The following is a 144,179-nucleotide window of genomic DNA, read 5'->3' as shown; positions in this document are numbered from 1 at the left end:
GGTTGAAAGCTTACTGTTTCTAAGGGCTTCATGATCATTTCTTTTGAAGTAAATTATGTAAAATGCTTCCTTATCATTACTCTGTATTATATCTATACCAACTAAAGAGGGATTTTGGAGTCTTAGTGGACAGCCATTTAAATATGAGCCAGCAATGTGCAACAGCTACCAAAAAACCAACACAGTTCTAGGCTGCAGAAACAGAGGGTTAGAATCAAGATCACGTGAAGTGTTAATACCACTTTATAATGCCTTGGTAAGGCCACGTTGGAATACTGCATTCAGTTTTGGTTGCCACAATGTAAAAAAATGTGGAGACTCTAGAAAGTGCAGAGAAGAGCAACAAAGATGATTAGGTACAGTGGTGGGATTCAAATAATTTAACAACCGGTTCTCTGCTCTAATGATTTCTTCCAACAACTGGTTCACCAAACCGAAGTTGTGCGAACTGGCTGAATCCCATCACTGATTCGGGGACTGGAGGCTAAAATATATGAAGAGCAGTTGCAGGAGCTGGGTATGTCTAGTTTAATGAAAATAAGGACTAGGGGAGACATGATAGCAGCGTTCCGATATCTCATGGGCTGCCACAAAGAAGAGGGAGTCAAACTATTCTCCAAAGCACCTGAGGTAGGACAAAAAGCAGTGGGTGGAAACTAATCAAGGAGAGAACAACTTAGAACTAAGGAGAAACTTCCTGACAGTTAGAACAATTAATCAGTGGAACAACTTGCCTCCAGAAGTTATGAATGCTCCAATACTGGAAGTTTTTAAGATGTTGGATAACCATTTGTCTGTAGTGGTGTAGGGTTTCCTGCCTAAGCAGGGGGTCAGACTAGAAGACCTTCCAAGTACCTTTCAACTCTGTTATTCTATTCTATTCTATTCTATTCTATTCTATTCTATTCTATTCTATTCTATTCTATTCTATTCTATTCTATTCTATTCTATTCTATTCTATTCTATTCTATTCTATTCTATTAAGACATTTTTGTTCTTATTATTATATATTCAAGATCTATACATACTATTAGCTAGTTTCTACTAGAAATAAATGTACTTATTAAATTGACCTCAGCTCTATGTTCTCTTATCTTTTCCTCTTTCAGCAAACTTATTTTAGCCAAAATGAAGAAAAGAGGGAATATCCACATATTTACTAGGACCCAGTCTATTTTTCAAGATGTTATCTTCATTAGAATATCAGTGCCAAGGCTCTGTGAGATATTTTGAATGTTAAAGTATATTGAAGAGAGGCAAGGTCTTCTGGCAGGAATCTTTGAAACACTTCATGAAAATGAAAACTTTATATTAATTCATCTATGGAGATTCTCAGTTATCCAGGTCATGGTTGTCCCAAAGATGCTTTTTCCAAAAGACAACTAGACTTTCTTTGTTTTTCCTTGAAAATACAGTTCTTTGTTTCTTATCCAATAAACTTTTTCAGTTCCAGAGAAGGAACCTGGAATTAAGGAGAAACTTCCTAACATTGAGGAAAATTAGCCAATGGAACATTTGGCTTCAGGAGTTATAGGTGCTTCATCACTGGAGGTTTTTAAAAAAAGATTGGACAGCCACCTATCTGAAATGGTTTGGGGTCTCCTGCTTGAGCAGGGGGTTGGACTAGAAGACCTCCAAGGCCCCTTCCAGCTCTATTATGAATGAATGAATGAATGAATGAACCCCAGCGTCACCTGAATAGTGCAAATAGGTGTGAAACACTGTATTGTAAACAGGCGATAGGTGATGTCATATCCATTCCTCTCTGTTGAGAGAAGTCTGACCATTTTTAATATAGATGGCCTCTTTGTTCTCTCCTTCAAATCAGTGATCCTCTCTGTCCAGAATGTGGATTTTTCTGTCTTCAAAAGAATGGCTTTTGCTTTTCAATTGCAGATGGACTACTGAATCTTGTCCTGATGTTCTCCTATGTTCTCCTAACAACCACTTCACAAATGCATGGCACAACATACAGTATATACATGCACTCATACATACACACAGTGAAACATATATACATATGTATATATGTGTGTGTTTATGTGCCCCCTTCTCTCTCTCTCTCTCTCTCCCTCTCTCTCTGCATATATATATATACAGCCGTATTGGGTACACACACACGTACACACACACACACAAACACACACACACACACACACACACACACACACACACACACACAATATGGCTGGGTTTTGGGCTTAAAGTGTGGTCGGAGCTGCCGTCTTTCTATAAATCTTGGTGGGGGTGTGTGGAGTGCTGGCTTTGTTTCAGGAAGTGGAATGATTGGTTGTGTGGTTGTATCATGATTGGTAGATTGGTGCTGGCTGTGTGTCCGTTGTTGTTTCATGTTGTAACAGCTTGGGTGGTGGGTGGGGCTCATTTGTTGACTGGGGCTGGTTTCCAGATGTCTGGTAGGTGGGAGGTATCATCACGTTTATTCATGTTGTGGGAGTGTTTCTCTATTTCGATAGCTTCCATAATTATTTCTTGTTGAAGTGTTCAGTTTTGGAGATTAACCTGGTTCCTTCAGAATTAATTTCATGTCCTGTAGCTTTAAGGTGCTGGAAAAGGGAGGAAGTTTTTTTTTTTTTTTTTTTACTGCATTCTTGTGTTCTACGATACGTGCATTTATTCTCCTGTCCGTTTGTCCTATGTATATTGCAGGACAGATTTTGCATGGTATTTCATAGACTCCTTGGTTTTCTAGCTGGATTTTGTCTTTGGGGTTTCTTAAGATGTTGGCTATTTTTTGGTCAGTGTTGAAGGCTGTCTTGATATTGTGACAACCACACTTTAAGCCCAAAACCCAGCCTGAAGATGGCAAGTGAGACCGCGCTGAAACTTGGCCAAGATAATCTCAATCTTACATGGGAAAAGACCTGAATACAACAAGACCAGCATACCTACACCCGTGAAAATCTATATATATACAGACACATACATACACACACACACACACACACACACACACACACATTACATACAGAATATATACAGTATATGTGTGTGTATACACACACATTCGTTTACAAGAAAAAAGCTAGCAGAAAAAGGACACAGAAGAGTCCATCTGGGCTCATATATATAGTGACAAGTGATAAAATCATATTCTGCAATTGTATTATCAATCATTTTAATATTGAAAGTGAACATAGATTGGTATGAGGTAAAGTGAAGATAGATTGTTGAAGAAAGCATATGAAAATGATAAAGATATCATGAAAAAGAAATATAAAGAATGATAAGCTATTAGAGGAGAACAGCAATTTTGAGATAAATGTATCAAATTGCTTTGCTCTATTGTAAGATTTGGAAGAGATGAACATTACAGACCAAAATAAACAAATAGTCAAAAACATCCTTGACTTTGCTACAAGTATAGCACCACTGGAAAAATACTTGGTACAATTAAAGATCTCTGATGAAACTATTGATTTAATGAAAAAAATGACAGACAAGGAAGAATACCAGATGTTTTACTAATAAACTAGAGTAAATTGGACTTTGCAAGAATAAGAAAATCCATAAGAAAATGTATCAAAGAAGAAATATATCAGTTTAACTTGAAGCTTGTGAAAAAAGGCAATTGAAAAATAACCCAAGAGATTAATAGAGTAAAATGCAAGCTTATAAATACAAGAAAGAAGATTTTTGCATTAAAACGTGAAAATGGCTCTGTGAGTAGAACAAGACAGGAAATTTTAGAAATAATTCTATTCAGAGCTTTGCAAGGATCAAGATCACTTAAAAGTAACAACACCCACAAAAGAGGAAATGGAAATAGTGGAAAAAATAAAAAGTGCCATAAAATCAATGAAAAATGGCAAAGCTTCAGGAAACAACTGTGTTACAGTTGAAATGCTGAAAGCTTGTGGTCACCGTTTATCCAAGATACTATAGAAATTATACTTGAGATGTCTCAAAAAAGAAAAAATACCAAATGCATGGAAAAATACTGAAGTGATTCTTATACACAAAAAAGGGCCCCAAGATGATTTAAACAATGAACACTATATAGGCCTTCTTTCAGTCATCTACAAGGTTTTCACCAAGATTACAGCAAAAAGAATATTGAGAACATTAAATTATGCACAGTGAAATGGGTAGGCATGGTTTATAAATGACTACAACACAATGGATCACATCCAGGTTTTTCAGCAAGTCATTGAAAGGCACAATGAGTACACGATGCTTCTGTGCATGACTTTCATTGACTATGAAAAGGTGTTTGACTCAGTATTCCAGCAAGCCGTAATTAAGGCATTGCTCAACCAAGGCATAGACACTGCTTACATAAACTTTCTACAGTCAATATATGAAAAAAAAATACAACAATTTGCCTTAATCATGTTAAAGTGGAAATCAACATAGAACAAGGTGTACTACAGGGTGATACAATATCATTATCCTTTTCTCAGCCTGCCTGTATTTCAAAAACTAGACTGGGCAAAAGATGGAATAAAAACCAATGGCTCCTATGTAAATCACTTAAGATGATGTTGCAGATGATGATGTAAGCAGATGATGTTGTTCTATTCTCACAAAATGTAGAAAAGCTACAAAGACACATGCAAGAGAGGCACAAGCAGGAGAACAATTTGTCTTAAAAATAAACCTGAAAAAGAAGCAGGTTGTGTTTAATAAATTCACCAAAGAAAGAGCACTTTTTAATATCTGGAGAAGAACTAGACATGGTAGACTACTACATAAGCCTTGGACAATGGATTTCAATGGAAGTGATACAATAAAGGAAATTGAATGACATGTTAAATGTGGTTGGCAGGCATTCAACAAGCTAAGCATAATTTTCAAGAACAACCTCCTTCTATTTCTGAAGAGAAAAGTTTTCAATCATATATTGCTACCTGCTCTAACATATGCCAGTGAAACATGGACACTAACCTCACCATCAGTACAAAAGCTAAGAGTGGTGTAAAAAGCCAAGGAAAGATATATTTTCAGCATTACAAGACAAGATAGAAAGATCTGCACATGGATTAAAAAACCAAAAAACCAAAGTATACAATATCATCAAGAGAGTAAAAGAATTGTAATGGAAGTAGATTGATCACAGAGCAAAAAGAACTGATGACAGATGGACCAAGGCAGTCATGAAAGAGACCTAAAACAAGATGGATTGATGACATTAGCAAATACTGTGGGCCCAATTGGCAAAAGAAAGCTCAGGACTGTGTTGGTTGGAAACATGCGGAAGAAGCTTTCATCAAATTCTACCCCCCCACTGTGTGTGTGTCCCTCCCTCCCTCCCTCCTTCCCTCTCCCTCTCCTTCCCCCTCCCCATCCATCCATCCATCCATCCATCCATCCATCCATCCATCCATCCATCCATCCATCCATCCATCCATCCATCCATCCATCCATCCATCTATCTATCTATCTATCTATCTATCTATCTATCTATCTATCTATCTCAACCAGTTAAGGAAACCCCTTAACTGATATAGTTACAAAGAAGACTCAGTCACACTTCGGGCAAAGCAGTAGCATCGGCTGTGAGAGCTCCCCTCCCCATGTAATACTTGAGCATGCCCATACACAGAAGGCAGTGCACATGCACAAATGAGGCGTATGTGCTCACATTTGTGAACCGGTAGGGATGGTAAGTGAATCCCATGTTTTATGGTGTTTTTTTTATTAAACATTACACCTCTTAACTTTCTAACGTTGCAATTGTTTCCAGAGGTACCAGAATGTTAGTATATTTAATTCCTAATTCCTGTCCATCCAACCAAAGTTTCATATGTATATTCCAAAGTTGCCTACATTCAAAAATTAACACCAATTGTTGGTTTTCAGTATTTAATACTTGAAAGTAGATAAGTATGATGATATAGCTCCAGATTCAGAAAACCAAATCTTGCCTCAATAATTGGTAATTGCATTTTGTGTAAAACTATTTTCAGAATCTAAGAAACTTTATAAACAAAAGATTTATTTTCTGAAAACATTTTCCAGACATATAAACTTGAATTCCTCTCAGAATATACAGAATATGAATTAATCTGGGAATAATATTCATTTTGAAAGCATTCAACCTTTTCCCAAGGTTAAAGTTTAATGACTCCCATCAACTGATATCAGAAGAATCCTCTCTCTATATTTTATTTATATCACATGTAACTCACTGAGTTATATCATTGGGTATAAACATACCTAAATATTTGATGGATTCAGTACAACTACAGAATTGACATTCCTTACATGGATGGGTAACCCAATTTTCACCTATTGGCATCAATTTCAATTTGAATCAGTTAATAGACTATCCTGCTATTTTGCTAAAGGAGCTATCTTTTGCATCAACACTCGAATAGTAGTGTGAGGCTTACAAATAAAAGAATGCTGTCTGTAAATAATGCCCATTTGTGTTCAACTGAGTTATTTACTAGTCCGCAGATCTATGAATTGTCTAATAGCACAAGCCAAGGGTTCCATATGGATATTCAAAAACAAGGGTAAAATGGATATCCTTATCTAGTTCCTCTGAAGAATGGAGAAAAAAGGACAAAAATGCCATTAGTTTTTACTTTAGCTGTCGATGACTCATAATATTTTAATCCATTTTATGAATTCCAAAGGAAAACCCAAATCTATTTAGTACAGCAAACACGTACTGTTTATGCACTTTGTCAAAGGCTTTTTCAGCATCTAATAATAAGATGACAAATTGATCTTTAATTTTTATTCAAGTCTATTAGATCTACAACTAATCCGATGTTATCTGCTGCTTGCCTAGTTTTTATAAATCCTGCTTGGACTTTCATAAAAACAAATGGAATCACTTGCTTTAATCTATTTGCTAAACTTGCTACACTAATACTTTTCAGAAACTTGAGAACATGTTACAGGCTCTCCCACAAAACTAGTTCAGTGAAAACAGGACCAATATCAAGAGGCCAATTGTTGAGCTGTCTTCCTTATTACCTTTCCTACCCCCAAGATACTCTATCACCATCAATGCACTTCCAAACAAAGGGCTTGTGGCAGGCCTTACCATTTTTATTTTCTAACTTTGTTTTAAAGTCTTTATGGTGGCTAAAGGTGTTCTTGAGAAGAAAGATGATGCTTAGACTGGTATGTTGCTTTGCTATAGGCTAGCTTCTGATTTTTGAAAAAATAAATTTAAAGAAAAATAAACTCAGATTAAGCAGGACACTTGGTGAATAGTGCTACTAGGCACATATTGGGTCACTAAGAACCGATTTCTAGGGTTTACCTCTATTGGGATATATTGGGAGTGTGGAATAAAACAGGGAGACCCAGACAGTCAAAACAGGTATCAGCTCTAGCGCACCTTGTGGCACAGAGCTGCCATTCTGGTGGGGGAGGCTACAGTGGGACCCTTCTGGCGGGGACGACATGGCCATCGCACACTTTTTCCATCACCGCCCTGGGTCCAGAAAGAAGAGCTGAGCTGTGGCAGTAGAAACAGCTGAGAGTAGGCCTTATTAGTCTTCTGTTACTCCGACCTGGTTCTGGCTGGAACAACTGAGCTGCGGTGGCAGGTGGCATGTGCACTGGGCTGCTCCGTAAATGTTGGGTGGCTACATCAAACAGAGAGCAGCATGAACAGCTGAAAGGTGGCTGCATGTGTACAAGACATGCTTCAGCCGGTTCTGGTATTTTGTGGGGTTTGGCGTGCACACATGGCTAGGGTGGGGCAGCAGGAACATTTAAAGGTGATGGGGAGCACTGGGTGGATAGCCCTGACTATATTTCATTGCTTTTTAATCATTGATGGTCAGTCGGTGCTGAAGCGGAGAAGATAAACTCTCTACAAACCAGGACTCTGTTTGGTGGCATTTTCTTCTGACATTCCAGAACCTGACAACAGGATCTGGTTAGCTGGATCAGAATTACTGATATGTTTTTTTTCCCCCTTGAAGAAGTAAATTATTCACATTTATGAAATAACTCCCTAAAGTTTATGAAAGAACTCCCTAAAGAGCCGAGGTGGTGCAGTGATTAAATGCAGCACTGCAGGCTACTTCAGCTGACTGCAGCTCTGCAGTTCGGCTGTTCAAATCTCACTGGCTCAGGGTTGACTCAGCCTTCCATCCTTCCGAGGTGGGTAAAATGAGGACCCGGATTGTTGTTGGGGGCAATATGCTGACTCTGTAAACCGCTTAGAGAGGGCTGAAAGCCCTACGAAGCGGTATATAAGTCTAACTGCTATTGGTATTGCTATTGCTAAAGTTCTTTGAACATGATTCAGAGTCACGTTGCAGTGGCCAGCTCAGCCTTTTCAAAACAGGTTCACTAGAATATGCTAGCCAAAATTTTTAATAACTGTTGATAGTTGAACTGTCTCATCTTTATCTTGCATTTTAGCTTACATGAAGGTTTAGTATAATGAGCAAACATAACCCGTCTTTGATATTTTCTTCTCTAATATAAGAAGGTGTATTAGAGAAGAAAAGAAGGTATACCTTCTAATAAAAAGATTTACAGCCATTACCTATCATGTGTTAGATAGAAAATTAACTCACAACTGATCTGGTTTCTCACACTTTTCCAAACCTCTTTGCCACTTCTTCTCTATGAGATTTTTGCCAATGCACTTCTGTTTTTGCTCTAAAGATGGCTGCCCTTTACTTTCTGAAAGGATTATTAAACTGTGAGACATTCATGTTTTTCAGTTTGGTCCTATCTATTTCGTGCCACTTTCTTTGCCCTACAGATTTCTTTGACACGCTCTACATTTGAAATTATTTTCTCTCAGTAACCACTCTTCATCTGCCTGCTGCTAGAAATTTGAATTCAGCAGAAACATTTGTTTGAGAATATGCTCATGAATGAAAACATAGTACTAAAAGATTACTAAATATTAAGCAGCAGACTATTCCATTTTTCTTAAATGCAAAGTGTAGGCGTAGTCCAGCTATCATTCATGTATTTAAAGTAAAACATAGGTTTATTAAGAAATACACGGGGATAGGAAAACTCCCCTTCAATCTAAGCTGCATAGTGAAGAAAAGGAAGAACAGGAGAGAGGAAGAGTCAAAAAATCAGTTTGTGTCCTAATGTCTCTGCTTTCAATGTCTCTTTGGATATTACATAGCATTGTGGCTATGGACTTTATAAAATGGATCCACACAACTTGTGTTGATCAAACCATCTCTGGTTAACAACATGACCTATAATATCAGATCTCCAAAGTTTCTTGCCTTTAAGTCTCTATTTTTGGTTTTCAGATCTGTTTCCTTTTAGACAACAAAGGAACATTATGATTTATCCTGCAATGATAATGGTGTGCTCACACTGTCCCTTTAGGATTATTTTAAACTTGACCTTTTGCAAAGTTTGAAGGATTCCAAAATACAGTGACTGAAAATGAAATCTTATTTTACGTTACTTATTTTTCGTGATTTGTTTCTGCCATAGATGGTTTCATTTCATTTTCTTCTATAGTCAGGATGATCAAGATCTTTGAAGAGAATAATAAAATATAATAATATGAAGTCGCTGTGATTGTTGGCAGGGGGATTTGCTGAAAACAAAGCTGGAATGTGTATATTTTTCTTATTTGGGAAGGATATGGATAGGATCATGGTATGGTTTTGTTGCTAGTTTGCACTAGGATTATGGAGTTTCCACTGATAGTGTAGGCTTTATTTGAAAAGAACAGTTATTGCTATTCATATGAACACATGAAAAGCTGCAAATGACAGTTGAGCAGGGAATTCATGCTGGTTCCTCCTCAGGGATTCTCTCCAAAGGCTCCATGCATACAGCCAGGAGGTCTGTATTAGTATTTCTCTGGAAGCAAGTTCAGCTCTCCGGATAATGTAGGGCCCTGCTTGATCAGCCATTTTTGCCAACCAGGCTGAAATTTGGTAACAGTCAGTACACCTACCCATGGTAGCTTGGCTTCAAAACAAATCTATTTGATTATCTGATCCTGTTACATTTCATGGTAAGGTACGCACAAACTACACTGCATATTCATGTGTACGAAATGCAGGTATGTAGTTGGTGCCAGTAAATTATATTTTTCCAGCCTGGTGCTCTCTTGATATGTTGGAACAAGAAGCATGATGCAGTCTGGCTTTGGCAATTATAGACCAAATATATCTGAAAGTGGGTCAAATTGGGGAAGAACTCATTTGTATATGAAGGAAGTGAACAGATCTATGTATATATAGAAAACTTGCAAATTGAGACTATTGTAACCCTATATTTGCATTTAATCTTTACTAAGTTGTGAATGGATAGATGTCACCCGGTAATCAGATACAGTTCTGATCCTTTTTTAATGCTCTGTTGACCCCCCCCCCCCAAAAAAAGTTTCAGTATAGCATCTGCTGTACCTGAAAGCATCCTTGGTGCTTACAAGGATCAATGACGTTCTGGTGTTTTGTTTTGTTTTTTAGCATGCTGCACAGTAAAACCCCAGCCTGTAGCATCATTTTTATTTGCAGCAGTGCCTTTTGCTCTGATAAAGTCTGACTGGGATTGTAAAGGACATGCTAGGGGATTAATTTTTCTTGTGATGAATGGGACTTCTGCACCTTGGCAGTGCCCCCTGCTGGAGTCATTTCATGAAGCGACGGGCAGGCAACCAAATTTAATAAATAAATAAAAAATAAATTTTGTGAATAGGCAAGCCCATAAATGAATGGCTGTGGCATTCATTTGGTGAGGGTCCCCACTGCACACTGTCAAAATTCCAAAGGAACCTCTAGCTGCTTCCCATAGTTATCCATCCTTTTTTCTTTAAATGATGTTGTCTAGTTCTATCAGTGTTTATAGGAATCATTTTGTTTGGCCTCTAGTATCCTTTTTCAACAAACGAAGCAAAGCTGTTAAAAGTTTCAGTGTGCATGGTATTTAAAACACTGCCATCAGTGACTGAATTATTGGAGCTAATGTATAATTAATTTTTAAATTAATAAATAATAAAATGAACAACTTGCTGGCTTTAGGGAAAATGCGACAGAACAATTAAGGAGTGACAAAAAGGCAATGAATTATTCATCCATGAACATAAAAAAAGAGACTTTGGCCTTCATATTCAGAAAACAATACAGTTCCTCAGTTTAGAATGAAAGGCCCGTAATAATCAAGATTAGACTGAAAAATATTATCATAGCATACAGAGCAAGAAAGCCAATAATCCTAAATAGTTTGTAGAACTTGATGTGTATGAAGAAATGAGGCTCTTACATGTTTTTGGTTTTTTAAAATCAAGCTAGATCCCCAACAGCAGTTTTTGTTCCTTGATACTAGCAGAGCTACAGAAAGAAAAGAATAAAATAGGTTGAAACAATATGGTTTTTTTTTTTGCTATTTTGCTTGAGTTCTTTGAACAGGAAAGTTGCATTGATTCAGTACCTTAGCCTCCACTGTGAAAATCTTGGGGGCATGCAAGTCGGTAAGAAGTTGCCTTATAAATAGTTCAAAAGTGAAATAATAAACATTTTCGATAGCTTCAGCTTTTTACCTCAGAAATTGCGAAGTCACAAGTTCACTGAATGCAAGGAGAATTATCCTTCCAAACAGGAGATAAATATGAAAAAGCAAGAGTATAGGCCAAACAGAAGTACCTCTCTTTCTCTCCCTCTCTATCCCAGAATATGTAGCTTTTTCTGCACACCCAGAAGCATATTTCACTTTGTTGTTGTTTACCGAAAGGCTCATCCCCCAAAGTTGATGGAGTTATTAAAAAAAAAAAACTAATTTGGATTCCATTCCAATGTAATTGAATTTAAATCAAATTAATTAAATATCATTCATACGATTACTCCCCACGTACTTAATATTCTTCCCCTTTCATTACATCAAAATGCAATTTGGTGGAACTCCTAGGGGGCTAAAGACATAACCAAGGCCTTAAATGGTTGGCCTGCTCATACCACTTCAAATCTGCCTGACCTCCCCAGAACAAGATGAATTGGACTAATGAATAGTTGGAACATCACTATTAGCAGAAAACAACCTTGTTAATAGAACCGTGTTCTTACCTTCTCATCTCTTATAGAAAATCATAATTTCCCCACAGATTTTTTTAAAAAGAAAATTGTCTGTTTAAATAAATACTTTTTATGTAACTCCGATTGCTATTCTTGGTAATAGTAATGGTGAAAATCAAACCATGCCCTTCTTATACCCTATGCTGACTTTTCTGATAATGTAGAAATATGCTCAGAGCTTCTTGAAAATAGAACCCATAATTTTCCCCCTAGTGACAAATGCATTTCAGTTGCCATCATTCACTCTGTTACCTGGAAGATATTTATAGTCTCCGAGAATGCCCACTGTTTTGCTGTAAAATCTTTGTTTATCAAACATATATAAAATTAATGCTGTAGTTTTTGAATCATCAGTCTAAATTGTTATCTTCTAGTCCTTAAGTTAATGGACAGGGAAATAACACAATGATCACAGACTTTCCCCCCCAAAATGTGTAAAAAGAAAAATTACCAACTTTTATATTGTTTATATTTACATTATGAAGAAGTTATTTCTTTACGTATATTTTTCCCTTTTCTGCATTTTCCATTTTTAATTAGTTCTTGTCTTTTTAATTGTCATCCCAAATAAAATTACTATAAAAATAATGTTTAGAAAAGTATTAAAAGGGCTATAATGTAATATTTTAGTATTTGTAAGTTGTAGTATTACTATTGTTAATTATTTAGGAAGAAATACTTTTGCATGTTCGTGATGGGCAATCATCATCTATTCCTTGATCTTAATAAGCTCCTCAAATAAAGTCCTGACAGTTTGTTTCTTCTCATTTTTTTCTTTGCCTCTTATCACAAAATTCTTCACAATTGAAATGATCTTTTTTTGTAAATCCAGTATCACAAAATTATCCAGATTACTTTTGGGGGGGTTTCATCAAGTACCAGCCGGTTTCATTTGTACATCCAGTGTAGCATCTCCTTCTACATCATTCACATAGTGTTATTTTTAGATCCACTTTCAAATCAAATCAGTTCTATCCAGTAAAGCATATCCCTTTTCCATATCATCTTCCAAACGTAATCTGTCTATTATGTCTAACATTTTAAAATTAATATCTTGGACCATTGTTCACAAATATCCTCCAGTTTTTTCTCCATTTTGTATTTTTAAGTTTAAATTATCTAGCAGTAGCCTGCAGTGCTGCATTTAACCACTGCGCCAAGGTGGCGCAGTGGTTAAATGCAGCACTGCAGGCTACTGCTAGATCAGCAGGTCAGCGGTTCAAATCTCACCGGCTCAGGGTTGACTCAGCCTTCCATCCTTCCGAGGTGGGTAAAATGAGGACCCAGATTGTTGGGGGCAATATGCTGACTCTCTGTAAACCGCTTAGAGAGGCCTGAAAGGCCTATGAAGCGGTATATAAGTCTACTGCTATTGCTATTGCTATTGCTATTCTCGTTTAATTGTCATTTTTATTTATTTATTTTGTTCTTTCTGATTTCTAACTTTCAAACTCCTATATTAGCAATCTTGTTTTAAATCTATCTGGACCCTTAGTCTACGGCCCTTCAGATATTATAGACAGCTATCCTGTCTCTTGAAGAATAAACACAGTACCTCCAATTGTTTCCCCATGCAATTTTTTTTTCTTTGAAGCTTGGTTGTCTCCTCTGGACACATTTCAAGTGTTTCAAGTGTTCTTTTAAAAATGCTGTGCTGAGGTATTTCCCTAATTTCAAACCATCTGGAAACTTCAACAGATCAGAACATTGAGCTCCATCTAACAAAATGAAATTCAACGGTGAAAAAAGTTAAGATTGTATTTAGTCAAGAAAAACCAAATGCACACATACAGAATAGGTACTGATGGGACACTCTGGTGATGACAAGAAGGCCATCCAAAAAGTTGGCAGCTGATGGAGATAGTTCTCTGCTGTTGGTGTATCAATCTTTGTTTGGCAGTTGGCAATGTGACAGAGCAGGAACCAAGAGGGGGATATTTTTTAAAAAAAATGATTCCCTGAAAGAGTCAAATATGCTGGGTATCAGGGTTCCAAGTACTGGATCTATAGCAAGCAAAACTCCGAGGCAAATGGATTCCTCAAAGGATAACTTTATTGGAAGTGTCATATTGGCACATGTCAGGGGAAAACCGACTCTAAAGGTTCCCACAGTTTTCACCTAGTTAGAATGTTTTCCCACAACCCCAAACAATCAGTCACATGGTCTAATCAAGACGCTGTCTGAACATCTGGTGACTGATCTCCTTTTTCCATGGTCCTGGTGTGAGAATATCCTTGGTTCTCAAGAGAAAGTATTTTATTTTGGCTACACAAACCCCTCTACCTCTAACTCCCCCTCCCTTTTGCTCTGCTTCAGAGTGTCAACACTGAAGCTCCAATATGGCTCCAGTCAGCTTCAGGGTTGACACTTGGTGCATCACTAATCAAATGAAACACATAGCATCTTAGAGAGGGAGACCTTCTTTAGGACTACGCAAATGAAACAGCTTGGCTGCTGTATCTTACAGTTGATAGATAATAAGAACTATGCAATAAAAATAAAATAAAATAAATTTTAAAATAAAAGTACAGAGATTTTGGCTAGCAGCAGCAGCAGCAGCATCGGACTTGACCAAATTGCTAGAAAGTTAAAGATAGGGTCATACTGTTCTCCAGTTAAATTCTCCAAATGAAGATTGGTTTTCTAAATTCAATTTAGGGATATTCCCATAGGAAGAGAGAGAAGAAAAATCCTACTATTGTTAACATCTTTTCCTGGAGATATGAAATTGGAAGCACAACTCTGCAGTTTCAGATCAAACATCAATCTGCAGTATTTAATTAAGGGAGGCAAATTCCATCAAGGCATCTGCCTTTCCTATGAATGATGGGAGAATACTGATGAAAAGCGAAATCTAGAAATACTCGTGCCCTCGTTGTATTTGCATCCTTAATTAAACTAAATAAAATCAAATTTTTCAACCCTGAGAAATGAATTACCGTATTTTCACGACCAAAAGCCGCACCGGATTAAAAGCCGCAGTATCAATTAACGTTAATTTTTTTAACTTTTTCCACATATAAAGCGCACCGGGTTATAAGCCGCACACTTCCCGACGCTTCTGGACATCGCGAGGAGCGGCACGAGGGTTCTTGGCGCTCCGGGGGGCGCCGAGGGCGGCTGGGAGGGGCGCGCGGCTTGGTTTCTCCTCCCTGGACGTCGCAGCGGCGGCCCCGGGCTCACCGATCTCTGTGTTTTTCGCATCGGGGCATGCTCTTGCAGCGCGCCCCGATGCGAAAGGCACTGGGATCGGTGAGTTTGGGGCTGCTGCTGCAGCGTCCAGGGAGGAGAAACCAAGCCGCGCGCCTCTCCCAGCTGCTTTCGGTGCTTCCTGGAGCGCCGGGAGCCACAGATGTCCAGAAGCGGCTTTTGGGGCTGGTGGGGATTGGATTTCCGGCTCGGTGGCCCCTGTCGCTTCTGGACGTTGTGGGGAGCCGAGGAGAGTGTGGGGGGGAGCGCGCGGCGGTTCTTGGCGCTCTGGGAGGCGGGAGAGGCGCGCGGTTTGATTTCTCCTCCCTGGACGTCGCCCGATCTCTGTGTTTTTCGCATCGGGGCGTGCTGCAAGAGCATGCCCCGATGCGAAAAACACGGGGATCGGCGCGCCCGGGGCCGCCGCCGCGACGCCCAGGGAGGAGAAACCAAACCGCGCGCCTCTCCCGCCTCCCAGAGCGCCAAGAACCGCCGCGCGCTCCCCCCCACACTCTCCTCGGCTCCCCACAACGTCCAGAAGCGACAGGGGCCACCGAGCCGGAAATCCAATCCCCACCAGCCCCAAAAGCCGCCTCTGGACATCTATTGCAGTCGCGAGGAGCAAAGCAGCTGGGAGATCTTTTTCCACATATAAAGCGCACCGGGTTATAAGCCGCACTGCCGATTTTGGATCAAAATTTAGGATTTTTAGTGCGGCTTATGGTCGTGAAAATACGGTAATCTGCCAATTTTGCTTTCTCCAACATTTGCTTTTTCTTTTTCAACCTCAAGTTCTTATCACATTCATAAAGAAGAATGTGGATCTTGGTAAACTAGTGTGAAAACTCTAGCCAAAATCAACAGGTACAGCTGCTCCCACATGATAACTACTTCCATATTGAGTTAATAAAAATAGAAAATGAATTTCACTCAACACTACAAATTTAAAGCGAATGCACAAGGGCTTCAAAGTCAGCCTTTTAAGTGCAGAAAGACCTTTTTCTGAATAGTTGACTCTGCCAAAAGGATGACAAAACAGGCACTGCTTCGAAGTTCCTTTAATGAGATGTCTTCTTAAAGCAGAAGCTTCTTTTTCTCAAATGCACATGGAAGTCAGAGAATAAAAAGCAGGGGAATGACATAGTGAATAGCAGGAAGGTGTTTGTTGTGTGTTTGTCTGTTTGTGTGTTCTTCTCGTGTGAGATCTCAAGCACTTTATTTGAATCTGGTTGAAGTGTACATTGCCTTACTGGATAAAGCTATTGAACATGATTTGGAGGTAGGGAAGGGGTGGGAGGAAGAGGGAGAGAGAGAAAGAGACAGAGAAAGAGAAAAAGAGAATAAGGTAACATGCATTATCAACAGGTACTACAAGATATTGATACGGAAATGCAAAGTACAGATAATAATTTCTTCTATTTCAGTGTTATTACATATTTGCATCATCCACAAGTTCTTTTGTCACTGATTTTTTTAATATTTACTAGGATGGACAAGTTTTAAAGCACCCTAGACATCAAAGGATCATCCGATCAAATTTCTACAATCATACCTAAAACTTTGGGATTTTGGGATGTCAGAATCCTATAAAACACCACCAACTTTTTTAAACTTGAAGCTTAATTTTTAATGGCCTTTGAACATCAGGTTGCCAGCCCTGATTTAACTTATGAAAATTCCTGTTTTTGTCTCAATCTTTCAGCCTAACAAATGCAATTTTATATAAGAAAGTGAGAGTAGTTTGTAGTTTATGTTTTTCCAGATTAGTTTGTAAAATTTGATAATTTTTACCACATGCTGACTGAAATGTTTTTGGTGAGATGTCTTTCCCAATCTCATTACTGCTTTTCTGCAGTGCCTGCAACATAATTTATTTTTTAAAATGCCTCAAAAACATGTCCATTAAGTACTGTGTAATTTAGTACTAGATAATGGTTATAGAATTGAAAGGTTTTTCTCCTTTGCTTTTGAGGAACTAGGCAAGTGATGCTACCATCAGAAGGAATGAATTGACAAATGAAGTGAGAATGAGTGGGACAGAACAAATGAAATGTATAGTAATGTGTAATTCCCCTATAATTTTAATCAATCCTTTAAAAAGGGGGGCTTTTAGTGAGTCATTAAAATGCCTGTTTTGTGGCCATTTATATTGTTATTGTTTACATCAGTGCACAATAATTGCTTTTGGAGTGCTCCCTGATATGGTATGAGTGCACATATTTGTATACACGCACAAATAGAAACAACAATTAATATGTATGTCAAGCCTGTGGACTACTTAAAAAAAGAAAGGAAATAAATATGTTACATTTTGTTATACTTAGGCGTCCTATAAGCTTTTTTTTCAATGCATGTCTGTTTCAGTGTCTGTAGAGAGCTGCTGAAATAGAGAGCTGCAGTACCCATAACCTAATAAACAGATTAAGTCGGCACTACAGATAAATTAAGGTCTTCAATACTTTGACCTCTGACTTACATTTGGTGATGTGTTTCAGGCAATCTGATTCCTGCCAGGTTAAGTTCATCTTTGTATCTGTATGTGGAACTAAATGGAGACTTTGAATTGAAGAAAGCAGAGGCATTCAGTACAGGCGGTCCTTGACTTACAACCATTCCTTTAGTGGTCTTTGAAGTTACAACAGTGTTGAAAATGATGACATGTGACCAGTCCTTGCACTTATGATCATCATAGTATCCCCATGGTCATGCGACCAAAATTTGGGTATTTGACAACAGCTTGTGTTTACCACTCTTGCAGCATTCAAAGATCACATGATCACAATTTGTGACCTTCCCAGCCAGCTTCAGAGAAGCAGATATGGAGGAGGGAGGGGAATATGGGTGTGCTTAATGACCATGTGATTCGCTTAACAATTGTAGTGCTTCACTTAACACCTGAGGCAAAAAGATCATAAAATTGAGCATGACTCGTTTAACAACTGCCTTGTTAGAAATTCTGGTCCCAATGGTGATTGCAAGTCAGATGCGCCATGTAATGCTGAGGGAAGTAGCACTATGGGGAACAGAGTTTCCAGGAAATAATCCAAAGGTGGATTCCTACCAGTTCGCATCAGTTCGGTTGAACCGGTAGTAACTTGCTGGCCTGGGTCACTGGAACTGGCAGCGACCCAGGCCTGCTACGACCCCAAACCATTCTCTCGGTGGTGACGCCTTGTTTTTGCCTTCTGCACATGCACAGAGAAATTTTTATTGCATTGTGCATGCACTCACAGCTTGCATCAAGCATGCATCAAGCATGCACGCACTGCATGTCTCTGAGCAAACCAGCAGTAGCGGCAGGCGGAAACCACTCCTGGAATAATCTACTACCCAGAAAAGGGGTTAAATAGACACTATCCACAGTACCACAACAAAGCATCTTGCCTATTCTCTGCAAAGGAAAAGAGGCAGAAGTCTTTCCCAATCACCTTTTATTTGACAGAAGTAAATGCTGGGCTTTGAAGAAAGACAATATCAAGAGTATTTATGCTTCTGAACTTGGGTGCTGGAGAAGACTTCTGCATTCTAGCCTCTCACCCCACCTATACTATGTGGCAACTGAGAAACAAAAAGATGGCTTCTGCCAGGTTCATTTTGAAGTTGAGATATATGTTGCTTACAGCATTGACTGCACACCAAAGGTTATACACATCTATATCTGCATGCAGAAAAATACTTTGGACAGACACTTCTTACAGAACATTTCCTCTCAACGTCAAAAGCCTTTGCTATATTGAAAGTGAAAAGGAGTATCCTGTGCATGCTCTTACTGACAACATGATGCACACACAAGTGCAATGTAAAAACCTTTCCTTAATTCCCTTAGATCTCTGTCTTAAACCAACATCCTTTATATACAGTGTACCTTAGAAAAAGAAATATTTCTACCTCAGTAGCAACAAGCTAACACTGCTAAAATCTATTACTTTAACAAAACATTGTGAAAGAAAACAAATATTTCCTTGCTTTATTTAATTATTGAGTTGTTTCTGAATTTAAGAAGCCTGTTTTGAGCATAATCCATTTTCAGGTGAAAAGAATATATGTTTGCCAGAGACAGCACAATTCCTATTTCCCCCTACCATTAAATATAACTTAACAATATAGTTCATCATTAATTCTAATGGGGAGTTTAAATAGTTATATGTTATTATAATGATTGACATGGCAATATTAAGCTATAAAGAAACATATTCTTAACTGGGAAACATTTGAAAAATCAACATCAGCTTTCATCTCATAATTAATCTTTAACTGCAGAAATATGGTGCACTAGATAATTTTAGAATATAGTTATATCTGATTTTTTTCCCTTATAGTAATGTAAGATTTCACCCTTTCTTTTGCCGATTCCAATCAAATTCTCTCTAACCGCATTATTATTTTTAGATAAGCTAAATGATTCTTTGCTTTAATCTTGAAAGTATCAAATCATTTTAATTGAGTCTGGAATTAAAATTAATATTAGGAAACCAAAGTAAAGGTTGATTGTAGTGCATATGTAATATCAACTGAAATTTTGTGATTTTGTATCATTCCTGTTGGGTAAAACACTATTGAAGAGAACTATAGCTGAGTGGATATGTTGGATTGGAAGGTGAACTCTTTCTCATAAAATATTAGGAACAATAATTTGGAACAATTTGGCATTTGCCCTATTGATACTTAACTATGATTAAGTTAATTTACATCAGAACTGAAACAGTTTCCTATGTCACTCCAGCTGCCCTTGTTTCTTAAGATTACAAATGCAGGATGGCTGTTAGATGTTACCAAGGCGATATCGTCATTATCTAGATTCTTGGAAACCAGATGTGATATGTCCAGTATCTGTAAGCTTGGTGCTCAAATGAATCTTATTCTGCTTTTAGCAATAGCACTTAGACTTATGTGCCACTTCACAGTGCTTTACAGATGTCTCTAACCCATTTACAGAGTCAGCATATTGCCCTCAACAATCTGGCTCCTCATTTTACTGACTTCGGAGGGTGGAAGGCTGAGTCAACCTTGAGCTGGTGAGACCCGAACTGTCAAACTGCTGGCAGCCAGTGATCAACAGAAGTAGCCTGCAGTACTGCATTCTAACCACTGCGTCACCGTGGCTCTTTAGTACTAACTATGGATAGTGCTGATTATGCTACCTCATAAATGTGTAGCTTCCATTGATTGATAAAGGCCAATAGGTTGGGAAATTTTCATTCTTAACCAAGTCAATTCCTATATGAATAATAAATCATACTTGGATGATTCAGCCATTTCATATAATTACACAACTGGAAATAGGGCCCAAATTCAAGGGATATATTATATAAATGGTATAGGAATAATTTCAAATGCTGCAAACACCTGCAATTGATTATGTCTATATCTGAAGATGTGTTTCTGATTTCTAGGTAGAATGATAGAGTTGGAAATGACCTTGGAGTCTTTTAGTCCAAACCCCTTTCAAGTGTGGGAATCTTTAGACCATTTCAGACAAATAGGTGTCCATTCTTTTCTTGAAAACATGGAGTGATGGAGAACCCATAGCTTCAAATAGTAGGCTGTTACACTGTTTAATAATTATATTAATCAACAACGTCCTGCTTATTTAAAGTTTGGATTTCTCTCTTCAAGGCTTCCATCCTTGGCTTTTGTGTTTCCTGGTTAGTATGCAGTATTGCAGGCTAATTCCACCAACTGCCAGCAGTTAGATTCTTACCACCTCAAGGTTGAGTCAGCTTCTGAGGTAAGTAAAACAAGGACCCAGATTGTTGGGGGCAATATGTAGACTCTGTAAACCACTTAGAGCACTGTGAAGTGGTATATAAATCTAAGTGCTATTGCTTTTGCTACTCTCAAAAATAAATCTATATTTTTTTCCATGTGATATTTCTTTATGTACTGGAAAAATGCTGCCATATTTGTCCTTAGCTTTCTCTTTGTCAGACTAATCATGTTCTTCATAGGATTTAGGTGAGTTATTTAAAATCATCATTTAAAATATATACGTGGAAATATTAGATGCATTATTGAGGATCAATAGGTAATACACAGTATTATAAGATTGCCACAAAACATATTATTCTATCTATTCTTTGTTAACATCAGCCACTGCCTTCCTACAACGTGTTAAAGAAGGATCTTTTGTACAAGTGATGTCTGATATTTACCTCCCATTTCTGTTTTAATGGATAGCCCCTGGATTTAATCAACATGCATAATAGTTTCTTCCCATGGTTGCTTTCCTAGAACAAGTAGGTCTCAGTGAGAAGACATTGCCTGTAATTTGTGCCTCAGTGCTTAATTTAGAAATTGCAGGATGGATATCAAAGAATGAGAACACCAAGGGAGACATCAGGATGGCCACAAACTTTGAAAGTTTATTAAGAAATTGTTTCCAGTAGCACTGGTTTTTTTTGTTTAATCTTCAGAATAAGCCCAAATGGCAAGGACAATCTCTGGTCTTGAATCACAAAGGAGTTACTTTCATTGGATATGTTTTATATCTCTGGAACCTTTCTTTCCCCCTTAAACCCAAGAATTGCTTAGGGTAGGCATCAGAAAATAAGGGTTATGTATTAATGAGGATTGTCTAGAAGGCCCTGGGCAGCTGCTACAACAAAAGAGGGAAATAATTATCAGGTTGGGATTGGAGCAACCTTGCAAGAGTAAATAGGGAGAACTAACTTGCCTAGCAGCTTCTCCTCCAGGTGTTAATTGAAAATGCAAGTCAATCACAAGGCATAGGGTAAGATTTCAGACACTGTTTCTGCCTCTTTCTCCATCTTTTTTAATAAGGTTTTTTTTTTTGCTTGTGCTCTAGTTCACTACTTCTTTTTCTGCTGTTATAGGCACTTTAGCTACTGGTTAGCAAATCAGGACCACTTAATATTTTGTGAGTCAGCTTTTTTTAAAGAAACCTAATGTTTTTTTTTGTTTATTTCTGATGTTTAATTTCAGACTTCAATAAATGAAACTTTTTTGTTTATGAAAGTACACCAGTGGTTGCCACCCAGGCTCAATCTACATGTATTTCTAACTAGGTGTTTGACTCACTAAAAATTCTTCCACTTTCAGAATCCAAGAGCCCTTTTTGCTTACTAGTCATTGATTTTCATTCCCAATTTGTTCTGGGAGCTAATTAGAAAGTTAAGGTAGTGAATGTATTCTTGAGATACGCTTTAGCGCAATGCCCTGTTTTGTCACAAAGATATCAAACATTTTAATCCTGTTTTGCCTTTCAACTCTCCTTTGCTCTCTTTCCATCTTCTCCCATTTGCCCTTCTGATTCTACCTTCTTACAGAGATGAAATACGGATCAGAAGAATAATCCACTATAGCAAGCTTTATATCCTTGTTAAACTTTATTCATCACTGTAAATCATCATGTGGAACTGTTACCTTTAAATGCCTTTGACTTTTGGTTTTAAAAATTAGAATTAGAGGTTCTTGAGAAAATGGTGTACTCTTATTAGTTCTTTGCTAAAAGTTCTTGTTTAGTAGGTAACTGACACCAGTAGGAATTAATTTGGTCTTACATATCTGGATTTGTGCAGGAAAATGAAATAGAATTTTGATATCCTTTCCTTGGGCAGGAAACCTACAAACATAGGATTCACACACTTCCTGAGTGACCAGCAAGATGAATTGTGTTCTGTATAATAACTAGAACATTCAGTTTGACCCTTTGAACTGTAAATAAATGCACATCTCTGCCTCAATGGTGAGAAAGAACAGAAGAGAATGGTAGAATGAATAAAACAGCTTTATATAAACACAGCTGATGAAGATAGGATTGTTACAAATGATACTTTTGTTCCTGCTGAGCCAATACCAACACCTGCAGTTAAAATAATTATTTAAACCATTTCCCTTTTGAAAAGAACAAGTAGTTAGTGACATTCTTGTCTTGTTATGGCAAATTAACATCTGCCTTTAATATGATTCCTCTTGGTTGTAAACATTCTGAATTAGAGCTTGTTATCTCTTCTAGGAGGTACGTTTTGATTATTTCACCAGTTTTCTACAAGATAATTGCACATTTTCTTAAAGGACAAGGTGGACAATGATCATATTTTACTGCTGCATCCATTATGAACTGTTTCAGAGCAAACTCTCATTAATTAACTAGGATAGGTTTTGAATTAAAGGCAGCACAGTCAGGAAGTAGTGGATAGAAATGAAAGTGTCCTTATAAGAAAATGGAACAAGAAAATATAACAATGAAGAATGCAAATTTTTAGTCTCAGAAATATTAACAGAGTTTATGACCTTGATTTATATATTTGACCTTATTATTACAAGATTCCTTTTACTAAACAACTGATCTGCACATTAATACTGACCTGGCTGATTCCTATATATTTGCTGGTGGGGATAGATGTGTACAGTTTGGATTCCATTGCCCTTTAGAAGAGTAACTTGGGCTTTCAAAACTAACACTCTGTATGTCAGAAATTATCATTTGGTTTATGCAATTCCTGAATTCAAAAAGGATCTTCCTGTGGAGCTTTTCATTATCCTGCAACTGTTTAGCACTGGGAATATTTGCATGCTGAGCTGAGCTTGCATTGTTTTAAATAATCCTGTCCAATTTGATCTTCCGTTTCCAGAATTTTCTACTTTTGCAAAGATTTCCTTTCTTGTTTCTACCTCATTCTCATGGTGCTTAAAATATCCTTAAAATTTCTTTGATGGTGCATTTTAATGTATTGCTGCAGGTCAGGTTTGGGAGGATTCTTTTCAGTTCTGTGGCAGCCCTGTGTCATATGTATTTTCTAATATAAAATCACTAATATTGTCTCCTGAAATTTAACTGACATGAAGAAAACCAAGAAAACTGAAGGTTGGTGGAAAAGCTTAGTTGAGTACATTTTCTAGCAAAACAAGTGCCAATATGGCAAAGTCTATGTGTAATAATTTCATTTTAATTCATGTGAGTTGGGTCCTAAATTGGTGATCCAGTGAAAACACATCAGCCAAATGTGGGACATGGAAACATTTAGCATTGTTTTATCCTACTAAACATAGCTTATCCCCCCCTCCAAAAAAAGAGTGAACAAAATGCTGTGCCACCAGTGGAACACTTTGCCTTCAGACGTTTGCTCCATCACTGGAGGTTTTAAAGAAGAGATTGGACAACTGTTTGTCTGAAGTGGTATAAGCCTCCTGTTGAGTAGGGGGTTGGAGTAGAAGACCTCCGAGGTTATTGTTACTCTGTTATTCTTTTCAATTTCCTGAGATTATGCTCCAAAAAGGTTCTCAGATGAACCCTGATGGTCATTGATAGTGTATCAGAATTTGAAGTTTAGGATCTGATTTGGACATTTAGGATTGACTGAAATCCTACTTTCTCCCTCACTATTTTTAGCCTATTGTATAAAGAAGCACTATTTCCATGTATTAGTACAGTAAATAGACACAATTTTTAGATACATATGATTACATATTTCCCTAAAAAAACTATGTCCCAGGCCCACCAAACTCGCGGCCCACTGGCTGGATGCATCATGCGCTGGCCACACCCAGGATGAGTTTAGTGAAGGGGAAAAGAGTCCCGATGCCATCACATGAAGCTGCCATGATGCCACGACTTTGACTCCCTTGCTATATCCCATGCCCTTAAGCTTTAAAAAGAGGACAGCAGTTGAATTTTGTGCAGATTATTTTAAAATGTGTCACATAGTGTTGTATGTGATGCTTCAGAGGAAGGAGAAGGTTGCTATAACCCTTTGCAAATGGAGGAGTGTGGTAAACAGCTTTTTTTTCTGAAGTATCGTTCTGATCTTAACACACAGACACACACAGCCCTTACATTCTTTAAAAGAGTTTGTTCACACTCCGAGGGCTCTGAAGAAAAACTCAAAAGCTTTCAAACAGCCGTTTCACCTCTGAGCTGACATCCTTCCTGATTAAATTCTGCTTTATTGTGCCCCCAAACTTTCCAGGCTCTGATTGTTCAATCCATTCTTGCCACTGAACTAGCAGTCAGATGCTTTTGAGATTCCTCCTTTGTGCTTGTTCCAAAAAGGGTGCTTGTGAAGGGATGCAGTCAAAAGCCTTTACCACTGGAGATTGAGGGCATCACCTCTATTATCCTCCTTGCTCCTGCCAGAATGCAGGGTTAGCGGCAGATTCCTCTTTACCTGCACCAAGCTCTCCCACAAAATACCAAGGCAGGTCACGGCTGAGGTCTAAGGGAGGAATTCTTTCCACTTTTCATGTTTTATTTCCCTCTTTCTTAGTGCATTTTAATGTTTTTCCCCCCAATGCAGGTGCAACCGAGCAATCCATAACAATAAAAAAGACCTAGCTCTTTTCAGTGTCAGCCAGAAAAGAGGTCAATACAGCATTTAAAGAAAATGAGTGCTGCTCACTGACTGGCATGCTTTAATTAGGCCAGTCCAGTGTTTGGACGGGGAATGAATTACAGCTCTTAAACCTGTAGGTGTGTGTGTGTGTGTGTGTGTGTGTGTGTGTGTGTGCACAAGGGCGCATGGGTGTTTTCCTAACTGAAGTGCTGAGGTTGGCATTTGATTCTTGCTCATTGAAAGCGGATTCAAGGAGACTAAAAAGAAGTTGCTCAGGGGAAGATTGTTAGAAGTTTGCACAGTAAGGATATACAGTATGTCTTTGCCAAGTTAAAATAAAAGGATCCCTTGGCCAATTGTCAGCATAACATATGCCAAATTCTGAAAGAGCTCTCCATAATGCTTTTACAAAGGGAACTAAATTCCATCTTCATTTCTCCTTTCCAAAGGACCGCTGAGCTCCTTAATTCACCCATGATTCAGATTAAGTATTAAGAGGTCTTTGGCTCTTAAATTCTGGCTTTGAAAGTGTTTCTGCATACGGTAGAGCCTCCTTTAATAGAAATGATCCCAAACTGTCTGGAATGGATAAAGGGCTGAGTGCTTTTTAAAAGCCTGTTGTAAAATTAGTGGGCTCAAGTACAATATTCTGAATATTAATTTGGGAGTTTAATGGGAATAGATTCCAGTGACCTCCATAAGGGTGACTTCTAAATAGACATGGACAGAGTTGTGCTTGCGCTATTAACTTGGAATTTGTGAGCTAAATATCTGTAGAAATGTTGATGGTGGAGAAACAGGTAGGAGAACATTTAAACCCGTTAAAGAAATTGGAAAGAGTCACATTAGAAACAATGTGCAAAATGTAGGAATGAATTTCCTAATCTTTTTTCTTTTTGTTATAGATGCAGGTTACTTAAATGTTATTTCACATGCTGCAGTATTGCCTTCTCGAATATGCTTTTACCTTTCAAGGGAAGTCATACATGCATGTATACACACAGACACATCTCACACACCCATACCTATAGCATAATATTTCTTTATGTTATATCAGGTCATGGAACTCATAGGTTCCCAAATATAATGTCTCCATTGTTGCAACAAATCTGTCTTTCTCTAACTAACAAGCAGCATGATAAAGATAATTAGGCAGATATTTCAGCAATATCTGGAAGGAATCCATGGCCCAGAATAGAGTTTGTAATTCTGCAGGAAACATTTTGGGTAAAGAGAAGGAACATGCCTGTGGATCAGGTTGTCCACTACATTCTCTGAATTCCCTGGAAGCCTTTCCTTAGTACTTATCACTAGTTAAATACAGTGACATTATTTTCTACCTGAGAACGAAAAAGCTGGTGCTATTATTCTATGGAAATCTGAAGTTAAATGCAAACATCAGTATGTCAACAAGTAATTTTGCAAGAAAATTCAGCTGAGCTGAAAAGAAGTAGATTCTAGATTCTGTGTACTGATTAGGTGGCCAAATCACTCTGTGAGATTACAATTTCTATCTCCTGGGAGGGTGGGCTGGGCTGGGGAAGCATGCCAGGCTTCTACCTGGAATGGAACTGATAAAGAGGCACACAAGAATTTCTAATATATGGTAGAAAAGTTAATTTCAGCTTTTGTGTGCCTCAACTCTATATTTATATTGCAATGCATGTTCACATTTTTCTTTCACCTACTGATTTTAAAATACTTTTTTCATGAAAGAATAAAAATGGCCCCTCCCACTCAAAAGTGGCTTCTTTTTCATTATTTCTTTGTTACTGAAATGAACAGATTTGGTATTAGGATATTAGCTTCTGACTATATCAGAAATAGCTCCTGTTATTTCTCGGGCTAGAGAGGTTGGTCTCATCCATGAAACAGAGAAGGAGAAATCAAAAGAAGCTCAATTTCTATGTTTATATTTTAAGGAAAAAAAAATCCTGACTCTAACAGTCACTAAACCTGAATAAACAGATTGAAGGGTGTCCATCCCATCCCATCCTGTTTCATTGGCTAAGACCACAAACAACACAGGCAGATGTTCCCCTTTGCCCCATAGAAAGAATATTATGGCAAGGGGAAGACCATTCATCATCTCACTGTAACAGCATTGGTAGTGGATCTGGATACTTGAGAGACCGCCTACTGCCAATCACCTCCACTCGACCTATTAGATCCCATAGATTAGGCCTCCTCCGAGTCCCATCTGCTGGTCAATGTCAACTGGCAACCACGCGGAGGAGAGCCTTCTCGGTGGCAGTTCCGACCCTATGGAACGATCTCCCTGTGGAGATTCGTACCCTCACCACCCTCCAGACCTTCCGCACAGCCCTCAAAATCTGGCTATCCCATCAGGCCTGGGGCTAAAGACTGTAACCCACCCGAATGGTATGAATGTTGTGTTTTTTAATGACGTATTGTCCTACGTGTTAAATGTTTGTTCCCCCCCCCTTTTCGAGTTGTAAGCCGCCCTGAGTCCCCCCAGGGAAAAGGGCGGCATATAAATAAACTTCTCAAATCTCAAATCTCATTGCCAAAAAGACATTAAGAGTTGTTAACCTAATTTTGCGAAGCTTCTTCTCCAGTAATACTGCACTGCTAACTAGGGCATACAAAACCTTTGCCAGACCAATCCTCAAATACAGCTTGTCTGCCTGGAATCCACATTGCATAATACATTAAAATAATACAATAGCAGAGTTGGAAGGGACTTTGGAGGTCTTCTAGTCCAACCCCGTGCCTAGGCAGGAAACCCTATACCATTTCAGACAAATGGCTATCCAACATCTTCTTAAAGACTTCCAGTGTTGAGGCATTCACAACTTCTGGAGGCAAGTTGTTCCACTGATTAATTGTTCTAACTCTCAGGAAATTTCTCCTCAGTTCTAAGTTGCTTCTCTCCTTGATTAGTTTCCACCCATTGCTTCTGCCCTCAAGTGCCTTGGAGAATAGTTTGACTCCCTCTTCTTTGTGGCAACCCCTGAGATATCGGAACACTGCTATCATTTCTCCCCTAGTCCTTCTTTCTATTAAACTAGACATACCCAGTTCCTGAAACAGTTCTTCATATGTTTTAGTCTCCAGTCCCCTAATCATCTTTGTTGTTCTTCTCTGCACTCTTTCTAGAGTCTCCACATCTTTTCTACATCGTGGCGACCAAAACTGAATGCAGTATTCCAAGTGTGGCCTTACCAAGGTATTATAAAGTGGTATTAACACTTCATGTGATCTTGATTCTATCCCTCTGTTTATGTAGCCTAGAACTGTGTTGGCTTTTTTGGCAGCTGCTGCACACTCCTGGCTCATATTTAAATGGTTGTCCACTAGGATTCCAAGATCCCTTTCACAGTTACTACTGTTGAGCAAGGTACCACCTATACTATACCTCTGCATTTGGTTTTTGTTGTCTAAATGTAGAACCTTACTCTTTTCACTATTGAATTTCATGTTATTAGATTGTGCCCAATGTTCAAGTTTGTCAAGATCCTTCTGTATCTTTAGCCTATCTTCTAGAGTGTTGGCTATTCCTGCCAGCTTGCTGTCATCTGCAAATTTGATGAGTTTCCCATTTATTCCCTCATCCAAATCATTGATGAAGATGTTGAAGAGTACTGGGCCCAAAACAGAGCGTTGAGGTACTCCACTGCATACTTTCCTCCATGAAGAGGCAGTTCCATTAATTTTGCACTTAATAGCTGCAGCTAGATTGTTGGTGGCGCAATACTGGAAGAAGGAAGATTTGCCTACAATTCAAGAATGGACATTGAAAGTCACAAATTTAGCCGAGATGGCTAAAACATCTGCATATCTTAAGGACCACTCAAACAAGAGATATAAACCAGACTGGAAAAAATGGATCGATTATATACAAAATAAATATGGGACTAAGAAATTCCAGATAGCTTATGATTAAGATCAGGAATGATATAAATTGTTTAAAGTTAGCCTAGCAAGGAGGAGCTAAGTTCAATGTAAAGATGCTATCAATTTTCTATTCTTTTCCCCAATATATTTTAGACTTTTTTTGTTAAAGATTTATACCGTATATGGGTTCTGGGAAGTCGGGGGAGGGAAGGCTGGGGGGTGGGGTGGGGGGAAGGGTGGGAGGGTGGATGAATATTAGGCTTGACGAAGGGTGTTAGATTTTAATGAAATATGATTGCACTTGTATACTGTCTTCGCTTATTTTTTCTTTAAAACTAAGATATGTTAAGTATATTGATATCGAAGCATAAATACCATCAACATAGAATGGAGTTTGCTCAGAAGCTGAAATACACCAATAAGAGGAAGAGTGGGAAACAGAGGAGAGAAAGATAGGAAGAGAGGGATAGGAGAGAGGGTAAGGGAGGAAGATGAGGAGGATAAGGAGGAGTGGAATGGAGAGAGAGGAGAAGGAAAAAGGAAGGGGAAGTAGAGTAGAAAAGGATGATGGAGGGAAGAAAGGAGATAGGAGAGAGGTAGAAGAAAGAGGTGTATGGAGAGCAGAAGAGCTAATAATAGGTTTTTATCTTTCTGGGCGCTGATGGCAAGAGGAACTGATGTAATTAGTACTTAATACAATAGGATATTGGCTATGTAATAGTATACATGTGATTATATGTTATGAAAATGGAAAATAAAAAAGTATATTAAAATAAAAGATGCAGTTCCATTGAGGACTACATGTTGAGTGCGGTTGGTCAGCCAGATACAAATCCATCTGGTGGTGATGCTGTCTAACTCACATTCTTCTACTTTATCTAGTAGTAGGTTATTGTCTACCTTATCAAATGCCTTACTGAAGTCCAAGTAAACTATATCGACGGAATTCCTCTGGTCCACTAATTTTGTCACATTATCAAAGAATGCAATAAGATTAGTTTGGCATTATCTGTTTTTGACAAACCTATGTTGGCTTTTGGCTATTACTTTGTTTGCTTCTAGGTGTTTGCTAATTCGTTGCTTGATTATCTTTTCCAGAATCTTTCCTGGTATTGAGGCCAGGCTGATAGGTCTGTAGTTTCCTGGATCTGTTTTTTTCCATTTTTTGAAGATGGGAACCACATCATCTCTTTTCCAGTCCTCTGGTAGTTCCCCGGTATTCCAGGATTTCTGAAAGATATAGTTCAGTGGTGCTGAGACCTTGTCTGCCAGTTCCTTCAGAATCCTGGGGTGTAATCCATCCGGTCCTGGTGATTTGAACTCGTCTAGGGTAGACAGGTGCTCACTTACTGTTTTCTTCCCTATTTCAAGTTGTGTTCCTACTCTGATTTTTGTGGTGCTGTTTTTGATATGTTGGACTGTTTTATCCCTTTGTGTAAAGACAGATGCAAAACATGAGTTAAATAGTTCTGCTTTCTTCCTGTTGCTTGTCACCTTCTTGCCACTTTCTCCCAGCAATGGACCAATTGTTTCCTTAACTTTTTTCTTGTTTTTAACATGTTGGAAGAAGCTTTTTTTTTGTTATTTTTTACTTTTGTGGCAAGCCTTTCTTCATTGTGAGCCTTAGCTTTCCTCACTTAATCTTTACATGCTCGGGCTATTTGCTGATATTCTGCCTAAGGTTATGTCACCTCCTTTCCACTTTTTATACTTATCTTTTTTGTCTTTCAATTTGTCCGAGAGTTCTTTATGGAGCCATGCTGGTTTCTTTTGGGAACTGTTATTTTTCTTCTTCATTGGTATTGTGCTAGACTGAGCTTTTGTAATCTCATTTTTCAAAATTTCCCAAGCTTCTTGACTTGTTTTCCCCTTGAGGATTCTCATCCATGGAATTTTTCCCAAACTCTCTCTAAGTTTATTGAAATTAGCTTTCTTAAAGTCTAAGACTCTAGTTTGACTTTGTTCTACTATTTGTGTTTGAATAATGTTGAATTCCAATATTGCATGGTCACTTGCCCCCAGGGTTCCTGTGACTTCAACACCTTCTATCATTTCCTCTCTGTTAGTGAGAATTAAGTCCAATATGGCTGATCCCCTTGTTCCCTTCTCTACATTTTGGGAAACAAATTTGTCTGCTAGGTTTGTTAGGAACCTGTTGGATCTTCCACTTGGTGCAGAGTTTGTTTCCCAGTTGATGTCAGGGTAGTTAAAATCTCCCACTACTATTGTGGTGTGCTTTCTACATACCTTAGTTAGCTGACTAGCAAAAAGTTCATCTACTTCCTCTGCTTGGTTGGGTGGCCTGTAGTATAGACTTATGGCAATGTCATTTCCCTCCCAACCTTTAATATTTACCCAAATGCATTCAAGATAGTTCTCATCATTGTTGTGCTCTGTTTCTGTAGAGAGGTAATTATTTCTTATATATAGTGCAACTCTCCCTCCTCTTTTATTTGGTCTATTTCTTTTAAATAATTTAAATCCTTCTAGCTGTACATTCAATTTGTTGGTTTCATCCCACCAAGTTTCTGTAATGGCAACAATATCATATCTGCCCTCTTTTACTTGAATTTCTAATTCACCCTGTTTATTCCTCAACTCTGTGCATTGTATATAGACATTTGAGTCCATTTTGATTAACCCTGTGTTTACTACATAACCTGTGTTATGCTTGACTGCCCCTATTTTCTTGCCTCTTGTATGATTCATGCACATGGTATGGCACTCACTATTAAATGCTTGGTTTTGCTTGAGAGCAGGAGTGATAATCTTACCCGCACAAACATCTGTGTTACATGCACTGATAACCCTATGAATTTTAGATTGCTGGGGACAGAAATGTTCTGTATCAATTAATTCTCTGTCCCCGCTGTTCAGTTTAAATGTTTATCCAGAAAATCTGTGAATTTAATGCCAAGTTACTCAGTCCCTTTCTTGGAAGGGTGCAAACCATCTCTTTTGTACAGTTTATCATTGGACCAGCTCCAGACATCATGACTAATAAAACCAAAGCCTTCCCTTTTACTCCCCTCTTTTAGCCACACATTAAACTCCCTTTTTGTTCCTTATATACTGGTAAAATCTTTGAAAAGATAAGCCCACAACCTATACTACTACGTTCATACCCCAAGCTCTGGAAATCATTCTTCACAGAAAGTACATCTTTTTGGGACAGATCATTTGTGCCAAGATGTATAATAGCATCAACATCACAGTCCTTACTTGCATTCTTGACTATCTTAAGAATACGCCTCTTGTCTCTGCTGGCAGTAGCACTTGGCAAGTGCTACTGCCATAGTACACAAAATTGTCTACTGTAACATCCTACCTGTCAACGATTACTTCAGCTACAACCACAATAATACACGGGCAAACAATAGACACAAACTCAAGGTAAACTGCTCCAAACTTGATTGCAGAAAATATGACTTCTGCAAGAGTGGTCAATGCTTGGAATGCACTACCTGACTCTGTCATTACATCCTCAAACCCCCATAACTTTAACCTTAAACTGTCTCCTGGGGACCTCACACTATTCCTAAGACATCTGTAAGGGGCATGCATAAGCACATCAGCCTGCCTACAGTCCCTGTCCTACCGTCCCCATTTATTTGTAGTCATTTCATGTGCTCATGTGCATGTTAATACTTATATCTGTTATCTCGTACATGTTTTGACAAACTAAATGAATAAAATAAATAATATAAATAAATAAATTAACAGTTTTCAGAATTTTGCTTCTTTTTCCCTCACTAAAAAGAAATCCCTCCTTGCCTTCTTAATATGTTCAACTACAGCTCTGTTTATTGCAGAGCAACATATTCCCCAAGGGACCACTTGCCCTAGTATAACCTTCCACTTCTTTCCAGGAGTATCAAACTTGGTATTTGTAGGACACAACAATATTAATAGTCCTTTATGATTACATTAGTCCATTATTTGAATGCTTCTTTCTACCTGCCTTTTGTTCTCCTCCATGAAAGAAGTTAGAAAGCTTCTTGAAAGCTGAACCAAATTGAGCACTTTTATGATTTATCTCTAATTATAAAATCATTGTACTTAGTTTGCATATTCTCATAAGATGAATATGATATTCTGTACTTTGTTGTTTGTTTTACAGTCTGTGACATCTGTGTAGCAGCTAGTACAAAAAAAGTGCTTTCCCCCTCCCTAATTGGCAAGTACAACATGGTTATTATGAAAGCTTTGGCAAAAACAAAGCAGTGGGGTAATGTATAATCCAAGATATCACATTCCCAATAGATTCATTTTCTTAATAGCATCTTTTTAATATGATTATACATACAACTTCAGAATTGTTTAATTAGACTGATGACATGATCCTTAGATCAAGGGAAGGTTTAAAACATTAAGGTCATGTTTATTTACAAACTTCTCTCTGTTCATCATGATTTGGGACTAAACATTACGAAGGCCTTCATACATTTATAAATGTGCATTGTCTGAACAGAATAACAGAAGGAGCCTTCTTTCTCTTTCTTCTTAGGAGAGATGAAAGAAAAGATGAGAAGTATCACTATATTGTTCCTCTTTTTCTGTTAGTGGAGCTCTTAATTAAAAAGGCAATAAAACAACTAATAATTGCATGCCGATGATTTGTCTCCTTACTTATTGTCCCTTGAGAAGTTTTACAGATCATTTCAGCTCAGCTCAACTTACTAGCAATTGTTCAAATGCATTATGGAAGAGATTAGAACCAGACCTTGAATACACTTAATTAAAGCAATGATTATATTTTTCTGAGATCTCAGAGAAACAATTTTTGGTTCAACCACAATGTCTCACAAATAGCCATGTCCAAAGGTTGTTTTGGTTTGGGTTTTTTTGGTAGCAAAAGTTATAATGGGTTTGTAGTGCCTTAAAGTTTAACAAATGCATGCAGGGGTGTCAAACTGGGAACCCATGGGCTGGGTGCATCATGCACAGACCACAGCCACCCCAGCTCCGCGAAGGGGAGAAACATCACATGACAGCAACATAATGAGACAAGTTTGACCCCGTATATTAAGGCATAAACTTTGGTAGTTTTGATTTACTTTATCTGATGCATGGAATGTTACTCCAAATTTGCTCTGTAGGTGTGTGTGTATGTGTGTGTGTACAGTCATATGTACAAACATCATACTCAGATTCACTTCATACACCCATTTTATCCATTAAGCATAAGGCATAGATAACTTTATGCACATATAACTGTATGCAAGCTGCAATTTATTACTGATTTCAAATTTCAAATTATATTTATACTTCATAGGTATAATTATCTACATAATAATCATATTTTTTGGACTATAAGGCACATCTTTCCCCCCCCCAAAAAAGAGGGTGAAAATCTGGGTGCGTCTTATGCACCGAATACAGCATTTTTGGCCTTCTGAAATCTCACCCCCTTCACAAAAATGGACATGCAGAGGGTTTGGGAGGCCTGCAAAGTGCTCCTGGTGGCTGGGAAGGGCATAAATGAGTGAAAAATGGGTTGTTTTTTCTTGTTTTTGCCTCCCAGCCCCCAAAAACACTCTACAAGCCTCCTAAAAGCTATGCATGTACTTTTGGGGGGCAAAAAATGGGCCCATTTTCACAAAAAACAGGTTGTTTTTTGCTCGTTTTTTTAAAAAAAATACTTCTTGAAAATCTTGGGGCATCTTATGCGCCAAAAATATGGTACCATTTTTATTCCCATATTTACAAAGATTTCCTTATTTACTCATACAACATTGCACCAAAGAAAAACTTAAAACAGTGTTGTCTCCATCAAAGTAACAATAATTTTTTGAACAAAATCAGGATGTAGACAGGCATTTTCTATTAAAGCTATATAAAGCCTTTATGATATGCATGTTTATACAATATATACATGTATATAAAATCCAAATTCTTCAGAAGGTAGGAATGATCACCACATAATCTTAATGGGAAAAAAAAAACTAATTGGGAAGTTTTTAGTGTCCTGCAATTCATTTCTTCCATTTTTATGATCACAACATACAACCTTTTGATTCTGTTTCCCCCAACTTTTTTTATTGATCTTTAGGTATTAATCCTTTATTAGTCTCTTTCCAACTCCCTGGCATCTTTCCAGTCTGTAAGATAAAATGGATCATGTTTCGTTAAGATTGTAATAATTCATCTTCAAAATGTTTATCAGTTGAGGCTAGCAAACCATCTGACTCAGTCATTTTTACCTTTTTTTATAGCTTGACAAACTTCCCATATTTTAATGGGTCCATTCATTAGTTGAACTTGTTTCTATATTTCTGTGATCTTTAGTAATTTCTTTTCTTTAAATATTCCTCAACCTTGCCAGTGAAATTTCTTCTTTATTATATACTTTAGTGTAGTATTATGAATTATTGTTTGCATCTTTAGATTATTGTTTGTTAAGGTATCTGCAGCTTGTAATTTTAACATCATTTTAAAAAAAAGAATGTTACCTTATATACCGACCATTTTCCTGGCTTATCTGCAAATTTAAGATTCATTTCTTTTATATAATTCATTTTTACTTCCATTTCTCTTACTGTTAACAAAGACAACTGCTGTTATAAAAAATAATTTGCTTTGGAATAATTTTGCTTTTGGGGAATTTCTTTTATTCTTCTTTCATTTGTAAAATTCCCTGTTTTTCCTCTTGTGGTTTTGTTTTTTAGTTTACTATTATGCAGAATAAACCATTCCTTCATAAAAGTTTTATATATGTTCCAAATCGTTTTTATATCTGTACCTTTACCAAGATTATTATAAATATATATATTTTTACAATCTTTCATTACTGCTTATTTCTGCAACAAAGTTCATTTAACTTCCATTTGAAGAAGTGGTTTTGCTTTTTAAATAGTAAAATTACTGGGCTGTAGTCTGAAAAAGACTTTGGCAATATTTTCACTTTATAAAAGCTAGTAACCAAACTCTTAGCTATTCAAAATATATCTTGAAAAAGATCTAGATCTTTCAGAAAAGTAAGAATATCTTTTTATATCACCAGTTTTGGGTTCCCATGTATCTAAAGGTAAAGTTAAAGGTTCCCCTCGCACATGTATGTGCTAGTCGTTCCTGACTCTAGGGGACGGTGCTCATCTCTGTTTCAAAGCTGAAGAGCCAGCACTGTCTGAAGACATCTCTGTGGTCATGTGGCCAGCATGAATAAATGCTGAAGGTGGACGGAATGCTGTTACCTTCCCATCAAAGGTGGTTCCTATTTTTCTACTTGCATTTTTACATGCTTTCGAACTGCTAGGTTGGTAGAAGCTAGGACAAGTAAAGGGAGCTCATTGGACAAAATTTGTCAATGTCCATCAGTCAATTCCAAAAGGCCACACTGTTTGGATTGGTACATATGCTATAGTGATACATTATAACATCTAGGTTTCTTCGGAAGCATTTGATGTATATGAAAGCCAATACTACACAAAGAATTAACTGCTATGATTTTAGATTGTTGTGTATATAATAATAATAATAATAATAATAATAATAATAATAATAATAATAATATATTAAATGTATATGCCAACAATTTCCCATCATTTACAAAGATGAAAATAAAAAGGTGTTCTCTTTTCTCTCCTCCTACACTTTCGCTACATCCTTGAGACTTTAATCTGTCTTTCTGTAGTCTAGAAGGCAAATTCCATTATATCTTATATTTTTTTGTTGAGTAACTTATCTCAATTTTCTTTGTTGTCAAACAATCATAATTCTCATAAAAGCCTAGTCTGCTTATTTAATTTCAAGCAAGGGCAAAAGCATTTTTACCAAAATATTTATCTTTCAGATTTATACTTTCTTACTTCTTAGTCAACATCTCAATTAAACTTTTTGCTGTTATTTTAAAGTCTTTTAAAAGTATTGTTTTCTTCTTTGCTTTTTTTTTGTAGTCTGGAAGAATGATTGGCTCACTGGGAAGTTTTCTTTGTGCCACTGTTTTCAAAGACCACTTTTCAATTGTAAATCGATTGTACCCTGAAGTGATCAAGAAAGTGAGGGTTGGTCAAAATGAGTGAGCTGTTTCTTCCTTGTTCCTCAGCCGCTCTACTCACAAGAAGATTGTGAGGCTTCCATCCTGCAATTTCCAATTTCACAAGAAAGAGCTGGCTGGGCCACAGGTGGATGATCTCCTGGTGTCTTCTTTATCCAGAAAGATTTTTGTTGGCCAAAAATCACTACTGGTCATCATTCACTATTGCTGCACTGTCTCAACTACTGCATACAGTTTGAAGAACCTCACCAAAGTTGATTTTTTTTAAAAAAAGACAAATGCTAAGGGCTTTGCTTATGATTAGTGCCAGTCCCTTTGAGATAGAAATTCTCAAATTATCTCTCAGAGGACATCCACTTACTTCCCTATAACTTCATCAATTATTAGAAATAGATGATTTCTGTCCTAAATTGATTTTACTATTTTGATTGCCATGGAAGCAGAATAACTTTAGAGCTTCTGCAATTTCTGCTAGTTTCATTCATGCCTTCCATGTTACTATAAAAATAATGAAAGATTGCTTTTTTCATTCAAGATTCATAATTCAAATGAATAATAAGAGCATATTTTGGCATTAAAAAAACCAAGAGAAGAGTTTACAGACAAGTTGGAAGTCCTACAAGAATAGAGTTAAGTTTTACACTGAAAGTGCTGACACAACAATAAAGAGAAGTGAATGCTCAGGTTGTTTTGTTCTCATATTGATTGTTCAACTTACACTAATTGCTTCACTTGCTGTAGTCTAAGAGTCAGAGTTTCCCTGGAGGGGTAAATCAACATAACTCAATCATGTTGCTGAAACTCTTCTGATTTACTCTAGTTTAGGACATGTCCTTAAATTAAAAATGGAGAAATAAGTGGTAAGGTCCTGTATTCTGGCCAACAAAAATCATTATTTATTTGGCACTACAATAAAAAGGCAACAGGTAAGCCATTGCATTGCATCAGACAAATCAATTATCCCTCTATGGTTTTCTACCTTATATATCCAGTATAATGTATGTCATTCTGGCAGATAGCCCCATTCTCCATCTCTCCTCCTGACTCTCTTGTATACACGTATAATCATTTCATCATTTACCCTCAATGAACCCATTGGATATATAGATTACTGCTTCAAGGTTCAATCCAATAATATATATGGCTGTCAGACCTAAGTTACTATCTGCTTAAATCTATTGATCAACATTGCTTGGGCAGCCATCTCACACTTCCATGGATCTTAGAGGCAAGTTGATGAGAAAAGTTTTCTACCAAACAGTTTTACATAAACTTTCTTTTCTTTGGTTCTATTTTCTTCATATTTTGGGAGGAAAAACATCCAGAAAGAAAAGATTGAAGGTATAGATTAAGGATACTTATTTAAATTGTATAGCAGGGAGCAGGGAGAAATTAAAACTGCTTAAATTTTTTTTTTGTATCTGTGTTTGGGCAAAATGAAAAACAAAAAGGTCCAAATTGTCAAAAGCAGCACAAAGGAAGATAGAATCTGAATGCAGGTCAAAATAGGCAAGGAATTGGTAAGAGCACACTTAGCTGCTTTGAATGAGTACAGGTCTCCTGGACTGAATGGTTTATTTACAAAGATACTGAAGAAGTTGTGAGATATGATTTTACAACTACTGAATGAAATGTTTCAGACCTCCTGGAACATGGGGAAACTGTCAAAAGATAGGAAATGAACTGATGTAGTTCGAATCTTTAAAAAGCAGGAAAGAGTGGATTCAGGAAACTGCAAACCAATCACATTGTCTTCAATACATGGAACATTCTGGAAAAGATAACCAAGCAATGGATTTGAGAGCACCTGGAAATGAATAAGGTGAACAACAGAAAACAGCATAGGTTTGTTAAGAATATGTCATGCCAAACAAATATTATTTGATAATGTGAGCATATTAGCAGATCAAAGAAAGTTGTGGACATAGTATATTTAAATTTCAGTAAGGCATTTGATAAAGTAGACCACAACCTACTTCTTGGTAAAATAGAATAATGTGGGACAGACAGTACTACTACAGTGGATCTGCATTTGGCTGAACAACTACATCCTTAATGAAACTAATCTACATGGAGGAAAGTATGCAGTGGGGTTCATTAAGATTTTATCTTGTGTTCCATGCTCTTCAACATCTTCAAAAGTAATCTGGATGAGGACATTGAAATTTCATCAAACTCATCAAATTTGTGGATGACAAAACCTGAGGGAAATGTCTAACTCTTTGGAAGACCCATTTAAAATTCAGAACAATCTTAACAGATTTGAACATTAGACCTTATTCAACAAGTTGCAGTTCAGTAGGGGGGAAAGTAAGGTACACATAGGCAGGAAAATCCAGATGGACATGTATAGGATAGGGAGTACCTGGCTCAACAATATAGGGGGATCTATGTTCCTAGCCACTATTGAAGTATGAATCATCAGTGTGCTCAATTGTAAAAAAAGCCAACAAAGTCGTAGGCTGCATCCACAGAGGGAAAGCATCAAGATCATGGGAAGTGATAGTACCACTCTGTTCCACAGTAGTGAGGCCACATTTGGAAAACTGTGTCCAGTTCTGGTCACCACAATTAAAAAAGATGCTGAGATTTTAACATTAAAGAATAATAGCAATAGCAATAGCAATAGCAGTAGACTTATATACCGCTTCATAGGCCTTTCAGGCCTCTCTAAGCGGTTTACAGAGAGTCAGCATATTGCCCCCAACAATCTGGGTCCTCATTTTACCCACCTCGGAAGGATGGAAGGCTGAGTCAACCCTGAGCCGGTGAGATTTGAACCGCTGACCTGCTGATCTAGAATGCAGAGAAGATCAAGCAAACATGATAAGAGATTTGGAGGCTAAATTCTATGAAGAATAGATAAAGGAATTAAGCATGTTTAGTGTAATGAACAAAAGACTGAGGGGGAGGCATGATAGCAATTTTCTAATACTTGAGGGACTACCATAGGGAAGAGGGTGTTTATTTATTGTCTATATTGACTGTGAATAAGAAATGATGGAAGCTTGTCAGAGGGAGATCCAATACGGAGGATTTTCCTGAGAGTGAGGACTATTAATAAGTGGAACACCTTGCCTCCAGGAATTATGGATACAGTATTTCTTTTGCTCCATTGTTTTAAAGAAAATATTAGATTGAAAGAATTCTTGCCTTGGGCAGGAGATTGGATTAGAAGTACCTTCCTGCCCTATGATTCTATGAAATTCTTACTAGTGATATCAGTAAATCTGTAAAATAAGATGTTGTAAACTATAGAAAACTAATTATTGTTTTTGTTTTGTTAAGATTATTGGCTACATGCTGTTGCCCAGCAGGAGCTGTTGGAGCTGCCGATGGACTCCAATAGCGAGGACTCCTATGAGTCTGCTATGAAAGATGTGGAGGACCCTGGGCAAGGTTCAGACTCAGATCAGGGACCAGAGAGGCTGGTTGGCCACCAGGAGGCGCCTGAGGCATGGAGCAGTGGGGTAAGATCAAAGGGAGTTTGTCTCTGACACCAGGTAACGAAGGGCGGAGAAATGGAGACAGCAGTTATGGAGACAGACTCATAAGAGATAATTGATCCCAGGTGGTTGTGGCTTGGCCCCTCCCAAGAGAGTATATAAGAAGAGACTTTGGGAGGAGTCCTTTTGCAGGACACAACTGTTCATAGTAATCTGGAGAACTCGTTGTCTGATCTGCCTTGTGTTCCCATGTCTGTTGGAGTCTGGGTTGCTGCCAACGTCTTGCCAGTGAGTCGTGTCTGGGCTTTCAGCCAACATGATTATAATTGCTGTGAATAAAGAGTGGCAAACAGCTACACCTGTGTCTGCATTTATTACCGGACCGAGTGGGGCCAGAACAGCTACAGATAAGGATTTTATACTTTTTTTCAGTGTATTATCACAGTTAACAGATTATGATTACTGATCTAGTTCATATATTAGATTTGACAGTATTTTCCAAGATACTTCTGGATAATTGTTACTAAATGAAGAAGTATCTATAAACAATATCCCTAGTCTATAATCTGAAGGGATGAACTGAATGGCACCACCTTAGGTTTTTACTAGGACTCTGCAAAAAAGGGAAAAATAATAATTCTGGAACCCATTTTATTGGCTTAGAAAAGTGGTCACTTCAGTTCCAAATCTTGAAATCACATGTTTTAGTTCAATTCTCAGGTAGAACATTACCTTGCTTAATATATAGAAGGGTTGGCAAATCCATAAGCATAATTTAAAGATCAACAAATGATGATCATTTTTATTTTCTGGCAGAATTATGGTAGGTATTGCCTCTTTGAAGGATTTACAACTTTCAAATAAATAGAGTTTTGTGCTACACTACTTTAAAAATGGAAGATAGTGTTTGTTATCAAAAGGATCCCTATCTATTTAATGATTTGTAATTAATTTGTATCAATACAATGTGCAATATTGTAATATATACTCTTCCTTTTCATTAGAAAATCAAGAGCAAAGGTTTTGGCTGCTTTTTAATTTGTTTGCTGAAATTGGTTTCATGTTTCAGGGTTGGCCTAGGCTCCTTTCTCTCCCTGAAAACTTTGTTCTTTCAAGTAATGGACACAGGACCTTCCCATTTGAATAAAAAAAGCTTAATGGGAATGGTAAAGTTAGTAAAGTGACCTCTTGACTGAGAGCACCGGGTACCGTTCTAGTACAGTGCTCCGGAGGGCCCACCCGCCCCCCTGCCATCCTTATCTGTATTTGAGCTCTTTGGGGCTTCCGCACACACAGCGTACGGTGCCTGCGAATTGCTCTGTCGAGCAGCTGGAGCATCACAGAGGCATTCGGGGAGCATCAAGGAGGATATGAACATGTGCATGCACTGCTCCCATGTGTGCACGCACTGCACACGTTCATGTGGTGGACGCCGGGCTCTGTTGCACCATACCAGTTGCACTGGGATCCGGAACCCACCACTGTATTACTGCATTGACTATATATGTTTATTCACCTTGGATTGGTAATTGTATTCATTACAACTGAGATCTTCAGTGTAATCCTGAGTTTGACCAAACTCTAGTCAGCCCCATGCACTTTCACTTTGGTTACTATGGATACAAAACTCAATCTGAATGGAAACAATATTCAGAAGACACATCCATTAACTCTTCTTTATGTCCCTGTTCATCCATGGCTTCATCAGCTCTGGCCTATCAATCATTTCTCTCAAAATAAGGAATTGCTTCCTCATAGAGTTTTAACCAATCTTCTCTTTGTGATATTAGGTTGAAAACTGTTACTATTTTTTTTTAAAAAACCTCTAAAACTTATGTATACTGTGTAATTTTTAATTCAATTTCTTAGATGCATCTTCTGATTCTTGATTATTCCATTTATCTTGCATCACTTGGCTTTCCCTACAACTTGTTAGCATTTCAACACACTAGTTAAAAGCAAAACTCATAGAGCATTTCATTATTAATGGGAAGGGAGACAATGGAGATTAACTTTGGATAGGATGAGATTGACTGCTAGGCAATAGAAGAGCCAAGGCATTTGTGTGGACTGAACTTTATGATGAGTAAAAATAATTAATGTATGTTTGAAATCTGTGGTATAAATAGATGGAATACAATTAATGGGCTTCAGTTGGTAGTCTTTATTAAAACACACTCCAGCAGAGAATGATATAAAGAAGTATATAAATTTACCAAGAACATTAGCTGTGGCAGGATAACCAGAATGGAGAAATTCATAGAACTCTATCTAGTTGAGACTAATATGATTTGTCAGACTCTATCATCAACTACTTGAAACAAGTATGTCTCCTATTGATTATAGCTGCTTGAGGAATTAGTATTTTATCTGAATAATAAATTCAAACTGCTTTCATTTCATGCAGCCTAAATAGGTTTATTTTAAAAATGAATAACGAGGATTCACTCTTCCATATCTGCTTGATCTTTTATTCCAATTAATCAGTATTTTTCAGTTCTATGTTTTAGAAGTTAGGCAGATATTATTTATTCATCAGGAATAAAAAAAATCAGGAATGAATGCTTAAATGTGGATTAATCTGGAAACAATTTGGATTGTAATTAATGGAGGATCATTAGAAAGCTCAGTTAAAAGATATTATAATACTTTTATGGTATAATACATTGATTATAGCAAGACGTAATGATTGTGTTAGGTCTGCAGGCTATGTGAGTTTACATAGATCAATGGCATTCACTTACAAGTAATCTGTATAGGCAGCCAGGCAGGGAAATATTATAGCTAACCTAAGATGATTGCCAATATGTTCTCCAGTATCAATCAGGAGAAAAATAAAAGCACCAACAGGAATTTCACTGATATTAGAGGCATCATAAATAGCCAAGGAGAGCAAATGTTGAAAGCAGTGTTGGGCTCTTGCAATGCAAGCTCCGTTCCTTTTGTATTTTTGTCATAAACACTCACCACATTGGCCTTGTACTGGAGATGGGAAATGGAAAGAAGGATACATAAGCAAGGCAGAATACCAGCATATAGCCCAAATCTGCAAAGATGAAGTCAGGAATGAATTAAGACTTGCAACAAATGTCAATAATAATAAAGTTTCTTTCAACATGTAAAAAGAACAAGAAAAAGGCCAAGGAAACAATCAATCCACTGATGGGAGAAAATGGCAAGAAAGTCAACCTCCAGCAGGGAGAAAGCAGAGCTACTCAATTCATCTTTTCATCTACCTTCAAGCAACAAGGGAAAAAAAATAGGCCAATTGACCAAAAACAGAACCATAAAAAACAGACTGGTAATACAAATTAAAATAGGCAAGAAAATGGTAAGAAAACACCTGCCCACATAGTCCTTAATGGAAAACTGCATCCAATTTTAGTCACCACAATATAAAAAAGATGTTGAGACTCTGAAAAAGTGCAGAGAAGAGAAACAAAAATGATTAGGGGACTGGAGGTTGAAATATATGAAGAATGGTTGCAAGGATTAGGTATGCCTAACCTAGTGAAAAGGAGGACTAGGGATGACATGGTAGCAGTATTCCTATATTTGAAGGGCTGCCACAAAGAAGAGGGGGGGGGGGTGTCAACTTATTTTCTAAAGTGCCAGAAGGCAAGACAAGAACCAATGCAGGGAAACTAATAAAGGAGAGAACCAACCTGGAACTAAGGAGAAATTTCCTGACAGTGAAAACAATTGACCAGTCTTGCCTTTAGAAGTTGTGGGTGCTCCATCACTGGAGGTTTTTAAGAAGAGATTGTCCCACCATTGGTCTGAAATGGTACAAGGTCTTCTGTTTGAGCAGGGGGTTGGATTGAAATACCTCTAGCATCCTTCCAACTCTGTCATTCTGATATTTCATATATTATGTCATGAAGACTGATCAGTATGAAAGCAGTCTTGTGCTACAATGTTGCAATGCTATGGCATATTGATGAAATCATTGGATCCTGTGAATGTGGTTATCAGCCATAATTATTTTGTAAGTAGTCAATCATATAGATGGGATTTTGAACCAACTATTCCTAAAAGATACCTCTTAGCAGCATCTAGACTTAACTGGGCATCTGCTTTTATGCTGAAAAATCTGGATTCTTTTAAGTTTGTCCTTTGTTCACCTTCACTTTCTGGTTGACTCACCTTTTGCCTACTTTGTGCTATGTGCTCTGCCACTATCTTCTTCCTTGACAACTCATGATGTTTTTGCAGTCCTCCAAGGAATCTACATGATAGTGAATAGAACATTTGGGGTAACAAGGAGGTGACTGATGCAAAGAAAAAGCAGATATTTATTCAGCCGTTATTGTTTCTCTTGATGGCTGCCAGAGCAAGTTTATATGTCTACGTCTGTCTGTCTGTCTGTCTGTCTGTCTCGTGTGTGTGTGTGTGTGTGTGTGTGTGTTGTGGATTGCTGCCAGCGTTATTGCCGGTTTGCAACCCGCAAGCAATGTGTGTGTGTGTGTGTGTGTGTGTGTGTGTATGTATGTATGTATGTATGTATGTATGTATGTATGTATGTATGTATGTGTGTATGTGTATGTGTATGCTTATGTATTGTTTATTAATATTATCAAGACAGTTACTGCCATAATCAGCTAATAAAAGGCCCCAAATATAATATGTTGGGAGAGGGCATGGAGGAAACAGAAAACAGGGAGAAAACAGAGCAAGTTGTATATGTTTTTTTTAAAAATCTGATGGTTGCTCAGAGTGATTTAAAGAAAGAAGTGCATCACTGCATTCTGCTTGGAGACACAAGAACAATTATTGCTAGCAACAGCTTATTCAAAATGCTAACCTCAAAGAAGTCATTTAATAAAACGGTCTTGAGAACACATTTATAAAAAAAAGAAAAAAAGAAGTGATGACCTTATACATTCTGCATTCTGTACTACTGTGGAAATTAGTAGGAAGAGAAAGAATACTATTTAAAGATACATTTTGTCTGAGAAAAACAAGCTGATGCTTGTTTTTATGCTAGTACATAATCTTGGACATTCTCTCCCAAATCCTCTGTGATGCCCAAAAGGTAAAATAAGTTCTATTGAACTTTGCAAAAAATGTGAAGCATTACATCCCAATAATATGTGAATTGGAATGTAAACATTGATTAAAAAATATTCAATAGTTTAGACATTGCTTAAAAATATTGTAAGAAGTTGTAAAATGAAAGCAAAAATTGTATGTGAAACCTTTTTAGTACAAGTATTCCTCGGAATTACAATGGTTTCATTAGTGACAATTCAAAGTTACAACGACATTGGAAAAATGACTTAATGACCATTTTTCACACTTACGACCATTGCAGCATTCCCATGGTCACATGATCAAAATCCAGAAGCTTGGCAACTGACTCATAACTATGGTGGTTGCAGTGTCCTGGGGTCATGTGATCTCCTTTTGCGACCTTCTGACAAGCAAAGTCAATGGGGAAGATAGATTCACTTAACAACTATGCTACTAACTTAACAACTGTAGTGATTCACTTAACAATTGTGGCAAGAAAAGTTGTAAAATGGGGCAAAATTCACTTAACAAATGTCCCACTTAGCAACATATATTTTGGGCTTGATTGCAGTTGTAAGTCAAGGACTACTTGTACCATATTCTGTAGAAAAATGAATTACATTAAAAATATTTTCCTTTTCCCCCTTGGGCAACCAATAATAAATTACCAGGCATGTGAAGAGGAGTATCCCCAAGTTTTTTATCAAATCATCCAGACATATTTAAATAAAGTTAAATGTTTGTACATTTTTTCTCCATCATGCAGTAGGCTTTACACAGATTCCCCCACCTCCCATTACTTAGAGATATTAAAGAAATATACTACAAGTGGACAGTTGAAAGAAAACTCCAAAGCTGTAGCAACATTTCAAAAGACTGAAAAACAATAGACAACAGAAAGTTGCAAACAGAGACAAGATAGGACATAAACATCATGGTGGTACAGTGGTTAGAGTGCAGTACTGCAGGCTACTTCTGATGACTGCCGGATGCCTGCAATTTGGCAGTTCAAATCTCACCAGGCTCAAGATTGATTCAGCCTTCCATCCTTCTGAGGTCAGTAAAATGAGGACCCAAATTGTTGGGGGCAATATGCTAACTCTGTAAAGCCATCTAGAGAGGGATGTAAAGCACTGTAAAGCAATATGTAAGTAAGTGTTATTGCTATTGCTATCAAACTAACAGATTTAACAGATTAACAGAGATGGAAGGGATCTTGTAGGTCATCTAGTCTAATCCCTGCCCAAGCAAGAGTCCCTAGACCATTTCTGACAGATGGCAGTCCAGTCTTTTCTTGAAAGCTTCTAGTGATGAAGCTGCCACAACTTCTGAAGGCAAGCTTTCCATTGGTTGATTGTTCTCACTGTCAGAAAGTTCCTCCTTATTTCTAGGTTGAATCTCTCTTGATCAGTTTCCATCCATTATTCCTTATCTGGCCTTCAAGCGTTTTGGAAAATAGCTTGACCCTTTTCTCTCTGTGGCAACCCCTCAAATATTGAAACACTGCTATCATGTCTCTCCTGATCCTTCTCTTCACTAGACTAGCCATGCCCAGTTCCCGCAACCGTTCATTGTATGTTTTAGCCTTCAGTCCCCTAATCATCTTGGTTGCTGTTCCTTGCACTCTTTCTAGAGTCTCAACATCTTTTTTATAGTGTGGTGATCAAAACTGGATGCAGTATGATAAGTATGCTCTTACTAAGGCTTTATAGAGTGGTATTCGTATGTCAATTTATCTTGATTGTTTCCTTCTGTTAATGCAAATTAGGATTGCATTGGCTTTTTTGGCTGCTACCACTAGTTTTCATAGGTCTAGCAAGAAGACCTCTAACATTACTGTCCCCACCATTCTCAGTACAGAACAATTACTCTTTATTGTTACATAATTCTTTTTTAGGTGGTGGTGCACTCCATATCATTTTCTTCTCTTTTTTTTAATGTTCTCTTTTCTTAAGGTTACTGTTGTCCTTCTTAGGACTTTTCAATGGGCAAAGTAGAAGCAAATGTCATCTTAATAAAAGACCTCTAGCTTAATTTAGGACATGTGCTTTGCACATAGACCTCCTGGCCTTTCCATCTACAGCTGGAAGATGTGGCCTTTCAGTGTACTGCTTTTAGGTAGTTAAGGAATACTCATATGGATACATTAGCACTTCTGATTTGAAATAAGACAACTTCTTTCCAAAGCAAAACAAAAACGTTATAGAGAAACAGCAAAGGGAGCAAAGCTTTGCACAGATTACAGGGTTCACTATCAACATCTCCATCCCTATTACGAGGATTTCAGATCAAAAACAGAAAAATCATAAAGCAATAAATGTTGGAAATGCCATGAAAAAGAAGAATATTACTGTGTGTGGTGAACATGTTAAAAATATGTCTTGTATACTATTCAGAGAATTTTAAGGATCCAACACAAAATTAATCCACAATTTTTAACAACGTATAATTTTAGAACACACCAATAAAGCATATCACAATTAATTAAGATGCATGCTTAGAAATGCAAGGATAATCAATATAATGTACTGCTAAAATGTTTGCTCCTGTAACCTTTAACTGAGCAAAACAGTGCAACATAAGGAAGTAATCTTTGAACCAAGGTATCTTAAGTGGGCTACTTTATAAAATGTGTCCAAAGTCCAGTATCCATGACTTCCGAGGAATGAAATTGGGGAAAGTTGTGGCTGCTTCAGTGCTATTAGGCTGCTACTGTGATCATTGAATGCTCATTCTGAATGTACCATTTACAGTTCCTGAGCAGCCACTTACCCACCTGTTGGAAAGGGAAGGAGAGAGGGGAGGGAGGAAGCAAGATACCCTTGCACCCTTCTCAACCCATACCACATCTCCAAAGGAAAACATTTGGGTACCCTCATGTGGGAATTGGACAGTTTGCTACGGCCAACTCACTGAGGCTAACTCACCACAGTCAACTCACTGCAGGACAATTCCTCACAGTCAAGTCGCTGAGGGAAAACTTGCCAAGGGCCAATTTCACAATTCTATTTAATTATTTAAAATGAATAAAAATATTTAAATTTTTACCATTCACATTTCATTCTTTTCATTCTTTTGCATCCTTTCTTTAATGATTCTATTCCACCATTTCTTTGATATTAGTGTAACTCTTGTCCCACAATGAGCTGTGGTGGCACAGTGGTTAGAGTGCAGTACTGGAGGCTACTTCGGCTGATTGCTGGCTGCCTGCAATTTGGCAATTCAAATCTTACCAGGCTCAAGGTTGACTCATCCTTCTATCCTTCCAAGGTCGGTAAAATGAGGACCCAGATTGTTGGGGGCAAGATGCTGACTCTGTAAACTTTTTAGAGAGGGCTGTAAAGCACTGTGAAGTGGTATATATGTCTAAGTGCTATTGCTATTGCTTTGGTGAGTTGGCAATGGCTGGTACGAGTTAACCATGGTGAGTTGGTCATGGTGAATTGGCCCTGGTGAGTTGCCTGTGGCGAACTGTCATAGAACCCCTCATGCACCTTTCCTAAACCATGCTGTTCAGTGGTGGGTTTCAAAAATTGTCTGAACCTCCTCTGTGGGTGTGGCCTCCTTTGTGGGAGTGGCTTGCCGCCCATGTGACTGGATGGGAGTGGCTTGCCGCCCATGTGACCGGATATGAAGATGCTGATGACACTTGTCAGAACCACCTTAAATTACCTCACACCCAGCACTGGCATGCATAAGAATATGATGTAAACTTGTTTTTACAAAAGGTTAAGGCATTCTGGATAAAAATATGGTGGATTATGCAAAATATCTTTAAAAGAAGGATAAAGTTTACTCCTCAGTTATTTTTACTAGGTATATGTACTGACTTTACAGTGGTAGAGACTAACTTGATTCTGCACCTAATAACGGCAGCAAGACTGTTGGTGGCGCAATACTGGAAGAAGGAAGACTTGCCTACAACTCAAGAATGGACATTGAAAGTTACAAATTTAGCCGAGATGGCTAAAATATCGGCATATCTTAAAGATCATTCAAATGAGAGATATAAATGAGACTGGAAAAAATGGATTGACTATATACAAAATAAATACGGGACCAAGAAATTCCAGTTAGCCTATGCTTAAGATCAGAAATGATTTAAATTGTTTAAAGTTAGTTCAGCAAGAAGAAGCTAAGGTCAATGTAGAATGTCATTAATTTCTTTGTTTCTTTTTTCTCAATAGATTTTAGACTGTGTTTGTTAAAAATCTACACCATGTACGGGTTCTGGGAAGTCAGGGGGGGGGGGAAGGAGGAGGGGGGTTGGGGTGGAGGGAGGGAGGGGCATACAAAAAATTGTACTTCGATGTTTTACTGATTGAGGAATGATGAAATGTTTTAAAAGAAATAAAACTTTTGAACCGAAAAAAAAAAGAATATGATGTAAACTTGTTTTTTAAAAGTCATCTTTGATTTGCGTTAAAACAACTTCAACACAGGCAATGTTCTGATTGCACCACAAATGCAGGAGTCATCCTTACCTTTCACAGAGGCACTGAGTTTTATAAATATGAGCATGATAGTGTAGAATAATCATATCCAAGGACCAGTGGTGGGTTTCAAAATTTTTTGGAACCTCTTCTGTAGGTGTGGCCTGCTTTCCGGGTCCACTGGTGGAACCTCTTCTAACTGGTTCGGTAGATTTGACAAACCGGTTCAACCGAATAGGTGCAAACTGGTAGGAACCCACCTCTGATGCTGTTCCTCTGCATACCATCCAAGGTGGCGCAGTGAGCCAAGGTGGCGCAGTGGTTAAATGCAGCACTGCAGGCTACTGCTAGATCAGCAGTTCAGCGGTTCAAATCTCACCGGCTCAGGGTTGACTCAGCCTTCCATCCTTCCGAGGTGGATAAAATGAGGACCCAGATTGTTGGGGGCAATATGCTGACTCTCTGTAAACCGCTTAGAGAGGGCTGAAAGCCCTATGAAGCGGTATATAAGTCTACTGCTATTGCTATTGCTATCCTTGATATGCAAGGCATAATTCATGTATTCCAACCCCCCTGGCACCCGACACAAACTGCATCACCTCTGTATGTCCTCCCCAACTCATGTGATAACTCTTGTACTGATGAACTCTTCCAGATCTCCTAACCACTTTATTCTTTTATTTTTCATATTATTAAAAAAAAACAAAAACAAAAAAACCATTAATGCCTATGTTAAGAACAAGGCTTGCTTTGTAAATGTTACTTTTTTCCTGTTTGTAATTCTATATATTTTCCAATAGGGAAGCAAAGAAATACAGCTTAGGCCATGCTTCTTGTGTTCCTTATTTCAAGAAAATGATAAGAAATTCAACTGTCCTTTATCTTCTGAATACAGGCTTCATTAATTAATCCTTTTTTATCTTCAACATTAACATGTAAATTCTGCCTAGAATTCTAGTATCCACTTGTAATGAATTCTAATAATGCTCCCGTTTTGCATATTTAACACACCTTTTGTTGGCTACTTACTTGATAAATTCTCCATGTTTGTTTCAGTGAAATTATGTGTTTATTTAGTTAGTTGTTTAAAAGAAAATAATACTTACTTTAAGGGAAAAAATGAGATATTTCTTAAATATAGAGAATAGGCCTTAAAAAGAGCATTAAGGACACAAACACAGTATTACAAGGAAGACCAACTCAATTACAGAAAATCAAAAATATGACATTTACCAAAAAATCCAAAAACCACTCCTAGAGCACAAAACTAAGCAGGTCTCCTGCTTTAAGTATCTGGGAGTAGTTCTACATACTTCCAATAGTAGGAAACCCTATGGAAACCGAAAAGGTACAGAGAAGCTCATCTGCCATCCTTAAATTCCTCCAGACAAGAAGTGGCTACTACATTACTAGACCACTCAAATTATTTGAAGCCAAGCCAATAGCACAACTTCTTTATGGTGCTCAGTTGGGACTCTTTCACACTATTAGAACTTGTTCAGTCCAAATTTCTAAGATTGGCTCTTCAAGTCCCAAAAATGTGTGTCTAATGCCACCCTGAAACTAAAACAGACTTCATGAAAACAGAGGCTATAGTGCAGGTGATCCTACTCAATTACTGGCTCAGACAATCCCCCACACCCCTCGGCTTTGCCTCAGTATGAGGGATGAATTTCAGTCCACATGGAAAAAGACAGTGACAACTAAAATCTTATCCTTGCGCTTGTGTCAAAGTCTTCTACTCAGAATGGGAATTGAGCAGGCCAAAGCACTCATTAAACAGCATGTAGCAGACACAGAGCACCAATTGGACCTATCTAGGTCCCCAACTTTTTTTGCCAGTGAATCTCACAGGTACTCTGACACTCCATGGCATACTTAACTAACCTTGAAGTAAGTAACCACTAGAAGCCTTTTACTCTGGCACAATGTCATGCCCTTCCTTTAGCTGTCTTTGAAGGCAGATACAGAAAGTTCCCGTACCCAGAGACAATGCCCCTGTGACTTTGGGCATGCAGAAACAACAGAATATGTATATGATGTTCATACCGGCCTCATATAATTATTATTGCATAAATATCCATGGCGCACAGAAACATTTTATATCTCCCTGCAGCTTTCAGACACCAATCCTGTTATAATATATAATGTTGCTCGGATCTGAGCAGCAGCACTTAAAATTCAACACAATATGACCTGTGTCATAAACTGGTTTTAATGAGTACCTTGCTCATTATTTCAGAATGATTTGTATTGTGATACCGTAGATTTAGTTTCCCATGCTCCCTTATGCCCATCTACTATTTATACCCCTCCCTTTACAATCTTTTTAGATTCCCTTTAGATTTTTGCTTTTCATTTTTTTTTTAGCTTTTTATGTCTATGGAGAATTTATGGAGATTTAGCTTTTTATCTGTACTTTTTAAAAAATTTGATGTATCTTTTATGTTTTTTAATTTTTATATCACACCTTCCTTATCTGATCTTTGTCCATAATAAAGGTTTGATTGATAATGTATTTAGTCCACACAACTGGAACAGACTGCATTCAACTGTCTGCTGATGAAAGAAATGTATTACAGCATCCAGGAATCCCAGATATTTACCAATCAAACTGTTGCATGTAAGCTCTAACAAATGTCAATAAACTATTATCAGGATAATAAAACTGATTAATATTCCACTTCATGGATTATAATGTTTCAAATAGTATTCAAACAGATTACGGTATATGAAATACAGTACTACAATGTTTTATAGTACTTTTTAGTATTTTGCATTTCATAAATAAAATATTAGCTTATATTATGCCTTTTATCTTTATTAGTAACATTATTACAAAACAAAGGATGGAAGTTGTCCATTTTAGACTGGTTAAGATGGTACTTTAGGTACCACTGGTTTTCTAATTTTAATGTGCTTTAAAATAAAGATCTGTACTATAAACAAATGGTAAATGCATGGTGAAATTTCTTTGGAATCAAGATTAGCAGATGTGATTTATATGGATAATCTGTGACTATGCAGATTAACAGAATAACATAACAACAGCATTGGAAGGGATCTTGGAGGTCTTTTAGTCCAACCCCCTGCTCAGGCAAGAAATCCTATAGTATTTCAGACAAATATCTTCTTAAAAACTTCCAGTGTTGGAGAATTCATAACTTCTGGAGGCAAGTTGTTCCACTGATAAATTGTTCTAACTGTCAGGAAATTTCTCCTTAGCTCTAGGTTGCTTCTTTCCTTGATTAGTTTCCATTTATTGCTTCTTGTCCTGCCCCCAGGTGGTTTGGAAAATAGTTTGACTCCCTCTTCTTTGTGGCAACCCCTGAGGTATTGGAACACTGCTATAATGTCACCCCTAGTTCTTTTAATCAAACTAGACATACCCAATTCCAGCAACTGTTCTTTATATGTTTTAGCCTCCAGTCTCTCCAGTTCCCTAGATTACCTGGTATAATACAAAAATAGTTTGATGTTGCTTTCTTCCAAATATACAGTATACACAAAATCACTTCCTTAGTTTACAACCCTGAATTTCTCAGATTGTCTTTCATCCAAGAACTAACTACGTCTGATCCTGCTTAGGCTAGATGCTGGACCTAGCTGAGTTATCATGGACAATACACCAGTCATTTTATCAAATCTAAACAAGACAATAAGGTTATTATGATGCATCACTTTTCACAAAAAGCAAAGAAATGGCTTAATTTTATTCTTTTTTCTGACTTCTGTTGATTTATATGCTGTAACTCATTTTGAATGCTATATTATGTCACCAGAATAGTATTGTTAATTATTATGATGGAATTCTGGATTGCAAGTAGAAGTTGTTTTAGGATTATTTAATATATAAAAATCCTCTAGTAATATAGTCTACTTCAGCCTGCTTCTGCATTCTGATTTATATCTAAATTAGTCTACAGGCAGGGCTGATCATATGAATGATTGCTCATCCTAACCAGTGGTTGGTTCCTACCAGTTTGGCCCAATCGGAACCGGCAGCGACCCAGGACTGCCACATTCTCGAACTGGTTCTCTGAGTGGCGCTGTAGGTGCCACCATCTTGTTTTTTGCTTTTGCACATGTGCAGAACAATTTTTATTACACTGTGCTAGTGGTGGGTTGCAGGCGGTATGCCCCGGTATGGGCGTACCGGAGCCTGCCCAGAGCACCAGATACTGTTCCGGTACAGTGCTCCGGAAGGCCTGCCTGCCCACCCGAGCTGCTTACTTGTCTTTTAAGTCTTTGGCGCTTCCGCCCATTGCCCATACAGTGCCTGTGCGATGCTCCGCTGAGCAGCTGGAGTGTTGTGGAGGCTCGCGGAAGTGGTAAGGTGCATGCATGGGCACGCGCACTGCATGTGTCCATGTGGATGACGACGTGCTCGTTCCAACTGTACCCATTGGAAAGGGATCCAAACCCACCACTGCACTGCACATGTGCAGTGTACCCACGAGCGAACCGGTAATAGTGCCTGCCGGAACCCACCCCTGATACTAACCCAGTTCCTAATTGCAGATCTGACATTTATTTGCTTTTTACTGTATTTGAAAAGGTTTTCCTAACTATTCATACATGTCTCATGGTTGGGGAGAGTGATAGATATTGCTGATACACTAATGGCTAAGGGAAAACAGATTAAATCATAGGGTTGATTGATTTAAATTAAAGCAATTAAAATGATGATTCATTACCATGCAAAAGACTAGTTTTAATCACTGACTTAACTCCAGTTTCCTGCTCTGTAAATTATGCATTTCTTGAACAAGAGTACATACTAATAATTTGCAAGAGAATAATTAAAAGAATATTATTTATGCTCTCTAGGACCACAGCCCTAACTGTTTCTTAATTCAAACCACTTATATTTTGCACTGCAAATTATAATTGTGTGGTGTCCAGTGGTGCCATTAGGCCAAACCATTGTCAACAAGTCAAATAAGGACCCACTAGACATTTCATGAGAAGAAATAATTATACTGGGGAAGTATTGCTTTCACTAGCTGAGCCAAATTTTCAGTGTACTTTTTTTTCTCAAGCAAAGGAGCAAACAAAAGCAATAGAAATGATAGGGAGGGGGGTTAAAATACATTTGATATAGGAAAAAGTATTAACAATTTGGCTTGGAGGCTTTTTTGAAATAGTTGTCACAGCAACAACAGTAGTGGCTTTTCAAGGGAATTTCTTTCTTTAACAAATTGCTCTGCTACCATGCTCTGCCAACTTTCCCCACCAACCATGTGTCTGGAAAGATATAACATCCTAACACAGCAACACTCAAACAGAGACAGCAGAGGAATATGGCAGCTTCAGACCAATTAGAGAAAGGCTTTGTTCTCTACAGCCTCAGAAAAGTTGTGGCTATTGCTTATCATGGAGAATGCTACCATCGAGGATCATTATTGCGGAGATTTTTTTGTGATCCTGAGAACTAAGTCAGAAATATTACACAGTTTCATGGCCCGATTAGGGTCCTATAAAAGCTAGACATGTTTTCAGCTTGACCTTATACTGTTGGGGAGGGGATCTGTGAAAAAACCTTCACAATAACTTCATTCCTACAAAAGGGTGCATTTTTTTTGCATGTTGCTGATAGGAGGGTCCCTCCCTCCCTTCCCTCCCCCCTCTTGGTATTTATTTATAGATAAATATTGTGAATAAAGAAGGGTGTCAGTGATGAGTACTAAACATTCAGACTTGCATGATATTTCTCTATTCCAACTCACTTCTAATAAAAAACGACAAGAATGTCACATTTCATCAGGCCATACTACACGATACCAGAAGACATGACCAAATATCAGGTAATTACGTTGAAAGGAATATTTGTTTGGAAAAAAAAGTGCAATGATCCTATACCAGAATAAACCTTTAGTTAAACTAAAATAAGCACTTGACTGTATTATTGCCATCTCCTCATACATCATCCTCGCATCCCATTATAAGTAGGAATCCTGCATTAATGGGATAAAGAGTCCAGACATTTGCTATTCCTAAATTGTTGTCCTCCCTCCCTCCCTTCCTTTCTTCTTTCCTCCCTTCCTCTTCCCTCCCCCCCCCCGTTCTATACCAGCCATTCCATTTGAACCCATGGAAGGCTTACTTATAAAACTTTCAAGATGTAATCATAAAATATCCAGTCAATATAAATTATGAAACTTCCACAGAAATGTTACAAAATTCCACATCCATCAAATAATAATAACAACAAAAAATAAAAACAATCTCATCTGATTGTTTCATTAATCATCCTAACAAATACCCATAATTTCACATAGGATGACATTCCACCTAAGAACCTCTGGGACAGATCAATTTTTACCACCTCTCTGAAGGACATGACTCCCCTTTTACAACCCTACTAAACCAACATGCAAGGAAAAGCTGTTCTTCAACATCATTGCCATTAAAGGAGTTATCAAGAGCTTCTCCCATGATGATAAAATGAGCTGTATTGATTTTGGTTAAAAAAAAAGGGGGGGGGTTCCTTAAGATACCATTGGTGTCAGATTATATAGGGTTTTACAAGGCAGACCCAACATTTAGAAATATACTAGGAGCCTACAAGATGGGATGCTTTACTTTTTTTTCCTTTTTCTTTTTTAAACATCTGGATGCTTTGCAAAAAGCATAAAATATCTACAATGTAATTAAAATATAACATATCCTCATACAGGTTAATGCTAGTTCATGTTGATTGCCTATTAAGATAATCCTGGTGGCTATGTGGAGTACTTATTATCAAATATCTTTTATTACCTTATTTTCCAGCTTTTACATAATTTGTCTGTATAACGATGCCTGACGTATACCTTCCTATTTCATTTTTATAGTGCTAACCTTTCAATTCAATCTTAGTTGGAATTTATAGGGTCAAATATAATTCTCCTTTACCAAAGTTAATATGGCTTTATTCCAGTTCAGGAAATTAAAAGACAAAAAGGAAAAGGAAAAAAAAAAACAGAATTTCTGACGCATTTTTTGCTCCTTCATTGCAAGGTCTTGTGGTAGCTCTTTCTCCATTACCCTTTAGCTATTCGTTACCTGATGTGTGAAGCCTGTCACAATTCTTCCTATGGGACAACTGTGTCTTAATATTTTAGCAACAGCACAGCAGTGTAATTATCTTTAAATAATTCAGCATGTATTTCATCTGTGTGGAAGTGATCCAATCAGTCAAAAGAGAAAAACACATTTCCTGTCAAACTTTAAGCCCCACACAATATGTTTCTGTCATCTTTGAACTCCTCAGGACCTATTCATTAAAATATTTTCTTTTCCAAATCTCCTGTATAAGTGTATCTGTAGATCTCTCTATCTCTGTGTTTGTTACAAAATTATGCAGTGTTTTAGCCATTATCACAAAAATGGATTCAGTACCAGAAAAGTCTGTGACATTTTTGCTTACTTAAACCCAGCATCTTCAGTCTCAGTGCTCCGGGTTCTTAATCTAGAGCAAGACAATTTGAGTTAGTTACAGATGATAAGATTGTAACACTTGCTTAGGGCTGTGGCTTTTCGTTTTGTACTTTAATCGTGGTGGGTTTTCCCCCCTTCCTCTTTGTTTTTATTACATTGTAGTGATTTCCATATTAAAAATTTCACAAGCTGTATTCATGCCAACAGAAAGTTAAAGTGGGATAGATCATAGTCTGTTTGTGTCTATAGAAACAAGCCTATATTGGGAAAGAAAAAGGAGTACAATTATAGACAATTATAAAATCTGGAATTGGGTTAACAATTTCTGATCCCCAAGGGCCAAATGAAAACCAGTGTACCATACTGACAGAAATAGTTTGTACTTCCAATATCCTACTTTAAATATGATTATTTTAACCTTTACCACTATTCTTAGATTAACCAAATCTAAGCACCTAGAACTATAATTAATGCATTTCCCCCTTCTCTTAACCCTGTTTTTTTTAGCCATCTATGTGTGTAGGCTTGTCAAATTTCCAAATGTATACTTCTTTTGTAGGAACCTCTATTTTTATAGATTGGAATGCCATTTACATTTATTTTATTATAAATAAACCAGTTTTGTGAATATTATATTATTTAATATTTTATGTACTTATCTCACCTTTCTAATATTTATAGATAACTTAAAGCAACATGCACACCTAATACTTCTTCTGTCTCCCATTTCCCCCACAATAACAGCCCTGTAGTTGAGCTGGGAGAGAGATCCAAAGTCACCCACCAACTTCATTGCCTAAACTGGGACTAGAATTTACAGTCTCCCAGTTTCTAGCCTGGTGCCTTAACCACTCAATCAAACTGGCTATATAATAACATTACATTTCAAATTATGTAGTAGTATCCAATTATGTAATACAATATGTTTGATAATCTCCCAATATTCTGCAAATCTAGCAGGACCATTTCTATAACCAATCAACATGAACCAATATTAATCAGAATAAAGACATGCTGGATTTTATTTACGTTATGTTGTACTAGAGGAGAGTTTGAAGAAGAAATCTTGAAACTATTTGACATAGTTATTTTATTTATTTATGTATTAAATTTATATGCCACCCATCTCACTGTCAAACATCTCACTTTGCAATGCAGTAAATCAACAGGCAATTACCATTGCTCCAAACTTGTAAACTTTAAGACTTGTAGACTTCAACTCCCTGGAATTCCTCAACCAGTCATTCTGGCTGGGGAATTCTGGGAGTTGAAGTCCATAAGTCTTAATGTTGCCTAGTTTGGAGAACCCTGTTCTAACTCATACTTAGCCATCACTATATTTGAGGTTGTTGTTTTTTTTGTTTTGTTTTTTTTAAAAAAAAACACCTTATGGACATTTTACTAGTCCCCCCGTGGCTTTGTCCTTTCAGTTTAGCACAGAAGTATAGGCTCTGCAACTGTAAACCACACAGTAATAAGCACAGAGAAAATTCCTGCTACTAAAATCTCAAATTGGGTAACTATGCAATTATTAAACACCATACTGTTAAATTCGTAATAAAACATTTCTGTACTTTATAGCAGCAGTGCCAACAATTCCTGTGAATTAGGGCCAGGAAGGATCTTATTTCACTATAGGTGCTGAATGCAAGTGTGGTGTAGTAATCCTCTAATTATGGGTTATATCTAACCCTCTTTCTTACAATCGTATCACAAAGTAGAAATTTCCAATTTCTCAAAGGCCTGTGTAATGCATGTTTCCTGCTGATCAGGTATTTTAAAGTAATCTAAGTTTAAAATTATAATATTTTAGGCAACCTAAAACATTTGATAATGACTCACCCAGATTTTTCTTGAATCACCTTGGTTTCACCTTTCTAGACTCTCTGTGGTAATCGAATGCTTCCCATTTTAAATTACTATTTTACAGTTGCTTACCTTGCTCCCTTGCATATTTTTTAGAGATTAAGCCAGCAAGGTAATAGAGATGCCATATTTATAATTCTAAAGCTTCTCGCACTCTTGCCACACAATCGATTCTGAATCAAGTTAATCTTGTAATTTGTACTGAGGAATCTCAATGCAAGGAAACAATTTACAGAAATAATTATAGGCCTTTGGCTTCCACCATTGGTTTCTAGGGTTTTCTATTTCTGTGCTAGGCAATTTTCCAATAATAAAAAAACCCCAAAGTTGTGTGATGGGGACAGGTCATGTAAGGCTGAAAAAATGCTAGATTTAAAGGGGAAAAATAAAGCAATAGTGGTTGCTTTGGTTACTTGCTACATTTCTGAATATCAATAAAATTTTGTCTCCATTATTTATAATAATTTCCCACCTTTTTTAGTTCCTTAATCACTATTCATTTGGCAACATCCTTGTTATCTTCTTCTTGCTGATTTCTCCCCACTTTCCCCTGCCTTTCTTCTGATAGCTCCATTCTTTCTTCCTTGTACTGATCTTTGTCTGTTATTCTTTGTATTAAATTTCCCAATTTCTGGTCTATATGATCAAATATATTCACAATGCTTTGTAAAAGTTCCATTCTGATTACGTTCTCTTCACTTCTGTCTTATGTTGTGTCTGTGTTTAGTCAATTTCTTTTTAGTCCACTTTCCAGAGTTTATTAATTCAAAAAGCTAAACTTCCAAGTCACAATTTTAAATGTCTCATCAATAGTCAGTCCAAACAATTTCAATTTACCAGAAGGTTATCCACGCCTCTTCAAATTACCTTATATGTTCAGTAATATTCAATGATGTTCAGGGGCTCTTAACTCAAGTCCTTAGTTAATAATCAAATCTCTAGTAGGTCTATATTTAATAGATATTTCCAGTCTTTTTGAACAAGTTTGCATATTTCCCTTTTCATCTGCAGATGGTGCTCTCGCTTCTGTCTGCTTCAACCTCTCCGCGATTTTGTTAAAAGTTCCGCTTTCAATTATTTTTTCCTATTTTTCAAATTATTTTTAAATTATAAATCCAATAATTGAGTAATGTTTGGAAAGAGAAATTTGGGACTTTAATTCCAGCATTTTAAAATGCTCTCAATACCACATCTTTTAGCTTTGAATAACCAAGTTTCTATTTATTATTTAAAAAGCAATTTTTTTCCTCCTTCAATGCCCCAGTATTTTTCCTGTGTGCCCATTCACAGCTTCAACAAATAGCTTTAAATATGCTTCCCCCTTGGATTTCTGGGGTCAACTTCCAATAAACGAAACCAATTTCCTTGTATTTAAGTACAATGACAATAAAGATTATACTTATACTTAAAAAGTATTTTCTCAGCCAGCTCACAGTCCATTCACTTTCTCCTCTTCAGCAGAGTCTTGGGTATTCAGGCTGTCCCCAGCTTCATGGCAGCCATTTTGGCTGCTGCTGCTCCTCGTCTTCAGCTGAAGGGGCTTTCCCAGCCAGGGAGGAGAGATGTAGCTCTCCTTGACCACCAGGTGGTCCCACCTTACTTCACCACTCCTTCAGGATGGCTATGGTCAGAAATGGGACCCTCCGACAGGGAGAGGTCAGAGCTGACTGCAGAGCTTGCAGATCGAGGTTTCAAGGGTGCCGGAAGTACAACCAGAAGTCTCCTAGTTCTGAACTGTAACAGTTAATGAACTAGCATTTCTGTAGCCATGTTCTAGTACTGTGCTTAAATTATCCATTCTCGTTTCCATTTCTTTTGCCCTCAGTAAGAATGGTAGCCTCCAGTATTCCCGAGATACACATCAATAGACCCTGGTAGCCTTCCCCCCAGCAAAAACCCCTTCAGCAATTTGCTATAACCTAGGGAAGCGATATTCATGCAATAAGCATTTTATACAAAGGGCAAGTACTTTGCTGGCAGGCTATCTTTTAAACTGAATGGTGGCACAGGAAAGTAGAATTCCATAAATTCCATCTTGTAAGTACCCGCTTTATCTTTAGATCTCATGAAGCACCTTTAAATGTATCTTTAGTTTTACAAATTATTCCAGCCCTATTGACTGATCATGCCTCAGTTGATTCTATGTACAAAAGAAATACATTGCTTTTGTTCTTATTTTTCATACAGCATTGTATATATAAAATAGCAACTGTGTTCATCCTGCAAATAAAGCATCAGTAAGCCATTCCACTTCCTCTGCCCAATGTATTATTTCAGTTTTTATTGAGTGATTTTCTGTCCTCAGTGTGTCTTATTTTCAAAGCTACAGTAATTTGGTAATGCAGTAAATCTGTAATGCTATCCCTTGCTAGTTAATTGAGATTATTTTTGAAGGCATTCTTGAGTGGCATGTTGCAATTGAAAGACTGCAAAATATAGGTAGGTGTGGTTACCGGCAGTGTCTATCAACACAAGCATCTCATAATAGCCTCAAACTGTGAAATGGACTACATCCTGTGATGTTACCTCTAACACCATCAAACAGCAACATCTGCATATCTCAGTTCCTTTGAAAGGACTAGTATAAAAGGTAAAGGTAAAGAAGTCCCTGTGGATTTTATTACACTTGACATTGCCAACTATAGGGGGTAGTGTTCATCTCTGTTTCAAGGACATTGAGCCAGCAATGTTCAAAGACATTTCTGCAATCACGTGGGCAGAATGTTACCTTCCCACCAAAGTGGTACCTATTTATCTACTCGCATTTACATGCTTTCAAGCTGCTAGGTTGGCAGAAGCTGGGGTGAGGATGGGAGCTCACTCTGCATGGCATTCGGGTCTTGAACCTGGACTGTCAGCTTTCCAGCTTTCTTGGACCAGTCACTAACTCTAATAGCAATAGCAGTTAGACTTACATACTGCTTTACAGTGCTTTACATCCCTCTCTAAGTGGCTTTACAGAGTCAGCATATCGCCCCCACAGTCTGGGTCCTCATTTCACCCACCTCGGAAGGATGGAAGGCTGAGTCAACCTTGAGCCGGTGAGATTTGAACCACTGAACTGCAGATAACAGTCAACTGAAGTGGCCTGCAGTACTGCACCCTAACCACTGCACCACCTCGGCTCTAAGCCCTAGGAACAAGGCAATAGCAAGACTCTTCTGAAAATCTTGCCAAGAAAACTGTATGGACTAATCCAGACAGTCATCAGGAGTCAACACTGACTCGAAGGCACATAGTGTGTGCCCGCCCGCCCACGCGGGCACACACACACACATAACTTGATACTTCTTAATTCTAATCAACTCTGTGTAATTCCTGGCGTAAAAAACAAAACAAAATTTAAAAATGCAAGCAAAAAGACCAACAACACATAACAATAAATAATATAGTGTAGCTTGCAGTCCACTTCTAAATATCTGAAAATAGAAGGAGAAGCTCTTAGATGGTATTTCCAAGTGAATTAATGCTTACCTGGAAGAGAAAATAAGAAAATTAACCAGTAAATGGATAGAAAAGCAATGTTTGTCTTTGTGTTTGAAATTAGTGCTCTTTAAAACAGCATGCCATTCAAATAAACTGGAGTTTACTTAGGAGATTTTATTAGGCTGCTTAACTGATGAGCAAATGAAGTCTGTCAATGATTATGACAAAAATTGCTGGAAGTCTGTCAAATCAAGAGGCCAGAAGTGCAGCAATTTTATCTCTATTACCCTACACTGTATTGATTTTAAATTGTATACAGATACAGAAAGGAAAGCTTAAGGCACCTCAACCTCAGTGGAAATCAGTCTTCTGTTTATTACCGACTCTTGGAGTTTAAGTTGATTAGACCACACTGGAAGTGTATTTGTGTGTGTGTCTTGCATATCTGTATGTGTATTACACCTAGGATAGAGTTTGCAAAAAGATTGACTGTAAATCAGATAAAACCAGTATATTGAACACTTTTATTTTGTTTTATTTTGTTAGTACCATTGCCTGTCCTTCCTTCCTTCCTTCCTTCCTTCCTTCCTTCCTTCCTTCCTTCCTTCCTTCCTTCCTTCCTTCCTCCCTCCCTCCCTCCCTCCCTCCCTCCCTCCCTCCCTCCCTCAGCATATTAAATTCTCTGGGGGTCACCCTGTCAGTGTCAATTCTTTGGCCTGGATTTAGTTGCATCAATCCTAATTGAAATTCTGCAGAAGTCCAGTATTCTGTGGAGATTGCAGATGAATGACAGTGCAGTGGCAGAAAAGATAAATATGCTGGCAAATGAGATCCAGGATCTCCACAGAGGATGGAATAAATTACTTTACCAATAGAGTGGAGGTAATATGTTGGAAGAAAGAAAGTGAAATCGAAGCTAGCTTAATACCTGTTGTTTGTTCAAGGTAGGGGCGGAGGGGAGCGAGCACACACAGTTAAGATTGAGTTAAAATAGAGATTGCTACACATCAGCATTTAGTCTCCCCTCTCTTCTTCTTACTTTTGCATCATGAGGAAGGATTCTCTCTCTCTCTCTCTCTCTCTCTCTCTCTCTCTCTCTCTCTCTCTCTCTCTCTCACACACACACACACACACACACACACACACACACACACACGCACACACACAGAGACACTTTAATTCCATTTTATGCAGGAGACTGCTTGCATGGATTGGAATTCATGTGGCATTCTACATGTAGCTCAAGGCCGTCTAGAAACTGTGGTATAGCATATTGATTAGTCATTTGATAAATATGCCAAATGGCATACTGAGCTTAAGGTGCTTCATGCAAAATGTATTTAAATGACCTTGGCTAATTAGTTGGATAGCTAGCAGGCACTCCTGTGGGATGAAGAGTCACATGTTGTGATGGTGAAGATTTAAGAGCTGGACTAAGTTAAATTCAAACAATAAATGGAAATTAGCCAAATAGCTTGCACTGAAATTCACTATTTCCTACCTCCACTTGGAACACCACAGAAAGGCAATTTTATCAGTTCCCTCCAGAGATAATGCTGTAAATCAAAAAAACTGAATCTCCATATATTTGCTTTGATTAGTGTTTTTCAAAATGTCAACCTGTCACTCCCCAAGCAATCTTGTCCTATCATCCTCTACTAAATGTTTCTTCACCCTTGTATCTTATTTAGACAGTATTTTCTTTCCATCATTACCAGAAGATAAATCACCCTACACCATCATTTAGCAAATTGGCTTGTATGTATCCAAAAACATTCCTTTAACCATTCATAAAAATGGGAGAGCTATTACCCCAGGTTACATTAACAGAAGGATACATTATGTCCATGCTAAATTACCTTGGGAGAGCTTATGGTAGTTTGAATGTCTAAGATAGTGGAAATCTTGAATATGTGCCTTATGTTTGCACCAATATTTTATAAATTCAGATGAGTCTAATACCTGCTGTGGAGCACCAGTGATAGAGACTCCAGAGATTTGTCTCTTATCCAGTCACCATAAAAAATATTCTCTTAGCAGCAGTTTGTAGTTTCTGACATGAAGATCTTTCCACTAGCATCAGCAGACATGTCACTTTATACTAGGGATAAGATTAATCCTTTTGTCTTGTAAATTATGCCAGGAAAAATATGTTTTATCACACCGAGGTCTGGGGCTGGAGTAGCCTACTGCACCCTATAGTCTATGATTTGCAGAGCAAAGAAAGATGTGCTGAAGGGATTTGGGGAGATTAACGTGATGTACATAAGGAAGAGAGAGGTGAATTCTTTTTTCCCCTATTAAAAGTCTGGTTTATGGAACCTCTGCCACAATTAGCATAAAATCTAACCAACCAACCAACCAACCAACCAACCAACCAACCAACCAACCAACCAACCAACCAACCAACTAACTGTGTGCGTGTGTGCATGTGTGTGTGTTTTTCTTCGGCTAGCATATGACCTTCAGATTTCTTGAAGAACCAGTTCATTGAAGTGACACTTAAATCAGGCAAATCTTTTAATTTTTTTTCCAGGCTCCAGATTTAATGAATAGAAGAAAGGAACTCTGCTGGCTTCTGAATAATTCTTTAAGTGTGCATAGCCCTATTTTGTATATACTGAATCTCATATACATCGTTCTCTAATATTGCATTTTTATGTGGCTTCCTATTTTAGAACAAAAGTGCAAAAGAAGAAGGGGACGACAGAGAATGAGGTGGCTGGATGGAGTCATCAAAGTAGTAGGTGTGAGCTTAAATGGTCTCCAGAGGATGGTAGAGGACAGGAAGGCCAGAAGGAATGTTGTTCATGGGGTCACGATGGGTCTGACACGACTTCGCAACTAACAACAACAACATTTTAAAGCTAAGACCTATTTTAAGAGAAGTACCAGAGTACCTTATAAATATATGCCTATCCATGCCACAACAAATCATCTGTTTGTCTGTCCATCCATTTATCCAGCTGTGTGTATCTATCCAATAATTGATGGAGTCTAAGTAACTTATCTTCCTATCATGTATAAAACAAGGTTAAAATAGCAACATTGAACAATAATAAACAATATAGATAAGGTAAAGGTAAAGGTTCCCCTAGCACTTATGTGCTAGTCATTCCCGGGGAAGTGCTCATCTCTGTTTCAAAACTGAAAAGCCAGTGCTGTCCGAAGATGTATTTGTGGTCATGTTGCTGGCATGACTAAACACTGAAGGCGCATGGAACACTGTTACCTTCCCACCAAAGGTGGTTCCTATTTTTCTACTTTCATTTTTACATCCTTTCAAACTGCTAGGTTGGCAGAAGCTGGGACAAGTAACGGGAGCTCACTCCATTACGCAGCACTAGGTATTCAAACCGCTGAACTGCCGACCTTTCTGATTGGCAAGTTCAGTGTCTTAGCCACTGACCCTCAAACAATGTAGATCAGGGGTGTCAAACTCGTGTCATCATGTTGTCATCACATGATGTATTGTGACTTTCCCCCCCTTCACTAAAATGAGGGTGGGCATGGCCAGTGCGTGATGCATCTGGCCCACAGGCCATGAGTTTGACACCCATAATAGAGATAATAAACTATATGCTGAGGAAAATAATCACCCTAAACACACATTAGGAATCTCTCTCATTTCCATCGCAAAGTCCTATTGCAATAGTCCAGTTTTAGTATCTTTCCTGAATCTCAATCATGTCAGGATAAGTTGAACCTACAAGGAGATGCTATTCCAGGGCTACAATCTGGTCTGACAAAAGAAACATACTATTTTATGTATAAATGAGGTTACAAGATCTGGCAGGCAAAAAACAAACAAACACCCAGATGACCATTAAACAATGGCAAAAAGCTAGATTGTTTTGTATGGCTCTGCTGCCCCTTAAAAGGGATTTGTGGAGGATTCCTCTGAATAAACAGCTTCTGAATTTTCTACTGGGAGGATTCTTTCACCTCTAAATTTCTTGCTTTTTTCTTCATCTCACAGCCAATCAGTTATTATTTCTTCATCAACACCTGTACATTTAGCACCTTATCTTTCAAAATGATTGTGTGCCCCTCCATCATTTTTCTTAAAGACTCCAGCCAGCAGGCATAGCCATTCTATTCTTTCCACCAATCCAACTTTGACCAATTCTAAGCATATGCTTTCTTGGGATGTTGGGGACTTAAAGTCCACACATCTTAAAGTTGCTACAGTTGAGAAACACTGTCCTAGTCAGTTTTGGCCTAGGTTAGACAGAATGAAGCAATTATCTCGGAGGAGATGGCAAGGAGAGACAACTAATTTCTAGTACCCCTGAGTCAATGCTGTCAGTTGAACTAACCCAATTGTCATTTCATTCAGCTTGAAATGGGGAATGACTTCTGTCTTTCTATCTCTTGTGCAGTCCTACTCCTTCACCTCTCTTTTTAAAGAGATGGATTGAAGTCGCTTTACCATGGCAACTGTAACCAAGGCAATACCATTGTCTTATGCCTATATGTACTGGGCTTGGAGACTACTCAATAATACTAGAAGTCTCATACATCATTATCCGAATTTTATAAATGTGGTAGTATATGAAAAACAAGCCCACATTGTTGCTTAACAGGAGCTGATGCTGGTTTTACATACTTCTGCTGTAAGTTCAAGAATAAAAAATATATTAATCCTATAAGCCATCATAAGTGTGATTATTAAGAGCTGGGCAAAAAAACCCTTTCACAACAGAGAAATAATTCTGATGAGCAGAGAAACCTTAAAAGCATCATCAAAAAACTTTCCATGCAGACTATTGTTTTCAGGCCATTGGCTTGATAGGGTTTGAGGCATAATAATTAAAGTCATAAACTAGAGCATTGAAACTTTCCCAATGCTTGGGTTGCTGTAATGCTAGTGTTGCAGATCAAGAAATTTTGTTGGATGGTGCTAGCTAAGCCATTATCTCTCAGTTCAACCTCCATCTGCCTTAAGGGCACAATAGTAATTATTTATTTTCATTGCTGTTCAGAGGATTAGTGAGATTTTTCCAAAGTATTTTGAACACTCTAATGCAATACATACATGCAAAACATTTCATTATTAAACCATTAGTACCAGTGTGACCCAATGCTGAACCTTTGACCATAATGCAGGAAAGTATTTTATGATAGTTATACTTCATTTTGTCTTGGGTATTTGTTTTTCTAATCTGAATATTTTCTATTTTTAAAATACAATTGTGTAAAGCTTAGACACTCTTTTTACATCAGGTCAAAATTATTTCTGAGCTTGACACATCAGTTCATTGTGTATCATAGGATTACAGACGAATTGGAGAAATATCATATTTTTAAAGAAAGAAAATCTATTTTAAAGGTATATTGCTGGTTGCACAGTATTCTTTCAACCCAAGAATAGAGTCAAGATGTACAGCTGTTTCAGCTTTCACAGGTTGGGAATGATGCTGTCAATAAATACACACATCTGTTGCCCATGTAGACAAAATATATTTGGCTTGACAAAACATATTTGGCATCTCCATCTGTTGGAATGGCACCTTGCCTATTCACAAGTTGTCAGGACCTTGCCATATGGCAGAAATATCAAATGATAAAATGTTTATTTGGCCACCTTGTATTCCTGTCAAAATGAACACTGCTTTTGCTGAAAGCCAAGTTGCTCAACAACATTGTTCAACAAGATTTCATAAGCATTTCTAAATGTTGCAGATGCATATTATCTAAATTGCTTCATGTGATTCTTATTTTCAAATAAGATTTATGGTGTGTTTGTGTGTGTGTGTGTGTGTGTGTGTGTGTGTGTGTGCACGCGCATGCTTATAGAGGGTTTGCTTATATTAACATGCCCCCAAATTATTTTAGTGCTACGAACCTGTTCAGTGCTACCTCTTCTATATATTTATATCTGTCTCTCTCTTTGTGTGTGTCTGTCTCTCTTTATGTAGAGAAAAAAGACAGTGGGATAAAATAAAGGGAGTTATGTGGCAGGCCTCTAAACATAATTTGTTTTGTGGTGTTTTTGCACATAGCAGATGTGATAACAATATTGTTTATTTTACCAACAATCAGATTAAGCAACAGTAAAGAAAGAAGGGATACAATATAAGAAGAAAACAACATAGCACTAAACGAAAGCAGAAGAACAAACAAAAGCATTTTGACTTCACATGAATTTATGTTGAGTCAGAATAGGACTGGCCAGGAGATGCAAGACATAAAGCACATCATAAAAATTATCTTCTGATCCAATTATATAAGGCAGATAAGATATCAATTTCATTTGACATGCCATCCGTTTATACGGTACTATTGAATAGGATGGCAAAAAATCCATCATTTTAAGAAGTATAGGGAATGAAAAACTTCATTAAATAAATGTCGGTGGTGTTGACAAATAATGCAAAATTGTCATCTGTATGATTTTGAAACTTAAAATAATGCCTACTACCTAGTGTCCTTCCCTCACCCCAATGAATTGTTCAGTGTCAAACCAAATAATGAAACCCTAGAGAAATGTTTATGGAAACATTAGAACTGAAGAAGCTTCATTGGTTAGAAGCGAAACATTTTCAAAGACAAGAAACCAAGGAAGTCCTGTTGCCTTTTGGAAAAAGTACTTTTGGGTATACCTGGAGATTTAATGAAAAGTTGGCTGGATATCACCCGGAATAATGAACAAAGTATATTGTTAAGAAAAAAAGAGAATGTAGCCAAAGGTAATTTAATATCAGAAGTGAAGAAAACTATCAGAGGCATTCATACTGATCTTGTCATATCAGATAACATCATAAGATACAAATATAGGCTGCAAGATACAATATATAATAAATGATTTTTAAAAAAACTTTTTGAAGTTTCAGTACTCAGAATGGATCTTGGCAGAGATTTTTCTCTAACCTTACTGAAAAAAATATGTAATTTTGTTTTGTCACTGGATTAAGATAGCATGGGATCTGATAAATCCAGGAGTTATAGTGAAAGGATTTTAAAAAAGACTGTATTTCCAATGAAATAATGGACCCAAGAATTAGTCACCTGAGTCTGAAGAAATTGAGAATACTGAAGTTGGTTAAAAGCAGGGGCGGTGGCAGTGGTGAGATAACAAAGAGAATAAAAAATGTTGAACAGAGTGATAACAAGATTAGTGATGAAAAACTGATGGATGAACAAATTATTGCAGCAAATTTTATATATTATATTCTATTGTACATTATTGTACACAGGTTCTTCATTCTAAAATTGTGTGTCCTCTTTTTTACTGCATACTTTCCCTTTCAAATATTGTGGGCTGTTTATTAATTAAGGGCCCTAATTTTGTATAGCGTTCTCATAAAGCATGAGCTATAGTGTCACACTGGTTAGAATGCAGTACTGCAGGCTATATTTGCTGGCTTCCGGCTGCCTGAAATTTGGCAGTTCGATTCTTATCGACTCAAGGTTAACTCAGCCTTCCATCCTTCCGAGGTCAGTAAAATGAGGTCAGTAAAATAAGGACCCAGATTGTTGGGGGCAATATGCTGACTCTGTAAATTGCTTATAGAGGGCTGTAAAGCACTGTGAAGTGGTATATAAGTCTAAGTGCTATTGCTTTTGCTATTCATGATAACATATCTCAGTCAAACATCCAAATACAGTATATGCTAGCATGAATCTGTTGTATGAGACCTCCCCTCTCATTTCCCCTTCTTGGCAATTTCTTCAGGCTACATGGATCTGGATAATTGTTCTTTAATAATATAAAGTGGATGCTTTAATATTTCCCCATTAACCCCTTCTATATCAAAGACAGCATTGATGCATATTCATTTGATATTGCATTTAAGAAGGAGGTATTTTATCTACTCTCCTTCCCATTGTAATCAGTATTTAATTTCAGTTGTAGACATCCATTGCTTCCTTCCGCACTGTTCTGCTGATGGTATTCTTAAGCCACGTATAGCCATATAGTATTGAAATGAGGACATATATATACAACTGATATTGCATGATTTGTTCTTAACACAGGCCCAGAAACATGGTTGTTTGGTTGATAGTTTGCAGTTTTGTTTTTATTAATATCATATTAGGTCCATCTTGCAGTGGTCACAAATCACCTGAACATGTATTCTTAAAATGAGATTAAATAAACAAACTGATACTATAAATCTGCTATGTTCAATTTCTAAGGAAAAAATAGTGTGACCCACATTGCAATCTCCATTCTCAGCTCAAAGTTGAAAAATTGTCAGATAGGTGGCTAATACATTTTACAAATAAATAAAAAATGAATAAATATGTTGCATACGAACATGGGTATTGGAGATCGTTGCTTTTAAGCCAGTATTTGTTAGAGCACATTTTAGATAAAATTATATTTATGATGGAAGTTAGTTTTAGAATCAAACCAAGACAGGTACTGTATATTGAATATGAAAAATATGGACATTTAATTTCTGTTTTGAAATGATAATGTGCAGAAAATCAGATGGAACAGACTAGTAAGTGATGACAGACAACACTAGTACAGAAGGGACTTAGATTGATTTGCTTAATCCCTACTGGCTAGAAAAGTATATTGGCTCCTTTATCATTGTCATCATCATTATGTTTTTTCTAAAAAGTTAAGAAAAGTTTTATATCATATTATTTGTTATCAATTTTTAATCAGTTGTTTCCTCCTCCTCCTCCTCCTCCTCCTCCTCCTCCTCCTCCTCCTCCTCCTCCTCCTCCTCCTCCTCCTCCTCCTCTAATTTTCTCACTATCCTCCTTCCAACACTTCTCAAAAACATCACTACTAGGGGCCAATATCATCTCTTGGTGAGGACTCTTAAGCTTCAAGATCGAAGATACTTCAATATTCAACACTCATAGCTTTTAGAAACAACTCAGAAGTTTCTGACTGCCATGACTTCCATGGGCTGGACCAGTGGCGGGTTTCAATTTTTTTAGAACCTCTTCTTTAGGTGTGGCCTGCTTTGTGGGAATGGCTTGCCAACTATGTGACTGGGTGGGAGTGGCTTGCCAGCCATGTGACTGGGTAGGAGTGGCTTGCCAGCCATGTGACCAAGTGGGAGCCGTTTGGCAGTCATGTGACTGGGTGGGCATGGCCAACTTGTAAAATGTGGTGAAACTCACTTAAGAACGCTCTTGCTTAGCAACCAAAATGTTGGCTCAGAAACTCTGGCATTTGAAGTACGCAAGTCTTAAAGCTGTCAAGTTACAAGACCCTTGCATACCTAACCCTTTAGAAAAAAAACCAGGGGTGTTCAAACTTGACAGCTTTAAGACTTGTGGACTTCAACTCCCAGAATTCCTCCTCTAGTCATGTTGGCTCAGGAACTTTGGCATTGAAGCATGAAAGTCTTAAAGCTGTCAAGTTACAAGACCCTTGCACTCCTAACCCTTTAGAAAAAAAACCAGGGATGTTCAAACTTGACAGCTGTAAGACTTGTGGACTTCAACTCCCAGAATTCCTCCTCTCGCTCTTCATCTTGATGATATGCAGACAGGTGGGGGGAGGGAGCTGGAACCGGTTCTAAATGGCACTGTAGATTTGTGGAACCTATAGAAGAGGTTAGAACTGGCAGGAACCCACCCCTGGGCCAGGCTATGTTAATATCTGCCCCCATTTATCAAACAAGGCACACTTTGGACCAGTTTTCCTGTTTTGGGAACAGCGATCGATAGCGGTAAAAGTCAGAAGTTAATCAAGTTGCAGCAACTGACACATCACTCGAGCAGATCGATTGGGTGACAAAATTATGGAACAACTGATAAAATTCTTTTACTCTTGAATATTTCACTGCTCATGTCTTCATGATTCTGTGATTTGGATAATTAATCATATCAGCTGGAATTGATCAGATTAGAAAGAAAACCAACCAGTCTTTGAATCTAGTTACTTTCTTTTGTACAAAGTTAGCGCCCATCCTTCTCCTAGAAGATTGAAATATTTTGGGAAATATTAAAAAGGCAGACTATTATATTTCCCCTAAAAGAGAAATAGAAATCTTAAAGGCGACAGAAACTCAGCCTTCCCCTCAGCAGATATTTGGCTCCCATTAAGAAAGACTAAAGGACACAGTGGCTCAGTGGCTAAGACGCTGAGCTTGTCGATCAGAAAGGTCAGCAGTTTGGCAGTTCAAATCTCTAGCACCGCGTAACAGAGTGAACTCCCATTAACTGTCCCTGTTTCTGCCAACCTAGCAGTTTGAAAGCATATAAAAATGCAAGTAGAAAAAATAGGAACCACTTTGGTAGGAAGGTAACAGCATTCTGTGCGCCTTTGGTGTTTAGTCATGCCGGCTACATGACCACAGAGACTTTTTTGGACAGCACTGGCTCTTCAGCTTTGAAATGGAGATGAGCACTGGCTTCTAGAGTCAGGAATGACTAGCACATACATGTGAAGGGAATCTTTACCTTACCTTTAAGAAAGACTGGACCAGCCTGTATACAAGACAAAAGACCTCCAGCTACAGGGTGATGGGATTAAGACATGACCCTCCAGGACATAATAGGATTAACCCATCTAGCAGAAGAGCTCACCACATGGTACAATTACCTGGGGACATTGCATCACCCAGCAAACTTCAATAAAACCTGGAAAGTTACCTGTGACCCCTTACAAAAGCCAATAGAATACATGTTCTTGCATAGTAACAGGAAGTTCAAGTGCAAAGCCCAAGAGAAGGTATAGATACTACCCTCTCTCAAACATGCTTCATCAATAAATGGACCTCTTTTAAGTCAGCCTCCATTTTGTCTCCAGTGCCTTTCTCCCAGCTTGGAACTGAACCAGATGGATATTTCTTCCAACACCTTACTCTCTTCCTCACCATGGCAGCTTCACTATTAGTGAAAAAGGGTGGCTTTTTTCAGATCTAGAGAGAAAATGTATATTCCAAACTATCATAGTATACTCCTCCTGAACCAGACTAAATGCATGTTCTTTTCTATGCACTATGGCAGAATAGAAATGTGGCAACTTGCCTTTTGTTGTCTTTGCTTTATAAAATTTTAAAGTTATAGTGATTTTATATTGCATATTTCCCCAAGGACTGTTATGACTATGCACAGTGTAAAAATGCCTCTTATCTATGACATAAATGATTGGTATGGTCGGATACAATAAAGAATTGTTGCAATTCACATTTAATCTAGACTGGAAATATTCCAAATCAAATACAAGGTGTAAGAGTTACTGATAAAGGAAGGGGGGAGCACTGCTGAGTATATTAAAGGTCTCTCATTATGTTAAGCTTACTTTGATGTAGATAAAGAGCATGCTGACTCTATGCAGTTGTAATAAAATACAAAATTCGATTGCTAGAATGCAACCATTGATTGACATAGATTTCTCTTTTGTATGATTACACATAAATTGTATGTCTTAAGGAACATAGAATAATAATTGGAGATCTTCTAGTCCTGCTTAGGCAGGATACCCTATATCCATGATGGTGGTACGCAGAACCATTTCCAAGGGCATGAGAGGCATTGTCCTGTCAGCTCCAGCACACATGTACATGCTGGCCAGCTGATATTCGGCCTTGATTTTCGGCTGTTTTCTGCCGAACAGATTTTTGGATGTTTTCAGGAACAGACTTACGATTTGCTCGTTGGGCTGTTTTTTGCTCTCTGGAGGATTCAGAGAAGCCTCCTGAAGCCTCCTGAGGGTGAATAACGGGCCAAAGGGCAACCCAGAAGTAAAAAAAATGAGCCGTTTCTGGCCTCCGGAGGACCTCGGGGGAGCCAATTTCACCCTTACCAGGCTCCTATAAAGCCCTGGAGCCTGGGGAGGGCAAAAAACGGAGCTACTGGGCTGACCGGAGGTTACGTCTATGTATGTTTTAGCCTCCAGTCCCCTAATAATCTTTATTGTTCTTCTCTGCACTCATGCTAGAGTCTCAACATCTTTTTTACATCATGCCGATCAAAACTACATGCAGTATTCAAGTGTGGTCTTACCTGAAGTGGACCGAGGAAGAACAAGGCAGGAGGCTCCTGAGGTAAGTTAACAGCTCTTTATTTAACAGATCTGAACAGTAGACAGGCTAGTGGTAGATCGGGACTCTGCCCTGCTTGACAGAGGTGTCAAGCAGGGAGACCAATAGGCGTGCGTCTGACAGCCCGCGCTCAGCCATGCTGCGCCTTAGCCAATCAGGCACGGCCTGGCTGTTGCTGGCTGTCAGTCATAGCCGCGAGGACTAAACATTACCAAGGCATAATAAAGCAGTATTAACCTACTTTGACAGTAGTGGATAACACCCACATTCTCTAAAGATTCAAATATAAACCATTGGTAATCTTTACAGAAGAACGTTGTGGCTTGTACATAATGTGAAATATGTGTTTTACCTTTAAGTTAAGCACTTTTCCCCTAAAGAAATGCAAATATGTAAACATCTTCTGCAATTCCGAGTAGTTAACCATTGTGCTGGACAAATTGGATCTTTGTTGGATCCTGCAGGATTTTTCTTATGAGTTCACATTCTTTTTGCAAACCAGAAAGCTATAGAAGACACGTGGAGTGCTAAGGCTGCCGCTATGTGAAATTGGCCATAACTCTATTATGCAACTGTAAAATTGCTCATGTCCTCCGCATTGTCAAGATTTTAAATTATGCTAAATAAAAGATTCTTGCTTCTAGTAGGAAGATGCCCAAGCCAATATTTAACTCATTTGATGCAAGAACACACTACTGAAAATCCATATGAGTTATTTGGTTCCATGCCCAATATATATTTTTCATCTTTAAAGCAGGAGTGTCAAACTGGATTTCTTTGAGGGTCAGATCAGCATGGTAGTTCTCTCCGTAGGCCGACTAGAAGCCACAATCTTTTATTTAGCATAATTTAAAATCTTGACAATGCGGAGGACATGAGCAATTTTACAGTTGCATAATAGAGTTATGGCCAATTTCACATAGTGGCCAAAGGGAGATGGAACAGACGCCTTCTGCAGCACTTTGCCAGCCAAAACAGGGTATGAAGCGGCAATGCAGAGTCTGTTTTGGCTGGCAGAGTGCCACAGAGTGTCCAGACTCTAAATGGGTCTTAGGGGGCCACATGTGGTGCCATTTTGGCTGCCAGACGCACTGCAGGCTGGTCCTTTGCTATTTTCAGACCACTCACCTGGCCCGTGGCCCTTGAGTTTGACACCCCTGATTTAAAATATATTTTGGTGCAACTGTACACATGTTAAAGGGAAGGTCAAGGCATTTTTTAAAAATCATTTTACTTACAATTACTGTAATGGTCTTCCCCTTAGATAAATGTTTTGTTTATCTCATTTTTCCCATGATTTATCTCCAGAAAATCCCTTTGAAGAAGATGGTGCTCATTTAATTCTACCCTCCCCCAACAGCTGCTCAGTAATTTCATATCATACAATGGAAAAGGATTTTCTAGACATGAGGTAAAACAAGTCTGATTCAGCCAGATTTGGCTGCACTCATAGAGATGTTCACCATTCTGTTGAACATATTCCACAGTCATTATATTTCATAGAAGGTAGAGTGCAAAAGAAGAAGAAAAAGAGGAAGGGAACATTTTGTCTGTCTCTATATCTCTTTTTGTCTCCCCCTCACAATAGGGCTATTCATTTTAATGGAAGACATGTGGTGAAATCTCCTGTGCAGCTTTGAAAACTTCTGGTTAGGATTTTTTAAAGTGTCCATTTTCTCCCAATATAGTGGAACACGCCTCCCTCACTATTAACATAAGAAGTTGTCAGATGGATCAGCTGAATATACACAGACAGTTATCAGATAAAGTGAATTTATTTTGTTTTTAAATTTGCAAGGCACCTTTCAAAATCAGAGGGCTTTTCATGATGAATGCCATTTAAAAAAAAAAAATGAAGAGAAGGGGAGAAAAGGACACGGATGCCTAATTCGTACATCAAAAGTCTAAGTCGTAAACTGGGAAAATGAGATACACTTTTATTTATACCATTCTTTGAAATAAGGATGAGAGATTTGGCCAGATGGATGATTTGGCTGGAACTCTCTCTTCTGAAAGGAAAGAAATGGAAATATCAGCAAAATGGCAGGGCTGCAAGACCAGTTTAATTTAAAAACTGAATGGCATATTCACACTCATTTGGAATCAGAAGGCATGCCAATTTATGGCACAAAGCATAGATTGTGTATTGTTTCCAACTGGCTCAGGGAGTAAGGAATAAAATGGACTTGCCTGATGTTCAGCTTTTAAGCTTTTAAGTAAAATATGCCTTAGAAAGGTTTTGTTTTGTTTTGAAGGGTAAAATGTCAGGAAATTTGACCAACGAATTTTCTCTCCTCTCCTCTGTATTTATATCCACCATAAGAGAAAAACAATTGTAGTTTTAATATTTGTATAAAGGTGACATCTAAAAAAATTATGACTGAAATAAAAATTTCATTGTGTGAATTGAAGTTATACAATATGCAGAGACAGTTGATCCTAGGAAACCCAAATAGGTGCTGGAAAGAAAATATTTTGAAAGAAATACCCCCTTTGATAGGTATGAAAATTATAGCTGAAATATGAAGGATACTCTTTTGATGGGGCAAATCCAGTTTGTTTCCCCAGCATTGCCAATTTTTCAGAAAACAGATTTTCAATATATTTGGAGCTGATTAGTTTAATCCAGTTTTCCAATCAAAATATAAAAATATTAATGGATATATTCCTTCAGTGTTCTATTCTCTATTTCATAGCACTATTTTAAGTGATTTTTCAAACATTCAGAAAACATTTGTAGCATTATCAACTTTTGGAAGAACCATCATTCAGTAGCAAATAATTCTGCATCCTTGGTTCAATTTGTGGCTTAGCCAGTGTTTTGTCTAGTGCATGTAGGAAATGATAGGAAAAACAGAAACCTGGAAGCTTAAACAGTAGCTATCAATAAGAGTGGGCCAGATGGATTAATTCTCTGGATCCTAGATAAGATCAGACTACCAGATTTGGAATGCAACTATCCACTTGCTCACTGACTGTCAGCAAATAGTTCTATTTCTTTGCTTCGTTACAGTCACATTATAGCTCTGCTATAAGGCAAGAGCTTTCTACCTGACTTATGATAGTTCATTATAATGGATGGGTTGCTGGAACATAATTTATTTAGTATGTATATACAGGAGCAGTGATAAAAAATTAGGATTGTGATGTAGTTAAATTGTGAAGAGCCAGATGAAAGGACAGATTTGAACCTTGAAGTAAGAGGAGCATTATTAGGGAACACTATATTTCCTTTGTATTTTTAAAATCTCCAGAGCAGATTAATTACATTCTAGGGCAGGGCTGTCAAACTTGCATTGTCACGGCTGTGTCATGTGATGTATCAGAACTTTTCCCCCCTTCGCTAAACCGGGTGGGGGCAGAGCCAGCACATAACGCATCTGGCCCACGGGCCGCAAGTTTGACACCCCTGTTCTAGGGAATAGAAGAAGCTTCTTTATATTTACCTTTGATGCATTACACCTAAGGAATCCTATAGGTAAAATGAAAGTGCCAAAGGCTAGGAGGAAGGAAATATTTCTATATATATAAAGTAATTGGCCTGTAATTACCGTGAGAGCAATTATGCAATATTTGCTTATTACTATAGAATTAAATAATGCCAAATCACAAGCCTCTTGGTATTTACAATAAAATACAGGTAGTCCTCAACTTACAACAGTTTGTTTAGTGACCATTCAAAGTTACAGCAACACTGAAGTGACTTAAGACTGTTTTTCACACTTACGACTGTTGCAGCATCCCCATGGTCACTTAATCAAAATTCAAATGCTTGGCAACTGACTCATATTTATAACAATCACAGTGTTCTGTAGTAATGTGATCCCCTTTTGCAACCTTCTGATAAGCAAAGTCAATGGGAAATCAGATTCACTTACCAACCGTGTTAATCACTTAACAACTGCAGTGGTTCACTGAACAAATGATGGCAAGAAAAGTCATAAAATGGGATAAAATTCACTTAATAAATTTTTCACTTAGTAACATAAATTTTGGGCTTGATTATGGTCATAAGGTGAGGACTACTTACATGTATCTCCTAAATTAAAAGCCATCACCAGCATTTAATCCAACCCAAGAAAAGGCAACCCATCATCACTTCTAATGGGGGGAAAATGATCAATCCTTAGTTTTTAACATCCAAAGTCGATGTTCCACTGAGCTGTGTACCTTACCCTGTGGACTTTATGTTTGAAAATACAATGCAAAGATTATATAAAAATCATGGTTGTTAGTTTAATTTGACAAGCCTAACTAATTTATTTCAGAAATGTTTAAAATTTGAACTCTTCGGATGACATCTTTTTGAATTTCAACAGTTAATGGTGATCAAGTCCCCATATAGATATAACCTTGCAGAATTTCATTTTCTTTAGTATGTATTTATATAAACAGATTTTATAATGCCCACTTATGGCATGTTGAGAACTTACAATAAAACATTTCCTGGGATAATAGTAAACTGTTATAAAGAATGTACTTATTTTTACAGTGATTTCAGCTCTCAAGTAACAAATTAATATATTATTTTTTTTGCCAGTCTTTTAATTAATCTTTCAATCTCTTTTAAATAAATATGCTATAATATCCTAGATAGGAGTATAGATAATGTAAGTTAATACATACCAAAAATGCACCCATGATTAGTCAAGTTATGTGAATCATCCTGATAGAACCTGGATTCTTTTATTCTAAGATTTTATTAGAATCTTCAGAAATGTAAACTGCACTACCTTTGTGATAGTGTAACTAGGACAGATTAATATTTATCACATTTCTTCAAAACTGTGGAAGGAGCAAAAAAAAGTAATGCCATAGTAAATGCTGAGGTAACCACATTCATCTTTCATAGGCAAGTATGTCAATTTTTAACAGTTTAGATTCAATAATCTTCTCAAAACAGAGAAAAAAATGACTACAGTCCAGGAAGACAACCTTTGCTGACTTTAGAAACCAAATACATAAATGATAGGCTGATCATAAGAACTAAATGCCCCAAAGCAGATTTATAGCTTGAGCTGCCAGTTACTCAATAATGCTATGTTATATAAAGATTACCCATTGCATTCCATGCCTTTTGTTTGCAATGAATAATAAGAGAGTTCTCTCTGCCCTTGGGAAGACAACAAGAAATGACCCCAGTGAGACTGGTAAAACTTTAATGAAGAAATGGAGCAAAATGATGCCACCAAAGGCAAAACTATTAGTCAGGATTGAAGTCTGGGATCAGGAGATGGCAAGCACAGACAGCTGCCCCACCTTAGGAAGACCAACCGATGTATTCTGCTCAAGGCCTATATATACCTACTAGTCTCCTTTCTAAAGAGAACAAGTAAAATAGCTTCAAGGCCTGAATACACAAAACTGTACAGAGATTCTGAACTATAAAGGTGGTGATATTTCAAGTTTTGAGAATTCTAAATGTAGACCTGTAATTGTGTATGGCTTCAAAGAAATATTTAACTTTGACAAAGTGTTGAAGAAAACTCCACCTAGAAGCTGCTTTGCAAATTGTGTTCTTCTCGCTTCTGAGGCCAAATGAGGCAATCATGCTGCCTGAAAGGCCCACTTAGCCTTCTTTCACAGAACCTGGGCATGAGGAGAAGGATGGGATCATTTTGTAGCATTGGCCAAGTGATCTCCCAGTCTGGATAATTCCTGCCCAGTTTATGAGGAATATTCAGTGAGTTTCTAGACTCTCAGAATGCAGCAAGGGAAGTCCCAGGGGATTAGCTTCAGATGCATTTTGGCCAGTAAGATATTGAGGACATTAAGGGGGGAAGCATCCAGGGGCCTTGTGTGCTGCTAACATCCTTTTCATTCACGTTGATGGTTATCCAGACTCAATGGCTTGAGAAACTGCTATGAGTATGCTATGTCCACAGTACAGACAAAATCAGCCAGTAGAGAACATTAATTTCTTCTTGTCTGCTTTTGCTGAAACAGAGCTCAAAGAAAACAAATAGCCTTGAAGAACTTCACTGTACATCAAGAGTGGTCTTGACTGAGTAGTCCAATGATACTATGGAGTATGTGTGGACTGAAGCTACGTAACTTGAAGCCCTCCTTACATACTAGATATCTTTCAGAATGGGCAAAATGAATGAACACTAAAGGCAATCTCAAGCCACCAGCCTGGAAGCACTCTGGCCAATGTTTGAGGAAAAGGCTGAGAGAAATTAGGTCCATTCCTAATTTCTTGTGTCTGGTTTACCCACCCTGTTAAAAACCTCCCTCTGTTTTGAGTGAATGGCTCCTACTACTACTTCAACTGTATGAATTGTTTACTCATTTTTTTTCCATTATGTAAAAATTAACTTACTTCTCTACACTTTGGATATATTTTATGCTTTAGTGAACACAATTGCACACATATAAAATGTATAAGAAATGTACCATGTATAGGTTGGTATTGGCAGCAATTCACATATCACAGCTCCTAAGATATATCTATCATTTGTTCATTCACTCAACCTATTTATTACTCTAATAAGCAACTCAAGGTGACAAACATACCTAATACTTCCTTCTCCCATTTTGCCAACAACACTCTTGTCAGCTAAAGGGGCCATTGGTGCTTTGTGAGCTTGGTTGTTTTCTTGCAGAATGCAGACCCAAACTAGGTAATACCATCAGTGCTATCCCAAAGGTGCTTTTTTAAAAGGCAACTGAACTGTCTTTGTTTTTCCTTGAAGATGTTTTTACTTCTCATCCAAGCAGCTTCTTTAGGTTTTTCAGTCATCCAAGCAAAAAGTGTTCCAGGAAAAACAAAGTCTAGTTGCCTTTTGAAAAAGCACCTTTGGGACAACCATGATCTGAGTGACTGAGAATCTCCACAGACACCATCAGTGCTAGTAATGAAAGGGGTTTGCTCTCAGTTTATATTCTAGTGCCTTGCCCTGTGGTCTTGAAGGTTGTTTGGTTGGGCTGTTTAGACCAAAGACACATAACAGCATCTACTTATTGTGCAAAAACATAATTAACAAGTCAAAAAGGGAGCAAAAAGGCCCCAAATACCTCCCCACCAGCAATCAACACTCTGTGGATCATAGATTAACATTAACAATATACCAATCAAGGAAGTGCCAAGCCCACTAACAGTAAACAGTCCAACCAAAGAACTTCCAAAGCCATTCTCACCAAGATTGTCAGGACAAAACCCTAGAATATAAATTGAGAGCAAATCCAATTCCTTACTAGCATTGATGATGTAAGCTAGTTTTGTTAATGAAATGTCTGCAAGAAAACAATCATGCTCAGAGAGTACCAAGGACCCTTCATGTTAACCCTGAGATAGAAATGTTCTCCTGTATCTTGTTAGGTGAATTGGGCTGAAATTGAATGACAGTCCCAAAGTCATCCAACTGGCTTTCATGCCTAAAGCAGGACTAGAACTCAGTCTCTTGGTGGTTTAACCACTAGACCAAACTCGAATATCAATATTATATGTCTTAGCTATTGACCTTTGAATTACATTGATAATACAATTTATGAAAAGAGTTATCCATTGAATCTGGATAACTATCAACATGTGGATGGGAAGGATGTTAGCAGCAGACAAGGCCACTGGTTCTTCCACCCTTAACTTCCTCAATATCTACTGGCCAAAATGCATCTGAAGAGTCTCCAAGCTAACCCTGGGATTTCCCTTGCTGTACACTAAGAGTATTTAGGCTAGAAACTCACTAAATATTTCTCATTATTCAGGGCTGTCAAATTCGTGGCCCAGGGCCCAGATGTGTCACATGCTGGCTATGCCCATGCCCAGTTTAGTGAAGGGGGAAAAAGTTCCAATACATCATGTGACACTGCCATGATGATGTGACTTTGATATCCCTGTCATAAACTGGAGTCATCCAACCTGGGACATCACTAGGCCAATGCTACAAAGTGGTCTTATCCTTCTCTTCTTGCCCGAGTTCTGTGAAAGTAGGCTGACTATGTAAAGGCATCACACATGATTTCATTGAGGACAGTCTTCCCTAAGCTATATACATTAGTGTTTTGCATGCTTCAATATGTTGATTTTTAAGAAATAAAATATGTTGATTCAATATGTTGATTTTTAAGAAATATTTTGTCCCTCAAATACATATGCTCTGTCTGCTTCTGTATGAAGCTGAATTATAATGCTTTATGAGTAGTTTTGACTACTCAGCTTCTTAAAGCAGCAGGTTTCCTTAAAAGCTTGAAAAAAGTTGTGTCTGCTTCAATTAGTAACAGAAGTACTGTCCTTGAGTGAGTTCTAAAGCATTGATGAATAATGTTCGAAGCTTGGTACAGCTTTAATGCACAAGGTTAGGTGACAGCCATTTCTAAATTACGGGCTTTATTTTCTTCTAGAATGACACAGAAGTTCTCTGTGAACACACAGTGGTAATTATTTTGAGAGGAGAACCAAGGATACTTTCTGGGTTTGTTTTGACAAGTTTGTCACCAGAAACAAAGTATCTGGAATATGTTACAACCTGTAGGCATTTCAGAATTTCAACATAAGCCCATGTTCACAAAGCTTATTACTGGCAATTTGAAAGACATCTATAGTACTCATTCAATGTATCTAGCTGTGATAAGGCTGCCTGTGGCTCTAGGCACAGCTTGCTTTGGTTCCCTTTCTATCTATACCAAATATGAGCAGAATGGCCAACTACAGGTTGAATGTTCCACCTAGTAGAAAACAGTATGTTCTATAATGTGTTTTTCCCCCACAGGACAGATCCCATCCTGCACATGTAGTGAGGCCTGGATTTGGAACACTTTAATCTTAAAATAAGGTATAATTCACGAAAGTGCTCTTTAAAAATTCTTTTCTCACTTTCTGATAAATATCTTTTCAAAATTGAAAAAAATATATAACATATTTTAGGAGAACCGTTATTTATAAACTACACGATCTAATGTGTATGGATTTAAATTCTCCTGATGCACAGATTTAACCTGGCAAAGATGTTGAATTTTTAAAACAGATAACATGACAATTCTAACAGGATGCCTGCTTATTATTCATATTTGTCTGTAAATAGAATCATTTTGGATGTTCACAGATGTGAAATCCTAGTTATATATCAACTGAGTACTTTCATATATTTAAACAGAGACAGCTAGGTGTAATATGATGTTTGGAGCTTCATGTTACTTAATGGGATGCTAAAGGCATATTAATTTCTTGTATCTGTTGAGATTTTTCTCCCGCAAATTAGTGCTGGATAGAAAGGTAACCCTGGTGGACTTGTAAGAATTTCCCTTAATGGAAGATGATGTCTTATTTTAATGCACTGATTACTGATTGCCAAAGCTGCTGTTTTAGATTAGGAACTAAAGAGAGAGGGAAGAAGGAAGGATGGAAGGGAGGGAGAGAGAGAGAAAAAATAAAGGTAATTAAATTATGACTAGAGGCACTGTAAAAATTAGGGGGGAAATGTAGAAAATTCTGCCACCTATCTGTTAAAATGCAATTTCAAGTCAAGGATTTAAGTAAAAGTAATAGGTACAATACAAAATACATTACTTTTCATTGCTTTGGTGCCTCAGATGAAAAGAGTTAATTCTTGCCACACATCTACGGTATGTAAACATTATGATAGGGCTATGACTAATTTAAACAACATCATAGGGATTTTATTTCTTTTGCAGCTGTTGTTAAAATCAGTTGTAGCACTGGTAATAGTTTGTTCATTAGCCATTGGACCATATCAACATATACACTAAGACATTAATAAGATTGTATATAAAAATAGAGTAAAACAAAATTACATGTAAAAGGTATAAGAATAAAGAATAAAAGTCATATTTCTGCATCACCCCTATCATTTACCACAATCAGATCCAAATATGCAGATCTCAACTGAACTGTTTTGTACAAATAAAGGGCTATATTATAATTTTTGAATTCTGACCCTATATGGAACATGTTATCTTAATATAAGAATGCCAATAGTCCAAAATACTGATCTTTCTCTTTCTTATACAAATGACATTCAAATAACATATGTGTTATGTCTTCTATCTTTGAAGCAAGTGTGTTCCTTATAACGAACTTGGGTATATCTTCCATATTGAACTATAGTATCCAGCTGCAAAAATCCTGCTCTAGTAAATACTGTCCTAAGATGTTCAGGCATTTTTGTATTTAAATACTTGGCACATTTGTAAGGTACATTTTGAGTAGCTCATGCATTTCAATGTGCCAAAAGTACGATGATAGCTATATCTTTTTCTGAGCTTCTATATCCAAAATCTTTGTGCAGCAATCCTTTTAGATTTTTCTCCCATTGTACAACAGACAGGAAGACCATAGCTTCTAATATAATCTGTCAGTTGTACAATCTAAGAGGTTTTTAATTGAAATTTTGTCTGTTCTAACAGACACAATTTTGAGAGTTTGCCAGTTTGCAGGGCTTTAATTTTTCACCAATAATTATATGCTGATTTTAGACAAAGAATAAATTGTATAATTTCCCAATTCAGGTATGATGGCAGTAAATGAAGTCCTTTTACCCATACCCAAGATACTTAAATGCTGTGATTGTATTTATTCTAATAGTGATATGTTTAAGTTTCAAACTTCAGTTCTATTTAAGAGCACAAGGATAACCTTGGCCTTATATAGTCTAATAATTAGGGCTAAGGAATCTGCACATTGGTGTTTTCTTTTTTTAAAAAAAAAATAATTTAAGCATTACATTCACTCATGCCCTTGCTCTAAATGAGTTCCTTTGATGATGAGAGAATCAAAGTATAGACTCAGAGAAAACTACTCTTAAGTAAGGAAAGATGTTAAGTTGCTCTATTGCAGGGGTGTCAAACTAGCAGATTGCGGGCTGGATGTGTCACATGCTGGACACACCGACCTCCAGTTTAGCAAAGAGAAAAAAAGTTGTGATACATCACAGGATGACAAGATGTTTTCATGAGTTTGACACCCCTGCTCTTTCACCATTTATAGCAATAGCAATAGCAGTTAGACTTATATACCGCTTCATAGGGCTTTCAGCCCTCTCTAAGCAGTTTACAGAGTCAGCATATTGCCCCCAACAACAATCCGGGTCCTCATTTTACCCACCTCGGAAGGATGGAAGGCTGAGTCAACCCTGAGCCGGTGAGATTTGAATAGCTGAACTGCAGAACTGCAGTTAGCTGAAATAGCCTGCAGTGCTGCATTTAACCACTGCGCCACCTCGGCTCTTATAGCTATGATGTCACTTTCCAAAAACAACAGTTTTTCACTTTGATTTAATAATAATCAAATGTTAAAATTAGTTGTATTCCTGGAAACAATGAGGGTGGGTGACTTGGGGTTTGAGGTCTAAATGTGGTAGTTATATACAAGCTGCATAAATTGGGCCAAATAAAAAGTATTAGCCTTGTTGGGTGCCACATTCCTCTAGTTCCCCATCAAAAACTAGCTGCCACTGATCGCTATTTGAGGCATGACACCTGATACATAAGGAGATACTTCCTGATGGGTCCAGTTATGATCCATGATAAAGGGCAAGAATGAATTTACCTGTCTGTTGCCTAGGCAACCTCTGTACCAGCCGTGCCACTACAATTTTTCCTAGAATGTTTCTGACAGTGGCAGCCACATTCTGGGCAGGCTCCTGCTGGTATTGCAGCTGCCTTCTAGCCTGCCAAATTAAGAATGAAATACTTGCATGCACCTCCACAACTTGTAGTAAAATGAGTTTTCCTTTCTGGACAACCTTTCAACAATCAGAAGCAAGAGCTTTTCAATTATTTTGGTATAAATCTTCTGACGTGCTGAAGGATTTAGTTCCTACAACCTCATTGGCTGGGAGCTGAGAAGCTCAATCCAAAGCAACTTTGTGAAAATTAATTGTGCTATGCTGATTTATCATCATCAATGTCTATTAGTCAAGTCTCTAACCTTAGACCTAACAAATAGGAAATTCCAGTAAAGGCAGCTTTAAAAAATCCCATTAAATTACATTGTGCTTTTAAAACTCAATTATCATGAAATCGATCTGAAAGTTTGTTCCTACTGGGCTAAAGAAATCATGTATTCCCTCTCCAGTGAATGCTGGATTTTTACGCCGTTTGGTGATTGATGATGGTAGCTATAACACTGTACATAAACCAGGGGAAAGGCTTTTGAGGTCAACTAATGTAATCTAGAAACAGTAGGGATCTGTAGTAAAATGAGTAAATTTGGAAGTCTGTGTGTGTGTGTGTGTGTGTGTGTGTGTGTGTTTTCAAAAGTCTGCAGTTAGGCTAATGGGACATATGGAGCTCTGCAAGATTTAAGAATTATAAAAAGAAATCTTTCATAAGAAATGGCATCAGAGATTCTGGAGGAAAAAAAGTCAGATTCACAGTAAGACCTTTGAAAGGTCTTCCTTAATGAAAGGAAAAAAATCAGAGTATGGGATATGAAGCCCAGTTATCAGTTGATTGGCCATGTATTGTTTTATGCAAAACATCTATAATACTCATGCATTGTAATATATTCCCATGCTTGCAGGCTACAATATCGGTAAATGTTATTGGCTAATGTAGGTAGAATGGATTGACTTTCCCATTATATTAAAAACTCTGCTTTGTTTCTCTTCTAAGATCAATGGATCTGCTTCTTTTAATTAAATTTGAAAAGCCAACTTACATTGTTGTCATGAGTCTTTGCAACATATTTGCTATGGAAATGAGGTATAACTAAATTATAAATAATATGTCCAACAACTATTGTCAGTTGTTTTATGCTCTGTGGGATAGGGTTATTTTTTTTTTTGCTATTCTTTTTATTACAAATCCAGTTAAGTGGTGTTATGGTGTGCTTCATAATATGAAGCTTGATGTTTTCAGTTTTCTAAAACAAGTTTATTTAACAGAAAACAGAAGTTAAAGGTAGGGCCAGATAGTACTCCCTTGGAAGATATTTTCATATTAAATAAAAGCTGGGGGAAATATTTGATTTAAAATTTTCATCAGCGCTTCTATTTTACAATATTTTGTCAGTTAATATATCTTTTAATAATTGAGGTCTATCCTTTAGATGGAGTAGGTGTTTTTTCTTTCAGAGTTTATCCTGTCTTTAAAGGACTATCAGAATTTATTCTTAAAAAATACTTCATTTTCCCCCTAGTAAACCAGGAAACATTAATCAATAATAGGTAAATGAGACATTGAATTTTTCTGTCATTAATTACTATTTCTGGAATCATGCTTGTCCACATTTCATAACAATGTAGTTTAACAAAATACTAGTGTATTTAAGGTTAGAAATGGGTTGTTTGCACAACTTTTGTTAATATTTGATCCACACCTTAAACATATGAAACAAAACAACACAATCTGTATTTCAATTAGTAAATCTCCACTCCTTCCTAACTTTTCCCTATGTGCTGACATATTTTGTGGTCAATCTCAGTAATCTGAGGTTTAGTATGTGTCTGTCATAAATTAAGTGATGCTTAAATATCAAGAAGTTTACATCTAGAGTAATCTCCTAAAGTCCCTGGAACAGCTGTTCACTGTGATTTTGACATTCAAATATTTTTTTCTATAATTAACCCACTTGCAGAAATTAATTCGCTGAATGTTTGACAAAACAGAAAATGTTTGGTTTCACATTAATCCTGATTGCAAGGATAATAGTTCATAAAATGACATAATATTGTTCCAAAACATATGCTTTTGGATCAAAATTCAGGAAAGCAATATCAAGTGAAGTAATCTAGTTACAAAAAATGAAAAGGAACAGGTACAAGGAGTTATAAAATGTTATTCTTTAATTCAGTCAATGGAGAAATACATTGGAAGACCTCCATGATATTGTTTCTATATCTAGCAGTTCCTCAAATTTTTAGCTTAATAATAAACTATTTTCTATTATTATTATCATAATATATGATAATACTGAGGTACCTTGGTATTCAATGTTAATTGGTCCCTGAAGATGTTATGAGTACTAAAAATGATGTGTACCAAAAAAATTTTTCCTTAAGGATTAATGTAGTGAATCACAAGGTAGCTAACACTAATACATTTTAGCTTGTATGTTGAGTACCAAACAAATGATGAGTACCAGGACAAAATATTCATGTCAAAATGCATTGAGTGCCAAATATGATGAGTTTCAAAGCAGCTGAGTACCAAAGTACCACTGTATATCTTATAATATAACTACTGTCCTGAGTCTCCAAAATTTTTCATCTGACATACAGAACATATACAGGTGAAACTCAAAAAATTAGAATATCGTGCAAAAGTTCATTTATTTCAGTAATGCAACTTAAAAGGTGAAACTAATATATGAGATATAGTCATTAAATGCAAAGCAAGATAGTTAAGCTGTGATTTGTCATAATTGCGATGATTATGGCTTACAGCTCATGAAAACCCCAAATCCACAATCTCAGAAAATTAGAATATTGTGAAAAGGTGCAATATTCTAGGCTCAAAGTGTCTCACTCTATTCAGCTAATTAAGCCATAACACCTGTAAATGGTTCCTGAGCCTTTAAATGGTCTCTCAGTCTGGTTCAGTAGGAATCACAATCATGGGAAAGACTGCTGACCTGACAGTTGTGCAGAAAACCATCATTGACACCTCCATAAGGAGGGAAAGCCTCAAATGGTAAATGCAAAAGAAGTTGGATGTTCCCAAAGTGCTGTATCAAAGCACATTAATAGAAAGTTATATGGAAGGGAAAAGTGTGGAAGAAAAAGGTGCACAAGCAGCAGGGATGATCGCAGCCTGGAGAGGATTGTCAGGAAAAGGCCATTCAAAAGTGTTGGGGACTTTCACAAGGAGTGGACTGAGGCTGGAGTCAGTGCATCAACAGCCACCACACACAGACGGATCCTGGACATGGGCTTCAAATGTTGTATTCCTCTTGTCAAGCCGTTCCTGAACAACAAACAATGTCAGAAGCGTTTTAACTGAGCTAAAGAAAAACAGACCTGGTCTGTTGCTCAGTGGTCCAAAGTCCTCTTTTCTGATGAGAGCAACTTTTGCATCTCATTTGGAAACCAAGGACCCAGAGTATGGAGGAAGAATGGAGAGGCACACACTGCAAGATGTTTGAAGTCCAGTGTAAAGTTTCCACAGTGTGTGTTGATTTAGGGAGCCATGTCATCTGCTGGTGTTGGTTCACTATGCTTCATTAAGTCCAGGGTCAATGCAGCCGTCTACCAGGAGATTTTGGAGAACTTCATGCTTCCTTCCGCAGATGAGCTTTATGGGGATGCTGACTTCATTTTCCAACAGGACTTTGTACCTGACCACACTGCCAAAAGCACCAAAACGTGGCTCAATGACTGTGGGATTACTGTGCTTGATTGGCCAGCAAAGTTGCCTGACCTGAATCCCATAGAGGAATCAATGGGGCATTGCCAAGAGAAAGATGAGAGACATGAAACCAAACAATGCAGAAGAACTGAAGGCCGCTATTGACGCATCCTGGTCTTGCATAACACCTCAGCAGTGCTGATAGCTTCCATGCCACACTGGATTGAGGCAGTAATTGCTGCAAAAGGAGCCCAAACCAAGTACTGAGTACATATGCATGCTTATACTTTTCAGCAGTCTGAAAAGTATATGTACAATCCTTGTTTTATTGATTGCATGTAATATTCTAATTTTCTGAGATTATGTATTTGGGGTTTTCATGAGCTGTAAGCCATAATCATCACAATTATGACAAATCACGGTTTGAACTATCCTGCTTTGCATGTAATGAGTCTATCTCATATATTAGTTTCACCTTTTAAGTTGCATTACTGAAATAAATGAACTTTTGCACGATATTCTAATTTTTCGAGTTTCACCTGTATGTATGGCGAATTATCAAATACCAACTTAATATATAACTGAATAGTACAGTTAGCAATAGGTAGAAGGACTGGTACAGTAAAATAACTTTGATACCTGGTAATTCATATTAACTCCTTCCTGTGTTTTCAATAAAGCTTGGTTAAAGCTTAACGTGCAACAGGCATGTTAAATGAAGTATGAAATGAAACATTTTTCTCATTGTCTTTTTTTAACATATTTTTAATCTTAAGTGTTTTCTTGCCTTTAAAATTTGAGGAATCATTTTATTTATGTGCTTCGTAATGCTTTGTCTCCTTCTCTTTGCACCCAGAAAAGAAGAAAGAAAACAAAGCACGGAGGGGGAAGGGAGACTAGAATTGATACTAGAAAATATTTACACCAACTTGAAAGCTATAATAATTTATATAAAGTAATGATAACTGAGACAGAAACATCTGGTTTTAACTATGGGAGTCTGGGTTATTGCTTTCACACTTCAGTATGCCTAGCTGCAAGTGTTAGAAAATTCCTTTATTTTTCAATCAGAGGAGCTCAAGCTTAGCTCTAAATTAAGCCTGCTTATCTGATCTCCTTAAATCATCCTTAATATGAAGGAAGAAATGAATCAGATTTGAAACTTGTGGAAATTTAACCATAGATATCAATGAAACTATTTTAAAAATGTATTTGTGTTAAGTATCCTTTGCAATAACAATCTGTAAACACTGCAAGATTTATGCAATCCTGATATATCCTATCTTGGCTTCAGCCCTGCATATATTTACTAGAGCTCAATGTGAGAATAGAGCAGAATAAAGGGTGTGCAATCACAATAGGGCACTTTATATCCTTTGAATTGAATATTTAAGGTATGAGAGAAACAAGGATTTAATTTTATTGTTGTTCTTTGCCACAAGAAAGTTGTAAAGGTATAGATAAGGAAATCATCAGGATGAAGGTGAGGGAGTGAATAGGCTATAAAATGTACCATCTGTGACTGAAACTGCATCTGGGGATTGGCCATTGGGAAAGAGAGAGGCTTCATTTTAACTAGCCAAAACCCTTCTGCAATTTTCTTGTCTGGAAATATCTTTACACACTGTAACACAGATACGACAGCTTGGATAACAGCTCTTAGCTCTACTCCAGCAGGTTTTAGATTTTCCATGCTATATGCCTATGCCTGTCTAGGGGAGCTGCACCAGACGCAACAGTTTTAAAAAACGGTTCTCTATTGTGCCTGCTAAAAAGCAATGCCATCTAGACACTGCCACAGAGGGTTAGGATTCTGCTTTATTCCTCCCTGGCAGCTGGAAACTGCTTGGCTAGACATGATTGTGCAAGGAAGGCAACCTAATAGCGGGCATCACTATAATCTTCCAATCAATCCCTCACTACCTATCATGTTTATTATACTATAGCATATGACACTGGCCAAAACAGAAGCTGCACACAATGAATGTGTGCGCCTGGAAGGTTTCAGTGCAATTTGGAATGCATTTCTGCTACTCCCTTTGCTACTTCCGGGCATTGCCAACTGATTTTGGCTCGTGGACGTCTCAAAGGAGAGAGAGCTACAGATGCAGCTATCTTGGCTGTGATATAGGCTGTCCTACTAATTGTGGAGTACATATGCTAAAGGAGATTCACCAGATGTGGCACAATGGATAGGGCACATATAGAAATCAGTTCCCAGCATTCTGTGTGATTCCCCTGACATTTATTTATTTATTTTTATTTGTTTATTTAGTTTGTTAAACATGTACAAGATAACAGGTGTAAGTATAAACATGGACATGGACAAGGAAATTAGTACAAATGTTGAATGTTTATTTTATGTTTATTTATTTAAATAAATGGGGACAGTAGAACAAGTATGGGAGGGATGCTGGTGCACTTATGCACACCTCCTTTACAGATCTTTTAGGAATGGGGTGAGGTCCATGGTAGACAATTTAAGGTTGAAGCTTTGGGGATTAGAGGATGTAACAACAGAGTCAGGTAGAGCATTCCAGGCATTGACCACTCTGTTGCTGAAGTCGTATTTTCAGCAATCAAGTTTGTAGCAGTTTACCTTGAGTTTGTATCTATTGTTTGCCCAAATATTATTGAGGTTGAAGCTGAAGTAGTCATTGACAGGTAGGACATTGTAGCTGATAATTTTGTGTACTATGCTTAGGTTAAACCACAGCCGGCATAGCTCCAGGTTGTCCAAACCCAAAATTTCAAGCCTGGTGGTGTAAGGAATTCTATTGTGAGCAGAGGAATAGAGTACTCTTCTCGTGAAATACCTCTGGACCCGTTCAATTGTATTAATGTCTGATATATAGTGTGGATTCCAAACAGATGAGGTGTATTCAAGAATTGAATATCAGTCTAGCAAGGTTGTTATAACAAGCAAAGAGCTGAAAATGTGGTAGCAGTGGGATATCCATAGAGAAAGGGTTTCAATTCATTTATGAAATACTCATCAGTAGAGGAATAATTCTGAATATGATCAGAGTGTATTATTAGGCTACAATTATATCAGAAAGAATTAACAGAGGGATGAATTGAATGATCACTTTTTTCTCCTAAAACGTTGGGTATTATATCAGTCAAGAGAATGAAAATACAGTGTTCCTCTCTCAAAAGAAATAAATTGCTCCCTTTCTTCTCCCTATTCAACATTTTCACTAAGTATATTTGTCTTCTCAATCTTTTCAAATTCTATAATATCTTTGTGTATCCTTAATGAGCAAACAAGGAATAAATGAAAGACAAATTTAGAATGGAAAAGAAAGATCACATGTAATTTGAAATCTAGTTGGAGGTAGTTAGATTTTGGGGGAGATGGTCATGGCAAACCTAGAGAGTGATATTGAAGAGAAGGATTTTATAAAACAAATTTAGGTTGCAGCTAAATAGGTTGAGCTGTTATTCTCCACTATCATCAGGGATGTTGTGGAAAGATAGTCTATTCAGGACATTTTGGGAGAAGGGGAGTAGATACAAGCTAGAATTCCATCACTATTGCCCCCACCAGCAGTAACAAAAATCTAATTTAAAAAGTTTCAGTACCACAATCAAAAGAGAAGTTTTCTTTCCAGACAAAAAGAAAAGAAAACAATCAAATCAGACCAAATTAGACTAAAGACATTGTCTAAGGAAAGTGGTCAGAAGGTCCCCCAAATCTGCCATCTTTAACTAGTGTAGTAAATTGCAAATTTTTGTTTATCTGCTTTGCAAACAGATGGAGGACAATAAAGTGAATATACATCAGGGAGAGGTTATTAGTTGTGGCTCTCTGATCTTAGGGAACAACTTGCCATTCTTTGAAGCACAGGAAAAACAATATAACTCATAAATAAAAAGACATTCACACAGTTCATCAGCTACAATAGAACGGCTCAATATGTTCATTTATGCCTGATTTAAGCCGGTGTTGTAACATGTCAAGGTCTTTTAATAAAACATGAAAATTTCAGAAATATTCATGGGCATCAGTCAGATGCTTTAAAATAATCCCAGCAGTTGTACTGCACCCAAGGGCAAAAAATGCAACTCCCTACTTAAATTTTCAATTTCTAACACAGCTATATAATTCAACTATAAATTTCAAACCAGCAGCTTTTCAGGCTGAAGTTTCAAGGTTAAAAGTAACACGGTGTATAATGCAAATTCCCAAACAATCAGATTCAATGAATATCATTGTCGGCTACATTGTACACTGTAGACTAATAAAAACAAACTGATTGATCTGTCTCATTATGGGCTTGATGTCTTCTAAAGCACTAGCTATAAAATAAGCTAACTGGAAAATCAAAGCTTTAGTGACCTCAGAGGACTCTTCTTCTGGTAGTCTGGTCTAAATTGTGTTACTTGAAATTTAGAGATTATTCCGCCGACATATTTAAAATAACAAATCCCTAGCATTTTCAAATAGGCATTTCCTCAAGCTTTGCTCTTGTTCTGAGTAACTGTGAACAAATCATCGTTATTGGCTGGATATCTCCATGTCATAGAAGCCCAAGCACTGTAATGCACTCCAGCGTATTGGATGTCAGCTCATCAGTGGTTATGTAATTTTTCTAAATAAAATCTTTATTGGGGATATACTGTATAATTATTGAACTCCTAGACTCTTCAATGTCTCAGAAAGACTAATTGCTCATCATTCATCATATTCTTTTAAAATGGAGAGCAAACCTGGGACATTCTAGAGGCATCTCCTTCTGACAGTTCAAGTTCAGGCTTGCTTACAAACACTTCAGAAATCAGATAATAATGGCAACCAGTTCTAGGTTGCTATAACCCAAATGACCACTACTTAACAGCAAAGAGTTACAGTTAATTCTTTGCTCCCAGTTGGATTTCTGTACTCCTGGTCTGGTTACCATATAGCGTTGAGAACTTCCTTTTTGCAGAAACGTTTTTTTCCTATTTTTCCTTATCTACTATGTAAAACCAAAAGTTAACATAGGATATAGGTTACCTCATTTCCATCAGATAGTATATTGGGAACATAGAGGTTATCTTGGAGGGCACTACAACTCACCATAGTCAACTTGCTGCAGCCAATTCACTGTGGGACAACTTGCCTCAAGACAAGAATTACAGTAATGTCGAATAAATAGTACAATACAATACAATACAATAGCAGAGTTGGAAGGGACCTTGGAGCTCTTCTAGTCCAGCCCCTTGCCTAGGCAGGAAACCCTATACCATTTCAGACAAATGGCTATCTAACATCTTCTTAAAGGCTTCCAGTGTTGGGGAATTCACAACTTCTGGAGGCAAGCCGTTCCCATGATTAATTGTTCTAACTGTCAGGAAATTTCTCCTCAGTTCTGAGTTGCTTCTCTCCTTGATTAGTTTCCACCCATTGCTTTTGTTCTGCCCTCAGGTGCTTTGTAGAATAGTTTGACTCCCCCTTCTTTGTGGCAAACCCTGAGATATTGCTACATTGCTATCATGTCTCCCCTAGTTCTTCTTTCTATTAAACTAGACATACCTAGTTTCTGCAACCGTTTTTTATATGTTTTAGTCTCCAGTCCCCTAATCATCTTTGTTGCTCTTCTCTGCACTCTTTCTAGAGTCTCTACATCTTTTTTACATCGTGGCGACCAAAACTGAATGCATTATTCCAAGTGTGGCCTGACCAAGGCATTATAAAGTGGTATTAACACTTCACGTGATCTTGATTCTATCCCTCTTTTTATGCAACCTAGAACTTTGCTGGCTTTTTTGGCAGCTGCTGCACACTGCTGGGTCATATTTAAATGGTTGTCCACTAGGATTCCAAGATCCCTCTCACAGTTACTTCTATTGAGCAAGGTACCACATTTTGCATTTTGTTTTTCTTGCCTAAATGTAGAACCTTACTTTTTTTCACCATTGAATTTCATTTTGTTAGGTAGTGCCCAATGTTCACGTTTGTCAAAATCCTTCTATATCTTAAGTCTATCTTCTGGAGTGTTGGCTATTCCTGCCATCTTGGTGTTATCTGCAAATTTGATGAGTTCCCCATTTATCCTCTCATCCAAATCATTGGTGAAGATGTTGAAGAATACTGGGCCTAAAACAGAGCCTTGGGGTACTCCACTGCATACTTTCCTCCATTCAGTTGCAGTTCCATTAAGGACTACACATTGAGAGCGATTGGTCAGCCAGATACGAATCCATCTGGTGGTCCAACCCACATTCTTCTACTTTATCTAGTAGTAGGTTATGGTCTACCTTCTGAAATGTCTTACTGAAGTCCAAGTAAACTATATCGAAAGCATTCCTCTGGTCCACTAATTTTGTCACTTTGTCAAAGAATGCAATAAGATTAGTTTGGCATAATCTGTTTTTGACAAACCCATGTTGGCTTTTGACTATTACTTTGTTTACTTCAAGATGTTTGCTAATTCATTGCTTGATTATCTTTTCCAGAATCTTTCCTGGTATTGAGGACAGACTGATAGGTTTGTAGTTTACTGGATCCATTTTTCCCCTTTTTTGAAGGTGGGAACCACATAAGCTCATTTCCAGTCCTCTGGCAGTTCCCCAGTACTCCAGGATCTCTGAAAGATATAGTTTAGTGGTTCTGATATCTTGTCTGCCAGTTCTTTCAGAACCCTGGGGTGTAATCCATCCGAGCTTGGTGATTTGAACTTGTCTAGGGTAGACAGGTGGTCACTTCCAATTTTCTTCCCTATTTCAACTTGTGTTCCTAATCTGATTTTTGTGGTGCTGTTTTTGGTAGGTTGGACTGTTTTTTCCCTTTATGTAAACACAGATGCAAAAAATGAGTTAAATAGTTCTGCTTTCTCCCTGTTGCTTGTCAACTTCTTGTTGCTTTCTCCCAGCAATGGACCAATTGGTTCCTTAACCTTTTTCTTGTTTTTAACATGTTGGAAGAAGCTTTTTTTGTTGTTGTTATATTTTATTTTTGTTGCAAGCCTTCCTTCATTGTGAGCCTTAGCTTTCCTCATTTCATCTTTACAGGCTTGGGCTATTTGCTGATATTCTGCCTTAGTTATGTCCCCCTCTTTCTAGTAGAATAGAGTTATTAAAAAAGAATGCCAAGAAAGGGACAAAATTAAATTTGAATGACAAAAATTAAAATATATTTTTTAATTTTTTAAAAATAATTAAATTGTGTTGTTGAATTGTTTCACAGCCAGTTGTCCCACAGTGTTGACCATGGAAATTTGGCCATGGTGAATTGGCTTTGACAAGTTGACCATGGTGAGTTGCAGTGGTGGATTACAAAAATTTTTAGAACCTATTCTGTAGGTGTGGCCTCTTTTGTGGGCATGGCTTGGCGGTTATGTGACTGGGTGGGAGTCGCCAACTTGTAAAATGTGGTGAAACTCATTTAACAACACTCTTGCTCAGCAAGCAAAATTTTGGGCTGAAGTGATCATAAGTTCCCTTTCTTTTCCTTCCTTCCTTCCTTCCTTCCTTCCTTCCTTCCTTCCTTCCTTCCTTCCTTTCTTCCTTCTTTTTATCTCTCTCCCCCTCTTTCTTTCTTTCTTTCTTTCCTTTCTTTTTCTTCCTTCCTTCCTTTCTTGTGTCTCTCTCTTCCTCTTTCTTTTTTCTTTCTTCCTTTCTTCCTTCCTTCTTTTTTCTTGTGTCTCTCTCTCCAACTTTCTTTCTTTCTCTTTCCTTCTTTCTCTTTTTTCTTTCACTCTCTTTCTCTTTCTTTGTCCCTCTCTCTTCTCTCCCACTTTCTCTCCTTTCCTTCCTTTCTTTCTCTCTTACTTTTTCTCTTTCTCTCTCTCTCTCTTCTCCCCCCCCCCGCTCTCTCTCACACGCATACCTTCTGTTTTGCCAGTTGGGGGGCTGGCAAAGAAGCCTTGTTTTTCCTGCCACCTGCAGCTCTCAGAGGAAGGAGGCAGGGAAGCGAGCCTGTGGGCCTCATCTCTCCCTCCTTCCTTGAGAGCTGGCTTTGGGGACAGCCAGCCTCTTTTGCCACTGTGCCCTTCACTCGCTTTCCATCTGGAGGCTCTGCCGTTGGGGCGCCTCCCATTTCACCTCCCACGAGACTGGGTGCAGCAGAACATACAGCAAAGATGCATCCATGTCTACTATTACTATCACCACCAGCAGCAACTGGTGCAACGGATAATTGATCGTACAAGCAAATCATCTGCCTCCTTCTCTTCTTTAGAGGTCAGTGGAGGATTGGCTGCAGCAGCCTGGCCCCAGCTACCTTTCCCCAAACCCAGAGAGTGCTACTCCCACCTTTCCAGTGTCCGAGTTGCAGCAAGCGAAGTGCCACTTCAGCAGCACTTATTTCCAGCCAGGCTGCAAGCCACAGGGGGAAGACAGCAGCCATGCCCACTGAAGCAGAGACCAGCCACCACCGCTGTTGCTACCCCGCTGTTGCTGCTGCTGGTGATAGTAATAGTAGACATGGATGCATCTTCGCTATATGTTCCTGCTGCACCCAGTCATGTGGGAGGCAAAATGGGAGGCACCCTGCCAGCAGAGCCTCTGGGTGGAAGGTGAGCAAAGGGCACAGTGGCAGGAGAGGCTGGCTGCCCCAAAACCAGTTCTCAAGGAAGGAGGCAGAGATGATGCCCGGGCTCGCTTCCCTGCCTTCTTCCTCAAAGAGCTACGGGTGGCAAGTTGCCGCCCATTGCAGGTGCCCAGGGCAGCCTCGACCCCTGCCTCCCCACCACCTCCAGGCCAACACAATCACCATGCCAGCCCACCAACCTGGGGAGTGGGGATGCTCCCAGTTCTATTGGGTGGCCGCTTTTTCATGGTCCATTGCTGGTTGCAGTTGGACTTTTGGCAGCCCCGCTTTCTCCTGGCACCTCTTCTCGGCTGGGAGATGCTCCAGGACATCCCTGCCACCCCATTTTGGCCAGGCGCTGGGTCGGTCAGCAGTCTGTGCAGTGCCGCCACATAACCTTTATAAATGGAAATTAACTAACTTCTTTTAAACTTTCTATTTCAATGAGAATTTTTCTAAAACTTCAAGAGAGTGAGAGAGCAGCGACTGGGTGGGGTGGGGAGAACGAGCGGGGGGGCAGGCCAAGGGAGGTACTATTCTGGTACTGGGCCTCCAGAGGCCCCGGTACGCAAATTTACACTGGATTTCTGGCACTGGTCCATGCCTGCCGGACCACCCACCTAAACCTACCTCTGGTGAGTTGGCAATGGTGAGTTGTCTCATTCCAATCTTGGAGGATCTAGAAATAGAATTGCTTCATGCTAGTATTGTCTTTTTTTATATAAGCTCTGTGTGACCTTTCTATCAGACTTGGAAAAGTGCTTTAGTATTTCCCATACTTTTATGGATTGTGCTACTCTGTCTTAAATCTTTATTGAGGATTTGAAATCTTTTTATCCCCTTATTAAAGATATCCTAGAGCAAAGACTTGAGGAAAGGCACAAACTGGAGAAAGAACTGTGGTATGAATAACTGATCAGTTCACCTCATGCTTATAGCCTTGTTTACTGCAGGAGAAATTATTATGTGGATACATTAGACATTATCAAGTTTTTAGCAGGGGTAGACGGCCATCTGTCAGGGGTGGCTTCCTACATTGAACAGGTGGATGGACCAGATGACCTGTAAGATAACTCTCAAATATATATTCTTTAATTCTGATCTTTGTGTCTTGCCTCAAAACTTCAGATAGGACAGAACTCAGCAGACAAGTAAAATCTAAAAGAACCCAAATTGATTAATTGATTATGTGCCTTCAGATTGTTGTCAACTCTCAATGATAGATTTTCTCTGATATAAAAGCACTGCAGTGCTAACCAATTAGTTTTTGAATGAAATACAAACTAGGCTAGTTTTTACTTTTAAAGCCCTATGTGATTAAACTAAGATAAAATGGGAAAGTTCTCCTCGACTCACGGTGATCTGGAGCAAGTTGCTCTTGGATATTTGAATTCTCTCCTTATTGAGTTGAGGAGTCCCAATATCTTCATTGGCTTTTCAAAATGTTCTAAATAATAGGGCTATGCAATGTTTTGGATTCAGTTTAAAAGGTAGCTTATCTAATGTGGGAATACTCATTTGAGAGTTGTCTTTAAAGGTGGTATATCTTTTCCTAAGATCATATAGCAGGTATGAAGTCATGTAAAAATGCATTTCCCAAAATAGACATTGAATGATTGAATGTGTGATTATAAAGACAACTATGGTAAAGCAGTTTAGATGTCAGATTAGGACTTGGACAGCTGAGGTTCAGGTCTACCTTCAACCAAAGTTGACTTTGGGATAACCACTCTTTTTCAATCCAGACTACCTCATAGGGTTGCTGCTATAGAGGTCAAAATTAAAGAGATCAAAAGTAGGATGTAAACCCAATGAACATGTTCATTGCTTTTAAAATTGATGGTTTTAATTTTGATCACTTTGTTTATTGTAAACTTCCATGAGACTTTGATAGTGGCATAATACAGTGGTATAATGTAAATACATACATAGATATAATAAGAAAAAAATCCTAGTCTCATGAGATATGACCAGAAATAAACTAAGAACAAATTTTGAAGGGTGGGAAACATTGAAAGATTTCAAGCAAAATAACAATGGAAGACATATCTGAAATCCTTATGGATGCCTTGAAGCTAAGCCAGAATCAAAAGGAAGAACATTTGCTATGCTGCTAAGCCAATATGTTTGTGTTTTCTATAAGGCAGCTATGCAAAAAAATAATTCATTCTATGCCGAACTCACACGGTGCTAATTTATGTAGGACAATGCATCTTTTAAATGCGTATTAATCTATAGAGGATGAAACCAGTTCATCACTGGAAGTTTGATGTGATGTATCCTTTATAGTTTCTTCTTTATTTTATTCACTGTATCCACTGTTGCTATTTTCCTCCTCCTCCTCCTCCTCCTCCTCCTCCTCCTCCTCCTCCTCCTCCTCCTCCTCCTCCTCCTCCTCCTCCTTCTCCTCCTCTGATGGTAGTAGTGAAATACCATCAAAATCAGCATGCTCAGAAGCTCATTGATTGCATTATTATCTCCCTTAGTAAGATCATCCATTTTAGAACTGAAGATCTTTTCACATTCCATCATTTCTTCTTTTTTTAATATTCATTTATCATCAAATAATGTGCTATGATAACTGCTGCTCGATCAAATTCATGGCAATCTGATCTGGTCTTGCTGATCCAACTGATGTCTCCACCATGTTTATTACCCAACTGTAATGAAGAAATGAGTGGCTTGGAAGGACTGCAGGAATGGTAGCAATGAATTGCAATCTCTGGGGAATGGTGAATGCAGGCAGGAAAGAATTGGGAGCCACCAGAGAGAGAAGAGGCCCAATAACATTAGGTAAAGGAGGTGAGTATGCCTACAACACTGTCTTTTCAGAGTAAGGAACAATTCAGTCTAAGGTGTTTCAGTCTCAGTCAACCTAATATATATTTTTTGGTTTTTATTTTTTTGTATAGCCCAGTAATGTCTAACCTTTAATGGCTTGGATGCTGAAAGTGTGCGCATGTGTGCCAAAGGGTTTGTGCCCACACCCATAATTTAATCCCCCACATGCCCCTCTGCATATGCGTGCACAACCCACCTGATGCTCCGTCCCCTGTGCATGCATGCATGACCCTCCTGCTGCCTCACCCCCCGCATGTGTGTACACCCCCTCCCCCATCCTCCTGAAGCCTGGGGAGGGTGAAAATGACCTCCCCCAGCCCTTCAGAGGGCCTCCAGAAGCCGGAAACAGCCTGTTTCAGAACTTCCAGTAGGCATGTTTTCACCCTCCCCAGGCTTCAAAGGCCAAAAATCAGCTAACTGGCACTGCAGCTGACCTAGGGCAAAGATCTGCGTGCCCTCAGATATGGTTTTGTTTGCCACCCATGGCACGTGTGCCATAGGTTAGTCATCATGGGTATAGTCTGTTGAAAAATCTGCATTTGCTATCCAAAATGTAGAATTTTGTGCATGTTATATAGAAGCTAGTACTCAACCAGTCCTAATATCTGACTGTTTAGCATATACAACCCATTTTTATTTTTATTTTCAGTGGTTTATAAATGTGGTTTACCTCTATGTGTCTATTGACGGCTAATTTATCTGAATGCTAAGCTTCCAGGCATTCCCTAGCATTTTGGATATAATTTGGACTAAGATGCTAATAGTATCCCAGTTGAAACTGTGGTTGAGTCTATCTGTATTGTGTGATTAAAAAAAAAATCACTTGAAATTTTTTTAGGAAGGAAACATAAAGATAAGCACTCAGATAAGCAGGAATCAATAACAGGCAAACAATCAGGCAAGAAATAATATTCTAATCAAGCAACCAACTATGAAGAACGTCCCCCACCAAAAAAACTGGCAGGGTAAGACACAATATATAAGCAGGTAGCAAACCCTACACTCCTTTGCACTGAACATGATACCTAGTTGGGTAATGAAATTTCTGTAAGCAAACAACAAAATCAGAGAGTGCCAAGAACTCCAAAGAAAAATTGCTTGGGTTTCTGTATGAGTTTGTTTTTTAAAGAAAAGTCCTGAAGGAGCATGTCTTTCACTACCATTTCAGGATACTGCCCCTCTTCCCCAAGCTCCTGTGGAATATTTGAGCATATATTGAGCATATTCATTGCAACCGTATGGCTCCAATTAACCTCTCTTCTCTCAGAAAATAGGATAAGCATCAGTAGTAGGAACAATAGCACAAGCATGACGGGGAGGAAAGCGATCAGGGCAGTGCTGCAATAGCACTGGAAGAAATAATCTTACAGGTAGTCCTTGACCTATGACCACAATTGAGCCGAAAATTTATGTTGGTAAGTGAGAAATTTGTTAAGTGAGTTTTGTTCCATTTTACAGCTTTTCTCACCACATTTGTTAATCTGGTTTTCCCATTACTTGTCACAAGTTTGAAAAAGGGGAATCACATGACCAATTATGCAATTGTCATAAATGTGAGTCAGTTGTCAAGCATCCACATGTAAATCACGTGACCATGAAGGTGCTGCAATGGTCATAAGTGTGAAAAATGATCATAAATCACTGTTTTCAGTGCCATTGTAACTCCGAACGGTCACTAAATGCTTTGTTGTAAGTCGAGGACTGCCTGCATGAATAGGAGTGTAAGGAAATGAAGAGAAAAAGAGAGAAGAAGGGAGATGTAACTAGGGGTCATTAATAGTTAGTGTCATGACTGATTAAATATAGGGATAGAGGCTTGCTTAGGAATCCCAGATGTTTAAACTTGGCATTCTACCGAAGAAAAGTAGATTTCATTATCAAGGAAATAAAGAAGCTTGAGGCAAAATAGAGATTCTCTATTGAGAACCAACAGCAATTACTAAGAAGATGGATGGGATTGCAAAAGATTGGATCAGGAAAAACCTGAAGAGGAAAGTCCTTCTGTATGCCCAGCACTCCGTGTTCTTTTCTTGACCACAGGTGATAAACAATTGTGTTGAGTTTGCTAGAAAGTGACATGCAGTACGGAGGATTAGAAAAAAAAAGCCTTGATGCTGGAAAATGTCACTATGCTTACAGAAACATCACTTGTTTAGGTTTCTCTTGTTACAGAAAGTCAATGGAATATAATTGCGTTCAGACCATGGGGTCAGGTGTAATTAACAATTCAGCATAAAATCAGTTTAGAAAATCTAACAGCAGTGCCATGCCCCTGTCCATCAAAAAGGATACTTTGGGAAAAGGACCCTTGAAAATTTTTGTTCTCCACTGCAGAACAAAGTATTTGTTCCAGTTTTAACTTTTCATCTTTAAATAAGCACCTTGTTTAAACTAAGTCCATAAAAATAATTCTCGGGTTATGATCTAAATCAGGGGTGTCAAACTTTATTTAATTGAGGGCCACATCAGGATTGTGTTTGACCTTGGTGGGTGTGGCCGGGATGGGTGTGGCCAGCTCAATGACATTCATGTCGGGGGCACCCCTCCCAGGCTCCGTTTTTGGCTGTGATGCCTCCTGCACTGTTCTGCCAGCAAAAACAGAGCTCAAGAAGCCCTCGCAGCCAAAAACAGAGCTCGGGACAGGTGCCCCCAACCTGAGTGATGTTGAGAGGCAGAGGCTCTGTGGGCCAGTCCTTTGCTTTTTCAGGGCAGCTCTTGGGGCCAGATCCAAGCATCTTGAGGGCTGGATCCAGCCCACAGTCCTTGAGTTTGACACCGCTGATCTAAACCCCTGATCCAGCAACAACCACAATAGAATAGAATAGAATTCTTTATTTTCCAAGTGTGATTGGACACACAAGGAATTTGTCTTTGTTGCATATACTCTCTTATATATACAAACATATGTGTGTGTGTATGTGTGTATGTGTGTGTGTATGTGTATGTGTGTGTATATGTACTGTATGTATGTATGTATGTATATATGTATGTATGTATGTATGTATGTATGTAGGCATGTATGTATCAGAGGTGAGTTGTTCCCGGTTCAGCCCAGATCGGACAAACCAGTAGTAGTGGCAGCGGGGGGCCACCTACCCGCCCGGATGCTTCTGCGCATACACAGAAGTATTGCGCACGAGCTCACACACAAGCGTACACAAACCGGTAGTAAAAAAATTGGCAACCCACCACTGTATATCATATATACAAACCTTTTCAGTCATAAATTCAGTCTGAATGTATCCGGTTATTCTATATTAATATGTCTTAGATAGGAAATTTCAATAATATAGTATAATTTAGAAATCTACTATGTTATATGATGATCATATAGACTCAAACAGAGTCGTTGATTCAGGTGGGCGGCTATAGAAATTGAACAAATAAATAAAGGGATGAACAACCTGGAGCTCTAATTTATTTTTCTAATTTTAAAACTGTGAAGATCAGTTTGGATAGGAGATGTCACTTAATCTTTATTCCATTATATTCTGGGTGGGGGTGGGAGCAATTGGAGCACTGCTTCTAACTTCAGGGTTCATCAAGCTTTTTCAGAGCAACACCAGCTGTAGAGAACCCCAAGGCCATACAGATTGACACTCAGAAAAATAAAACATCCACTTTGCCAGTTAAATCCACTTTTTGGATCCAGTTTTATGAGCCAGTGTGTTGCATGCTGTCCTTTCCATGTCGGAAAGCAGGTCAATGGGATCTGTCTAGGGTGAGATGGGGGTTCCAATCCAAAGCTTGGATTTGTTTTCCATAATTCTGCTTTTTCTGGCTTTTTGAAGCAACAGCATTGTTTTAGAAAAAGGGAACATAGTCTTGGCTGTGCTTGGCAATTTCGCACTAGTTTTAATGTGAGGAAACTAATCTCATTGATCTACTAAAATTCAAGTGTATTGATCCATTTAGGTGAATCTTTTGAACTTAGACTTTTACACTGGGTAATAACACTTTCCAACTCTGCTAAGTTGTAAATGCTAGCCTCTGGTGAAATCAAGTCTATTAAGGATGTAGAGAGGAGGCAATTTCACATAAACAGTTTAACTAGCTCAGGCACTCACTGAATTACCTTTTTTCCCCTCCTGTAAATACAAAACTGTCAGCTTTTTGCTCAGATCATTAACCAAGGGCAAGACCTTAATGTCATTTTCCTTTGAAACCCATACTTTGAAAGTGTCACTTCTCTGAACTTATTGGGGAAAGTGCATCTCTATACAAGTGGGAACTTCTCTCCAGTTAAATGACAGTTCTAAACTGCCAGTCCCACCCCTCTCCTACGACATCACAGAGCTCTGAGTGGCCAGTTCTGTGATTGGGGAGGAGAAAACAGAAATTGGGTCCAGTGACAGCCATCTAGGAGAGCAGTATATATCTGTGGGTCAGATGAGATAAGATATTCAACTTGCATAGACTTTGTGAAGAGAAGGACCAGGAGAGACATGATAGCAGTGTTGCAATATTTGAGGGCTTGCCATGGAGAGGAGGGGGTCAAGCTATTTTCCAAAGATTCAACCTAGGAACAAGGAGGAACTTTCTGACAGTGAGAACATCAATCAATGGAAAAGCTTGCCCTCGGAAGTTGTAGGAGCTTCTTCACTTGATACTTTCAAGAAGAGATTGGACTGGCATTTGTCAGAAATGGAGTAGGGCCTCCTGCTTGAGTGGGAGGGGAGGTTGGATTAGAAGACCTATAAGGTCCCTTCCAACTCTGTTAATCTGTTTTTCTAAACCAGAACCAAAATTAGCAAAATAACTTGTTGCACATAAGCAGAAATCTGGATGCATGGAAGGATGGATGGATAGATGGATAGATGGATGGATGGATGGATATTTCTCAGTCAAGTATCTATAGGTTACTGACTGTGGCTAGAAAACCTGCTTCCCTATGTTCCCTGCATTTATATACATAGACTGTTTCAGCTAACTCATCATTTCTGCCTTGTTTATGCACATAATCCCAGAAAAGGTTTGCAAATTGCTGATTTCTTGATAAAGAGAGACCAGGATGTTTGGACAGGATGCTGGGAAGAAGTAGAGAGTTCTTGTCAACATGCTACCCCTGAGGGTTTCTCACTAGCCAAGTGATTAGCCTAATCAGCTAACTGGTAGAAATAGGAAACTGGTTCCCTGCTGGCACTTCTATGCCAGCACTGTTTCTAACTCCCCAATCTCTGTAAATCATTCTGAAGCTAACCTGCAGGGTTTCTCCCTCCCCCTCACCACCACACATTTACTATCCCAAGACACACAGTTACCTTCTACCATGCAAATAGAAAAATCTCCTTTCTTCCACATCACATATATGAGAAAGAAACTAGCTTTGCAATGACTTTTCACTTTGTGATTGTTTACGAAACAGCGAGGCAGTTGCTAGGTGAGAGAAGAACACAAAAAGGATAGCTAAGAGTTTTTACCACCCCAAAAATACCTTCTCTGCAATTTCTTTAAATCTGCAATGTTTCAAATGGAAAGAGTGTCTTTACTGCAGCTACAGATGTATTGCAACTGAATTAGAAAATTATCCACTTTGTTTAGGGCTATCAATTTTGGGCTGCTAAAATCTGTAGAATTGCTAAATGATCAAAAATAAATAAAAATAATTACTTTCTGCCAGCTAGTGATCATCCAGAGATTTTCAGCTATTGATATGATAACTTAGCAATTTATTTTAACTTACCTATTGACACTTTCTTTATAGATTCCCTGTGATTTACCTCCATGTTAACATGTTACTGCTTTTTGGTTTGGCAAAGTCAAGAAACAGAAGCAGATGGGGGTCCAGAAAGTTTGTTGTTGTTGTTGTTGTTGTTGTTGTTGTTATTATTATTGTACAATTGTATCACAGCGGCCAGTTTTTTTGCTGGATTTGGCATTGGTTACTAGTCGGGCCCCACCCAGGGGCCTAGGACGTCGTAACGTATTTTCGTAATATACGTGCAGATCCAAGCAGTGCAGCTTTTTGCATTTGACTGATGGTGATTTTGTCAATTTTTAACTGTTTTAAATGTAATTCCAGTGCTTTTGGAATAGCACCCAGTGTGCCAATTACCACTGGAATTACCACTGCTGGTTTGTGCCATAGTCGTTGAATTTCGATTTTTAAGTCCTGGTATCTTGCGATTTTTTCATGTTGTATCTTGCGATTTTTTCATGTTGTATCTTGCGATTTTTTCATGTTTATTATTATTATTATTATTATTATTATTATTATTATTATTATTATTATTATTATTATTATTATTATTATTATTGTAGAATGATACAGTAAAGGAATCTCAAAAGCCTGTCAAAATTTCTTAGTGTTCCATGTTAAACAAAATCAAAACAAGGTTATTTTGGGTTTCTTTCTCACACTTTCCTCTTCCTCAGCAATCTTTTCTACTCCCTTAACAGTTCACTGCTCCCTTCTTTCTTCCCAAGACCTGGTCAATAGCATTTCAAAAACATAAAACCTTAAAATCAATATTGCAGACCACACTATTATAAAACAATGGTACAAATGGCAACTATTTCTTAACCTTTAAATGCTTTCAGCATTATTTTCAATGTTGCTAACTTCTGAAACATCCAAGAGAGAGTGCTAATCTGGTCTCAAGAAGGAGGATAATCATAGCATATGGGTTACAATGGCAAAACATAGACTGGGTCTCCTATCTCCTTCACCTCTTGATACTGGAGTCTGATTGTGCTGTGGAGTACGCATCTCATGGAACATTTTTATGCAGGTAATGTAGTTCTGCAGGTAGCAATAGCATTTAGACATATGTTGCTTCACAGTGCTTTACCGCCTTCCCTAAGTGGTTTATAGAATCACCATATTGTCCCAAACAATCTGTCTTCATTCTACTGACCTCAGAAGCATAGAAAGCTGATTCAACCTTGAACCAGTGAAAATTGAACTGCTGGCAGTCAGCAGAATTAGCCTGCAATTCTGAATTCTAACCACTGTGTCACCATGGTTCTTTCTAGGCACCTAGGAATTAGCTGTAAGGAATTTCTAGATTAAAGTCAGGGTTTGATCTAGACCCAGAAGCCTGTTGACAAGCAGTTCCGATCCCATTGTACAAGTATTATATGATTTTGCTTGATTGCAGAAATAGATGAGGACATGAGGCAATGGCAGTTCAGAATTAATTGTGCAAAAATGCAAAGACTCTACAAGAACTTGCCCTTTGCAAACAGCCAGTAAAACATTCCTTTTTCTTTATGCTAACTACAGATCAGATGCCCAAACTTTGGCTGATTATTGTGGTGGAATCTCCAACTAGAGTGTGTGTCTGTGTGTGGAGGGGAGTATGAACAGGGGGGTGAGCTTAGCAGCACAGATCTCACCTCATCCAGAATCCATTGCCTGATGGTTCCCAAGAGAATGCAGTCAGTCTGGTGAGATTCTTGTAAATAGGAATGCTGCAATAAAGAGTTAACTTTGATCAGCTCATGGTGTCATTCTACTTTCGTTAACACAATAGGGCTAATTAGATGACGAGGATGAGGATGATCACATAGTACCATCAGAAAGACACTTTAAAGCATTCTATCAAAAAACAGTTCACAGTTCAATAGCCAAAATAGTAAACAAGTATTAAAAACTAAGAAAAAACAAATACTACAATCAAACTTGTTTAGAAAAACCCCTTGGGATGTGACCAAACATATATTTTTCTTCTTAAAATAAAACGTTTAGGAACTGCCAAGAGCTTGTACAATACATGATTCAAATTAAAATCCCTTATCTTCCTTTTGGAGAGCCAATGTGATGTGGTGAAGAAAGGTATTGAGTTAGAAACTGGCAGACCGTGAGTTCTAGCCTCATTTTAGGCACCAAGCCAATCATTCTCTAGGAAAGAGGCAATGGCAAACCACTTGCCAAGAATATTGCAGGGCCTGGTCCAGATAATCACCAGGAGTCAACAGTGACTTAAAGACACTATAAACAAACAAACAAACAAACAAACAAACCCCATTTTAAAGGCAATTGACACTTTCCAGTGTCAAAAAAGAAGGAAAGTCCTGATTCCAGGATAATGGGATTGGATCCCCCAAAGCCTGGCACTTGGGGACCCCACAACTTGGAGCCAAAAAGAAGGTTCTGATCAGAAGAGTAGAATGATAGAGATGAAGAAGGGTAAACAGATAGTTGTTGGCTTCTAACCAAGGCTTCTAAACATAATTGCTAATATTATTAGTAATAAGAACTGGGCTCTGACTAAGATTGGGAGCCAGTCAATATTTCTGCACTGTGCTAAGACATAAGACATAGCACAGGAGGTTTCAAACATCTGAAACAGTGCTATTCTGGATTAAGATGAGGAGATTGGGAATATTTGTGTTAAAAGAAAAAAAATCTGCTCTGATCTGTTCTGCAGTCAGGTAAAGGAGCACAGGATATCTAACTGAACTATATGTTAATTTTTTTTCAGTAGCAAATATAATCAAGCACATAATTCAGCTGTCAAAGGTGGGTGTGAGGTTAGGAAGCTATGAGTGATAGTACTTATAGAAACAAAGGACTTTGATCATGCAGTATTTGACAATGTGCAGTACCTTATATGAGTAATTGAGGTGGTCCTACCCTGGGGACATGTGAAGTCTGGGAGAGGAAAGTCCATCCCTTGTCATGTGGGTTGTATGACCTTAGACCTTAGATGTATAAATCTCTTCTTTGGTATAAAATTTTTGAGGGACCTGGCAACCAGTACGGTGCAATGGGGCCGGGTGTCCACCACATACATGCACACATGCAGCCCGTGAGCAGTGTGCACATGCATACTTACCACCCGCGACGCTCTGCGATGCTCCAGCTGCTCCAGAGGAGCATCACACAGGCGCCGTATGCTCCGTGCGCGTGTGTGGAAGCCCTGATTGGCTCAAATACCGGTAAGGAGGATGGCTGGGCGGGTGATCCCTCTGGAGCACCATATCGGAACGGTACCTGGTGGTCCCAGCAGGCAGCGGTATGCCTGTACCAGGGCGTGCCAGTCATATCCCACCACTGGATTCAGTCCTGTGATTCAGTCCCATGATAATCCCCTTATCTTGATGGGATTGTGTTTTATGTTTTATGATTGCTGGTCTTGGAGAGATGCATTTAATCAATTGTAGCCTGAGTATCAAATGTGGATGGGAAGAGTTTAAATGATTTGTTTGCATCTTTATCTGAGATTTGCCAATGGGTCAGAAATAATTGGGATTGATGCCAGGATGGGTTGCTGTCGGCATGCGCAGAACAATTTACAGTGATCTGCGCATGTGCAATCACTAAAAACCAAAATGGCAGCGGCCCAGTGGTGGTAAGGGAACTGGTTTGGGGCTGTGGGAGGCCTGGATTGCTGCCAGTTCTGAAACCCAAGCCTGAATTCCGCTGAACCGGGCCGAACTGGGAACAATCCATCTCTGGTTGATGCATGACCTAGCTGGGGTGGTGGTGGTGGTTATAGGGGCTTTTATCTTCCAACACTTGTTAAGAGACAATTACATTAATGTAATTATAAAACAAAAAAGATGCAAATTAATAAAACCTTTGGTAGAAGAATCTTTTTTTTCCATAAAGTTTTCTATTTTTCCATTTTCATAACATACAACCACATGTATAGTATTATATAGCCAACATCATATTGTATTATTAAATGTTTACGACTTGCCAGTTTATCTTGCCATCAACTCCCAAAATCACTTATTGGCTCGTCTGCTCTCCATATACCATATTTGTACCTTATCCATCACTTTCTTCTCCCTTTTCCTTCACCTTCCTACTTCCTTTCTTCCTTCTGTCACCCTTCTCTACTTACTTTTCCTCTCTCCTTCTCCTCTCTCCTCTTTCCACTCCTTCTTTCTCTCCTCCTCTTCCCCCCTGCTCTCTATCCTATCTCTCTCTTCTTCCCTTACCTCTCTTCTCTACTTCACTCTCTTTATCTCATTTACTTGGTGTATTTCACCTTCTGAGCGAGCTCCATTTTATATTGATGGTATTTATAATTCATTTTCAATATACCTATTTAATTTTAACATATATCTTCTTCTTTCTTTTTTAAAAAAAGAGAGAAAACAAAGTATACATATATAATCATTATTCTGGGGTTTAAAAGAATATTGGTAGACGAATCTTATAATGGCCTCTACTTCAGTTGCACTCCCTGATATCATTTAGGGAAATACTGAAAACTGAATCTTTTCAAAGAGTATTTATATATTTCTAGAGTAATAGGAGCATACTTAAAAGGGCCAGTGTCTTGTGGTTAATATAAACCATGCTTTCATAGGTAAGAGATAAGATTTTATTTATATTCTGTTGGCAAGTCCCATGAGGCTGGCAAAGTCAAGGAAGCAAAAAATGAAACAGATTTCAGGAGGATACCTTGAATATTAATCTTAAGTAAATACAGAACCTTGAAAAATATTCAGGTAAATTCCCAATTTCAGTTAAAGTCTGTAATTAAGGTAAAGCCTCTTTGAATTGTTTTTGTTCAATGCTTTTGTTCACATGTGGGTTGCTTCTTCGTGGAGAAGCTAGATGCCTTGTCTCCTCTCTTTTCTACACCTTCTCATATCTGCAAATGTTTGAGAAAAGCTCAAAGTATTGGAGTGTCAAGCCCTGAGAGGTTGGTAAGGATAAAAGAACTACTAGGTTTTCTGGAAAGATCGTTATTGCTGGTAAGTTAATGTAATAGACTCTTGAAGGCCTATCAAAGCAACTTTGACCTAGTGCAATTCAATTAAAGTTAGTCTGGGCTTCTTTCATACGTCTCTCTTCCCTTGGACTCAAGCACCTCCTCTATAATAGTTCTATTTCTTTTTTAAAAAAACTGTTTTGCAGGTTAGACATTCCACCATAACCTGCAAGAGAAATACACAAACAATAAACTTTAATTTCAGACGGATTGTTACCATATTCTAGAAAGCTGAACCCTGTTCTGGAAGTGATTCTATAAAAGTAATTGGCATTTGCAAACCAGGTATTTCAGTGAAATGTAGTAGCAAACCTCTGAATGTCTTAAATGAAAATTATTTTGATCCACTAAATCCTTCCCATTGTTTTTATACTTTTGTTCTTGAACTATGTTGGTTAATGAAAGGAAGAATTGCTTTTCTTGCACCTCTGAATCATAAAGTATTGAGCATTGTTCAATGAAGAAATTACCCCTAGAAAACGTATTCGCATTTGGATAGGGAAGCTCTGCCACAAGTTAGGCTAGAAGTCACTATGTTTATCTAATTATGGACTGGGGGTTTTCTTTTATATGTTGCAAAATGATGTTTGTACACATGATACTCATTGCAAACAAACAACTTCAGTAAATGGGGGGAGGAAGAAAAAGCATTAAAAAAAACCCCCAAGCATAAGGAATAATTATATCTACGTTTGCACAAGCTGCATGCCTGGAATATGATTATGTAAAAATGAAAACCTGAGATTATATTCTTTGCTTTCAGTAAGCCTTGTTTAAAATCTTATTTATCATTAGAATACCTAAGCACCTGCTTTTGATTCCTTGCATGTTTCATTGCCATACTGTGGAGATATGGATCATTTGACACAACTGCTATATGAAAAGGATCAACCTACAACTGTTGGAAAAACAGTGAGTTTTTGTGATGAGGAAAGTGTTTATTGGCAAATGATTGCATTTGCTACTTCTCCATTGTGGAATTAACTGATAATTATTCATGTGACACACTATTAAAACTCACTCTCCTACAGCACAATTTAAGGTATAAAATTGAGTGCAAAACCTTTCTGGTGTTCAGGCTTTCCTACATTTCTTTTATATTGCGGATATGGATCATTGGGAATGAATCTTAGGAATCAATAGCAAATAGTTTAAAATCCATTGTCAAGCCACTCATTTGCTCAATAAGGCCCAGTACTGTTTACAAAAGTCATCAATGTTCGTGCATATTTTCCTAAATGTTCTTTTTGAGATTAACATCGATCCAGGTTTCTTAATATTTTTGAATATCTTTGCTTTAGGTTTTTTCCCCAGCTACCTAGTATTTTGTTATTTCTACTATAAGAATGGACAGGTATGGAGTGATATGCCTTTGATTTATACTACATGCCTCAAGGTCATTTTAACTCTGGAAAATCTATGACTTCAATATCATTAAAAATAAAGTAGATCCTAATAAAAATACATACTGTTGAAGCATGTCATATGAGAGGGGATAACAAGAAAGTTTATTTCTGCCATGTCAGTTTTCAATATATTTCCAACATTTTATTCCATGCTTTTACAGAAGATAAAATCTAATGGAGAATTGTCATATGCTTAGAAATATTAATACTACATCATTCTGTCATTTTCCCCTCTGTGGCTAATCTTATGGGAAAAGAATTGGTACTGCTAATAATCTTAAATTCAATCTGTATATTCAGATCCATATTTACAACTAAATAAAAATAATAATTATAGTCATGGAAGAAATGCTTCCATGGCTCAACTTTGCTTATATGAAAATAACCATGATATTGTTTATATCATATTAACACTGTTAATCTGTTAGTTTCAACTTTTCTCTTTTTATATCATCGTTGTTGCCCTGTTCTCATCTTATCTATTATAGCAGCTGTGAAGAACTGCTTCATCCAGGGCAAATTGTGGTGGAAGTCAAGTAAGTACCACTTTCTTCATAGATCAAGCAACATTCTGTCTTGTCAGAAACTCTTAGATGTGCAGAGCCAAAGTGGACTTTATTCCATCTACCTGAGAAAATACTTTGGCTTAATACTGAAGAGATTTTGTATAACATTCCAAATCATACCCATTTGCAGTCAGATTTTTGTTCATTTGGAAATCTCCTCTTTCAGGAGTGGGTTTCAAAATTTTTAGCAAGGGGTTCTCTGCCTGGTTGCTGGGTGGGCATGGCCATGGTGGGTGTGGCCTAGTCAGATGCCTGCACCCTGGTGGGGGGTCATTTTTGCCTTCCTCAGGCTCTAGACGCTTTCCTCGAGCCTCTGGGAGGGTGAAAATGGCCTCCTTAGACTCCAGAGGCCCTCTGGAGTCTGAAAATGGGCCTATTTTTGACCTTCTTGAACTTCAGATAGGCCCATTTTCCACGAGCCTCTATGCGTGCTTACCTGCCTCCAGAAAGGGCCGCATGGGGACTCCTAGGAGGGAAGGGGTGGGGTGGGCGTGGCCAGTCAGGAGTGGGATTTGGGGGTTCTCTGCACAGAGAACAGAATCTTAGGTAGAGGTTCTCCCAAACCCCTGTGAACTCCCAGCAGTCCACCTCTGTACCTCTTCCATCTGTCAGGATGTTGTCAGTTTTCAAAGACAGTGATTAGTCTAGAACACTGGTCTAGAACTACTTTTCACCCAATTCTTGAATGTCCCTATTTCTGGTGAAATATCTTGTTTACATGTCTTTTGCATGGTCTTTATTCTTTACTTCCTTTTTAAAAAACAAAATCCAACTTTCTTTGCTATACCCTCTTTATTTATATTCTTCTTGTATAAGTAGCAGCAAACATAAAGATTTAATGCCCAGGATTTGTGTAGGGATGCATTTCCTGAAGAGGCATGAGAATGGGATAAATTCATATTATAATAAAAATAGAATAAGTACTCATCTCTCATTTTTAAAAAGTCTGATAATTCTTACATCAATGGCTACATTTTAGTATGGACACATTTCTAAAACATTCTTCTGATGTTTTATAAAGACAGGTCTCATCTTCTATGTTCACATATTCACAAATATACAGTATATGGAAGTAATTATTTTCTAAACTTATGCTTCCATTTCCAACTTATGTCTTCAGCATCAAAAACTCTCCAAGGTGTTATTGCACTTTGTTTCTTCCACTCTTTCCAGATTATTGTTAGGTTCAGACACAGTGGAAAACGAATTCGACATCAATTTACTTAAACAATGCAACATGGGAAAAAAAGGTTCAGGCAGGATTATAGGTTGTGAGAAGAGGAATCACAATCCAATGTTCCTCTTATCTTTGCTTTTTTTCCACCAAAGTTGATAGATGATCTAGTGCCTCACAACTTTTATAGCTGACAGCAATGGTTCCATGCTATTTGATTGCAGTTTGGGCTGTAAGGCATTGCCATGTATTAAATGGTTAAAAGAAAAAAGGATGAGAATGACTGTGGCTTTCAGAAGGTTCTACTCATTTAATAGCTCCATAGCAATTAGACTTCTTTCCTCTAATATATTTTAAATTATTCTGATGACCTTTTTACTGGTATACAAGGAACAATTGGAGCTACTCAAGAAAAGGCTTGAGTTGTTTGCTTTAAAGGTAACATAAGATACAAAGATACATAAAATACAAATGGTAACACACACACACACACACACACAGACACACAGATACACACACAGAGTAAAGCTTTCAGGACAAACAGGTATCTTGTAAAACATAAGAATGAGAAATTTGCAACTTTCTCTGTCCTGCATTCATTTTATTAATTTTTTTATCCATTTGCTGGATAAAGTGCTTTCATTTATGTACATTGTAAGCAGGTGCTGTCTTTATTTATACTTATTTGGATATTTTATATTAGGACACTGGTGGTGAAATCATGACTTTCACACAAAGTTAATATCTGAGAATATTCTTTCAGATGCACTTCAACTTCAGTAGTTCCTTGAATGTTACAGAGTCTGATTTTGTTCAGTTGTTTCTTTTAAGTTCAGCAATCTATATAGTATATTATTGCTTCTGATAATTTAATAGGTGTCAATCAGTGGTGAGTTGCAGGCAGCATGCCCCAGTACAGGCATACTGGAGGCTGACAAGAGCACAGGGTACCGTTCTGTTCCGGTGCTCCGGAGGGTCCACTCGCCCGCCTGATCTCCTTACTTATCCTTTAAAGCCTTCAGTGCTTCTGCACATGTGCATGGCACGTACAGCACCTGTGCAATGCTTCGCTGAGCAGTTGGAGCATCGCGGAGGCTTGCGGAGGCATTGCTGGCAGGTATAACACATGCACGTGACACATGCTTGGTGCGCACACCACACGCCGGGGCCATGTGGGTGACTCTGGACCTGTTCCAACCATACCGGTTGGAACGGGATCCTGAACCCACCACTAGTGTCAATGTTTTGCCTGCAAGTATAATTTATGTTGTACAAATGGCTTAGTGGTTAAGGACATTAAACTTGCCATCTGGAAAGTTGGCAGCCTGGTTTGAGACCTGAGCACCATATGATGGGGTGAGCTCCCATCCTTCTTCCAGCCCCTATTCTCCCTAACAGTTCCAAAGCATGCAAATGTAAGTAGATAAATAGGTATCACTTCAGTGGGAAGGTAACAGCATTCTGTGCACCTTGGTGTATAGACATGCTGGCCACATGACTACAGAAATGTCTTTGGACAATGCTGCCTGCAACCCACCACTGATTGACACCTCGACTAAGAAATGAAATGAAGATGAGCACTGCCCTTAAAGTTGGATATGACTGGATAGGGAAAACCTTTACTTTTATAATTTCTGTTAAGACCATTATAAGTCTGTTGTTCTGTTCTGTTTGCCACCATTTTTTCTGCTGTTTGGCTTTACTGTTCTCATATATTTCTATATTGATTGCATCAAGTAAACTTTATACAAAAATGCATGGTTTATACTCTGCTCCATAAAGCACTGCTGTGCAAGAAGCAAAAGAAATGTATTATGTGGAGTACTGTATGCTCTTCATTATATGTTTGTAGATGTTTTGTAACCCAACTAGGTAACATAGTCTGTGCACAGTGCACAGCATTACCTAGTTGTATCCTTATGATTTATATTGATATTGATTGTTTCCTCATTGCTTATTTGTACCCTATGACTATCATTAAGTGCTGTATCTTATGATTCTTGATGAACGTATCTTGTATTTTTATGTACCCTGAAAATTTATGCACTAAAGACAAATTCCTTGGGTGTCCAATCACACTTGGTCAATAAAGAATTCTATTCTATTCTATTCTATTCTATTCTATTCTATTCTATTCTATTCTATTCTATTGCATCTACAAGACAACAACCATGCTCAGAGAACACCCAGGACTCTACAGTTCAACATTGAGCCAAACATATTATCTTCTATTGAAGTGTATTCTCTCATTCATCAGCTACCTTAGCACCCTTATTCATTCTCTCTCTTTCTTTGATCCCACCCATTCCTTTGTCTCTTTTTTGTTTCTTTCTTCTAATTTCTCAGCTTAGCCTTTCTACTTTTGACCCAATCATCCCACCAGAATTCCATCACAATGATGTGCTTTCAATGTTCTTCCACGCATTCTTCTTCAATGGCTTTCATATTTTATAGGAAATTCCATGGAGATTTATGATACAGAACTTGGATGTCTGCCTTTTCTCTAATGTGCTTGCAACACATAGCTATCTGCCAAGTTTCCAATGTTATGGGAATGTAGGTACAACTGTCCATATTGTTTGTTTTCTAGTACCTAGAGTTACCTTAACCAAAGGCATTGTGCACATAGTTGATTTCTGTTGTGGGTATGAGAAAAATGAAAACAGAGACTCCTATTAATCCATTTTGATTAATCTGGCTTTACTATACTAGAATTAATGTTTGTTATTTGAATAACATCTGGTCTGTTATAAATAATCTGCTTAAAAGACAACACTCGTTATGACAAGCTTTATATTTAAACAATAGAGAATGTTTGAATGTCTTTGGCTTTTAGGCAAGGATGTCTAACAAATAAAAGCTCAATTCTTTCTCGTAGTAACTGTCCAACAATTAATCCAACATACTGTATATTTTTCCAATTAATAGATCTTGAAGGGAAGGCTTAGCACACAGTTGCAAAGATGTTTTTTTCTGAGCTAAATGTTATCAAAAAGACAGTCATTAAGATAAACAAGAGCTCCTCACTGAAGCCTAATGAGATTTGAAAATGACAACAATCTAACTGTTCATTCAGACTGAAATATTGAGAGACGAGATGCTGCTTTAATGAAAAAGCAACTCACTTACATTTATGCTTCCCATTATTGGCCCACCAAAATACATAAAAATGCCTTTGGCATCATTCAGAAATTGCACTTTTAGTTCCTGCTCACTAGGCATATTGGGCAATGGCATTTTTTATGAAATGATTCAGCTGCTCTTGAAGCGCATCTCTTTATCTATAGATCATGAATATCACAGCTTCAACATCAGCGAACATTTTCAAAAAGCTTCAAGGGTTTCCCCTCCACATCCCAGTTATCCAAGTAATGATCCTTCCCATCTCATAAGTCAGCATTTGCACATAACTGGATCAAGGAGGAAGATAGTAGGTGGGAACTATAGCAAGAAGTTATGCTAAAGCTAGACAGTCTTTGGCCATCTTTCTCCCATTTGTATTGGCCAGGCTGGCTGGGGCTGATGAAAATTGTAGTCCAAAGCCTCTTTGGGGTGCTATTGCCTATCCTTACTAGAGCACATTCTATCACCTTGTAACAATTGGGAGGCCCTTCCAATTATAGTTTTGTGTGCATTCAAACACAACAAATTAAAGTAAAATCTACCCTACACACACACAAACACACACACACCATTGGGAAAGGAAAGGAAGCCTTCCTGCATCTTCTTAGTAAACAATTCACTCTTATTATGGTACTCTGTACACAATGCAGCATAATACTGTAAAGGCTTTCTAGTGTTTATGCAGTTTATGCAGGATTGTTTTCAAGCTCCAGTGCTCCTCAGCAAAGCAAGGTGAGAAAAATGTTAATGGGACAGATTGGATATATTCATGGTCCATATTGTTCATAATGCTTGCCAACTCTTGATTAAACAGTTCAACAAAATTCTGCCTTCAAGGTCACTTACATTTGAAAAGGATGAGAATAAAGGTGAGGAAACTGCTCTCAGAGATAATCCATAAATTGTATAAAGATGATTGGCCCAGATATTTTAAAAGAATAAATCTCTGAACTTGGAAAACAAGAGGAAAATGTTAAAACATTCTAAGAAAAATAGCAAGTTTTAAAAATGTTCAGATCCTATAGTTTGTTCAATTAATGGGAACATTAAAATGTCTTTGGGGAGGAAAATAGTCATATCTTCCTGTGCTATTTAGTGCTCTGCTGAACTCTATCTTCCAATATCTCTAAAGCTTAATTTATTTTTATATGAGGATTCCATTCCCCCCCTCCTTTCATTCTCAGGCACTTTAGAAATCCTTTAAAAAACCATGGGGCATTGAGTAGAGTGTTTGGGGGAAGCATTAAAAGTATGGTGGCTGCCAAAATGTGTTAGAGCATGGTGCAGACCATGGTTGGCCCCCATTTGGTTGGTCCAAAGCATTGTCAGACACAGTTAGTGAACTGGAGTGCTGCTCTGTTCCCAGCTGAGAAGTGGCAACACCACTAGAATGTAATGTGTGGAGTGGTGGAGAAATACTGCAAGAGTTTTCAGACAGCCTGCTTAGTTGGGAAGAAACATAGCAGTCTGGCCTGGAAACTATTTGGGGTCGATTTGGAATGCTTGATAGTCTCTGATGCCAGAATTATAGGTGGCCTTAGGCCACCGATCCTCAAACTACACCTGGGGGCCAGATACGGCCCACCAATGCAAAGTATCTGGCCCACGGAGTGGTAGGGTTCAGCCCCGCCACTTGCCCCGCCACTCACCATTGGTCTTATCTTCCAGTGAGTATTCACTCCAGCTACACTTTTGGTTAGTTGAGCTGCACTTATTATCACACCACTGCTGACGAAGGTAAGGCTGAAGGGTGCTGGGGAGGACCAGCTGACTGAGGGGTGATCTCACCAGTGCAGCCATGTGATCCAGGGCTGGTGGGTGAATAGGAGAGAGGCTGCTGCTGGCTTGAAAAGCAGCTCTGCTGCCAGCTTGCAAAGTAGTGCTTTAAAAGTCTTTAAAAACACTTTAAAAACAGCCTTTTAGGATGTTTTTCCCAGCCATGTGACCCAGGATTGGTGGGTGAGTAGGGGAGGGGCAAGTACAGCAAGGACAAAGGTAAAATGGACTGCTAAATTGGCCACACCCACCCAGTCACATGACAACCTAGCCACGCCCCCAGGTCCGCCCCCCCCCAACAGTCTGAGGGACCATGAATCGGCCCCCTGTTTAAAGATTTTGAGGACCCTTGCCTTAGGCTGATGGTTACCATTTTGGCAGCCTATCAGTCGCATGGAAGCCTTGGCTTACCAGTTGCAGAAGCAAAAGGGATCTCCAAAGAAGATAACGTGCTTGTAGGAGATCTGGATCAGCAGCTGCCGATTTAGAGCTGTCTCCAAGTCATCAGCTCTCCAGCTGCCTGTTGCAGTAGGGACTTTTGGTTTCACTGATATAGAGCTGTTCTCCAAGGGTGTGTGTGTGTGTGTGTGCGTGCGCGCGATGGACCAGAGGGGCCAGATGCTTGATTTGATTGCTTTCTGGGAAATTTAAACTTTCAGTGAAGGGTTTGGAATGGCCTAGGAATTCATAGATATGATGACAATTATAAACTAACTCAATTTATTGAAAAGCTGAGATACATAATTGATCATATACTTGATCTATTTTTAAAAAACAATTCAGGCCAGATTATCCTCTGATTGCCAGAACTTCCTTTCTCCACAGAGCCGACATATTGTTTTTCCTTTTCCTTTTAATAGCAAGTTGCTCAGAATCACTGATAAGACAGTGCCTTTCTCTAAGAATAAACTTTTTTTTCAGACCAGTCAACTGTCTTTGGCATTAAGTAGCAGTGTTTGCAGGACACTCAGCCCCAGGAATGAAATTAATAGTTCAAACACCGAATCAATGGGGAGGCAGAATTTGTTGCCTCCCCCCCGCCCCCCCCCCGTTTCCAGCATAGTCTACATATTTTGCAGGCAAAGCCGAAGGGAGATTCAGATGCAAGACAGTAAGTAGTTAAGAACTTGACACTCCATTGAAATGCAGTGCTTAATTCGCTATTAGCAGAAACTTCACAGACTCAATACAATTAGGAAAGTTGCTTTATTCTAGGAAAGTAAGAAAGAAAAACACCATATAGCCACAAATATCTGACTGTTGCAAAGCACAATGAAGCCTTCTAGGTCAGGACTGAAGTTTTCTTCCGAGCATTTGCAGTCATCAGACTATGGCTGATTCTTTGAATGTGACTGATAACCCATAGATAATGTGTGCTGTGTTATGAAGCATTGTCCAATTCATGGTTTTCCATGCTAGTAGCCAGATAATCAATATATTTCTACATTTAGAGAAAGCTATTCATTAATAAAGGGATGCAGTGGCTCAGTGGCTAAGACGCTGAGCTTGTCTATCAGAAAGGTTGGCAGTTTGGCGGTTCAAATCCCTGGCACCACATAATTGAGTGAGCTCCCATTACTTGTCCCAGCTTCTGCCAACCTAGCAGTCCGAAAGCACGTAAAAATGCAAGTAGAAAAATAGAGACCCCCTTGGTGGAAAGGTAACAGCGTTCTGTGTGCCTTCGGCATTTAGAGCCTGCCCCCTAGAGTCGGAATGACTAGCACATATGTGCAGGGGGAAACTTTACCTTTACCTTTTTATTTGTTAATAATTCATCTATTTTCTCCAAATTTATTATATAATCTAACTTCTCTGGAAATGATGCAATCTATGAGAGTGGGATCTGAAACAAAATGTTGCAATGTACAGGATTTGCAAGGTTTATGTTTGCTAGTTATGACCTTTGACTAAAGAGAAGTAGTCAAAATAGATAAAGCAGATAAATGAGTTCAGGAAGATCTTCCACAACATTATGGATTGTTGCTGGTCATTGTGAAGTTGTTTATGACACAATTGTACATTAATTCCATTTTCCTTCATCTGCCCAATTGTGCATTATAAAATAAATAAGCCCAGATAAAGGAGTTTTCCTCTTTCCCCCCATTTTTGGGGGGTAATTTACCAATTTTGGGGATCCCCACAGTTGCTCACACTACCCTCTAGTATGTGAATGGTATTGTTTTCTTTATGAGAACTGTTCCTTGGAGAACTGAATTTACTCTTATTATGTGCCACATTTCTAAAGACAAATGCAGATTTCACCGCAATGAAAAATGCCACGCTTTTTATACCTAGAAGAATGCCTATTAGTCAGAACTGGTTTATACCGCTGACTGTAATAGCTTAAAAAGAACCTATCAAGAAGCACCGAGGGAGATGTTAGCATCTTTTTGGCTCATATGCAGCCATGCAACATGCTTTTCACTTTATTACAATTTTCCAATTAGCTGGTTCTTTGAAAATGCTTGAGTTCTGTGTGTGAGAGGCACAGTTTGCTGCTGCTGGTTTTAGAAGACTGAGACAATCACAACATATTGAGATCGTTATGGGCAAACAGAGCAGAACCACCTATGCAACCCTTTAATAATTAAAATTTTCTGCTATGCTAAAATTCCTTCCAATTGGCACAGTAGGGTCAGAACCTTAATCATGTCTCATGTGTTGAAATGGATTGGCTGTTGAAATGCCACTTATTGAATGTCCTAATTAAAAATATTATGAAAATGACTTTCTTCCCTGCATCCCAGTGTTTAATGTAATATTTCTTGAAAATTTACTGCATTATAACTTTCCCTCCTTATACTTAGCTGGCATTTCTCTGCTTCTTTTCTATTAGTCCTTTCTTTCTTTCTTTCTTTCTTTCTTTCTTTCTTTCTTTCTTTCTTTTTTCCTTCCTTCCTTCTTTCCTTCCTTCCTTCCTTCCTTCCTTCCTTCCTTCCTTCCTTCCTTCCTTCTTCCCATTTCCCCTCTTAGCCTCCTCCTCCACCTATCTAATCTGTTGGCCAAGCAATGTTTCAATATCTTGACTCAGAAACTGAACTCCAGTACTTTTAATTAGGAGTGAACTAATTGTCAATTTTGGTTTCACTCAGCATGAGGCTCCATTTTGAAAAGTACATACATATTCATCACAGTATTCCCTTTTGGGGTAAGCAAAGCTTAGGAAAAAAAACCCTGCAAGAAGTACTAAGTAATAAAATTGGAACAGGATATAAGGGGGAAAATCTAACTAGATTAGGTTTACACCATATCATTCATTTAATTATTCTCTTGTTTTCCATCCCTACAAACCATTCATGCTTCCATCTGCTGAATCATATATTGCCTTTTTTCTCTAAAATTCTTACATTTCTTTTTTAAAAAATGATTAACTTCATGCTATCATGAATTTCTTGGTCTTTCCCTTCCTCTTAAGCCATTCAGTTCTCCTTTATACAGTATATCTGTTTTGCATTTTGATTGTCATTCATTCTTGCTCTACAATCAAGGCATCTCAGCATGCATCTTTCATACTGGTCACTCCTTTTGACACTGAATTCAAAATCACTCTTGACCCTTTTTCTCCTTGTTTTATCACCTTTTGAAATAACACATTTCCTATACATTCCATTCTTATGTTTCTTCTCACATATCCTCCCTTCAGTATAACAGGATAAATAGAAGCACACAAACACCTCTACGCGTGCTTACTTGCTTCAACAAATTGTTATTCCTCCAACCAACTACAGGGTAAGCATGATCTTTCAATCAGCCTTGTACGTCTTAAAATTCTCCATTTTTCATCTCTAATAAACATTCTAGCTAAGTCCAGAAATTCATAAACTTCCAAAATGACAATGTTGTCATCTAAGTATAATTGGAGAATTTCATTTTTTTTTCTGTGTTGCAGGACTACTTTGGTTTGTGATACATTTATTTTCAGGTTCAAATTCTTCATTGGGAATTACTACTAATCATTCATGTAACATGAATATCCAAAGGTGTTTAGACCTTCAGATATCCAGTCAGCATATCTCTAACTAATCATTCAAAGCATTCTTTATTCATGTATCCAAAAATGCATCCAACATCCCAAAGAACATCACACATCCTTGTTCAGTCAGGGTAGCAACGATCAGTTGGCTGACCCACATGCTCACACTGGAAAATGGAAGACCAGCTCTTCTAGTTTCCAGTGTTGCTGCACACACGAAGGACAGCTGATCATTGTGCATGCATGCCAGAAACCCAGAAGAGGAACTAGCGATGCCATGTGTGCCAGGCAAAATGGCTCCATGTGCCACTTTGGGCACGCATGCCATAGGTTCACCATCACAGTTATATACCAATGGTATATACCAGGATTATTGAATATCAGGTTATTATCAGAAAAGACTATTGCCTTATTATGTGAGAGGGCAAATTATTTGCTTTGCACAAAACGTGGATTGTTCCATGATCAATTGAAAAGTTAATGGCTCTTTGCATTTTTGCTTGATTACAAACTGTTCACAACATTGCAAGGCCTGTTCAAGGTTTATGTATTTTTGGTCCTGTTGGTCTGACCTTTTAAAAATTTTCTATATGAATATGTGATAAAGTTAAATGTTTTTCATTAGCGCTGTGGTAAACTTTCCTCCTCTGTAATCACCCACATTTTGCATGGTATTGATCCCTTTGTTATCTTTATGTTGATTGTGATAGTACTATCATTGTAAAAACCAATTCAGGTTTCTTTTATTTACCTTTCCTCAAATTAGTCGACACAGTCTGCACATCATTCCTTTTATCACTTGGCTTTCTTTTTTGCTGTGCAGTTAGAAAGGCAAGATTGATGACAAGGGTCAGGGCTTAGGGGCAGTAGTTCAATTGTCAATCTTCAATCTCCCCCCTCCCTCCCTTCCCCTCTCTTTTATTCTGTCTGTCTGTCTGTCTGTCTGTCTGTCTGTTGGTCTGTCCATCCATCCATCCATCCATCCATCCATCCATCCATCCATCCATCCATCCTAATAACCTGCCTTAGCTTACTTCTTCAGTTATGATACTGTTCCTGTTGTAGATTTTTCAATTAATTATAATTCAGCCCCTGTATTTGAAAATATATATTTATAGTTATATAAAGGTAAAGGTTTCCTCTGTCCAGTCATGTCTGACTCTAGGGAGTGGTGCTCAGTTTCTTAGCTGAGAGAGCTAGCATTGTCCAAGGACACTTCCATGATCAAGTGGCTAGCATGAATATATGCCAAAGTATAGAGAATGCTGTTCCCATCCCACCAAAGTGGTACCTATTTATCTACTTGCATTTGCATGCTTTGGAAGACAGACCGGGGGCAAGGATGGCAGCTCATCCTGCTGCATGGCATTCAGGTCTCAAACCCAGGCGGTTAGTTTTCCATTTGACAAGCTCAGCATCTTTAACCGTTTAGCCACTGAGCTTCCCCCAGTATAGCTATATGATATATCTAAAAATGAAATATAGATACCGTAACTATTAGCTAAACATTTATCCCTACTTTTTGAAAAGAAGTACACATTCAAAATAATTTTGCATATACTATCCAGTGAGTTGATATAGTTGAGCCTTTTGAATGAATGGTAACTAAAAAACCTCATTACTTTTTCATAATATTCATTTATTTTAAAAAAATCAAATCAAGTAGTGAATAATCATAGTTAAGAGAATGAGCTTTGAACTGGAAAGCTGCCAATTCGACTCTCATTAGGTAATTTTTGGCAAGCATGTATCTTTCTGTCTTAGCTCACCCATCTACAATATAGGATTAATACAGATGATTGAGTTTACAGAGCTGCTGTTGTAATATTGAGATTTCTGTGCAAAGCTCTGCACACCAAATAAGAGGCATTTAAATATTAAAGATTAGTAATCGAGGCCTTTCACCCTTCTATTTCTCCTCTTTTAAATCATGGTGGTAGTATTGAAAATACTGTCATTTTTGACAGAGCAAAACTGAATGTCCTGACTCAGCATAAAACTTTTATATCTAGATTTATATGGTCTCCTCTGGTCAGCAGCAGTTGTCTTAAGCCTTAGAGTTGCTGGGGACTTACTAGCATGCAAAACATGAGCTTAATCACTTAGAGGTTGTTCATGTCCTTCAATAGGAAATGTCCACAGATAAACATCCCTTCATATACATAAATCATACATGTCTGCCCCAAGATACTGAGGTTAATCGTCATATATTTCTTACAATACAATAGCAGAGTTGGAAGGTACCAATTCCCTGCCTAGGTAGGAAACCCTATACCATTTGAGACAAATGGCTATCCAACATCTTCTTAAAGTCTTCCAGTGTTGGAGCATTCACAACTTCTGGAGGCAAGCTGTTCCACTGATTAATGTTCTAACTGTCAGGAAATTTCTTCTCAGTTCTAAGTTGCTTCTCTCCCTGATTAGTTTCCACCCATTACTTCTTGTTCTACCCTCAGGTGCCTTGGAGAATAGTTTGACTCCCTCATCTTTATGGCAACCCCTGAGATATTGGAACACTGCTATCATGTCTCCCCTAGTCCTTCTTTTCATTAAACTAGACCTACCCAGTTCCTGCAATCATTCTTCATATGTTTTAGTCTCCAGTCCCCTAAACATCTTTGTTGCTCTTCTCTACACTCTTTCTAAAGTCTCCACATCTTTTCTACACTGTGGCAACCAAAACTGGATGCAGTATTCCAAGTGTGGCCTTACCAAGGCATTATAAAGTGGTATTAACACTTCAAGTGATCTTGATTCTATCCCTCTGTTTATGTAGCCTAGAACTGTGTTGGCTTTTTTGGCAGCTGCTGCACACTGCTGGCTCATATTTAAATGGTTGTCCACTAGGATTCCAAGATCCCTCTTACAGCTACTACTATTGAGCAAGGTACCAACTATACTGTACCTGTGCATTTTGTTTTTCTTGCCTAAATGTAGGACCTTACTCTTTTCACCATTGAATTTCATTTTATTAGATAGTGCCCAATGTTCAAGTTTATCAAGGTACTTCTGTATCTTAAGACTGTCTTCTGGAGTGTTGGCTATTCCTGCCAGCTTGGTGTTATCTGCAAATTTGATGAGTTCCCCATTTATCCCCTCATCCAAATCATTGATGAAGATGTTGAAGAGTACTGGGCCTAAAACAGAGCCTTGGGGTACTCCACTGCATACTTTCCTCCATTCAGATGCAGTTCCATTGAGGATTACATGTTGAGTGCGATTGGCCAGCCAGATAAAATCCATCTGGTGGTGATGCTGTCCAATCCACATTCTTCTACTTTATCTAGTAGTAGGTTATAGTCTACCTTATCAAATGCCTTAATGAGTCCAAATAAACTATATCGACAACCTTTCTCTGATCCACTAATGTTGTCACTTTGTCAAAGAATGCAATAAGATTAGTTTGGCATGATCTGTTTTTGACAAACCCATGTTGGCTTTTGGCTATTACTTTGTTTACTTCTAGATGTTTGCTAATTCATTGCTTGATTATCTTTTCCAGAATCTTTCCTGGTATTGAGGTCAGACTGATAGGTCTATAGTTTCCTGGATCTATTTTTTTCCTTTTTTGAAGATGGGAACTACATCAGCTCTTTTCCAGTCCTCTGGCAGTTCCACGGTGCTCCAGGATCTCTGAAAGATATGGTTTTGAGATCTCATCTGCCAGTTCCTTGGGGTATAATCCATCCAGTCCTGATGATTTGAACTCGTCTAGGGTAGACAGGTGCTCACTTACCATTTTCTTCCCTATTTCACTTTGTGTTCCTAATTTGATTTTTGTGGTGCTGTTTTTGATATGTTGGACTGTTTTATCCCTTTGTTTAAAGACAAATGGAAAAAAATGAATTAAATAGTTCTGCTTTCTCCCTGTTGCTTGTCACCTTCTTGCCACTTTCTCCCAGCAATGGACCAACTGTTTCCTTAACCCTTTTCTTGTTTTTAACATGTTGGAAGAAGCTTTTTTTGTTATTTTTTACTTTTGTGGCAAGCATTTCTTCATTGTGAGCCTTAGCTTTCCTTACTTCATCTTTACAGGCTCAGGCTATTTGCTGATATTCTGCCTTAGTTATGTCCCCCTCTTTCTACTTTTTATACTTAACTTTTTTGTCTTTCAATTTGTCGGAGAGTTCTTTATGCTGGTTTCTTTTGGGAGCTGTTATTTTCTTCTTCATTGGTATTGAGCTTTTGTAATCTCACTTTTCAAAATTTCCAAGCTTCTTGAGTTGTTTTCCCCTTGAGGATTCTCATCCATGGAATTCTTCCCAAGCTCTCTCTAAGTTTATTGAAATTAGCTTTCTTAAAGTCCAGGACTCTAGTTTGCCTTTGTTCTACTACTTGTGTTTGCATAATGTTGAATTCCAATATTGCATGGTCACTTGCCCCCAAGGCTCCTGTGGCTTCAACACCTTCTATCATTTCTTCTCTGTTAGTGAGAATTAAGTCTAATATGGCCGATCCCCTTGTTCCCTTCTCTACTTTTTGGGAAACAAAGTAGTCCGCTAGGTTCGTTAGAAGCCTGTTGGATCTTCCACTTGGTGCAGAGTTTGTTTTCTAGTTGATGTCAGGGTGGTTAAAATCCCCCATTACTATTGTGGTGTGCTTCCTACATACCTTAGTTAGCTGACTAGCAAAAAGTTCATCTGCTTCCTCTGCTTGGTTGGGTGGCCTGTAGTATAGACCTATGGCAATGTCATTTTCCCCACCCTCCAACCTTTAATATTGATGCAAATGCATTCACGATAGTTCTCATCATTGTTGTGCTCTATTTCTGTAGAGATGTGATTATTTCTTATACATAGTGCAACTCTACCTTCTCTTTTATTTTGTCTCTTTCTTTTAAATAATTTAAATCCTTCTAGCTGTATGTTCCATTTGTGGGTTTCATCCCACCAAGTTTCTGTAATGGCAACAATATCGTATCTGCCCTCATAATTCTAATTCACCCTGTTTATTCCTCAACTCTGTGCATTGTGTATAGACATTTGAGTCCATTTTGACTGACCCTGTGTTTACTGTCTACATAATTTGTTTTATGCCTGACTGCCCCTATTTTCTTGCCACTTGTATGATTCATGCAGATGGTATGGCACTCACTATTAAATGCTTGGTATTGCTTGATAGCAGGAGTGATAATCTTACCCACATAAACATCTATGTTACATGTACTGATAACCCTATGAGTTTTAGATTGCTGGGGACAGAAATGTTCTGTATCAATTAATTCTCTGTCCCTGCTGTTCAGTTTAAATGTTTATCCAGAAAATCTGTGAATTTAATGCCAAGTAACTCAGTTCCTTTCTTGGATGGGTGCAAACCATCTCTTTTGTACAGTTTTTCATTGGACCAACTGCAGGCATCATGACTAATAAATGCAAATTCATGTATCAAAAACTATGCTCTAGTAAGTTTAGAAATTCATCTCAGTTCCATCAATTTTATGACAGTGCAAGCATTAATGCTTAACTTGAGAACCAGGTTTTAGGGAGAAAAATGTAAAGTTAGTTTTAGTCCTTCTCCTACTGCTTCCTCCCTGCCTTGTCATTTGAATTGGCATTATCATCACTAAACAGATCTTCTGTAGCTCTGGCAAGTTTAGTTGGATTTCAGCATGTATATCTCAAGAATAACAGAGAAAGATTAATATATATCTCAGTGCATGAGATGTGAAAAATTGATGCTGTGGTTATATATTTTCCAATTTACAGGGCATCTAAAAAAAACACCATTGCACATGGTCCCTGAATTCAGGCTGATAGCTCTCAGCCCCTAGATTTTTTTCTCTTTCCCAAACACCAAGATTCAGTTCGATTTTGAAAATGATATGGCACATCTTGATATCACAGAAAAAGATATATTTAGGTGGCTTATAGCCATTACTAAATGTTGCTGTCACAGGATATATAAGGGACATCAATCATATCAAGAATGGCGCTTCTCAAAATTAAAGATTGCCTAAATCCAGCTTAATGTTTATGGAGATCCTCAGTCATCCAGGTCATGGTTGTCCCAAAGGTGCTCTCCATACCAATTTGCACCACTAAGGTGACCCTGATGATGCAGATAAGCCTCCAGATAATCTTGATGACCCTCTAAAACAGTGTTTTTCAACCACTGTGCCGTGGCACACTAGTGTGCCGTGACATAGTGTAAGGTGTGCCGTGAGAAAAACACCCACCTATAGTCAATATAGGCACAGAGTTAAATTTTTTAAACATTTTCTAATGGTGGTGTGCCTCGTGAATTTTTCCATGAAAAAAGTGTGCCTTTGCACAAAAAAGGTTGAAAAACACTGCTCTAAAAGAATGCAAATGACCAGCTGTCTGAAAGGAATATAAATCTTTCCATTCCCCACCATCCAGTCAGAGCTGAAGAAGCTTCTTGGAGGAGAAGCAAAATGTCTTCAAAGAAAAACCAGAAAGTCCAGTTGATTTCAATATATTATTTTTGAACAACGAGAAAACTGTGGCTGCTGCTATTATAACCATGAATCAAGTGGTGATAGCAAAGCAAAGGACATGAGTGATTTTATATGTTTCCACAACACATCCTTATTGAAAGTTTGATTTCTCAAATATTAGCCTTAGCAGTATATTACTATATTCAAAGCTACTGTCCTCCCTGCAGTCATGATGGGTTCTGGCCAACAAGTTTATGAATGTCTAAATGTTGATCATCGTAATATTAGCATTTTAGTTAGCACATTATGTGCATCGGTAAATCTACTGCAGAAATGGAGGGGACACTAATATATTGCTATTATAGTTATATTTTCAATGGTGGTGAACACAGATGTTCAGAGATTTGGTTTCAGTAGGAAATCAAGCACTTGAAATCAATGACATTTGTATGGATTTCTAAAAATTTCAAATTAGTACTGTGGTTTGAGATAGTGTTTCCCTCGGGGGGGGGGATTACAAATAAAATTTAGGGAACCATTTCCTTGACAAATGCACAAATCGAGATTAGCTCTCCCAAAGAAATTTAGTACTTTAATTTGACAACTTGGAATATGGGCACCGTTCTCCATTTCAAAGAAGTCACTATCATTTAGTTTTAGTCAGAGGTTATTTCCCATGGGATGTCAGTGAGGAAGTCTATTATAGAAGGTGAGATCAGTTTGTGGCAACACTTGTGATCTGTCTCCAATCCCAAAGAAAATAAAGATCAGCATCTTAGTCAGATGGGAATGGGACAGTGGTGGGTTGCTCTTACCATCGCTACCTGTAGGCTGATCGTGGTCTGTTCGTGCATGATCCTGATATGCACTGCATACACATGCACAATCCACCACCCCTGCGACACCCAGCTGTTTGTTAGGATAGCAATAGCAATAGCAGTTAGACTTATATACCGCTTCATAGGGCTTTCAGCCCTCTCTAAGCAGTTTACAGAGTCAGCATATCGCCCCCAACAATCCGGGTCCTCATTTTACCCACCTCGGAAGGATGGAAGGCTGAGTCAACCTTGAGCCGTTGAGATTTGAACAGCCGAACTGCAGAACTGCAGTCAGCTGAAGTAGCCTGCAGTGCTGCATTTAACCACTGTGCCACCTCGGCCACCGTATGCTGTGCGTGTGTCCACAGTGTGCCTTTTGGCTACAGAGCTATAGAGCACAGGTGGGCAGGTGGGCCAAATGAGCCACCGTACCAGTACGCTCTCAGCTGCTCAAGGCCACTACCGGTATGGCCGTACGGTCAAGGCTGGCAGCAACTCACCACTGGAATGGGACCATACTGGTATAAGCATGTTCAGTAATTACAACATTATTTTATTCCTTTATTTGGTAAATTTAGATTTAGATTTAAAGTTTATTTATATGCCGCCCTTTTCCCTGGGGGGACTCAGGGCGGCTTACAACTTAAAAAGGGGGAGGGGGAGACAAACTTTTAACATATAAGACAAATACATAATTAAGAACACAACATTCATACTATTCGGGCGGGTTGTAGTCTTAACTCCAGGCCTGACGGGATAGCCAAGTTCTGAGGGCTGTGCGGAAGGTCTGGAGGGTGGTGTGGGTACGAATTTCCATGGGGAGATTGTTCCACAGGGTCGGAGCTGCCACCGAGAAGGCTCTCCTCCGCGTAGTTGCCAGTCGACATTGACCGGCAGATGGCACTCGGAGGAGGCCTAACCGGTGAGATCTGATAGGTCGTGTGGAGGTAATTGGCAGTAGGCTGTCTCTCAAGTATCCAGATCCACTACCATGGAGGGCTTTATGGGTGGCAAGTAGCACCTTGAAGCGTACCCGGAGATCGACAGGTAGCCAGTGCAGCTCGCGGAGGATAGGTGTTATGTGGGTGAAGCGAGGTGCACCCACAATCGCTCGCGTGGCCGCATTCTGGTTTCCACTCAAAGGCTTCTCAGAACAATGAACTACAGGTAGTCCTCCATTTAAGACCACAACTGAGCCTCAAATTTAGCTTGCTAAGTGATAAATTTATTAAGTGACTTTTGCCCCATTTTACAACTATTCTTGTCACATTTGTTAAGTGAATCACTGCAGTTGTTAAATTAAAAATACGGTTGTTAAGTGAATTTAGTTTCCCCATTGACTTTGCTTTTTGGAAGGGTCGCAAAAAACATAACAAGGGGGACACTGCAACTGTCATAAATGTGAGTCAGTTGTCAAGTGTCCGAATGTAAATCATATGATGGTTATAAGTGAGAAAAATGGTCATAAGTCACTTTTTCAGTGACATAACTTTGAATGGTCACTAAGTGAACTGTTGTAAGTCGAGGACTATCTGTAATAAAAATTTCAAACAAGTGAAACAAATTGGTGTAATAAAAATGGAACACAGCAAGTTGAACATATCAATGTCAAACCAAATTAAAGCAAATAGGTAAACCAACTATATAAAAGATCCAGGCAAATAAAAAAAGTCTTCATGTGGCATCAAGAACACATCAGTTTCAATGTCTATGGAGAATCTCAATTATCCAGATGATATTTGTTTCAAAGGTGCTTTTCTCAAAAGGCAACTGGACTTCAGGGTTTTTTTGTTTTGTTTTGGACTTTCTTAATGTTGTCTTTGAAAACATTTTGCTTTTCAACCAAGAAGCTTCTTCAATTCTTCATGAAGATGATTAGAGGACTGGCACCACAAATGGCAGAAGATATGAGACTGTTTTGCTATTGGAAAGATACAGATTGATAGATGGAAGAATATAATTTAAAACTAGTTGAACTTAGTGAAATTTATTGACAATAGATATAGCTTAAATAAATAACTGATAATGTTACTAATGTATACAATGTGTAGTGTTATGATGAGTATAATTGGATATGAATATTGAATGGCACCCATGTAATGAAGATTAGCAATCTCTTTGGATTATACATAAAGGATGATGATGATGATGATGATGATGATGATGATGATGATGATGATGATCTAAGTTAGATATAATTAAAGTTTTGATTATTAGGGGGAAAATGTTATGATACAGGATATAGTCAAATAAAGGAGGGATAAAAATAACAACGTATATATAGATACGTATAACATAAGGAAATTGGATGTAAACTTTAAACAGTGATTTGGAAAGGAGGATTAGAAAACTTTGTTATTAAATATTATGGATGTTTAGCTAGAATAGGGCATAAGGATTTAGTGTTAGTGGAGGATTTTAGAAATAGTAATTGAAAGGCCAGTATGTGGTTATGTATTAAATTTTGGTATATTTTATGATGAAGGACGCTTAAATAATTATAGTCAAATGAAAATGGAGATATGATGATGGTGACATGTATAAATATTTGAGTTAAAATACTTAAGTTAATATGAATTATATTTGTTGACTGTGGAAGAGATGAACGAAAGTCTTTTTGTAACCAACTGATACACTTTCTATAGCATGTAAAGAAGGATGATGTATTTGTTTTAAATTAAAAAAATATTTTAAAAAATAGTGTTTCAAGAGAATGGTGAAGAGATCATGTGGGCCCATATTGTATATGATTCTAAAGGCTATCTTTCAGCTTCTATGTTCCCTATATACTTCTGGATCTTTCATGGTAGTATTAGGATATCTTTATATATATTATTTGTGTGAAAGGACAAGCTGAATAAAAAGAGACCTCGGGTATAAAGGCTGTTTCTCAATAAAGTCACCTGAAATAGGAAGGTTTGCCTCTACAAATATAAATGATGGTAATTTTTTCAGATTCCAGAAACTTGTGTAAAAGACAGCTCCAGGTAAGCCCCGGATTTCCTAGTTGTTGTAAAGCCCCTCTGTATGGCAAATTCTAAAAAAAAATCTTCTAGATTGCTCAACCAGCTGAGAGAAACTCAGGAAAAGGAAAAGTTTATTTCACTCGAGTGAGGTATTTCAACTATTTCCAGCTGACTAGTGGTCAATAGTGTCCAGTGGTGAGAAAGGGTTTCATAGAAGATGGCAGCAAGAAAGGACTCATAAATCTTGTCCAGGGAATGACAAGGTTTAGAGAAGCCTAAGAAGACTAAGAATCGTCTTCTGTAGGAGCTACCATATTTTTTGGAGTACCTTTTCCCCTCAAAAAAGAGGGTGAAATCTGGGGGTGTCTTATGCTCTGAATGTAGCTCCACCTACCCACTCAAACGTCACATTTTCTAGTGGTTCCAGGCAGTGGGGATCCTCCTTCCACATGGAGCCTGATTCTCAAAGTGGCCCGGGGAATTGCGTTGAAAGCATGCACTGCTACATGAAAATGCTTTCCTCCCTGGTTCCCTGATTCACATTGCAGAGCCGTGCACCTCATCCTCCTCCACAGATTCGCCTTGTCTTTTCTCCTGGCCAGCATCATCAGCCAGGGGAAGTGGGGAGAAAAGCAAGTGGGCAAGGTGGTCCGGCGAGGGCACAGGCACAGGGCAGGCAGATCAGAGACAACTGGCTGATTGCTGGCTTGTCGGCTCTGCTGCTGGTTGCCTGGAGCATGTAGGCCCTCAGGGTGAAGACCTTTCAAGTGGGGAAGGCTCGGTCCCCATAGGAGCCGCTGCCTGAAAAGCGATCATGGAGGAAAGAACCGCACACCCTCCGCAAACTCACCTTCTCTTTTTTTCTGGCCCTGAAATGGATCTGACCAGGAGAGAAGGTGAGTCTGCGAAGGAGGAGGAGAGCGCTGCAGGAGAATGTGCAGGAGCTGATCCCCTTTCTGCCCGCTCACCTACAGGCAGAGACAAAACACACACGCCCATGGGGATATGTCATGCTCTGGCCATGCTCACGCCCAGTTAATGAAGGGGGGGGGAAGTCCCAATACGTCACGTACTGTGACATGAGTTTTACACCCCTGTTGTAGAGAGTATGGATCTAGCTTGAAGAAAGAATACAACCTGATAACATGACTTTAGCCCTTTAGCTTGTCTTAAATTTTAAAGTATGTTTTAAATTAGGGATTTATTAACTGCAATCTGGAAATTCATTAAAATTTGTTCACCTTATTAAATGTCTAAACAATGAAAACAAAAACAAAATGAATAATTTCTTTACAATGAAATAGTTTCTCCAACTGTCAATGTCTATCTATGACAAAGTAATTTACAATACTAATAACAGGCCAAGGGACAAAAAGGCTCATTTTTACAAGGCAGGATTAAGAAGTTCACATGGAACTCAACTGGATTGGCTTTCCAACTGTAAAGTTTATGATCAGATATGGAATAAGGATTGCTATGATCTTATGGGGGAAAAATCTGTGTTTTTCATATTTGCAAACAACATTTGCATAGCCTTTTACTTTAATAATCATCTAGCCATATGGACACCATAGTCAGCTGATAGTGTGGGATTGCCCCCAGCAGATCTTGTTATTCATTTGATTGTCTGCAGCTTGACTATCTCGTTTATCACACATCACCAGCAGAAGCCTGGAGGGATTGCTACCTAAAGAAATCTCCCACCTCACCCATGTTGGTGTGCAACTGCATATTTTTACTTCTTTAGCCATTGGGTATGTGAGAAAGTGCTCAGCTCCAATCAATGAGGATTAAGGAAGAAGCCACTCTGAATAATAGAAGTTTAAATTTGTGCTAGATGGGCTAAAGTGTATCAAGACAAGAAGTAAACAGAGACTAAAGCAGATATTTAAGATGTCAATCAAAACCTGCCGCATGACATAAATCTACAAGAACCAAAGCTAATTGAGCAAACTGTTAAAAATATTTAAACCAAATACCAGTAAATTCAATCCTCCTTTCTCCTCTCAATCCCTTTCTTATTTTTGTTTTGCAGCTTCTTTTGGCCATATACTAGCTAGTTAGCTCATTTACATTGTAATGAATTTTAGAGACTTAAAGCTTCTCATTTTTGTTGGATCATTATCATACATTATGCATGTTAAGCCAAAGGAAAAAAAAGCAGGCTTCAATTTAATGCTTTAGATAGAGAGAAGTGGGGGTGGGGGGATGAACAGTAATCAGAGAGTAATGCTACTGTGCCATATCACTGGAAAGAATAAAGACGTAGTGAAATCGAAAATTTGCTCAAAGCTCCTGAAATAGGTCTTACATTATGAAAACTCACTACAGTGATTGGCTGATTGTAACTCTTTTTTTTTTTGGTGTGGGGTGGGATAGGGGAGCTTTCAAAAAAAGCCTAACATAAATGAGTTGAATAATGCCTTGCTTTTTGGCTGGTTTGTTGCACATTCAAAATAGATTGAACTTAATCATATTGCTTGAGAGAATGGAAATCAATGGTGCTATACTGGGCTACTCAGAGGAAAGTCACATTGAGTTGAAAGGGGACTTTTATCTGGGAAGGACATTTGAAGGGAAATCTTTATTGGAATGCCTCAGCATCACTTGGCTGCTTTTTGCTGACCAAAAATCCCCTCCCTTAATAATCATTTATTTATTACACTTTTAGGCTGGTGCAATCAGCTAACTTTGAGTGGCATGTAAATCCCATACCCCATATCTAGGGTAAAAAAAATCAACAGAACAATAGAATTGGAAGGGACCTTGGATATCTTCTAGTCCTATCCCTGGCTCAAGCAGGGGCTCCTATACCATTTCAGACAAATGACTGTCCAATCTCTTCTTAAAACCAATCAGCGTTGGTGCATCCACAACTTCAAGAGAAAAGCTGTTCTACTGGTTAACTGTTCTCATTGTCAGGAAATTTCTCCTTAATCCTAGGTTGAAGCCCCATTTGATAAGTTTCCACGCACTACTTCTTGTCCTGACCTCAGGTGCTTTGGAGAATATGTTAATCCCCTCTTCTTTGTGACAACCCCTCAAATATTGGAGGACAGCTTTCATGTCACCTCTAGTCCTCCCCTTCATTAGTTTAGACCAGGGTTCCCAAACTTGGCAATGTTAAGTGTGGACTTGAACTTCCAGAATCCCCAAACTTCTTAAAGTTGCCAAGAATGGAACTTCCTGCAGTAGACACCCAATCCATATGTTTTAGCCTAATTATTGTTGCTACTCTTCTCAATATCTTTTTTATATTGTGGTGACAAAATGGGATGTAGTGTTCCAAATGTAGTCTTACAAAAGCAAAAGCAGAACTAACAACTCACATGACCTTGATATTACCCATCTTTTGATACAGTAATTCAGATGAAAATTGAAATTAAATGATATGTTATATAGCAAATTAAAACTAGATAAAATCTTCCTTAGAAGAAACACAATGAACTGATGGTACTGTATAGCCAAGTTTCCTAATGCCAGACTGTGTTTTTTTTACTTTCTGTTTCCTGTAGGGTCATCCAATTACTAATCATCCTAGCCTGCTTGGATTTCAAAGATTAACTAAGGTTAGCTAGGGAGTTACCACTTTGCAGTAACTGGTCTTGCCAAATATTATAGTAAAATCTCTTTCAAGTCAAACATTTAATATTTACATTCCTCTTATTCTCCATGGGGTTTTGCACAGTTCAGATTACTGTAAAAGTACACAATTATCAATCTTGGAACATCAGAAGAGAAACACAATGGAAGCAGTAAAGAAATTCAATATCAAAACCATAAAGAAAATAAACAGAAATAAAGATTATGTATCGAAGACTCCCTTTAGAGGAGTTCTTTCCCAGCTTCTGAAAGCTTATTGATGATTTCTTTCTTGGAAGAGAATTGCAAAGCCCAGAGGATACTACCAAAGAAGCCGTTGTGTCAAAAAGGAACCCAGTGACTGTTGGGATATTGAAGAAGACTTATTAAGATGATCTTACTACAGGGATGACAAACTCATGGCCTACAGGCTGGATGCGTCATGTGCTGGCCACATCCACCCCTGGTTTAGGGAAGGGGAAAAAGTCATGATATGTCATGTTGATGACAATGTGATGCTGCAAGTTTGACACCCCTATCTTACTTAGTAGATGGGCAGTTTATAAAAGAGCAGTTGGTTTATCAAGTAAATAGGTGCTTAACCAAGTTAGTGCTTTCCCTATCAACACTAGTATTCTAAATTGCACCTCGAAGTAAATTGAAAGCTTTTTCAATAACAAAGCCTCAGGCTTCCTATATGTAACCTATATTGTCAAAAGGGTTGCTGTATTCTAAATCAATTACAGCCTACATTTGCAAACAGTGCTACTTTTTGGGGTTGACATCTACACCAATATGTTTCCTGGAATATTTGGTACTACCCTATGATCCTACAAATTGGACCTGGAAGATTTTGAAAATATGTATCTGAAAGCAGTTCTGAAATTTACATGTGCAATGTTGGCTACATCATGATAAGAAATATTAAAGATTGAACAATATTTAGAGAGCTAATATTGATCAATGTTGGCCCAATTAACAAGAAAGAAAAAAGTTTACTTTTGGTTTTATGAAGTTGAATTTGAGAAATGAGATATTTTGCTTTCAGTGTTGACCATGATTTTACCTAAAACACAATGACAATATTATAAAGGTGATAATCCTGGACAAGAATAGGGAGACTTTAATGGAACTCTGTCCTTTTACAAATTATAGGAGGTTCGTTTTGTTGAATGTCACATTTTGAAAGACCATTTGTAATAGGATTTTGTATCAAATATATAAATTATAGTCAGAGACTCACAGCATACTCCATTCAGGTATCAGAGGGATTTACTGTGAACTGTAATAAACATTGTATGGATGATACTTTTAAAATCCATTTAAGAGTTTCACACTTGGATTTAATGTGGTTAGTGGACCATAGCATCTCTTTTAGCTGAGCTTTTGCAGTTTTTTTCGACGGTGATCAATTTTAAAAGGGTATTAAGAAAGTTTTTGATTCAGAAGGCACAAGCAGAAATAATAGCAATTTTAACAGTCTGGAAAAGTTCAAATTTATTTTTAAACTATTATTCATTTCATTACCAAGCATGCAAATAATAGTTGTGGAACAACCTAATAGACTATCTTTGATTTGTATTTTCTGCTCTCATTTTAGCAACTCTTTTCAAGTTTCAGCATTAATTGTCATTTTGAAAATGAATTGCCTGGAAGGCATGGAATATAGAGATACTTTAGAATATGGTTTTGTCTGAAAACACTGAGCTCCCAGTGATCACACCAGCAATGTTTGTACAATGTCATAACAATTGAAATACTGGATTTAACAAATGTAACAATTTATAGAGATATCAGACCTCACAGAGAAGAATAGTTACAGTTATTAAATTGCTCTTCATTTCTATGTGTATTATTTATGCTGTAGTTATGAATTAGCATTTTTGGACCAAAGGAAATAACGGTTAAACAAAATGTATAACTAGTGGAACTTATTGCCATAATATGTGACCAGTAGTTACTCAGAGATAATTTTTTGGGCTGGATGGAACTGAAACTGCCTCCATTTTTGTCAATGGAAAGTTATTCAAAACATCATTGCAGCAAATGAAACAGTTTTGAGTATATGGTACTTTTCCCATTGCACCAGAGGTGGGTTCCTACCGTTTCAGACAGGTTCAGCCGAGTAGTAGTAACTCAGCCTGCCACGCTCCCAAACTGGTTCTCTTCATCGCACCATAAGCTCCACCATCTTGTTTTTTGCTTCTGTGCATGTAGAACCTGAGCAAACCAGCAGTAGCAGCAGCCAGAACCCACCCCCGCATTCAGGGGTGGGTTGCTGCCAGTCTCCGCCGGTTCTCATGAACCAGTTGGTCACCATACCCAGAAGTAAGCCTGCCCCGGCCCTGTATACCCGTCCCAGCCAGATGGTATTTTGTCCCTTCTGTCTTCCCGTTGCTCAGAAAAGCAACTTCGGGAAGGTCCTTTGCTAGCAGGCAGGTTCTAGGACGCCTGCCACCAGCAAAGGACCTTCCCAGAGTTGCTTTTCTGAGCATGGAGAAAACGGATGGTATTTTGTCCCTTCTGTCTTCCCATTGCTCAGAAAAGCAACTCCGGGAAGGTCCTTTGCTAGCAGGCAGGTTCTAGGACGCCTGCCACCACCAAAGGACCTTCCCAGAGTTGCTTTTCTGAGCAACGGGGAGACAGAAGGGACAAAATACCATCTGTTTTCCCCATGCTCAGAAAAGCAACTACTTGCTAGCAAAGGACCTTCTCAAAGTTGCTTTTCTAAGCATATAGCCTCCGCCACTTCTGGACATCTATTGCAGTCGCAAGGAGCTGAGGAGAGCACAGAGAAGAGCGTGAAGGTTCTTGGCACTCTGGGAAGCCATGAAAGCGGCAGGGAGAGGCATGCGGCTTGGTTTAGACTCCCTGGATGTCACAGCAGCAGCCTCAAGAGTGCCGATCTCGGCATTTTTCACATCGGGGCATGCTGTAAGAGGGAGTGAGTGAAGACCTTTTACGGATTGCTGGTGGTGGAGGTGCAGGCCCATCGCCCCTGCTCAGCAAAGCAAGTCCGGGGAAGTCCTTTGTGCCGGCTGGGAAAGGTCTTCACTCACTCACTCTTGCAGCATGCCCCAATGTGAAAAACGCTGAGATCGGTGCACTTGGAGCTGCTGCTGCAACATCCAGGGAGGCTAAACCAAGCCGCTTGCCTCTCCCAGCCACTTTCATTGCTTCCCGAAGCACTGAGAACCTTCTCCGTGCTCTCCTCGACTCATCACAACCACAATAGACATCCAGAAGAGGCTTTGGGGGCTAATGGGGCTTGGGTTTCCAGCCCGACAGCCCCTGCCGCTTCTTCTCCACTGATCCAGAGCCCATCTGAGAAGATGAGGAATGTGAGGGAGATCCATACCCCCACGGATGGGCTCTGGACCAGCAGAGCCTCCTCCTTCTTTTTAACCAGGCGGCTATCAGAGAAAAAAGGGCAGTGCGTGCCCGTGTGCTTGTGCATCGCCTGGGTTAAGGTCCCCTAGTTAAAAAGATTGCCTGTCTAAAAAGAAGATAACCGTCTTGTTAAAAAGAAGGATGAGGCTCCGCTGGTCTGGAACCCATCCACGGGGGGGGGGAGGGATCCCCCTCGTGTTACTTGTCTTCCCGGATGGGCTGGTAAGGGGATAAAAAAGGTTTTTCTCCAGTCCCAAGTTTCAGCTTTCTGGCTTCAGTATCTCTTTCCAGCTTCTTTTGTTGAGCCTGCAATTAAGGTTCTTTTTTATGTCTTAGGAAAGATCACCTGGTTAAAAGAAGGAAGAGGCTCTGCTGGTCCGGAGCCCATCTGCAGGTTGGGAGGGAGGGAGAGACAGAAAGACAGACAGATAGACAGATAGACAGACAAAGACACACACACACACACACACACACAGAGACAGAGAGTGAGTGATTAAGTGAGTGAGTGAGTGAGTGAGAGACAGACAGACACAAACACATATACGCACAGAGTGATAGAGAGAGAGGAAGGGAGGGGAGAGAGATAGAGAGAGAGGGAGGGAGAGAGACAGAGAGAGACATACACAGAGTGGGGGAGAGACAGACTGACAGACACACACACACAGAGTGACAGATGGGGAAGGGAGGAGAGAGAGACTGTGAGAGACAGACACAAAGAGAGAATGACAGAGAGAGACAGAGAGAGAAGGAGGGGGAGAGAGATAGATCCACACAGAAGGAGACAGACAGACAGATACACACAGAGAGAGAAAGACAGACAGAAAGAGAAAGAGAGAAAGAGAAAGGAAGAAAAAAAGAAAAAAAGAAAAAGTGGGAGAGAAAGATGAAAGAAAGAAAGAAAGAAAGAAAGAAAGAAAGAAAGAAAGAAAGAAAGAAAGAAAGAGAACTTATGAGCACAACTGAGCCCAAAATTTTGGTTGCTAAGCAAGAGTGTTGTTAAGTGAGTTTCATCACATTTTCCAAGTTGGCCAGGCACCTGGTCACATGACCACTGAGCCCCTCCCACAAAACAGGCCACACCTACAGAATAGGTGGTGGGTTTCTAAAAAAATTTGAAACCCACCACTGCCCAAATTGCACCCTTTTTTTTCTTGCATGTGTCTGTCTTCAAGTCAGTCCTGCCTCTTGATGACTGCCACTCCCCTGTAGTGATTTAAATCAAATGTTTACTATTTTGAATCAAAACTTTTTAAATTTCTAAACCCCACTTTTTAGGGGGGAAGAAACCGTCCTTGGATCCAGCAGTTCTTAATAACTACCGTCCAGTCTCCAACCTCCCCTTTGTGGGGAAGGTTGTTGAGAAGGTGGTGGTCTTCCAGCTTCAGCGTACCTTGGAGGAAGCTAACTATCTTGACCCCTTCCAGTCTGGCTTCAGGCCCGGTTATAGCACAGAAACCGCTTTGGTCGCATTGACCGATGATCTCTGGAGAGCCAGAGATGGAGGCCATGCGTCCATCCTGGTTCTCCTTGACCTCTCAGCGGCTTTCGATACCATCGACCATGGTATCCTTCTGCGACGACTGCGGGAGGTGGGGGTGGGCGGCACTGTTTTGCAGTGGTTCTCCTCCTACCTCTCGGACAGGTCGCAGTCGGTGTTGGTGGGGGGGCAGAGATCGTCCCCGAGGCCCCTTACTTATGGGGTGTCGCAGGGCTCGGTCTTATCCCCCCTACTATTTAACATATACATGAAACCGCTGGGCGAGATCATTCGGAGGCACGGGATAAAATACCATCAATATGCGGACGATACACAGTTGTATCTGTCCGCCCCGTGCCAACTCAATGAAGCGGTGGAAGTGATGAACCGGGGCCTTGAGGCTGTTAAAGACTGGATGAGAGCTAACAAACTGGTGCTCAACCCGGAAAAGACCGAGTGGCTGTTGTGTTTTCCTCCCAATAATTTGGCTAATGTTCCATCAATCAGGCTGGGGGGACAAAATTTATACCCCTCAGACAGGGTCCGCAACTTGGGAGTCCTCCTGGACCCACAGCTGAGTTTTGACCATCATTTGTCAGCTGTGACCAGGGGGGCATTTGCCCAGGTTCGCCTGATGCACCAGTTGCGGCCCTACCTGAACCGGGAGGCCCTCACAACAGTCACTCGAGCCCTTGTGATCTCTAGGCTGGAATACTGCAATGTGCTCTACATGGGGCTGCCCTTGAAGAGCATCCGGCGACTTCAGCTAGTCCAGAATGCGGCCACGCGAGTGATCGTGGGCGCACCACGATTCGCCCACATAACACCGATCCTCCGTGAGCTGCGCTGGCTACCTGTTGATCTCCGGGTGCACTTCAAGGTCCTACTTACCACCCACAAAGCACTCCATGGTAGTGGATCTGGCTATTTGAGAGACCGCCTTCTGCCAATTACCTCCCTGCGTCCCATCAGATCGCACAGGGTAGGCCTCCTCCGAATTCCATCCGCCAGTCAGTGCCGACTGGCGACTACGTGGAGGAGAGCCTTCTCAGTCGCAGCTCCGACGCTATGGAACAATCTCCCCGTGGAGATCCGCACCCTCACCACCGCCCAGGCCTTCCACATGGCCCTTAAGATCTGGCTATCCCGTCAGGCCTGGGGATAAAAATCTTAGTTTGTCCCCTCCCGAATGATGAATGAATGTTGTGCTCTATTTTTAATATTATGTATTGTCTTATGTTTTTTTTTTGTCTTTGTACCCCCCTCCCCGTGTTTTGTAAGCCGCCCTGAGTCCCCTCAGGGAAAAGGGCGGCCTATAAATTATAATAAACACTCTAAACACTCTAGGAAAGATT

Source organism: Thamnophis sirtalis, unplaced genomic scaffold (genome assembly GCF_051295495.1).
Source record: "Thamnophis sirtalis isolate CommonGarterSnake01/CBP01778 unplaced genomic scaffold, rThaSir2_p1.2 scaffold_1, whole genome shotgun sequence".
In the NCBI taxonomy this organism is placed as follows: domain Eukaryota; kingdom Metazoa; phylum Chordata; class Lepidosauria; order Squamata; family Natricidae; genus Thamnophis; species Thamnophis sirtalis.
This window is presented reverse-complemented; position numbering follows the sequence as displayed.